This window comes from Castanea sativa, chromosome 11 (genome assembly GCF_040712315.1).
Source record: "Castanea sativa cultivar Marrone di Chiusa Pesio chromosome 11, ASM4071231v1".
NCBI classification, from domain to species: Eukaryota; Viridiplantae; Streptophyta; class Magnoliopsida; order Fagales; family Fagaceae; genus Castanea; species Castanea sativa.
Window position 1 is genome coordinate 41,292,650 of NC_134023.1, and position 144,179 is coordinate 41,436,828.

The window sequence follows — 144,179 nt, forward strand, 5'->3', positions numbered from 1 at the left end:
ATAGACAAACGGGGCAAAATGAACCTCCTCGGATGTAAGCCGAGGACAACTTATATATTATTTCTCTTTTTTCTTTCAAAGGTTACAGTTCTTAATATTTGTCTCCCTCCTCTTTCTTTACTCTCTTCCCTCCTTAAATACTTCTTCTTCTGCTCTCTTCATCCACGTGTAAAGCAAATCACCCTATTAAACACCTGTCCCATCCACCACTCTCTAGAAGTCTTCAAATGATAGCAAGAAGGCTGACTTCTACTATTCAGGGGTCATTTCCCCATTAATGCGGCCAGGGAGGTAGGTACAGGATCTTTAATGTGGAAGTAGCAGCCTTTTTCTAAGATATTTCTCTCACACCGTTGCGTCCAAATGGTGCTTAAATCCCCCTCTTAACCAACGGTTTTTCCAGAATTCTACCTTGATCTTTTTGGCGAATCCCAGGGTCATCGTGGGTCTGTCCGAGGAGAGATTCGTCCTCGGACGAATCCTCGGACTCTCGACTCATGGGCCGACCTGCAGTTCTAGGGGACTTTTTGTCTAAAACAAACTAGTGCCCATCAATAAAGCTCAAGGCCCAAATACTTACTTAGATCCTTTTGGTCCCCACACTTTTATCATTATCGTTATCGTTATCGTTATCGTCATCGTCATCGTCATCGTCATCCTCATCGTCATCCTCATCGTCATCGTTATCGTCATCGTTATCGTTATCCTTATCGTTATCCTTATCTTTATCCTTATCGTTATCGTTATCGTTATCGTTATCCTTATCCTTATCCTTATCATTATCATTATCAGCAAATGAATACTTGTATTGTTACTCACCTGTTACTCACCTGATGAACAAACAAATCTTTTAATGAGATAATATATGCATCACATTCTTCTTCAGAACATTGAAAACCTAACAATGACTGTCATTTGATCCTGGGTGCACAAAACTTTAGTGAATAGTCGCATTTTACTTTATAAAATTGATCATAATAAAATATAACCTTAACCACATTGCAACAATTGATGCATGGGAAATTTTGATAATAAAAAGATGCAATTACTTACAAGCAGCGAGACTGGCTGTCCTCCAAATAAATGCAAGTGTCCGTAAATTTCACTATGCAGAGTAACTTGAAAGAAATGATTAGATACTCCCACACCGCTTATGCCTTAGAACAAGTAGTTCCTAATGTAAGAACGGCTTGCTTGAAATTCTGTTGATCTCGCTTATAGATGAATGCACACTCACTACATTGACCAAGACTTGGATAAACAGGCCTTAATAAAAGAGGCATTTACTAGTTACTACATTGACGAATACCAGTAGGAAAAGTCACCTCAACTTTATATACTCTACTACCTACAAAAGTTAATGATTTTTGCAGGTACCTACGGTCCTCCAAGCAATTATGGACAGTCTCGGTTGCCAATACCGGCTCTGAGATACTTTATGATACGTGTACTCTTCTTTTGTTTTCAGTTTTTTAGTTTTTTTTTTGCGTGTACTCATTTTTTGTATTTATTTTATAAAAAAAAAATTGTGCGTAGTGGTTCAAATCTGCTTATTTTATTAAAATAATTTTTTTATTAAAAGTATTATAAATAAAAGTAAAAGTTAATTAAAATAGTACAGTAGGACTTATAAATAATACCAAAAAGTCTAATAAAACCCATAAATAATAGTAAAAATAAACTGAATAATAAAATAAACTGATTTTTTAATTTGGAATCAAACGCACGTACTTAATAATTATTAGTAAAAAAAATAGTTAAAAGAAGAGATAGAATTATTTTTTAATAAAATTTATAAAACTATACTATCTCACTCCAAGATAAATAAAGAAATCTAGTTAGGTCTGTCCACGGGTCAATTTGGGTTGGGTTGTGCCTAACCTGGAACTGACCTGACCAGATCGGATGGCCAGAAATTCAACCCGCCACCGACCGACATGGTTGATCGAATTGAGCGGATCGGACCTTCAACAGACGGCGATCGGTTTGGTCAGAGTTGGAGATCTGAAAAATCGGCCAAAATTCGACGATTTAATGGTGAATTCAGCGAAATTTCGGTGATAATTTTGCCGAATTTTCTTCAAATTTGTCAAAATCTCATCAGATTCGGCGAGATCTCGCCAGATCTAGTGATATCTCACAAAATCCGGTGAAGATTTCATAGTTCTAGCTGAGATCTCACGCGGAAATGGCTGAGATCTTGCCGGATCTAAGTAACTTCGCCGGGAAATGCTAAGATCTCGGTTCAGTCGGGTTTCTTCGAATTTTGGAGAGAAAATCTGCCAGCCGACCCGCCATTTTCAGGTTTTGGAGGCCGAGACCCGCTGCCGACCACTGGAATAGTCGGGTCGGCCAGTTTTGGATTGGTCGCCGATCAGGTCCTCCGGGTGGGTTGAGTCTCGGATGGGTCTGGACAGGCCTAAATCTAGCAATTATGGACAGTCTCGATGCCTGAACTGACTGATAGAAGGAGAAGCCAATCATAAAAGAGAGATACTTTATGATAATGCCCCACATTTATTATTACCTCTTTCTTTGTTTGGGGGACCATATGTGTACTCTTTTTCCGTATTATTGTGTATGTAGTATTTATTGATTTGTAACTCGGCACATATTATGTATGTATTTTATTTGGATTTTATTAATGTATGCTTTAAGGTCACACAGTAGTATACAATTTTTGGAAAAAGTTTTATCAAGAATTGAAAAAGTTTTGATAGCTTTTTTAATTCCCAATAAAAATTTTCTCAAAATAGATGACTTAACCGGACCCATTTTATTTTATGCATTTTAATATATTTGTTTCATTGTAAAATTTGGTCAAACTTACAAATATTTTCCTTCAATTGTAAAATATTTTACCACAAACAATATCTTAATAACAAATTTCAAAAATACGCACCATGCCTCTCCTCTTATTTAATGACTGGGTCACGTCTGCATTAAAAAAAAAGAGGAGAAATAATAATTTTATTAATTAATGTGTTGGTTGATAGGTACCCAAAAAAGAGGCATCTATAAACTTATTGTCCTTACCTACTCTCAGCTGTATCTTATTGTCCTTACCTACTCTCATCTGTATCTTTTATGAATCGGACAAAATGAAGTATCTTTCTATCACTAAGAGACCATTTAGATACAGCTGAAAATTGAAAATTGAAAATACAGCAATAAAATTATTTTTAAATATATGAATAGTATCGTAGAACCTATTTTTAATAAAAAAAAAAGTGGCTAAAAAGTACGTAAACAGTGCATAAACAATACATAAACAGTAACTGCACAATGTATATAATAACTTTTGTCCCTTGAGTTGAAACACGTGCCGAGTAAAAAAAAAAAAAAAATGCTGAATACGCGTGAAAACTTAAAAATGGACTCAATAAATTCTATCCAAACGTCACCTTAATCTTTCGTCACGTAATAAAGATGGGTTCAAGACTTCAATTTCGATAACTTCACTTCGTTATCTTTATTATTTTTATTATTATTATTTTTTAAAGATCGCTCATTTCTATTACATCAAATGGTGAGCAAAAGTTTATTTATTTATTTTATATATAATAATAGTGAGCAAAAGAAATAGCATTTTAATTCCCTACACTCTAATGATGTATTTGTTTAGAAGTGAAATAAAATGGCTAGAAAACTTCGAAAAGAAAATAAAAAGGAAAACTTTTTAAAGTGTGTTTAGTTTAGTAGAGAGGAAAGAAAATAAATGGTGAGACGTAGGTATTTTCTTTCTCTATTTGTTTTGATAAAAAAAAAATTATGTAAAGATAGTTTTTTGCTTTTTTTTTTTTTTTTTTTTTTTTTTTTTTTTTTTTTGTATTTGGTAGTATAAAAAACTAGTTAAAGGAAGACTATTTTTTAACTTTCTTTATTTAACTCAGCATAAGACAAAATTATTCTACTAAAGTTTTCTAAAAACTATTCTATTTCAAGTCCAAATCTTTTGTTTTATTCTTTTCCACTCTATACCATAGGAGTCAATACCGTACCAGAGGGCATTTCAATTTAACCAGAGAAACAAAATATTTTAGTACTGGTTAATACCGATGTACTGTTTCAGAGTTATCAATAATATTTTAAAAACCCCAAATAATATTTATATATGTGCTTCATTGTTTAGTTTAAGCACAAATCAAAAAATCTTGTTTTAATTTTTGCCCATACAATAACCCAAGCCTAACGCATGTCTTTTCAAAGTATCCTTAATCAACAGGACATTTTTTTTTTTCTCTCCTTAGTATTTTGATTCCTTCTTTTTTTTTTTAGTCTTTTCCTTGAATGATAATTTTTGGGAGGTTAAAGAGCCCAAGCGCCCAATTCACCTTGTGCTAATACTAATGAGTCCAAACTACCATGAAAAAAAGAAAAGAAAAAAAGAATAAACCCTGAACAAATTTTCAGCTGTACAATGCTCCTTAAATTTCATCCAACCTTCCAAAAAGTGCAGACATAATATAATACTCCACCCTACCTTCCTAGTGTCACGACTCAAATCTATGGAACATGAATTTAGATATATGACTAACTTCCTAACCTTGCACCTAGAAAAAAAAGAACTTTCTAATCTTGCATATCTCAATAAACGTAATTAATTTCAAAATTAAATAAAACTCCGAATAAAAAATGCTCTTAATAAAGCTCTTATAATATATAAAATCCACAATTTAGAAATAATCTCTAAATGCTATAAAATCTTAAGCGAAATAATAAAAATAACTAAAATTCCTATAAGGCTTCAAGCTTTACTGAAGTCGCATAAAAACTCTCACGCTCTACTTTACACCTTATGAAGTGATCCAAAGGTTTTGTTTCCTAACTAAACTTTAATCTGAAAATTGTAATTGATGGAGTGAGCCACACATCTTGGAAGCAATTATACACAATACACAACAAAATAGAGTCAAACAAAGAACAAGTATTTTGATTTCACAAATTTACTCAATGATATTAAATATAGTTTTCCAAAACATATAATGATCCACTTAATACATAAGTAATCAAATCTTAAAATCATTCGAAAACACATACAGAATATTGATTAGAGAATAATGTCACATATACACGTATCACATATTCTTACATACAATCATGTGAGCAAATACCAACATCCAACCCCTGCTAGTGAGGATTCAACACTTATTCTCACATACAACCCTATGAGCGGGTTCACATATATATATTTGATCAATTTTTAAAACATTTAATAAGTCATATATCACAAAAGCAAAGTTTATACAAAATAGAATAATTTACTTATAGTAACAATCATTCCAAATACAGAGGTATATTGAAGATCACAATATCGAATAAAACATAATTATATAAATCAAAGGATGCTTGACTCTCTTAGGGAATGAATAGAAACTGAGAAGTTTATATATGTATTTTTACAATTCTTAAGTAAGTCTGAAAATTCAATTTTGCTAAAAACGTTTTAAATACCATTTTGGAAAATAGGAACATGACTTTGAAATCACTTGATTTTAAACATATTAAAAAAGCAAGAACCTTTTTAGAAAACATATATTGAAACTCAATTCTTTTTTGAAAATATTTTAGTTTGGAAATCATTTTTTAAATGAGATTCAGATGTTCAAAACATTATTTAAAATTCAAAATTTCTCTTTAAAACATTATTTAAAAGTCAAAGTTTATCTTTCAATGGTGTAAAGATGCTTTTGATAAACTTTAGAAAACGTAAGCTTAAAAACATAACTTTTAAAAACTTTTGACTTCTAAGAACCTATTGAACAAAATTTGTGCATATTATGCATAATTACTTACCGTATTTGAATCACTTTGAAAGTCTAGCCGAAACACCCTCTAAATAGTCTAAAAACACTCTTAAATAGGACCTATAATTAACCATGAAAATTACTTAATATCCTTCACAAAATATAAAGCTTATTGGATTATACAAGTTGTTTCAGGAGACTTGTACTTTGATGAACCAAATAATAACACTAAAGAAAAGCATCTCTACCCAAAAAGAAGTTTCCATGAAGTTATCAAATCTCAAAGACAGTAGCCAATACTTTCCAGACTTAGGATTTTATATACGTCCCAAACGGAAAAAGTAAAGCCTTATATATGAATTAAGCTTTATAACCATGACTTTTGTTCTAGAAAATAAACTATAGGCAACTAACGTAATAGTGTAAACAATATTCTAGGAAAATGCCACTTTTAAACAATCTACACATCATGTTGTCTTTTATGTATTTATACACAAATTATTGTAATTTAAACAAGTGGTGGCTCCAGGAATTTTGTTTAGGGGTTATTAAAATTTTTTAATAAAAAGAGAACTTGAATATATCAAGTTATAGATAAAAAAATAATAATAATACATGAAGTTTTACAATTTTATTCTACAAGTTTTCAAATTTTGAATGTTACATGATAGTTCATTATGAATATCTATTGCCAATGTGTGTAACTATGAGCATATGACCATTTTATTTTGTTAAGTTTGTCTAGCATTTTTATCTTTATTTATCTTTATACAGTTGTTATTATCTATTTGACTTTGTTTTTATAAAAACATTTTAGACTAAATGACTAATTGCAACTCATTGGCTCCGTATTAATTATTGACGCACACAATCACACTTATTCATATATAAAATTATACACTATGTGCCTACTTAACTAATCAAATGTTTGAACAGTCACTAACTTTACTATTTTTTTTTCTTGAATTTTACTAACTTTATAACAAATAGTTATTATAATATAATAACAATACACACACATGTAAAAAAATCCTCTCTATTTCCTAAGTTTAAATTATATAAAGTTTTATTATATATATATATATATATATATATATATATATATATATATATTATACAGGCAAATATCCACACACATCATAATTTACACAAATAATATTATAACAAAAAGTAATGTATACAATCAATAGTAGACACACTCATACACATATAATACATATTTATAAAAAAGAATTACACTTACAATTCACAATTCATAAGCACTTACTCTTTACTCTTAAAATAAAAAATACTTGTAATAAGGGTGTGTACATTTTTTTTTTAAAGAATAAATTAAAGTATTAAACTAAAAAAAAAAAATTGTATATATATAACTTTTTTTTTTGGGAAGTCAAGTGTTCATTTGAACTGTAAGTGCACAATTGCACCTGGACCCAAAAATATATGTGAGCTCAGGCCCAATGAGCCTTAAACAATTCAACTTGTAGAGTGTGGGTTCGCAATCTAATTCGATGGTGCTCAAAACTTGATAAACGGGCCAAAATATTACAATATTTATGAACAATGGACAAATAGAGAAAAATGAACCTCCTCGGACGTAGCCCGAGGACCCTTTGTATATTATTTCTCTTTTTTGTTATCAAGGTTACAGCTTCTAGTCCTTCTTAAGTTCCTTTTCAAAAAACCACCACCCCCTCTCTGATACCCCCTCTTCCCCTTATATACTTCCTTTCCTTCTCCCTTTATCCACGTGTCACCCAAAATTTTCTTTTACCACCTTCTTGAAATCTTTAAATACTAGCCAGAAGGCTGAACTCCACTGTTCAGGGGTCACTTCCCCATTAATGCAGCCAGGGAGGTAGGTGCAGGGTCTTTAATGTGGAGGCAGCAGCCTTTTCCTGAGATATTTCTCTTACAACGAAATGTCTAGAGGGTATTTGGACTCCCTCCGTAACCTACAGTCTTTCCAAAACTCTGCCCTGATCTTTCTAGTGAACCTCCAAGTAGTCACTGATCTGTCCGAGGAGTGACTCTTCCTCGGATGAATCCTCGGACCCTTGGCTGAATCCTCGGACCCTCGGCTTGTGAACAAACTCATGGCCCTAAAGGCCTTTAGTCAAGAACGAACTAGCGCCCACTGATAAAGCCCAAGGCCCAAATACCCACTTAGGTTCTTTCACTCCCCACAATAACCCCTCAAAACTTTATTTTTCCCTATCCGAGGAGAAAAATGGAGTTTTGATCCGACCTGTACTTCCCCCACATGTTTCATACCTCACCACGTATGTGGAAATCGTTTCACTTCCCAGAAAATGCCGTCTAGCGCTTCGAATTTAAAAAACGCGTGCATTTATGACCGCAAGTTACACCTTGTTTTCCACGTTCAACGGTGAGATGAACATCCGACGGTCCATATTGCCCCCTGAAAATTTGGCGAGATGAACCCAATTTTGAGGCCGCTTTACGCACGTCATAACGCTTTGGAAATATGCGCCTTCATTTATTTCTTCAGAACTTAATCATATCAAAACATCAATCATTGCCTTTTCTCTCAAGAAATCCATGGAAACTCGCATAACTACGAACTCGTAAGTTCCTACTTTTTCTTTTACTCCTTTCTCCTCGGATTCTATCCTCGGCTCCCTTCCTAACCCTTTTCCTTCTTAAAACTTCCCTTTCCTTTCTTATAGATGGGTAGATTTAAGTGTTTAGTTGACACTGCCACTGGGATGGAAGGTTTTAGGGCCAAATACCAGATTCCCAGCGATGTAGGCTTGAGATACTGTCCGGCGGAGGCCGTAGGTAGTTCTAGGAATACATGAGAGGTCATTATCCCTATGATTGCCTTCATAGAAGGTGGGATAACCCTCCCTATGAGAAGAGTAACTAGGGAATACCTTCGTAATCACCGGTTGTGCCCTGACTAGTATGCCCGCAACGTATTTAGGGTCTTAGGAAGCGTCGACGCCCTAAATGAGCAGATGTGCTTGAATCTCACTTGGCATGACGTTGTCTTTATGTACGAATGCCACAAACTTAAGAATGTAGGCTATTATATTAAATCCCGGTCTAGTGTAGTTAGGTTAATTTCATGTTTGCCCAAGTCTAATAAAGGCATGAAGGACGACTACCTCATCACCTCAGGCAACTGGCACGACGGCCCACACTGCCCAGTCGTATGGGGAGATCCAGGTGTGACTCCTTAGGATCTAATTTCCCAACCCCGTAATTCCGGGAATCGAAGGGTGGAAGAACTCGAACACCATGGCAGGCTTAGGCTTGCACCATGCAGAATCTCAGGGATCGCAACCTGAGAATCTTTTCGAGCGTCTTGAGCGCCGGAGGGATCGAGAGGGTAGCGTTCATACCGAGTATCCTAGAGCAAGTCATACTCACAGTGGAGGGGCCAGTACCGCCCATGAAGATGGTACTAAAGTCATGCAGAAGGAGATTGATCACCTTAAGAAGAAGCTGCGTCACGTTAGGCGGAGGCGTGCCTCACCCTCATCCAGTACCTCTTCCAGGAAATACCGGGGAAGTAGTTACAGTTCGAGGTCATGGTCGCCCCCCAGCAGAACATCTTCTTGCGAAGAGGATAGCCTATCGGGTCATAGGAGCAGGAAGCTCCCCTCTAGGGGCTTAGGGAACGATGCCATGAGCCGGGCGTTGCACCGGCTCTCCAAATCGCCATTCTCGCGCAGGATTGAGAATGGGAGGCTCCCCAAGAGGTTCACCCAGCCCACCTTCACCATTTATAACGGCCGGACTGACCCGGTGGAACATGTGAGCCACTTTAACCAGAGAATGGCTGTGCATTCTCACAATGAGACCTTGATGTGCAAAGTCTTCCCTTCTAGCTTGGAACCTGTCGCTATGAGGTGGTTCAACGGTCTCAAATCAGGGTCTATAAGTTCGTTCGGGGAACTGACCAGAGCATTTGCGTCAAGATTTATTACATGCAGTAGAGTTCCTCGACCGTTGGACTCGCTGTTGTCTATGGCTATGAAGGAGGGCGAGACGTTGAAAGCATACTCCGATAGGTATTGGGAGATGTTTAATGAGATAGATGGTGATTTTGATGAGGTGGCGATCAATACTTTTAAGGTGGGCCTTCCAACTGATCATGACTTGAGGAAGTCCTTGACCAAAAAACCCGTACGGAGTGTACGTCGCCTCATGGACCGTATTGACAAATATAAAAGGGTCGAGGAAGACCAACAGCAGGGGAAGGGTAAGGCAAAGGTTATCCCGCAGGAGAGAAGGGATTTCAGGTTGGACAGGTATCACAACAACAAGCCGAGAAGAGATTACTCCGGGCAGTCTGGCTCGGCGGCACCTCAAACAGTTAATACTGTATTCCGAGAGCCGGTGCACTAGCTACTGGAGAAGGTCCGTAAGGAACCCTACTTCAGATGGCCCAGTAAGATGGCGGGGGATCCTGCCAAGAGGAATCAAAATCTCTTTTGTCAGTACCATCAAGACGTGGGTCATACTACCGAGAACTGTCGGATTCTCTAGAATCACTTGGAGCAGCTCGTTAACGAAGGAAAGTTAAAGCAGCACCTGTACCAACCTAGCAGGCAGGGCAGTCAGTCTAGCTCGAATAATTAGAGGAATAACTCATCTCAGCCTCCTTTGGGAACGGTCAACGTTATCTTTGCTGCGCCGGGCATGACTGGCTCATGTCCTACTAGGGTCATGGCTGTTTCGGACTCCCAAGCCGAGAAGGGGGCTCCAAACCGAAGAGACTGAAGTTAGGTGTGCCCGTCTTGGGATTTTCAGAGGAGGATAAGGTTGGGACCATCCAACCCCATGAAGATGCCCTAGTGGTTACTCTGAGGATAGGGAATTATGATGTGAGAAGGGTAATGATTGATCAAGGCAGCGGCGCGGATATCATGTATCCTGACTTATTTAAAGGGCTAAAGTTGAAATTGGAGGACCTCGCGCCTTACGACTCACCGTTAATAAGTTTTGAAGGGAAAACCGTTATACCAAAGGGACAGATTCGGTTGCCCGTGCAATCTGGCTCCGAGACGGTCGAGGTGGATTTTATCGTGGTTGATGCATATTCCCCATACACAGCCATCCTTGCCCGGCTCTGGCTGCACGCTCTGGGAGCCGTTTCCTCCTCCTTGCATGTTAAGGTTAAGGTCCCTTCGGGGGAGTGCATCGAAAAGATTCTCGGCAGCCAGTTGATGGCCAGGCAATGCATATCGGCCGTAGTGCTGCATCAGACCGAAACGTAGTCCTCGACCTCGGCTGTGAAAGACTTATAGCAATTAACGACTCTGGATGCGCCCGACGTGGTGACAGCAGAGGAGGCCATATGCGAAGACCTTGAGAAGTTTTTGATATCGGATGATCCCGAAAGGTTCTTCCAGGTTAGGGTATGTTTACCACACTAGGAGAAGATGGAATTGGTGGAGTTTCTGAAGAATAACGTTGATGTTTTTGCCTGGGACCCTTATGAGGCTCCGGGGGTTGACCCAAGCTTCATTTGTCATCATTTGAATATCAATCCTGCTGTTCCTCCTAGAAGGTAGCCCCCTCGGCGTTCCTCCAGGGAGCATTCTGAAGCCGTTAAGGAAGAGGTGCTCAAGCTCAAGAGGGCTGGGGCTATTAAGGAAGTTTTCTATTCGGAGTGGTTGGCGCACACGGTCGTGGTCAAAAAGAAAAGTGGGAAATGGCGAGTATGTGTAGGCTTCACAGATTTAAACAAAGCCTGCCCGAAGGACTCATTTCCAATGCCGCGCATCGACCAGCTAGTGGATGCCACCGTCGAACATCCTCGGATGAGCTTTTTGGATGTCTTCCAAGGTTATCACCAAATTCCACTGGCAGCAGAAGATCAGGAGAAAACTGCATTTATTACTCCAACAGGGAATTATCACTATAAAGTAATGCTGTTCGGATTGAAGAATGCTGGGGCTACTTACCAAAGGATGATGACTAGAATGTTTGAGTCGCAGCTTGGAAAGACCATTGAGATATACGTGGATGACATGGTAGTGAAAAGTAAGACGATATCTGCACACGTGAAGGATTTAGACGACACCTTCCAGGTACTTAGAAAGTACAAGTTGCGTCTTAACGCCTCGAAGTGTTCTTTTGGCGTGAGTTCGGGGAAGTTCTTGGGTTATATGGTTACTCATAGAGGTATAGAGGTGAATCCAGCGCAAGTCAGAGCTATTCAGACCTTACAGCCACCTCGAAATCCTAAAGAAGTTCAGAAATTAACCGGAATGATCGCTGCTCTCAGCAGGTTCATCTTTCGGTCAGCTGACCGATGCAAGCCTTTCTTCCAACTTCTGAATAAGTGGAGGGGGTTCCAATGGTCTGAGGAGTGCGTTGTAGCCTTCCAACAACTTAAGGAATATCTTTCCCGGCCACCTATTATGTCTCGGCTTGAAGTAAATGAGGTCATGTTTGCATATCTGGCAGTGGCCGTTCATGCGGTCAGCCTAGTCCTCATAAGGAACGACGGTGGGGTGTAAAGACCGATCTACTACGTCAGTAAAACTCTGAATGAGGCCGAGGTGCGTTACCTACTTTTGGAGAAAGCACTTTTAGCCATAGTTCATGCCACGCGGAGGCTTCCTCATTACTTCCAGTCCCACACCGTTATAGTTCTGACCCAACTGCCTCTTAAGTCAGTTTTGCGTAACGCTGACTACTCTGGAAGGGTGGCTAAATGGGGAACTATCTTAGGAGCTTTTGACATCAAAAACATGCCGCGCACCTCAGTAAAAGGCCAGGTTCTTGCGGATTTGACGGCGGAGTTCGCCGAACCATTGTTGGAAGAAGCTGTAAAAGAATTACACATGGATGAAAAATCAGTGGGCGTGATCACGGGTATAGGAACCCCGACTTGGGAGGTGTATGCTGATGGGGCTGTTAACCAGAAAGGGTTCGGTATCGGACTTGTCCTGGTATCCCCCGAGGGAATTATCTTTGAAAAATCTCTGAGGTTGGCGTTCTCGGCTACCAATAATGAGGCCGAGTATGAAGCAGTCCTAGTCGGCATGAACATGGTGTATAAAATGGGTGGAAAGGGAGTTCATATGCGCTCGGATTCTCAGTTAGTGGTCGGTCAGGTAACTGGGACCATGGAGGCTAGGGACCCAAGAATGCAAGAATACTTGGCCCAGGTCAAACGTTTACAATCTAACTTCGATTCCTTTATCCTATCACACGTTTCTAGAAATGGAAATACATATGCAGACTCCTTGGCTACCTTAGTGACATCCTTGGTTCAGAATTTACCTAGGACTATCCTTGTTGAGGATTTGCTAGAGCCAGCTCTTACTACTGTTTCTGCAGTTCGGATCCACTTAATAAGGCCTGCACCTAGTTGGATTGACCCTATGGTATCTTTTCTGAAAAATGACGTTCTGCCCAACAACAAGTCTGAAGCGGACAAAATCGGTCGAAAGGCAACGCGTTTCTGGTTGTCTGAGGATCAGAAGCTGTATAAACGATCATTCTCCAGACCATATCTGTTATGCGTGCACCCCGAGTCAATGGAGGCACTTTTGGGAGAACTGCACGAGGGGATTTGTGGAAGCCACACTGGAGGGAGGTCCCTAGCCCATAGGGCCCTGACTCAAGGGTATTGGTGGCCCAATATGCAGAAGGAAGCTCAGGATTATGCAAGAAAGTGTGATCAGTGCCAAAGGTTCGCTCCCAACATTCATCAGCCTGGAGGAACCCTTAACCCTCTCTCCAGTCCGTGGCCTTTCGCTGAATGGGGATTGGACATAGTAGGACCATTTCCGAGGGCTGTAGGAAACAAAAGGTGGTTGCTTGTGGGGACCGACTACTTCACCAAATGGGTAGAGGCTGAGCCCTTGACAAATATTAGGGACGTCGATTCTAAGAGGTTCATCTGGAAAAATATCGTCACTAGATTTGGCGTACCACATATACTCATTTCGGACAATGGGGTTCAATTTGACAGTAAAGCTTTTAGAAAATATTGTAGTGACATGGGCATCACAAATAGGTACTCCACTCCAGCTTATCCTCAGGGAAATGGGCAAGCCGAGGCCGTCAATAAGGTTATAGTTAATGGACTCAAGAAAAGACTGGACGATGCGAAGGGCAGATGCGAAGGGCATGTCTTATGGACGTATTGAACTACGCTGCGTAGATCCACAGGAGAAACACCATTCTCTATGACTTATGGGGTCGAGGCAGTGATCCCTTAAGAGTCTGGTTTCCCCACACTAAGGACGAGTACTTTTAGCCCAGAAAACAACAACAGCCTCCTGGAGAAGGGCTTAGATCTAGTGGAGGAACGGCGAGAGGCAGCTATGGTCCAAATGGCTTATTATCAGCAGAAGCTTAAACGAGGGTATGATGCCCGTGTGAAGCTCAGGCCCCTAGCGCCTGGGGATTTGGTTCTGAGAAAAGTCGTGGGTACTGCAAGAAACCCAGCTTGGGGAAAATTAGGACCGAACTGGGAAGGACCATATCGAATTATTTCTGTAGCAGGCATAGGGTCATATCGACTAGCTGATTTAGATGAAAAAGTTGTACAGCGTCCATGGAATGTAAACAACCTTCGAAGGTATTATTATTAGTAAAAGGCACTTTTGTCACCTGTGGTTTAAGTTATAAATGTATATGAACTTATCAATTACAACTCTCGAAGTATCAAACAGAAACTTGGTTATGCATGGTCCTCGGACTACATACCTTGTGAAAATTGATATCTTATTATTTGTTAAACAGAACCTTAGTTATGCCGGGTCCTCGGGCCTTCTACTTTGGGGAAATTAACATCTTAAGTTATTATTACTAAGTATCAAACAGAAACTTGGTTATGCATGGTCCTCGGACTACATACCTTGTGGAAATTGATATCTTATTATTTGTTAAACAGAACCTTAGTTATGCCAGGTCCTCGGGCCTTCTACTTTGGGGAAATTAACATCTTAAGTTATTATTACTAAGTATCAAACAGAAACTTGGTTATGCATGGTCCTCGGACTACATGCCTTGTGGAAATTGATATCTTATTATTTGTTAAACAGAACCTTAGTTATGCCGGGTCCTCGGGCCTTCTACTTTGGAGAAATTAACATCTTAAGTTATTATTACTAAGTATCAAACAGAAACTTGGTTATGCATGGTCCTCGGACTACATGCCTTGTAGAAATTGATATCTTATTATTTGTTAAACAGAACCTTAGTTATGCCGGGTCCTCGAGCCTTCTACTTTGGGGAAATTAACATCTTAAGTTATTATTACTAAGTATCAAACAGAAACTTGGTTATGCATGGTCCTCGGACTACATGCCTTGTGGAAATTGATATCTTATTATTTGTTAAACAGAACCTTAATTATGCCAGGTCCTCGGGCCTTCTACTTTGGGAAAATTAACATCTTAAGTTATTATTACTAAGTATCAAACAGAAACTTGGTTATGCATGGTCCTCGGACTACGTACTTTGTGGAAATTGATGTCTTATTATTTGTTAAATAGAACCTTAGTTATGCCGGGTCCTCGGGCCTTCTTCTTTGGGGAAATTAACATCTTAAGTTACTATTACTAATTATCAAATAGAAACTTGGTTTTGTAAGGTCCTCTGACCACATGCCTTGTTAAGATTGATTTTTGATTTTTTGTCGAACAGAACTCTGGTTAAATTGAGACTTAAGTTATATATCTTTAAGTGTTGGGCAGAAATTTGATAAGGTAGAGTCCTCGGACTGCTGAAAGTGAACTTATTTATTTCACAAGTTTTAATTGTTCCCAAACTGCTGAAAGTGAACTTATTTATTTTACAAGTTTTAATTGTTCCAAACTGCTGAAAGTGGACCTATTTATCTCGTTCTTTCTGTTCGCTGTGTGTTAATGAGAACTTTATGGTAAACATAAAGATGAAAAGATGAAACAAACATAACTTAAATGAAAATCAAATAAAATTGTTTTCCATTAATCATGTCAAAATATATATCATTACATGGAAAATTTCAAGTATAGAGAAAAAGAAGCCCTAAGCTCGGCCCTAAGCTCGTGGAGGGGGGTCTTGCTGAGAAGTACTGCTAGCCTCGGTGCTTTTCAGTTCCAATTCAAAGGCAGACAAGACTTTTTTCCCTTTGTCTGTTGCAGTGATTGGAGGGACGATAGGCTCCATACGTTGGCTTAGGCCTTTCTCGGCATCCCCACCCCCTTCCTTCTCTTTATTGGAACCTGAAGGTTCTGTAGGATCTGAAACGAGCTTTGGGACCATAGGAGGAAGAGCAGGAGGAGCTGCCTCAGGGGCAGGAGCAACAGCAGGAGCCTCTTCTATCTCCTGTATGTCAAGAGGAAGCCAAACGTTTTCGAATTTCCTCAGCTCGGAGGCTGAAGGAACCCCTGCTACGTTTAGAGCTTCCCCCCAGACCTGCTGACAGTATTCTCGGCACAAGGCCGTGAAAGTCTCTGTCAGCTAGTCTTTTGTTGCAGCTACCCTTCCTCATAACACGCTTGCTTGGCGGCCTCCAGGGAGCGCTTGAATGTGCCGGCTTCCTCCTTCATTCGCGCGAGCTCCTTCTCCAAGTCTGAGCGTTCCTTCTGGGCATGGGAGAGCTCATCATTCTTTTGGTGGAGAAGCTTGCGCTGCCCTTCTACTTGGGTCCTCATAGTTCTCAGGCTGGCCTCGGCACCGTCTCTTTCTCTTTTCAGATCAGCCAGCTGAGAGGTGAGTTTCTCATTTTATGCGAGGGCCTGGCCTAGGGACTTTTCAGTCTCCATCCGAATGTCAGCCTCCATTCTGGCCTTCTTCCGAGAGTCCTCTACAAACTTCTCGGCTACAAAGACTTCTTGAACAGCCTACGACAAAGTGTTAGAGAATTAGATATAGTAGAATACTCATTAATAATCCGATATTATGAAAAATGAAATATTCATAAAAAGTTAAACTTACAAGGGCTAATTCCCTTTTTAAAGACAGGAACAGCTGAGGTTGGCTCATTTTTTCCAAGGTTTCCATATCCTTGGGCAGCAGAAGAGGGCGTTCCAACGCGTCGGCCAGGTGGTGGGCATGGCCTTGTTGGACTGCCCTAATGCTGGACTGGCAAGAAATTGGTGCTCCGTCCAGTCTTAAGTCAGGAGACCAGGTAGCCGGTGCTCGGCGCACTTCGGCCATGTCTCTGATCTCCCCACTCTCAACTGAACGAGCCCGTCCTTTGCCCTTGTCTAGCTTCTGCTGTTGAGCTGGCTGTGGCTGTTGTCGTGGCTTCTTTTGTTTTTCGCCACCAGTCTCCTCGGCCTCCCCCTTTCTTTTCTTCTTAGGCTCCTCAGCTGGAAGTTTGGGTTCGGCTGGAGGAGGGGGAGGTGGCAAAGATGGAGGAACTTGGGACCCTCCCGCCTTCTTCTGGGCAACTTTCTCGCCTCTCTTAGTTAGAAGGCCTTGAAGCTTGTCCATGTCCTCCTACTCGGAATCGTCTTCTGGATGGGCAACAACTAACCCTGCAACTCCGGAGGCCTTGGTGGGCTCTTCTTCCTCGTCAGAAAGCATGACGAATTGGTTTCCTAGGGGTCTTTCGACGTCCTCGAGCTAAAACTTATCTATCTCGTCGTCTAATGTGTGCAAAGAGGACACTTGCTCCTCTGGGACAGCAGTTGCTTGAGAGTGTGTCGAGAGAGGGATCGCCGCAATAGGACGCGTGTACAGAATGGTGTTGGGGTCGTCGGGGATGTCGTAGTCAGCAAGAAAGTTTGGTCTTGCCACGTTTATTCTTTTGCGCCTCCTATCTCCCGCGATAATCGCGTTCTCTATCTCCTGGAAGTCCGAGGATATTGGGTCGAACCCTAGTATTAGGTGAGCCGCTCTCAGCTGTAAATCTTCACTTACGAAAACTTTTGAGCGCAGCACACGGTTCAGGTCAGCGACGTTGCAGTGGCTCAGGCGTGGGCGCACGAGTTGCTTATCTGAGGAAAAAGACACCCAAAAAGGCAAATGTGGTCAGATTAGTAATGCATATGACAAATTGGAGTTACACAGTTTGTGAAAGTAAATAAGCATTTAAGGATTTTTAGATGGAATTACGGGGTTGGGAAATTAGATCCTAAGGAGTCACACCTGGATCTCCCTATACAACTGGGCAGTGTGGGTCGTCGTGCCAGTTGCCTGAGGCGATGAGGTAGTCGTCCTTCATGCCTTTATTAGACTTGGGCAAACATGAAATTAATCTAACTACACTAGACCGGGATTTAATATAATAGCCTACGTTCTTAAGTTTGTGGCATTCGTACATAAAGACAACATCATGCCAAGTGAGATTCAAGCCCATCTGCTCATTTAGGGCGTCGACGCTTCCTAAGACCCTAAATATGTTGGGGGCACACTGGTCAGGGCACAACCGGTGATTACGAAGGTATTCCCTAGTTACGCTTCTCATAGGGAGGGTCATCCCACCTTCTATGAAGGCAATCATAGGGATAATGACCTTTCCCGTATTCCTAGAACTACCTACGGCCTCCGCCGGACAGTATCTCAAGCCTACATCGTTGGGAATCTGGTATTTGGCCTTAAAACCATCCATCCCAGCGGCGGTGTCAACTAAACACTTAAATCTACCCATCTATGAGAAAGGAAAGGGAAGTTTTAAGAAGGAAAAGGGTTAGGAAGGGAGCCGAGGATAGAATCCGAGGAGAAAGGAGTAAAAGAAAAAGTAGGAACTTACGAGTTCGTAGTTATGCGAGTTTCCACGGATTTCTTGAGAGAAAAGGCAATGACTGATGTTTTGATATGATTAAGTTCTGAAGAAATAAATGAAGGCGCATATTTCCAAAGCGTTATGACGTGCGTAAAGCGGCCTCGAAATTGGGTTCATCCCGCCAAATTTTCAGGGGCCAATATGGACCGTCGGATGTTCATCTCACCGTTGAACGTGGAAAACAAAGTGTAACTTGCAGTCATAAATGCGTGTGTTTTTGAAATTCAAAGCGCCAGACGACATTTTCTGGGAAGTGAAACGATTTCCACATACGTGGTGAGGTATGAAACATGTGGGGGAAGTACAGGACGGATCAAAACTCAATTTTTCTCATCGAATAGGGAAAAATAATGTTTTGAGGGGCTATTGTGGGGAGTGAAAGAACCTAAGTGGGTATTTGGGCCTTGGGCTTTATCAGTGGGCACTAGTTCGTTCTTGACTAAAGGCCTTTAGGGCCATGAGTTTGCTCACAAGCCGAGGGTCCGAGGATTCATCCGAGGAAGAGTCACTCCTCGGACAGATCAGTGACTACTTGGAGGTTCACTAGAAAGATCAGGGCAGAGTTCTGGAAAGACTGTAGGTTACGGAGGGAGTCCAAATACCCTCTAGACATTTCGTTGTAAGAGAAATATCTCAGGAAAAGGCTGCTGCCTCCACATTAAAGACCCTGCACCTACCTCCTTGGCCGCATTAATGGGAAAGTGACCCCTGAACAGTGGAGTTCAGCCTTCTGGCTAGTATTTAAAGATTTCAAGAAGGTGGTAGAAGAAAATTTTGGGTGACACGTGGATAAAGGGAGAATGAAAGGAAGTATATAAGGGGAAGAGGGGGCATCAGAGAGGGGGTGGTGGTTTTTTGAAAAGGAACTTAAGAAGGACTAGAAGCTGTAACCTTTATAACAAAAAAGAGAAATCATATACAAAGGGTCCTCGGCCTACGTCCGAGGAAGTTCATTTTTCTCTATTTGTCCATTGTTCATAAATATTGTAATATTTTGGCCCGTTCATCAAGTTTCGAGCACCATCGAATTAGATTGCGAACCCACACTCTACAAGTTGAATTGTTTAAGGCTCATTGGGCCTGAGCCCATGTATATTTTTGGGTCCAGGTGCAATTGTGCACTTACATGAACCTTGAATAGGCTGTGGCACCGCCCCTAATTTGAACCTTGATCAACTAACTACCTGGTCAATATGTGAACCAATTGTTTAAAATAGGTAGTTAAGGCATTTAGGGATACAAACCGTAACTTTCATAGTTGTTTGCTATGTATTAGTAAAAAAATTACTTGAAGAATTTTTTCTTTTTATAAAAAGAATGATAGAATTTGAATTTATAACATTTGCTTCATAATAACGGTCCTTTATCGCTAAAACAAGAAAATTTGACTTTGAATTTATAAAAAAATTACCTAAAGAAAGTCGACTCAACTTTTGGTATAACCTTTGCTATATAGGACTTCACTTTACCAAATGGACCTTCTATGGCAAAGACATACCTACTTGACATAATATCTTCATTACTGGTTGATCAGTCCTTGTGTTCGAACTCAAGCAATCAGCCTTCTTCCCCAAACTCCTCCGTGAATCTCTCATGCACCTCAAGATCGGCTTTACTTACAGTTGGCTTCTGTCTTGCAAGTACTTTATCAAAATCTTCTCTTGTGATTGGTGGTGGCTGGATCTGCAAGTCATACATTCCCAGAGCCAGTTACATTCAAGTCATTATATAAATTAAAAGAAGTGGATGAACGAGGCTAGAAAAGAAATACCACAAATTGACCTTCCTCCAGAGAATTGTGTAATTTTGATGGAAGAGAAAATCATCATTGAATGTGCATTAATGAAATTGAATGAGGCACGTAAGATAGAGGCATGCAATTTTTAAATCTCTCCCCCACCCCCACCCCCCCCCCCCCCCTTCTCTTTTCCACCTTTTTCTTCAATCCTGCTCTTCCGAAATTGACTAACTACGTAAGTTAAAGCATTGAATACGTCTTTAATAATTCTATTTGGTAAGTTATTTATACCTAGCACTAAATATGATTATAGTGCTGATTTTGGCAATGATTTCCGGTCTAGAGCTTTATGCAATGTCCATTAATAATAGTAATAAATAAAACAGTTTCCTACCCAATACTTACCTTTGAAGCTAGGCCTTGTGCATCAAGTTCCTGCAAGGTAACCTGAACAGCTCCTCGTTCAGTAGGTTCGCAAGGGACCCACATGTCACTAGAGTTCTTTTTGAAGAATTTTGAATCACGGGTTTGACGAACATGTTCAAATAGAACGTCTTTAACCTATCAAAAGAGAGGAGGTAGCTAACAGCTTTCAGCCATATAATCACTCAAAAGGGATGCCAGAAACTAATGTAAACTGGACACAGTTACACAAACAACTATGAACCTGAAAATCCTTCTGTTTTGTGAGCTAAATGCTCAAAATTACTTTCAGTTAAGTTATGAGGAGTGTCTCCAAGATGGACCTGATTAAATACAAAACCTGTTGAGGATATTAAACAAATCATAAGCTCCCTACTGGTTGTGCTTCTTCTCTGTACAGTGTTGTTTCCTCCCTGAGATTTTACCGATGCTTTTTATTTTCTTTTTCTTTTTTAAAAAAAGGATAAATTCTAGGAACTATGAAAAAGAAAGTCGCTTCAAAAAAGCTTTGCAAATGATTAAAAGCTCGTAATAAAAAGTTAGCAAGCACACGAACCTGAACGGCTGAGCTGAGTTCCTGCTCCAAGAAGATTGGATTGATTCTGGTCTAGAGCAGATACTAAGATACTAAGGAAAAACTTATTATAGTGGTCACCTGAAGAAATAATGCAGAAAATGGAATGGAAATGAGTTGCTGGGTCTTTGTCATTCTTTAAGATTCGATTAGATGATGTACTTTTACTCTTTTTACTGTTTAGACGATGTCCTTTAAGATTCGTTTTGCTTCCCAGCGGTTTTTTTTTCCTTTCACTGTTTACAGCCCTATAAATTACTTTTTTTTTTTTTTTTTTTTATGATTTTAAAATTTGGTAATACGACACTATTCACGCATTTAAAAATTATTTTGCTATTATATTTTTAATTTTTAGTAATAAGTGGTATCTAAACAGATCCTTAAAGTATATTTAAATTTTTAGTCATGGTTAGCGTTAATTAGAACATCTCCAGCAAGTTCTCCAAATTTTTATACTGTTTAGAAAGTGAACAGTTCATATTGCCTTTTGCCTATCTATGTTTTTTAAATACACTATCCAATAAACTCTTTATTCTTTTCTCTATCCCATTTAAATATTATTTCTTCATTCTTTCTTTAATATTTCTTTTTCAATCTTCTTTCATTCATCTAATTTTAATGAGAAGGGCTACGTTCTTAACATTTTATCATATTTTCACAACAAATCATATGTGGCAAATTATTACTGATTTTAATTTGAACATATCACAATAATTATTTTTCAAATTCCAAACAACATTAACAATTATATTTTTTTAATGAGAAATGTTGTGTCTAAAACATTTTTTCACAATATTTTCACAACAAAATCTTATATGGTAAATTGTTACTGGTTTTAATTTGACCTTACCGTTTAAATTATTTTTTTACTCACCAATATCAACTAATAACAATTTATTACTTAAAATTTATTTTAAAAATATTATGAAAATATCAGAGTAATATTACTCAATTTTGATATCTTATTCTTATATTACTTTTCCTTTCTTTCTTTAGTTTTTTTTTCATCCATACGTTTTTTTTTTCTTTTCTTTTTTCTTGTTTGTTCTCCTCCACACGTTCACCTAGCCCCATATCAATCTTAACTCTTTCTTTGACCTTTTGTTTTTCAAGTCACCTCCAGAACATATCTCCCCTTCTCCCTCTCTCTTTCGTTCTCTTTCTCTTGCACATACACAAATTTCCCTCCCTCAATCTCACACAAATAAATTCTCTCTCATACACACATAGATCACCGGCAGAGAACAAAGATTAGAGTCCTCCACACTTCTAAGAACATGCAGCTTAATCACCATATTGGTCAGATCGGTGATCTACGTGTTTTTTTTTTTTTTGGTTTGATTTATTTTATTTTATTTTATTTTTCAGATTTCATTAAGCTTATGAGAAATATTTTTTTTGTATTTCAAATCTTTTGACTGGTTTTTGTTTTGATTGTGGTATGTTTTAGATTCTAACAGTTGAGATAGAGAAGCACGAGAGGCTGAGAGAGTGAAGAACGAAAGAGAAAAGGGATGAGAGAGAAAGAATTATTTTTTTATTCAACCAGGTATTATTTTAAGTTTGAATATTGTTTAGATGTGCTACAGTATTTTTTACAATACTCTCTAACATAGAGCTACTGTAGCAAATCTAAAATTTTTTTTGGAGTTAGAGAGTTTGTTGGAGGTGATTTTTTGTGGGTTTGCTCTCCAAATTAGGCTTTAGAGAGCCTATTGGAGATACTCTTAGACCCTATAAGGCTATTTTTATAAATATTTTATTGAGAGCGGTAAAATAATAAATATTGTTAACACTTTACTATATTTCTCGTAAAAGTGATTTCTAAACTTTATTATTAGAACAAAACTTATTTACAGTATCTTAGGTGTTATTCTTTAAGTTTTATTTTTAATATTCAGTCATAGGCTACTTAATTAAAAAAATATACTTTCATCCCATAAAAAAATACTTAAGTCTTGCTCTTCTTATTATGGTTTAATAACAATTATCCTTCAAACATTGGTTAACATGACCCTTTAAATTGACAGAAGAGTTGTTCACTTGTCCTAAGAGTGCAATAAAAAAAATTACAATATTTTCATTATAACTGAAGTATTTGTCAACAAGATCAAACTAAAATCAAATAAAATAATTAAATTCCCATAAAAAATTAAATATTATACCAAAATTTACCGTTGTTACTTTTTTTTGTCATTACTAAAACTACAACTTTATTACAACTTGTTGACTGCCATTCATTTTTAAAGTGAAAAATTGATAGAAAAGAATAGAAAAGTAGAGAATATAAAAATTATAAATTAATATTCTTTCTTATTCAGTGGAATAAAAAAATTGAAAGATAAGAATAAAAAGAAGAAAGAAAAAGTAGCTTTGGCTCAAAAGCCAAACGGGGAATAAACATTGCAATACGGGTCAGAATTTTCTGACCCGACCTGACCCGAAAAATATCTGACCTAAACCTGATTTTTTTTTACCTAAAGCAAAAACAGGTTGACTCGTAACTTGACCCAATTTTTTGCGGGTCAACTCAACCCGACCTGGATAACCTGTGAGCCGACCCGTTAAAAAAATCCACTAAAAAAATATTTAAATTATGTACTGACTATGTGCATAAAGGAAAGTAGCTAAATACTTCATATAAATATAATCATATAAAATTATAAACTAATAAAATATTAAATCAACTGTCATGTCATGACAATTGACAAGTCACAAGCACAGCTGCACAGCACCTTTACCTTACACCAAGAGGTCCATCCGTCCAACACACCATATTACACAATGAGTCAATGACAACATTGAAAAGGCTTTGGCTATATGAATCACAACCATTCAAAAAAAAAAAATCACATTCAATGGTTAGGTCAATGCTTGCTGCCTAGCTGTAGTCCGGATTTTCCAAAGCCAAATAATTAAACAAATGACAAAATTCACAAATCACAATACAAGTTTACAAACCTGAAATTCCTCTTCCTCAGTCCAGTACTACTTCAGCATTACTCTCTGTCTATATGGATTTGAAGGTAATTTAATTTTTTTTTTTATAGTCATAATTATACAATTTTAATTTTTTATTGATTTGCTTTCATGGTACATTAAGTTATATTAAAATATTGTATTGTAGATGAAAATACTGACGAAATTGGCCAATTTGAGTTACAATTTGCAAGTATGAATATTTGCAGTGCTGAATCTGCTACCAATGTTGAGTAGATTGAGATTGAGATGTAATTTTAATAAAATATTTACTTATTCTTCTATACCTAATATGTTATGTTTATTTTTAAATCTTTTTTTCTTTAGTTTATTTTTCTAAGAAATCTAACTTTATTATTATTTTAAATGCAACGGGAACATGTGCACTTAAGAAGACCTATAACTTGCTACTTTGCTGGCTTACTTGTTTTGTTTGTTTTAAGATCTATCTCTTTTTGAAGATGTAAACTTGTAATTATATGCATTTTAACAGTGAACTATTAACATTGAAGATTTTTCCATCATGAATTTATGACTATAAATAATTTTTGTTATGCTCAAAACTGTCAGAATTGGAAGGATATTAACAAGTGGCATTAAGTGCAATTCATTTAATTAATTGATTTTATTCATTCTCTCTAAATAGATTGTCATTGATTTGTTTTTGTAATTGAAAAAAAAAAAAAAAAACTTGTTTGAAAAATATGGGTCAACTCGACCCAATTCGACCGACCCGCAACCCGATTGACCCATTTAAAAATGACCCGTTTTGACCCGTGACCCATTTGACCCGCAAACCCGAACTGAACTCGACCCGACCCGCCCATTTTGCCATGTCTATCTCTTGTCATATATGAACGATTGTTTTAACTTAATTTTTTTTTTTGAAAATGACCTCACCTGGTGGAAAAGGTCCTCCACCTCTAAACTTTGAGGTGTTTAAATTTTACGCCCAGATAATTAGAATTTAGATTTTACTTCATGAAATTTGGGGTATTTAAATTTTATATCATAATATTTTAAAATTTGAATATTACAACTTAAATTTTAGGAGTGTTTAGATTTTACATCCCTAAAGTTTAAGGATGTTCAGATTTTACACCCTAAATTTTTAAAATTTAGAAGTGTAAAATCCAAACACTGCCAAATTTTGAAGGGTAAAATCCAAATTCTGAAATGCAAAGGTATAAAATCCAAATACTCCAAAACTTTAGAGGGTAAAATCCAAATTCTGAGATGTCAAGATGTAAAATTCAAACATCTCCAAACTTTAGAGATAAAATTCAAATTCTAAAACTTTAGGGTGTAAAATCCAAACATCCCCAAGTTTTAGGGGTGTAATTTGCAATTTACATCATCGGTTTCTGAGGCAAAAAGACACTAGTAAAAATCATTTGGACGATGGAGTCAAAATCATATGAAATTTGACAGGTTGAAGGGAAACGATCTTCTAAGCAATAGTCATTGCTTTGCCATGAGGTAGCCATAATTTTGTCGAATTCCTCTATTTAGCCCCCTGAAAACTATGATTTTGCCATTTTTAGTAATTTTTGTTTCTTTAAAAACTTTTTTCTCAAAAGTTAGAATAAAGTCTTACTTGTTTTGGGACAACTCTTAAGGTCAGTAGTTTATGATTTTGCATTTAACTCGGTAGTTTGCCATTTAAAGTCTTACTTTTTTTTCTTTTTTTTTTGGTGAGAAAATTGAATGCTTCATAGTTAAATACTTAAAAATGAAGATTCGCCATCTTCATAAATTTAAGATTCATAAAATATGAACCATAAAAGTAGTGGTTTTTAATCATTTTCTTCTCTCTTTATAAATAATCGTGTTATTTTTTTATTTTTGTGAATACTTTTATTATTATTATTATTATTATTATTATTATTATTATTATTATGATTATTTGTATTTTTTTATTATCAGGATAGAATTTCTATTCTAATCTAATCTAAGTGTATATGCGTGTAAAGCTTTCTCCTGGAGACTTGAATCCCGGCCTTTGCCTCCCACACTCCACAAGCACTTATACATATAGAGTGAACAAACAAATCTTTTAATGAGATAATACATGCATCACATTCTTCTTTAGAGCATTGAAAACCTAACAAGGACTGTCATTTGATCCTGGGTGCACAAAACTTTAGTGAATAGTCGCATTTTACTTTATAAAATTGATCATAATAAAATATAACTTAACCACACTGCAGCCATTGATGCAAGGGAAATTTTGATAATAAAAAGATGCAATTACTTACAAGCAGCGAGACTGGCTGTCTTCCAAATAAACGCAGCTGCCCGTAAATTTCACTATGCAGAGTAACTTGAAAGAAATGATTAGATACTTCCACACCACTTATGCCTTAGAACAAGCAGTTCCTAATGTAAGAACGACTTGCTTGAAATTCTGTTGATCTCGCTTATAGATGAATGCACACTCACTAAATTGACCAAGACTTGGATAAACAGGCCATAATATAAGAGGCATTTACTACATTGATGAATACCAGTAGAGAAAAGTCACCTCGACTTTATATCCTCTCCTACTTACAGAATTTAATGATTTTTGCAGGTACCTACGATCCTACAAGCAATTATGGGCAGTCTCGGTTGCCAGAATTGGCTTTGAGATACTTTATGATACGTGTACTCCATTTTTGTTTATTAGTTTTTTTTGCGTGTACTCGTTTTTTGTTTTTGTTTTTTTTGTTTTTTTAAAATCCTCATTTCGGATTTGCTTATTTGATTGAAACTACAAATTTTATGATACGTTTATTTACATTGCCACCTGTCACATGGGCATGATTTTTTCTGAATCATTCCTTAATTTGATACCCTTTTACCAAATTACCTCTCTTTCCTCACTTTCCCAAATACCATTACATTTGTCATTCTTCTTCTAAGATTCTCTAGTTGTCACTTAAATTTAAATAAATTCCTTCGTTAATGTCTCAAAAATAGTGTTCATTCTATTTATAGTAATATTATTTTTTCTTAATAACTTTTGGTATAAATGTCAGAATAAGGCACCATTTGTTTTAGGACGCCTCTTAGAGACAATATTTTCAATTTTTGCAATTATTTTAATTTTGCTAGTTTTGACAAAAACCACTATTTTGCCACCTAATTACGTGATTAGCGCGAATTAGGGGTTTCTGGGTGTTGCCCTAACCGCCCTAGGGTTCTTTTACTATTTAGCCATATTGTCTATTTCTTTCTGGTGGATTCTAAGACCTTATCACCATGTGGATTTAAGAGACCTCTCATAAACAGTGACGGCTTTAGAAAGTTTTTTCAGAGTGGTCATTAAAAACACTTAATATTTAAAAAAATTTATTAATAATAAAACTTGAATATATTAACATCACAAAATAAAAACATATTCAGATACATAAAATTTTAAAATTTTCTTTCAGAAGTTTTCATATTTTAAAATTGTTGTATGATAGCGGTGCAGTTTTGTTCTGCCCTCCCACAAAAAATTGTTGTGTGATATGATAATTTCACTATTAATGTTATCAATTACATCTTTTTCAATATACACAACCAAACAATAATTAAGCTACTAATCTTCTATTCAATTACTAACATATTGCCTAAATAAGTACTAATATATAAAAAAATACATTATCTTTTTGAAAAATATATCACATAAATCTAACAAATTCGGCTAAAGACTAAGCAAATACTAACAAACTAGCTATTTGAAAAGTGTGCATTTTTTTATATAAAAAAATAGCAACTTTAAAATATGCAAGTTAAAACACAATTTAAAAAAGTACGATTAAACGTTTGATTTGAGATTGTTGTAAGTTTTTACTGTTCTAATTTGAACTTACTACTAAAATTATTTTCTATTCATCGGTAATAACCTGTTATTTAGGATTTGTTACGAAAATATTGCAATAATGTTGTGAACATAGCATTTCTTGCGATTTTTTTTTCAACATTCAACGGACAAAAATTTTGGAGGGGTTGGATTTTATCTTTAACGGGCTCAATTGTTATTAAGAGTGTTCAAGTATTTTATCTGCAACATTAGCTTTACAAATCCAAACACTCACAGCCAGTGTGGAGGAGCTTACCAGACAGGACTAGGAGATGAGGATGCGACTGCAGCAAGAGAAGAACCGGCCTGGAACCAACCAGGATGACGATGGAGGTAGTCAAAGAAGGAATGACTATAGAATACCCGCTACTCTAGAAGGACTAAGCTCGGACCTTCTCCGGAAATGAGAAAGGAGATGGACAAGATGAGGAGTACTATTAAGGAAAAAATAGACCAGAGTCTGGATAGAATGGTCAGGGGGATGGATTCACCCTTCACGATGGTAGTCCTAGAATGCCCAATGCCGTCGAAGTTTCGTCTACCTCAGCTTAAGCCGCTCGACGGACTGAAAGACCCTCTGGATCACCTCAACACTTTCAAGACAACTCTAGGTCTTCAACAGCCTCTTGACGAAATACTGTGCTCTTCTTTCTCCACCACCCTCAAAGGAGCTGCGAGGGAGTAGTTCACTAAGTTACCAACATCATCCATCGAAAATTTTGAGCAGTTGGGCAAATCCTTCTTACGCCACTTCGTCGGGCGACAATGTCCGAGAAGGACAGTAGACCACTTGCTTACCATTAGGCAAGGAGAAAAGGAGACCCTGAGGTCATACGTGAAGCATTTTACTAAAGAAACTTAAGAGGTCGACGAAGTTGATGACAAAGTACAGCTAACAACCTTTAATGTTGGTTTAAAGTCCAGGGAGTTCGTGGTCTCACTCGCGAAGAATCCCCTTAAGACAATGACAGAGATGCTCTTGAAAATGCAGAAGTACATGAATGCTAAAGACGCCCTAGCAGCAATAGATGATGTAAAGAAGTCCAATGAGAGGGAAAGAAAGGAAGACGATCAGAGAGGACAAAAAAAGGGAGTGGACAGATTGTCAGAATACTGACGGGAACAAAAGGAAAGATGATAAAACCCCTCGAACGGTAAAATTCACTCCTTTAGCTATGCCTATTGATAAAATTTTGGTGCAGATCAAAGATGAGTATCATCTCAAATGGCCAAGGCCACTGCACTCGTCACCCAATGTGCGTGACAAGAAGAAATATTGTCGTTTCCACAAAGATCATGACCACTATATAAAGGATTGCCGAGACCTGAAGGAGCAAATTGAAGAACTCATCTGGAAAGGGAAGTTGCAAAAATATGTCAAAAAAGGAGACTCTAGCAAATCTAGAGATAATAACAAGGACAAGCACGAAGCCTCACCAAGGGACGAGGACCACGCGTCCCATCGTCCATAGAGTGTGATCGGGGAGATAAAGACGATCACAAGAGGGCCATCCACAGGAGGATCATTCAGATCCTTCAAGAAATCACACCAGAGGCAAGTGAACAGCATCCACAGGGTACCACCCTTGAAGTAGAGACGGACGGACAATGACATGTTTTTCTCGGAAGAAGACGCCAAAGGAGTGAAACAGCCATATGACGACCCCCTGGTTATAATGCTTATGGTAGAGGGATTCAACACTAGGAGAATCCTTGTGGACAACGGTAGTTCTGTGAGCATCATCTACCTCTCTGCTTTTCAACAGACGAAGTTGGATCCAAGTAGATTGCGTCCCTTTGAGTCCCCTCTCGTCAGCTTCAATGGAGACAGAGTGTATCCCAAAGGTATAGTGACATTGATGGTTACAATGTGGTCTTAACTGCGACAACTGACTCGTCAATTAGACTTCCTGGTGGTAGACTGTTCTTCTTCATACAACGTAATCATAAGGAGGCCTACACTCAATCGTTGGAAGGCAGCCCCGTCCACCTATTGCCTGAAGGTAAAATTTCCAATAGAAAATGGTGTGGGCGAGGTAAAAGGAGATCAGGTGCTAGCTAGGGAATGTTACCAAGCAGTGTTAGCTACAAAGGAAAACCATACGTGGATGATAGGGGAGAAAGAGGAAGAGAAGGTGGAAGCCCTGGAAATTGTGCAGTTGGTAGACGGAAAGCCAACGAAGACTACAAGGGTAGGGACGACCATGAGTGCAGAGACGAAGAAGAAACTAGTCCAATTCCTAAAGGAGAACTTAGACGTCTTTGCATGGAGCCACGAGAATATGCCAGGCATATCCCCAAAGATCATCCAACACAAGCTAAACGTAGATCCCGAGAGAAAGCCTGTCTAGCAGAAATGACGAGTCCTTGCTCCAGAAAGAAACTAGACAGTCACTAACGAGGTCAACAAACTGTTAGCAGCGCACTTCATTGGCGAGATCTATTACCCGAACTAGCTAGCCAACATCGTCCTAGTAAAGAAGGCAAATGAAAAATGGAGGATGTGCATGGATTTCACGGACCTAAACAAGGCCTGCCTAAAGGACAACTTCCCCTTACCGAGGATAAATCAGCTGGTGGATTCCACAGCAAGACACAAGCTCCTTACATTCATGGACGTATTCTTGAGATAAAATCAAATAAAAATGGCAAAAGAGGACTAGGAGAAGATTGCCTTCATCACAAGCTAAGGGCTCTACTACTACAAGGTAATGCCCTTCGCACTGAAAAACGTAGGAGCAATCCACCAGAGGTTAGTAAAAAAGATGTTCAGCAAACAGATCAGAAGGAACATGGAAGTATACGTGGATGACATGCTTGTCAAGAGTAAGGAAGAGTTTGCCCACCTAGACAGCCTTCAAGAACGTTCGCCACTCTCAGGCGGTATCAAATGAAGTTGAACCCCAGCAAGTGTGCCTTTAGGGTAGCGTCAGGGAAGTTCTTAGGGTTCATGGTATCCCAGAGAAGGATATAAGCAAACCCAAAGAAGGTGCGAGTCATACTAGAGATGACACTGCCCAAGACTGTGAAGGAAGTACAAAAGTTCACAGGCAGAATATCAGCACTCAATCGGTTCATTTCTAAAGCAACGGACAAATGTCTGCCCTTCTTCAAGACGTTGAAGCAAGCCTTCACCTAGACGGAAGAGTGCGAAAAGGCCTTCCAAAAGCTCAAACACTATCTAAGCAACTACCCCTCCTAAGCCCGTCCAAAGAAGGAAAAGACCTGTATTTGTACTTGGCTATTTCAACTACAGTCATGAGTGCAACCTTGTTTCTGGAAGAGGATGAAACGCAACTCCCAGTTTACTACGTTAGTCAAGCCTTCCAAGGAGCTAAAGCAAAATACCCACGGATCAAGAAGATAGCATTCGCCTTGAATGTTGCCTCACGAAAGCTGCGACTGTACTTCCAAGTGAATCCTATCCTAGTGATGACGAACCAACCCATAAAGAAGTCAATGAACAAACCCGAGGTTGCAGGAAGTATGATTCAGTGGGCAATCGAGCTTAGCCAGTTCGACATTGAGTACCACCCTAGAGCAGCTATCAAGACGCTAGCACTAACAGATTTCATCGTCGAGTTTACAGTCCCAGACAAGGATGGAGAAGTGGACGAAGCAGAAAAATAGACGATCTAGACCGACGGGTCGTCAGCCCGAAAGAGGGGGGAAGTAAGGGTTATTATCATCACCCTAAAAAGAGAGACGCTCAAGTATGGAGTTTAGCTGATGTTCCCTACCACTAACAACAAAATTGAATACGAGGCAATACTAATGGGACTAAGGGTCGAAAAGGCGTTAGGCGACAAAAACCTATTTCTCCAGAGCAATTCCAAGCTAATTGTGGCGCAAGTAAATAAGGAATATGAAGCAAAGGAGGAAAGGATGCAAAAGTACCTGAGACCGACGAGGCATTTGGCCTAAGAATTTGATCGAGTAGAAGTCATGCAAGTCTCCAGAAGCTAGAATATGGGGGCAGATGAGATACCAAAACAAGCGTCGTCAAGAGCAGGGCCAACGAGCACGGATTTAAAGATGGAAATCTAGCAGCGTCCTAGCATTGAAGAAATCCTCATCTTCACCATCTAGAGTGAAAACAGCTGTATGACTCCAATTCTATCCTTCCCCTAAGATGGACAACTTCCACAAGACGTCGAGGAAGCTAGGAAAGTCAGGAAGAGGGTAACCAGATTCACTATCATGAACGACTCCCTGTACAAAAGAGGCTTCTCCATGCCCTACCTGAAGTGCATTGACGAAAGCAAGGCTAAATACATCCTGGAGGAGGTCCATAAAGGAATCTGTGGAAATCATGCAAGCTCGAGGTCCTTGGTAAGTAAGATAATCAGAGCAAGTTGCTTCTGGCCTACTATGCAGAAGGATACAAGGGAGTTCGTCGAGAGATGCGACAAATGTCAAAGATTTGGGAATGTTCAACGCATCCCAGTAGAGAGACTGACGCCAATATCCTCTTCGTGGCCATTTGCCCAATGGAAAATTGACATCGTGGACCCACTACCCCAAGGTAAGAGACAGGTAAAGTTTCTACTGGTCGCTATTGACTATTTTACAAAGTGGGTTGAAGTAGAAGCACTAGCAACCATCACGGAGGCAAAGATCTAGAACTTTGTGTGGAAGAATATAGTTTGTAGATTTGGGATACCATAAACGATCATTTCGAACAACGGGCGGCAATTTAACAGTCAAAGTTTGAGAGACTTTTACTTAGGATTGGGGATTAAGAATAAGTTTTTGTCTCCAGGCCACCCCCAAGCCAACGGACAGACGAAAGTGACGAATCAGACACTACTCAAGACCATCAGAGCTCAGGTGGAGGAAGCAAAGGGCACTTGGCCAGAAGAATTTTCTAATGTCCTGTGGGCATACAGAACTACAGCGAGAAACTCGACAGGAGAAACTCCCTTCAAGCTTACCTATGGCATTGAGGCAGTAATTCCAGTCATAGTGGGAATCACCAGCATGAGAAGAAAAGTCTTTAGTGAAGACCGCAACGACGATCAGCTGAGAGTCAACTTGGATTGCCTGGACGAAGTAAGAGATGGAGCATCCCAAAAGATGACAAAGTACCAATAGAAGATGGTCGAATACTACAACAAGAGAGTGAAACTTAGGCGACTAAACATAGGGGACCTCGTTTTATGTAAAGTCACACCTGCTACTAAGGATTCAACCCATAGGAAGCTTAGTCCAACCTGGGAAGGACCCTACAAGGTCATCCATTACTCAAGACAAGGCAGCTATCATTTGGAAACGATGGACGGGAAGAAACTATCACGACCGTGGAATATTGAGCATTTGAAGAAGTACCACCAAAAAATGTAATAGACGATTGTATTCATATTTGAAAGAAAGCAATAAAAGTACTATTCAGCCAATATCCCAATGTATTGTATGCAAACCGAGAAGTAATAAAAATTGTCTAAGTAATAAGATTCTGCCTAGACGGATGTAAATTACTGATGAAACCAAATGACAAGATCCCTTAAATGGGTGTAAGTCACATAAAAATTGGCTAAGTAATAAGATTCCGCCTAGACGGATATAAATTACTAACGAAGCCAAATGACAAAATCCCTTAAATGGGTGTAAGTCATCTAAAGAAATTGGCTAAGTAATAAGATTTTGCTTAGACGGATGTAAATTACTGATGAAGCCAAATGACAAGATCCCTTAAATAGGTGTAAGTCATCTAAAGAAATTAGTTAAGTAATAAGATTTTGCCTAGACAGATGTAAATTACTAACGAAGTCAAATGACAAGATCCCTTAAGTGGGTGTAAGTCATCTAAAGATTTTGGCTAGATGGATGTATATTACAAATGAAGCCAAATGACAAAATCCCTTAAATGGGTGTAAGTCATCTAAAGAAATTGGCTAAGTGACAAAAGTCCGCCTAGACGAATACAAAACACTGATGAAACAAAAGCCCAAAAACACTGGCAAGAAACATTGTTCTTAAATTAGAATAAAAATATTGTTATGGAGACAGAATCAAAAGCCCAAAAAAAAAAACAAAACATAAAACATGTACAGAAGCAGGTTCAAGCAGTAGCCTCGTCACCACCAATAGGGGGAGGCATTGGAGCATTCTCTGGAGCATCACCCTTAGGAGCAGCAGCAGTAGACTGAGAGGCCTCGTCTGCCGCCATCTCCTTGTCCACCTCCTCTAGATCCAAGTTTTCTGGGTCCACACCGGTAAAATGCTTGACGAGGTATCGCTGAAGGAGCTCGAAACCTTTGTAGTACCAACTAAAGAGCACAGTACTCCTCAATCTGCTGAAATGTTTCAACGGACTTGGCAGCAACAGTTGATCTTCTCCTTCGCAGCCTGGAGCTGCTCATCCTTATCTAGGGTCAGCTGCCTTTCAGCTTTGAGGCCGTCCCCCAAGACCTTAACCTTCTCCTTGGCGGTATTGGCCCCGTCCATGGCAACAATGAGATCCTTCCTCAGTTTTGAGTTTTCTGCCTCTAAAGCCTCCACCCAGGACCCCACTGACGTGGCATTCACCTCGTGGCTCAAGTACTCTGAGGTAATATGAATAGTTTCCAACAGTACCTGAAAAGAAGATCCAACTTTCAAAACAATACAAAAGAAGGGAAAGGTAAAATTGCACAAGTACACTACCTGAATGAGTTTGTGGATATGACGACCCATAATCTTGTTAGAAGGCATGCTAGAGAGGACCTTAAGCTTGTCGGCCATGAAAGGTGCCCTCGTCAGCGCAAGACCAACGTTGTCCCAGACGTTGGACGAGCGGGAGTCGGCCTTCTCTTTTCCTTGTTGGCCACGCACTGTTTTTCTTCGGGCGTGGGGTGATCTCTTCCATCGAGGTAGCTGGGGAAGCAGTCCTCGTCGCTTCAGGGACGGGGGTAGCTGGAGTGACGGAGACCCCTTTCTTCATAACACGCACCACCCTCTTCCCGAGGTTGGAAGGGGCTCATTCTTCTTGGCCCTCATTTTGGCATACATCCCTTAGTTAAACTTCGTCGTCATCTCTGCGAAAAGGAAACACTTGTTAAAAAAAAAAAAAAAAAGAGTGACAACGACGAGCTAAGTAAACACTTACTCTTCTTCTCCTCGATTTTGATAGCGCGCAGGACGCAGGCGGAAGGCTCTAGACCAAGGCAGTGAAGAGCTAAAGTTCATGGGTCAACCAGGTCGTCAAAGTCGTCAATCATTTTCACGTACTCTATAGCTGCCTCGATGCGTTGCCTGTACTTGCTCCTGAGCTTCGGACGCTTCTTAACTGCACAAGAGACAACAGACGGGAAAGTTAGCGATGATAAAAACATATGTAAAAGAATGAAGGATGAAGGGCAGAAAGACAACGCACCTAGACTCAGGGCTCACCAACAACAGAGCAACCTAGGGACGTCACCCCAAACTTCATCCGAAGGAGTCTCCCAATCATCCCTAGACACAAAAAAGAATTGGGATTTCCAAAATCTAAAGGACGAGGGCAGGCCCCTGATGATCCTAGCCTTCCTGACCCCGGGCACCAGCTCATAGTACCCATACTCCTTGGACTCCTTTAAACGATATAAGTAAGTGAACTCGTCCACCCTGATCATATCTTCTTCAGTGGCAGCCAGCCATATCTCCATACAGCTGATCACTATCCTCCATGAGTTTGGCATAAGTTGTTAGGAGCAATGTTGAAGTGACCCAAGAAACCTAAGCCTGCACTAGAAAGCAGCTTCGTAGAAGCACACATCCTAGGGTGAAAAGTGGCAGGCTCGTTCCTCTTTATGAGGACGACGAACCCTAACCTTCTCGGGAAACCGAAACCTATCCCTTAACCTAGAAAGGGTCTTAACGTCTAGTCCACACTCTTCCCTGAGGGCAGAAAAAGTCCTGACCTCCCTTAGGCTAGACAACAACCCCGTCTCAAGCTTACTAGATCTCACCTTCGACATCACTCTTCGCTCACCCAATAAATCTTCCATCCAATCAACCGATTGACGAAGCAAAGGAAACAGATCAGCCAACACTACGCTTAAGCTATTACCCTCAAACACAAAACCTTCAATTAAAGGGAAAAAGGTGCGGGAAACACCTAGAGAAGCCCCCAAACGTGCAAAGAGGAACGAAATAGAGGGGCAAAGTATCCTAACTTTAGAGCTACCAACCATGGAACCCCATAAACGAAAAAGAGGGACAAAATCCTAAAAACCCAAAAATATAAAGGAAAAATCAGAAACCACCTATGCTACGAAGAGTAAAGAAGGTGAGAAAGAGTCGTACCTTAAAAAAAGCAACCACGGGAAGGAAAAGCGCAAGAAATTGCAGGGGAGAACAACTCAAAGAAGAAGAAGCACAAAGCAGCAATGGCAAAAGAAAGGGAAAAGTGAAGGAGAAAGAAAAAAGAAAAGAAGTTTAAAAACTAGGTACAAAAAACTGAAAACCAGCGGGAAACCCAAGGGGCACACGAGTGGGGCATTAACTTTACTAATTAGAACATGCCACGTGTCCACGATGTGCACAGCGCCGCCACTACGCATTTAATGCATAATGAAACCCCAAGAGTCATGTCTGAGCAAGAAACCTTTCACCTTCTGGTGGTCGTCATGACACATAAGGAAGACCACGAAACCTCTGGGGGGGGGGGGGGGGAAACTGATAGGACCAACAAACCTTCTTGCCCAAACGATCTCATCAGACACCTTCATCCATCTGGCCACGTCATGGACGAAGGAAGGCAGACCATTAATAGAGGAGTCAATACCTCGAACAGTTACAAACTAGTTGTCAAACCGTTGGAAGCTCATCAAAACCCACATTAATAAGCCTAGAGGCGTTACAAAAGAAGCACTAAAGCCACAACTAAGGCCACAACGGCTAGAAGCCATAGAGCTATATATACATGCCCCTCAGGACCAGACAAGGTACACACACGCATCCTAAATATACTAATACGTCGTAATTCTGATATTCTAAACTCTCATACTTTCTTAAAAGCTTCTATGTGCTAACTCTATCATTGGATACTCTGTGCCAGGCACCACATTGGTGACCATCTAAGCAGGGCTTTTCACGACCATTGCAGGTGCAGAGACGAGGTTGTTGCTTCATCTGGAACCTACTCTACTGACGATTTCCACATCATCACATAGTATTGATTAAGATATTTTGGATCTCCCATTGTAGAACATTCAAGACCCACAATATAAATTGATTGTGAACGGGGCATATTGCAATTGGATTAGGTACCACATATTGCAATTAGGTTAGGTACCACATATTTTTACAACAAAAATGGTGTCTATTAAAGAAGCACAAGATTAGTTTATGGGTGGATCCCTCGACATTTAAGTCAATGTCTTGTTCGAAAGAAACAAAAGCAGTTCAGTCAAGATCCCAACAGTTAAAGACAAGATCTAGACGCGTGGCCTTCATCTAATCCTGTCACTATTATGAAGATGGGACTGTGAGAGGGACACCGCAAATTATTTGTCTTCGGTAATGTCCATTATCATTATGACTAATCAACAAAGTGCAAGATTTTTGTCTCATTAAATAATAGATCAAAGCAAATATATATATATAGAGGAGCGTAATCAAGATTTTTAGTTTGGAGGGCTGAATTATATATTCATACGTACATTAACATAGCTACATTTTTACCCCCTAACATTAAATTATCCTCTACTTTTTTTTTCATTCAACATGTTTAGTCTAGATCAAGCATTGAAAAACAATTGGAAACTTAACAACAACAATAACAATAAAAGACTTAGTCCCAAATTGAAAATTAAATATAAAAATTATATGTGTGTGTGTCCAACAAAAAATTGCTTTTTAAGTATTGTCACTCTCTAACGTTACATATCCTTAGTTTTTGCAGAGGCCAACTCTTATTTTTTGGAGGGGCCAAATATTGATTTTAAGGTCTAATATTTTAAACAATTGCAAAATATACATACATTATGAAGTTTTTGAAAAAAATTGCGGGGGGCCATTGCTAAGTGTTGCTTTGCCCTTGTGTGTGTGTGTGTGTGTGTGTATATATATATATTTGTGTGTGTGCGCGCACGCGTGCGTGTGTGTGAGAAGTTGAGAAAAACTCAAATTAGAATTCCAAATTAGAGTTCCAATTTTACGCCGTGTATCATAAATTATTTATTCTTAAAGAGTTTCATTTCTTAATTTTAGAATAATATGAAAGACCACGTTATAAACATTCATCCAAGTGAGTTATTAAGTATAAAATCCAAAGAGTTTAGAATAAATGAATTGTTAAAAAAAATGCTTCACAATAATTTTTTTTAAAAAAATATGAACAATTTACATTTTATACCTAATAATATCCTTACAAAATTTTTTAAAGAGTTAACAAAATATAAAAATAACTGTCAATAATATTTAAATGATATATATATATATATAGGAATTATATTATGTATCTTATTGTATATCTTTAAGTGTATCCATGCAAATGCATGGGGTTACAAGCTAGTTTAAGTATAAAAAGAGCCCCGACTTATTTTTTTTATTTCATATCTAATTCTCTAGTAAATTTAATAAACCCTAAAACAAGTCATTTTTCAAATATTGAATCGCATAAAGTTAAAAGTTATAATTCTTCAGTGAACAAAATAAAATATCATAACACCTTTAGTAAACGGGGCGGGTTCAGGTTGTGGAGGTGAGTCAGGTTCTTGTTTAAAGAATCCCGCGCCAAACCCAACCTGTGCCATTCCTAATTTAAATGACATAAAAGAAAAATGTTGAAATATTGTAAAGGTTGATAAAAAAGATTTTATGTCTGTCTTAAATAAATATTAATCTCTTTCAAGTCTTATGGGTGCTTCATCACAAAAAAAAATGGGAGTTCTAAGCCATCAACCATTCTTATGAGACACACCCATATTGTACTTTAACAGAGGTTTAAAAACCATTTAAGAGAGAGGAAATAGAAAATATTTTTTATTTTATTTAGGTGTCTATATACACATACATACATACATACAGATATACATATACATATACATATACATATACATATACATATACATACATATATAAGTGCAATAAAGTAAAGGAGAAGGGGGATTACTTAGAAAATAAAATGGATGACATAAATATAAAGTAAGGAAAATAAAAACCCTAGATGCCTAGGTGGGATGGGACTTCTTCCCGTAAAGGGCACTTCCCATACAAATCTTAGGAAATAGTCCAATAAAAGGCAAGGGGTGGCTAGCTTAGGTGTAACATGTTACACCTAGCTAGCCTCCCATTTTTGCCACCTCATCGGGCCTATATTGTCTTTTTCTTAGTTTCTGGTCCGATTTTTGCATAGAAGCTTGGAGGCCTTTCTTAGCTCCATTTTCTTCAAACTTTATATGCTTGGGAAGCGCTAGATGTCTAGTTTCCTATAGTTCTAACCTTGATAGATTTGGAGCTACAATTGTTGAGATATCGCACTCGGAAGGAAGGTGACACAGTGCCAAAAAATTATGTGACATTTTTCCTTAAAAAATTTGTATCTTCCAATCTGAGGCAGATTTCATTGAGCCCTTTTTATGAGAAGTGGCCACTTGCAAAGTGGCAAAACTATCACTAAATCTTGAATACTCTTGATCATGGGTGGGGGAGGGTCTTGTCCTTGAGGGCCTCCCATTGTAGGAAATTCCCTACCCTTTCAAAATAAGTAAATTGGGAGCCCAACCCATTACTGTTCCTTTTACATTGGGTTTGAGTATCATAGTAGTAGTTAAAGATTTGTGTTCATGACTCATGCACTTGAATTCTTGAACATCCGTTGAGCTTACATCATTCCTATCATTTTCTTTGGCACTAATGTAATTTATTTGTCATCTTTTTTGCATGAAAAAAAAAAAGAGAAAATGGTAGATGACAACAAGGTACTACTCTTCCAACTTCCTCTTTTTTATTTTGTGTTGTAGCTTGTTTATTTATAATAGCTAGTTCACATGCTATCACTGGTGGTTCCACGTAGAGTGCAAGGTGGTCATAGGACCACCCTAACTTGGAAAAAAAAATAATTATTATATGTAAATTTTAAAAGTTTTAAAATTTTTTATCTATAAAACATATGTGGGACCACCCTAAATTTTTTTAGGCTCAACATAATTATATTTTAGACAAAATGTAGCTATAAACTTGGTTGTAGATTAAGACTACAACTCCATTAATTTTTTTTTATTGAATGTGAATTTTGTCAAATCCACCATTGGGTTACATTTTTTTATTAAGTCCTCCATACTTGCAAAATTTCAAAAAGATCAAATATCAATAGCTATGTCATCACTAAAATCTTTAAATTTCAAATTTTTGTTGTCTAAAATTTTACATAAAAAATAAGTTTATAAACTAAATAGTAGATAACTTCTGATTGACATCAATTTGACATATATTTTAAGAACATAAAGAACATACAATTTAACATTTAAATTTTCAAAATATGTAACCATGTTAATTTGTTTAGTGGTAGTTGTAGCAAAAACCCAAGGAAATTTTTATGAAACTAAAATTTTGAAAAATATATAATTTGCAGCATTGATAATGAGACTATCATGCAAAAATTTCAAAATTAGAAAATTCAAAAAAGAAATTGTAAGACTTCTTTCTTTGTGTGTGCATGTGTTTTTTATTTTTTATTTTTTTATTTTTTATGGTCAATACATGAAATTCTATTTTTATTAAATTTTGTATAATTTAAGTTTCTTAATGACTACCTTGAAAAATATTCCTGGAGCTGCCACTACATGCTATCTATATATTAAATATCCGACTCACATGTACTTGTAATTATGTTTGTATGCCCTTCGACATGCTACCTATGTATATATCTCACATGTTTTTTTTTTTTGTAAATATTCATTGGAGTTAATATTCACATGTTAATTATATAGTGACTAATTACTCACATGTGTGTGTGTGTGTGTATATATATATGTATATGTATATGTATATGTGTACATATTTTTTGAAGACCTTTTCAAAAATAAAAAATGCCAAGTATTTCATTTCTTCATTAAAAAGATAACATTGGAAATAAATTAAAATGAAGTAGATAGGCGTTGTGGGGTGCTTAACACCTTCCCTACACATAACCAAACTTCCGAGTCCGAGATCTTTGGTTTGAGATTTTTCGGTTTGCCTTAATTAAGGAACCCCCCCTAAAATTTGGTTTAGTTAATTAGGCAACTTAAAATGAATTAGACCCATAGGTGACCAATTGCATTTAATACAAAATCAATGGTTGGTTGCAACTCCTAAAATAAAAATAAGAAAAAGGGACTCACACACGCATGCCCCACCCGAGAGACACATGCACATAAGAGTCACGTCGCCAAGGACCCAATGTGTGATTATCCAAAAAGAAAAGGGGAACCATCATCATTATTTTTTTCCCTTTTTGGGGGGCATCCACACTTTTTTCAATTTTTTGAATTTTTTGTCTTTGTTTTGACGTGTGAATTGGAGTCTAACAAAATATGATATCGACAATGGGGGATTTACATTAAAGTTTTATGTTTGTATCTCATATATACGTATTTCAAGATAGATAATCTAATGTCCTTTTTTTTTCTTTTTTTTACGAAAACTAATATTCTAATTTAACATTTTTTAAAAAAGCAATTATAGAAGGGATGGATCTCATTCTGACTGATCATAAATGTTTTATATTATAAGAGTCTTCTAAAATATAAGATAAGAATTTTGGAATTCAATATGAAGGAAACAAAATAACCATAAACCCTAAAAACCATATATTATATAATAAAGGTTGGATCTTATACAAAGGCAGAGTCAGGGATGGTTGAGCAGGGGCAATTGCCCCCCTAAAGTACTCATTTAACAAAAATGAGCAATTCTAGAATCACAATTTTTTCCACAACTTTGCCATGTGGCGAGTTGTAAGTAATGGAGTTGTGGACCAACATGAACCAACCACTTTTACTTCATCATGCACAACTTGCTACGTGGGCAAATTGTAAGGGTGTGTAGGACCTTACCATAGCCGACCCAATCGTTTGGCACCGTAAATACAATACCGCTCACTACAAAAAACGCGGGCTATAGCCACGTTTTTTAGCTGCGTTTATAAAAAACGCGGCTATATCTGACCTATAGCCGCATTTAAAAGAAACGCGGCTATAGACCAAACCTATAGTCGCGTTTTTTAAACGCAGCCATAGGCTAGGTCTAAAGCCGCGTTTGTAACAGACTTGAGCTGCATTTTATGTCAGGCCTATAGCCGCATTTTCAAAAACGCGGCTATAGGTCCAACCAAATAATATTTTTTAACTGACTAGCATGTACAGTCGAACAAATATTTTTTTATAAAGGCGGGGCTATAGCCGCGTTTTTTAAAACGCGGCCATAGGTTTGGTCTAAGTCGTATTTTTTAAAACGCGGCCCTAGGTTATATCTAAAGCCGCGTTTTTAGGTGCCTTGAGCTGCGTTTTTGAGTCTAGCCTGTACCCACGTTTTTGAAAACGAGGTTATAGGTCCAGCCAAATAATATATATATTTTTTAAAAATGGCCTGTGCATTTTGTTTAAAAAAAAATTTCCCCTACAGAGGGCCTATAGCCGCGTTTTTTGAAAACGCGGCTATAGGTCTAGCCAAATAATATATATATTTTAAAAAGATGGTCTGTGCATCCGAATAATTTATTTTTTTATATAAGGGAGGGGCTATAGCCGCGTTTTGAAAAACGCGGCTATAGGTGACACCAATAAAAAAAAAAAAAAAGAACCCCACTTTCCCACCTACCCCACTCTTATCTTTTCTTTCTTTGGTCCTTCTTCATGGGTTTCTCTCTTTCTTATCTGCAAATCATGCCAAGGTCTTCTTTTTTTTTTTTTTTTTTTTTTTTCGTTTTTCTTTCTTCCTTCTTCACTCCAGCACAACACTTTTTTTTTTCTTTGTTTCTTTGTTGCTACTTCTTCTTTTTCTTTTTTTTCTTTCTTTCCTTCTTTTTCTTTTTCTTTCAACACAACACACACACTTCTCTCCCTCAGTGTCCCACCGGTACACTCCACACCACCATGTACTTCATTTTTCAGGCAAGGGTCACCGGGAAACTTCATAAGAAAAACTAGAGGTTCACTCATCTCTACTATTCAAGCTAAAAATTTTCTAATCTTTTTATGGGTATTATACTTTTGCTAGAGGTTATTTTTGTTATTTTGTTGCTGATATTGTGTTTATGTTTAAATGGGTTTGTGTTTTTGAGCTTGTTCTTGTGTTTCTGAGCTTGTGCTTTTGTGTTCTTTGAATGAATTTAGTGTTAAATTTGGGTTGGTTTGATTTTGAATTTTTTGGGTGTGTTTGTATTGTGAATATGTTGTGTTTGATTTTAAAGTTTTTGGGTTTGTGTTTGATTTTGAATTTTTTGGGTTTGTGTTTAATTTTGAATTTTTTTTTTTCGTTTGAATTTTGAATTTTTTGGGGAAAAAAAAACCCACAATTTTTTTTTTTTTTTTTAATAAAACCTATAGCCGCGATTATAAACGCAGCTCAAAGTGGGTCTGTAGCCGCGTTTTTAAAAAACGCGGCTATAGACCCGATGCCTATAGCCGTGGTTAAAAACGCGGCTTTAGGCCTGACCTTTAGCCGCGGTTATAAAAATGCGGCTATAGACCCGCAAGGGCTGTTGCTGCGCTGCTTAGGCTTGGGTTGTAAACGCGACTCTAGAAAACGAGGCTATAGCCTATAGTCGTGTTTTCGGGGTCTATAGCCGCTTTTTTGAAACGCGGCTATAAACCCCGTTTTTTGTAGTACGCCGTAGGGGCCAATTGATTGAACCGAGGCCTGTGAGCAGAGGGCAAAGCCTATTCCAATGCCAATGCAATGCAACCACTAGAGTTGAAGTCTAAAATCGAAGAAAGGTTTTATTAGGTTTTATTTTTACTATGTATGGATTAATACGGCTTTGTTTTACTAAGTTTTATTTTTACTTGGATATTTTTTTTAAAAAGCATCAAAATGATGTTGTTTTGTGCTAGATTTTATTTATTTATTTCTACCCTTAGTATAAATTCATTCTTTTCTCACCCCAACCCTAACTCTCTCTCTCTCTCTCTCTCTCAAAGTCCAAGTCCACTCAAGTTTACAGCGTTACTTGTATAAGGGAGCTTTAAGTAGTGAATAGTGAGTTGGTCTACACTCTACAATCTTTATTTTTTCAGCATTTTGATTTTTGAGGGAGACTGAGACTAAGAGAGTTCTCACTCTTCAATCCTTTATTCAGAGGTAATCATCACTCACTATTTACGATTTTGATTTTAATATTTAGTAACCACTGCTTTAAGATATTTTTTTTAATATAATTAGCTTTTGTATTTATATTGAGAATAATATAATGAATTCCTTTTTATTTTATGTTATTATCTTTATATGTAAAAGAAAGTTGTACATGGAAATCAATATAATTTTTTTTTATCAATGTTTCTTTTACAGTTTAACTCTGCTTTTTTTTTTAATATTTATTTTATTTAATTATTGAATTTGGGATGTTACATTAGTTGGTTGGTTGTGAAAAAAAAAAAGAGTAATGAGTAATAATTGTTATTGTTGCCTGTTAGACCTGATTGACTAATGATTGCTATTGTTGGATCTAGTTGTGACATTGATTAAGTAATGACTAATGAGTAATTTGAACTTGTGATTGAGTTAAGAAATGATGACATTTACTATGTATGAACAGGTTTGAAATGTTTTGTATATGAATACTTGAACAAGTTTTTACCCGTTTATGTATGAACATATTTTTATCCATTTATGCATGAACAGGTTTACGTATAATGTATGGACAACTGGACATTGATAGAGTTTGAGGTTGTCCATATACTTTGACAGCTTGCTAAATAAATAAAAGTTTGTATTTGCTTTAAATCTTGAACAGGTTGATGTATGGATATTGGGCTTGAAAGTCTAATGTTTATTTTTTTTTAAACAATTTTTTTAATATTTTAAACCGATCACGAAAAACTACACCGATGTAGGTTAGAAAACTGACTATAGGTGGTGTGCATCGGTTTGAGTTATGGGAAAAGTGATTCCTATCGGTTCAGTGAAAAATTCAAGAAAAAAAACTGCACCAACTGATCTGCACACATCTCTAGCAAGTTGTGACAGAGGTTATATGATCCTAGCATTTTCATATTAGTTTTTACCATCTAGGAACCAAGTGCAACCGAAAAAGAGAGTAAAAGGCTTCCTTGGCAACCGAAAATCAAGGGGGAAAAGGCTTCCCTGGCTGACTGTACTCATGGTAAAAGACCGCATCGAATCAAAGACTTTTTGTGTCTTATTTTTTCCAAGTTTTTTTAGCCTTACACTATGCACATAATCACATCAGTTATTTATTGCAAGAATAGAAATCACGGCACTTTTTGTGTTTTAGTGTTTATTCCAATATGGGTCCTATATTTTACTCTAAATAATTATTTAAAAGAAAAAAAAGAACTACTATCTCCCCCCCCCCTTCCTGCCATTTCTTGACTTTTCAGTTCAAATTTTGGGGTTTTAAGAACAAAAAAGAAATATTGAGTCCTATATATTTTTCAAACCAATCAAGTAGTGAGATGTGGATACAACTTTATAGATACTGATGAATCACTAAATTTGTATCATCTAAAGGTGTTATTGGATGACCAAAGTAAGTTAGACAACCAAAGTAGGAGTCATTGGATGACCAAAGTGCCATAAATACGCATTTGATGCATGAGCCATTAAAAACAGACTAATGCGTATACATGACCGTGGGCAAGATAATCAATCACCTTATTAAGACATCATAGATGTTACAAGAGCCATTAAGGCCACCATTGAAGGCCTTTAATGACTAGAAAAGACAAAGATCTATATAAACCACCTTAGAACCAAGAGAAGGTACAGATTCACATCCATACACACTGAAATATACTCTCAGTTATTATTATCTCTCTGAACCATCATCTGACTTTGTCATTGGAGGCTCATCGGCTAACACCACGCCGGTGACCCAGATGAGAGAAACACCATTATTACTATTTTGCAGGTCTTTAACTCATTATCATCGGATTCTGTCTAAATGAACATATCAATTGATGAATTTGACCTTATCATGTACATTGTTATATTCTTGATACTTTTAGATTAATTTAGTTTTTCAATTTATTTTTTAAGAAATCAAATTAAATATCTAAAATTTATGTATTGAGATTATTTTATGAAATGATATCTTTGTTTCTTTATTAAAAACTACAGTAACAACTAACAAGTACAGTCTTTTGTATATGTACAAGTCTAGGACAAACGTCAACATTTGCAACAAACTTTTGCAACCGCACACAGTAGAGAAAGACTACTGATTTTCGCAATCCCATGAATAAAGATCTTAACTGCACCATGTGAGTCTGGTAGTCAAATGAAATTTTGAATGAACGACTATCCAACATTATTAAAAAAAACATTGTTAATTCCCTTAACTATTACCACTTGTGATATTTAGTCAAAACCTATCATCTAGCATGATGTGACGCTAGCCATGCACTTCTCGTGAGGTTTAAGTACCATTTGTTTTCGAAGATGTAGGTAGGTTAGTTTCGGTGCAGCTGGAGGTGTTTGCGAGAGATTTTCACATTAGTATTTTACTTAAAATTCAATACATCCTATTATATTTAATAAATTCTCAATTTGGTTGGATTTATATATGGGTATTAGAATTGATTGAGTATGGTTGTGCTTATTATTAAATATGTAATAAGATGATTTGACATTTTGAGATTGAACCGATAAAATATGAATTTTATACCGCCTCTTTACAGAATTTAATTTCATTTAAATTTGGGTTAAAACTTTTAATACAGAGCTAAAACTTTAACGTTGAGGGCCAACTAAGGAATAAATTGTACCTTTTTATTTTTATATATTATATTCATATTATGTACATAATTAGTGTGGGGGTAAAAACGCTTAAAGACATGTTTGGGCTTTGGGCCTGGTTAGTTGATATAAGTCTGTTCAATCAGAGTATTCAAGGCCCACAGGTCAGTCCGCGCTACAAGGGGCAGAGGAGTTGTCCAAGGAGAAGTATCTCCTCGGACAGGTCTAGTAAAGGCCATGGGACATGCTAAAGGATTTAGAGACAGACTTCTAGAAGACTTTTTTGGTAAAGGCGTGTTCCAAGCACTCGTTAGAAGGAGAAACGGGTGAGAAATATCTGAGGAAAAAGCTACTACCACCGCATTAAAGGTCCTGCATCTACCTCCTTGGCCGCATTAATGGAGAAATGACTTCTGAACAGTGGTATTCAGCCTTCCAGCTATTATTTGAAGACTTTGAAAAGGTAATAGATGAGACAAGTATCTAGGAGGAAGATTTGTGTTACACATGGATGAAACAGGAAAGAAGAAGAAGGTTATAAGAAGACGAGGGAGGAAAGAAGAGGGGGAGTCTCTTTTTGGAAACTAAAAAATTGTAATATTTTGCTTAGAGAAATAAAGGTCATACAAGTGGTCATCGGCTTACATCTGAAGAGAGTTTTTTGTCATATACATCTATTGTTTGTGTAAATTGCGGCCTTCTAGCCTGTTTATCAGTTCCCCAATATTCCTAACCTAGATTTTAAACCCATACTCAACAAATTTCATTGTATAAGGCTCTTTGGGCCTGAACCCATCACCTATTTGAGTCCAGGTACAAATTGTGTACTTCCAATTAGTGTAAAATATTACTATAAACACAATTTAATATACGATACAAGTTATTTGCTCATAGATTTATATTTTCAAATTAATAATAACTTATTAGGTATAATAATTAAGATACAAAAATTAATAATAGGTTAAAGATTATTTAAAAATTAGACAAACAAACAATCAAACATTGCATTATTTAATTTATGTGATAGATTATATGGTTTTACAAAATTAATAATAGTTGATTATATTTATATGTTATGTAAAATTTATATTAATTTAAAATTAAATTAAGGAATACGCGAAGAAGAGTTCTTGACAGTAGAGAAAAAAAAGAAAGAAATAGTAGTGGTTAATAACTTAATATTAATGAACGTTGCAAAGAGTAAGGCTTTTAGCCATACCCGTGTTCTTGGAATTGATGCAAGGAGTAAAATAATTTTGGACTTGCAATATGAATTCTGCAAAGCACTAACCTTCAGAGACAAAAGTAAAGAAGAAAAATAGAAAAGCAAATCCAATAGAGAAAATCTGAGAAGATATGGAAGAGAGAGAGATGTGCTAAGAAAAGAGTCAACGACTCACCCATGGGCACCGTGTGGATTACCTACAAGTTCAGTCTGAACTGTTCAAATGCAGTTTTATTGGTGTAACTCGCTGAGGATGAAGAATTATATGCAACATAAATCTTTGACTGTTACAGCAGCTAGACATTCCATATTTGACATCCAGAACGCGGCACCTGGGGTAGAGGGGATTATATTTGGTGTAACTTTAAATAATGTTATACCACCTAATATTTTTTAATTGAATCCAAATTTTGACAAATGCATTGTTAAATTATATTATTTTTATATATTTTTTATGTTTGCAAAATTTTAAGATAATCAAAGATCAATAGTCACGTTATCAATCAGTTGTTTAAATTCAAATTTTTCCATTTAAAATAATGAATAAAAGATGAGTTTTTGGTCAAATAATAAATAATATCCAATTAGCATTAAAATTTACATGCATATTAAAAAAATATATAAAATATGTAATCTATTAGTAGGATTTTCAAAATTTGAATTCAATAACAAGTTATTAGATGGTATAACATTACTTAGAGTTACACTAGATGTAAATTGAACTCTCTCTCTCTCTCTCTCTCTCTCTCTCTCTCTCTCTCTCTCTCTCTCTCTCTCTCTCTCTCTCTCTCTCTCTCTCTCTCTCTCTCTCAATATAGTCCTAGATTTTAAAAAGTTTCAATTAAAAACTCAAATTTTAAAATTATATAAATTTGCCCATTCAGAGACTTCATGTAAATATCAAGTTGAACGTTAGTACAAACTAATTCACAAAATAATAGAACTCTTATTAAATTGTATTTTTCTATTAAAATTTTTATGTTGTTTTAAAGTACTCTTAGTGTGAAATTACCATATGCAATTCACATGGACTTATAAAAGGACTTTTTTGATATAAGATATAATTTTTACTCTAGCATAATGTAAGTGTATATGTGTGTGAAGCTCCTTCTGAAAGACTTATAAAAGGATTTGACATGAAGTAAGTTTTAAATACAGTTTATGTGTGAATTTGTTACTTTTAATTAGCAGTGACTCACTTCACTTTAGATACGGATTTGGGTTTGAAAAATGGGCTCGAGTCTTTGTGGCTTGAGTTGTTGTATTTAATATACGGTGTTGATCAGTTCAGTAGTGATTAGGAAGACTTTCATCATCAAGACCGAGATCCTCGGGTATATGCCTAAACAAAATACGATGTCTACAATCGCTTTCTTTCAACTACACGTCGCTTCTAGGAATGAAAGTTAAAAACTGAAGAGGACAATCCATTTGTTTGGACATATATACCTAAGAGTCTAGCTACACACGCTTCTCCCACACAAAACATACAATGGGCCATTAGGATACGACACAACATGTCGTTTGCTAACCCAAAGGCCACTAGGTGTGAAACAGGGGCTGGCGTGCAAGCAAGTGGAGGGGTAGTCTCTACTCTCTACTCTAGGAGGATTAGCAAAATGGACAGAGAGCCAGAGCGCAAGTAATTTATTTATTTATTTTTTCTATTTTAGAGATAATTATAATATACTACTAACTTCACAATACGAATTTTTTCCTCTTTAGATCTCCAAGCACTTTGTGCATAAAAAAATGTCAATTCAATTAAGGTGCTTGGCAGGTAAAATTCAACTAATCAAATGAATTTGTTGTTTATAATACACTTGAATCTATCTAAAGTTCTAAACTGATGGTCTGAAATTTAATCCATTTTTTCTAAAATTGAAGATTATTTGAGGGTGGAATAGTCCAGTAAAACGTTAGTACTCTACTTCCTTTTATTAAAATATCATGAAGATTATCTTATCATTATTAAAAGAAAAAGTTCATAGACGCAAACAATTTGACACCCATTGATAAAAAATGATTTCAGTAGTGAATAGACAAGAACCAGTACAAGTTGTCGCGTCAGCAAAGTAGAGAGACTGCTTGGCTAGGCCAAATATCAGAATCACCAAACATCCACAAGCAAACAAGGCAATGCCACAATCAGAACCTACACCAGCATGTGCATTCTCCTGCAGAGCCTCGGATCACCACAAGATCTCCCGTTTTTTCATCTTATAAACGCTTCCCAACATTATTGCCACCACACCAACCAGTCAAATCTCAGCTTCACTCTCTCAATTCAAGTCCCACATCGAAATAACTTCTTCCATATAATAAATTTTCAACTAGACCATGTTGTTCAACAAATTACTAGCAAAACGACAAGACAGTAGTAGCAGTAGTAGTAGTAGTGGCATGGAGGTAGGGCTGTCCATCCAATCCGGAGATCCGACCCACCCGAAGAATCCGACCGGATCTGACCCGAAAACCGTCCGACCCGATCAAGTCACCGGTCGGCGACGGGTCTGTTGTTCCAAAAACCGACGGCGGCGGATCGGTCTCGGTTTTCCTCTCCAGAACCCGAAAAAACCCGATCCGACCGATGTACTAGGTATTTCTAGAAAAAAATTCCAGATTCCGGCGATTATTTCCAGATTCCGGTGGTATTTTCCAGATTCCGGCGGCATTTTCCAGATTCCGGTCGTATTTTCCAGATTCCGGCCTCAAATTTCCAGATCCCGACTTCAAATTTTCAGATTTTGGCACCAGATTTTCATATTTCGGTGACTTATCAAGTAGATCGAGTGATATTTTGTCCAAATCTAGTGAGATCTCACCAGATCCGGTGAGTCTCCGCCGGATTTGACGTTTTTTCGCCTGAAATCAACAAGTTTGGCAGGATTTTTCACCATGGACGGTTCCGACCGAACCGACCGTGCTTCCGGTGCAAAACCGACCGCACCGATCCGACTCCCTCGCCGGTCGGCGGCGGGTCAGTGTTTGTTCAACCCGATTCTATCGGGTCGGTCTCGGGTTGGGCACAAACCCGACCCGGACCGACCCGTGGACACCCCTACATGGAGGGAATGAAGCTGATGTTTCACTTGCTACTACCACTCTGTCCATTGGATCGCTGAAGAGATGACTATTTCTGTTCTTGTTGATGTTATTACCAACGCTCTATGTCCTGGAGAGTCAACCTGTACTCAAGCTATTTATCTTAATGGTTTTAAACAGACGGTAGGTAACAAATTCTGTCTTCTTCTTTGTTTTTTTTTTATGTTTTTGGGTGGACGACTGGACTTTGTTGAATTTAGCTCCTGAAAAATGTAGAGTAAACATGGGCCATTTTAGTTGGTAAAATCTCTTACCAACTATGAAACACTGGCACAAATACATGTTACATGTACATATACAAATGTGGGTACGATACGTAGATATAGACATGCAAAATGATTCCACATGTCGTACTCTATATAAAATATTCAATTATCCGTTTATAAATGGATTAGGTTGATCTAAAATAAAAATATCAATCTGTTAATTTCCACAACATATAGAAAGCAGAAGCTTCTCAAAGTAAATTAATTGATAATATAATAGTATTATATATCTTATAGCCAGTGGCAGAGTCAAAAAATTTCTTCAGGGGCAGAGTAAATTTACAAAATAGTAGAAAGAGAAACATATGTTAATGAGAGAGAGATTTTTTTTTTAATTTTTTTAAGTGGCATTCATTAATTATAGGTTACGCAATCGAGATCTCCCCTCTCATCACCAACACTCCCAAAATTATGAGGGGAGGTAGGATATGATAAGACTAGATGCTCTATTAGTTAAGTTAGTTGGCAAAATAATACTTTTATAATTTTGGATTTGGAAATATCTTTAATTTTGGGCAACGAAATTGTAATAAATTATGCGTAGGCTAAGTGGATTTCAGAGCAGTTAACTAATTGTTCCTTGTAAGCAATGTTCACATCTTTAAATTAAAGGTGTGGGTCCCCGGTCATAGAGATGTCATATTCATGATCTGAATTTTTTTTTTTTTTTGGGTTTTTTATTGACCTCTTGAATTTTAATGTATTTTAGAATATTTATCTTTTGTAAAAAAATATAGAATAATTATTATTATTATTGTTGTTTACTTTATCCTTAATTTAGTATAGTCATGACTCATGAAATACAAGACAGAAAGTTATAGTTGTGGTAGTACCTTAATAAATGTGACCAAGTTGTGTACCAAAATATAAAAAGACAAGTAACCAGGGTCCCCACCTTCAAGGTCTTTTATTTTTTATTTTTTATTTTTTATTTTTTTGGGTTTATGGATAATATATTAGCAAAAGGATTAAATTACAAAGTAATTAAATACATAGTTCCCATGCAATTAAAGGAAGGAGGGTGAAAAAATGAGAAAAAATGGCCATCTCTTTAAGGCCCAGAGTTCAACAATAATACTAGAGGCAAGTGATAAGCATTTTTGGGATCAAAGTCTGCCATTCCAGTCGCCGCCATAAATTCTACTCTGATCCTCTAGTCGCCGATACCATCGGAATCGTATTCTTCCGATCTACATCATCGGAGAAGAATCGACGTCATCGGACATATCACGCGCCCTCACACGCCGCCCAAGTAAATTGCATCAAAGACACACACCTACACACGCCACCAGAAGATTCTACTTCTTCGTCCATGCATCACACGCGCCCCACGCGCCTCACGTGCCCCTAACAACCTGCTGACGTCATCCTACTTACATCAGCCACCTCGTCAACCCTCTACTTACGTCACCATCCGTGTCATCTTGCTGACATCATCGCTCTGCTGGTTGACTTTGACCGTTAACTTTTAAGGTAGGTTTGACCGTTCACTTTTTCATAGTTGACGTTTTGCAATTCAGGTGCTCCTTATCCAGTTTTTCGAGTAGATTTCTTTTTTGCATATTTTTCTTCTAAATGAAGAATAAGGACAGGTCTTCATTTTATTGCAACAATCATCATCGACAATCTAACAAACGTTTTTGCAATTTTTGCAAACGTCTTGGCCATAATATTGAGACTTGCTATCAACGCAAAAATCAACTATTTCCATTTCTGCTGCTATTGTTGCTAACACTAAGAGTATCCAACCAATGACTCCCGTCTCCGTAAAGTCCAAGTTTTCTAGATCCACTATCATCATTTCCATAGTTGACTTTCAAAACATTATCGCTAATACCATTTGTATGGTTGGTAATGCATCTTATGCCTATTCTCTCTTAGTTTCATATGGTGTGTCTCCTTCCTCTTAGCTCATGGATTCTGCTTGTTGCAATCACATGACACCTCACTCGCCCTTATTTTCTCAACTTGAACCTGCACCACACCCTTTTAAGATTCTCATAGCAAATGGTTTTACAATGTTTGGTCATAATATAAGTTCTATCTCAACCTCCAACCTCTCGGTTCCTGGGGTCTTTAATGCTCTTAACCTTTTTTACAATTTATTTTCTATGGGACAATTAGTTGAGTTGGGTTATCGCATTACCTTTGATTATTCTGGGTGTACTATGCAGGATTCATGGACGAGACAAGAGTTAGGGACCAGTCCTAGAGTTGGGCATATGTTTCCTGAGGACAACCTTTGTCTTCCACTTGCTGCTCTTGTTTCTGTTGCTATTGTAGCTGCTGCAGTTTCTTCTATTCCTTCTCTTGCACTTTGGCATGCCCGACTTGGTCATGCATCTTCCGGTCAGGTATAACACTTGGCTTTTAGAGGTTTGTTAGGTTCAGTATCCACAAAAAATTTTAATTGTGTTTCATGTCAATTAGGAAAACAAAGAGCTTTAGCTTTCAATACTAGTGAGTTTATGTCCACTGATATTTTTGACCTAATTCATTATGATGTTTGGGGGCCTTCCTCTGTCTCTAGTATTGGTGGATCTTGATATTTTGTTATCTTTGTTGATACTTATTCCTGCTATACCTGGATTTTTCATATGAAACATCATTCTGAATTACTGCAAGTGTATTGTAATTTTGCAAAAATGGTTGCAAATGAATCAAAAATTTTCGATCTAATAATGCCCTTGAATACACTCAATATGCTTTCCAAGCTATTTTGCATTCCTATGGCACTATTCATCAACTAACTTGTCCAAGTACCTCTCAACAAAATGGTAGAGCCGAACGAAAATTTCGTCATATTCTTGACATTTTTCCTACTCTCCTTCTCTCTACCACAGTTTTTGCTCCTTTTTGGGTCGAAGCTGCTCTTCATGTTATTTATGGTATTAATTGCATTCCCAGTCCTGTCATCCAAAATCAAACTTCATATGAGTGCCTTTTTGGGTCCCTTCCATACTATCACCACCTTCACTCCTTCGATTTTGCCTATTTCGTTCTTTTTCAACTACATGAGCATAACAAACTTGAGCCTTGATTTAAACTTTATTCTTTTCTTAGCTATGGCAAAACTCAAAAGGAGTATCAGTGGTATGATCTTGTCACTCATCGTTTTCGTATCTCCCGCAATGTTATCTTTTGGGAACATCGTTCCTTTGTCGATCTCTCTCACTTTCGTGCCTCCCTATCTACCTCCTATGTCTTAGATCTTTTTCCAGATGAGCCACACATTCCTTCTATAGTTATTCTTGATCCTCCTATAGACTTCTTTGTCCAACCACCAAATACTTTTGATACCTCTGCTGAATCACCCTCTAATGAACAGGTGGAAGATGAACAGGCGGATGATGAACAGGTCAAAGACGAGCTACCCAACCCTAAGCTTGGGTCCCCCTGCTCCTGCTCTGCCTGAAGATCATGCACAAGACATTCCACCTCGTCACTCAACTTGGGTAAGATCTATTCTTGCACATTTATTTGACTATCATTGTTACATTACCCTTGCTACACTACACGAGCCTCACACCTATTGTGAGGCTTCCACTGACCCTTTATGGCAGATTGTAATGAAAGAAGAATTTGATGTATTATCTAAAAACCATACTTGGGATTTGGTGACTTTCTCCCCCAGAAAATCTGTGGTTGGTTATAAGTGGATCTACAAGATCAAGACTCGCTCTGATGGGTCCATTGAGTGCTATAAATCTCGTCTTGTTATAAAAGGTTTTACACAAGAGTATGGAATTGATTATGAAGAGGCCTTTGCTCTAGTTGCTCGAATCTCATTTGTTCGTGTCTTTTTAGCTATTGCTGTTACCATTAAATGGGATCTTTTTCAGTTGGATGTCAAATATGTCTTTCTTAATGGGAATTTAAGTGAAGAAGTTTATATGCAATCTCCTCCTAGTCTCTTTATTGAACCAAACAAAGTTTGTCACTTTCGATGTGCACTTTATGGCCTTAAACAAGCTTCACGAGCTGGGTTTGCCAAGTTCAGCTCTACCATCTCTCGCTTGGGTTACATTGCCAGTCATTATGATTCTGCCTTATTTCTTCGTCGCACCGACAAATGCACTATTTTACTTCTCCTATATGTGGATGATATGATCATAACTAATGATGACCTTAGTAGCATTCAACAACTCAAGGATTTTCTCAGTTAGCAGTTTGAGATGAAAGATCTCGAATATCTTAACTACTTCTTAGGTCTTGAAATCACTCATTCTACAAATGGACTTTATATTACTCAAGCCAAATATACTTTTAAATTTTTGTCTTGAGTTGGACTTACTGATAGCAAAACTATTGACACTTTAGTTGAACTTAATGCACATTTGACTCTCTTAGGGGGGAAACCATTGTCTAATCCCTCTCTTTATAGACGGTTGGTTGGCAGCCTAGTTTATCTCACTGTCATTCGTTTAGACATTTCCTATGCTGTTCACTAGGTGAGCCAATATCTGTCTGCTCCATGATCAACTCACTATGCTGCTGTTCTGCACATTCTTCGATATTTAAAGGGCACTCTCTTCTATGACATTTTCTACTTTGCTCAGTCTCCTCTTGTTCTCCGTACATTCTTTGATGTTGATTGGACAGGAGACCCCACTAATCGCAAGTCCACCACTAGTTATTGTTTTCTTCTTGGTTCTTCTCTGACTTCTTGGTGAAGCAAAAAAAAAAGCCCCTTGTGGCCCGCTCCAATACTAAAGCAAAATATCATGCCCTTGCTATTATCACATTTGAGCTCCTTTGGCTACGATGGCTTCTTAAAAACTTAGGTGTGTTCACATCCTCTACTACTCCTCTTTATTGTGACAACCAGAGTGCCACATTTATATTGCTCACAATGATGTCTTCTATGAACAGACTAAACACATCGAGATCCATTGTCATTTTGTCTGTTATCATCTAGTCCATGGTGCTCTCAAGCTGTTCTCGGTCTCCTCTAAAGATTAACTTGTAGATATTTTCACCAAGTCACATCCTAAGGGACGCCTTCGTGCTTTGGTTGACAACCTCAAGTTGGTTTTACACTCACCTTGAGTTTGAGGGGGGCTGTTAACGTGTAATAGGTTGTGGACTTTAAGCTTACCTTGTTTACTTGTATAGTATACATATTTATACTACACACTCTGCCTCCTATATAAAGACACTCATGTATATTCTATTAAGTGTAAAATACAATACATTTATTCAGTATTTCTAACAGAGACAAAACCCGATGGAAATGGCCTTGATGAGTTGATATGTCTGGGAAGAGACAACAAATAAAGGAGAGATGCAATGGAGGTTCCATTACAAACCCCATTAGAGATTACATCTTTAACTAAGAGTTTTTCCCCCATCAATGTCAGAGGACCTTCAATGAGGTTTTTCACATTACCAAGAGGACACCTCTTGTCATACCATAATTTTAGCTGAGAGAGTTACTCCCAACTTGCCATCTGGTGCATTTAGAAAAGATAGTATTGCCCTTTTTTATTTTATTGTGGACCATGTATCAGAGCAAGGTTCAATGGGACTCTTTTTCATGCAAAAGTCTCCATCTCAGCTTGGCAAAAAGAGCTAATATAAGAAGGAATGGCAGAAATATTGGTGGCTTGAGAAAGGACAACTCTGCCAGCAAAAGATAAAAAGTTTGCTTTCCAGCCAGCCAACTTAGCATGAACTCTCTCAATGATGGAGCTATAGTCCTGGGAATAGGAACCCACATGTTAGGGAAACCAAGATATTTACCTAAGTTGGGGGTAGAGTGGAAGCCAAGAACATCATAGAGAGAGGATCTGAGATTAACAGAGACGTTAGGGGAGAAATAAACTCTAGACTTGCTAGAGCTCACCTTCTAGCTTTCCTCTTTCCCTCTCAGTCTCACATTAGTATGTGTCTTTATAATTTGGCTTTTGATTTATAGACAAGCGGCAAACTTATCAAGACACTTGAGATGACCACCTCATGATCCTTTAAATTGTTTTCGGCTCAACTTAACTTTATAGGACGCATGTTGTTATACCATAACTTTAAGAGCAATTTTTCCAAGTATAGATAATAAAGTGGTATTAGTAGTGGTTTCAAATTAAAAAAAAAAAAAAAAACAATTTGATAACTCAACAATTCTAAAATTTATTGTGAAAAATATTGTGTATCTAACATTGTTCAAAAGATACTTGTTTTACTTTATGCTCCTCAATTTGATTTTAATCATATGATTGCATTGAGCAATTCAAAAAGCAATTTCTTGTTAACATGAGATGTAGAAGAAGATTAGGAAAGACAACCAGGGAAATTGTTTTTAAATTAAGTTTTGACATATATATTTTAAATGCATGCAGGTGGTTGGAATTTTCAAGATGGTGGTGCTTCCACTTTTAGGTCAGCTTGCAGATGAGCATAGGCGTAAACCACTGCTCCTTACTATATCCACTTCTATTTTCCCATTTGGTATATTTCATTTGAACAACTTTCATGATTCTGTGAAGTTACATGTACAATGCTGTTATATATTTCCTTCTAAACTATGAGAATTATATATGTATACGAAACCCCTAATATGCGTGGCATTAATATTATGTGTTTGTCTCGGCTGTTTCACTATTATGTTTTTTTTTTTCTTTCAATTATTATTCTTTTTAAAATTTAATGTGATTCAGTACTATTGAAGTTACAAATGCTTTTCCTCTAAAAAAGAAGAAGTCACAAATGCTTTTGAAGACAATATATGGGAAACCATAGATAATGTGCATGTCAAAAGATTGATGATTTAGCGTTCAAACCAAGAAACCATTTCTAGGGCATGAATTTGGCTTCAAGCTAAACAAATCTGACAGATAGTCTGGCCAAGAACTTTTTTATTATTGAAGGGTAAGATAAGCACCCTACATGATGTATGAAAGATGAGAGACAAAGAAGAGTTAAATGTAATTATAGTTCAAAAAAAAAGAAGGGAAATTTCAATTACAACTATACATGATTACCTTTCAAAATTGTGAATGACATTAATGCTTTCTCTGTATAATGCTATTAGCAGTAAATTCATGATATTGTCAAGATCAAGTGAATTTACAAATTTGATTTTTCTGTATTCTTTTTTCAGCTATACTTACCTGGAATCAGTCTACAGGATTTGTATATGCTTACTATGTGCTTTGTATAATATCTTTTATTCTAAGTCAAGGGAGTATTTTCTGCATTGCTATTGCTTATTCGGTAAGTGTTATTCCTCAGTGTTTGATAATCATGAATAGGGAATATTGGGGTTCTCATTTTCCCATCTTTTGCAGGCAGATGTTGTTGAAGAGAATAAGAGGGCAGCAGCTTTTAGTTGGATAACAGGCCTTTGTGCTGCTTCGCATGTCTTGGGAAATCTTCTAGCACTTTTTCTCCCAGAAAAGTACATTTTTCCTGTATGTTGCTGCTTTAAATTTAGCATTAGCCACACGGCCTTAATTCTGTCAAATTTTCCTCTTGTCAAATCATTTTTCCATTTCAGCCTTTTGTTTCAGGTTTCAATAGCTCTCTTGATCTTTTGTCCAGTTTATATGCAACTATTGCTGGTTGAGACGATTAAGCTGGCTCCAAAGAGGGACCACGATTCAGCTTGCTTGACTACGCCAATAAAATGATCCAGAAACGATACAATGCATTGAAAAATGCTGCTACAATAGTTATGAGCAGGTAATTTTGTCTATAATCGAGACAGCTTAAAATATTTGTCATCTTGCATTACGTAAATACCATATCTGAAATCTCTTAGGCAGTCTTTGCAACCAAACCTTTTTAGCTGCAAAACATTATATGTAAATTTTCTTTGTCTGGCTAAAAGCACTTCGTTTTTCTTTTACAGTTCGACATTAAGGGGCATATCTTTGGTTTCTTTCTTCTTTGAGTTGGGAAAGTCGGGCATCAACTGTGTCTTAATGGTATGTTTCCTATTAGTTTGTCGTTTTAACAAGCAAATAGATGGTTGCATGCTGCAATTTCCTCTTGGTACCATCATACAACATCAGATATTTCAAAACTATATATAATTTTTTTTTTAACTTTTTGACAAACGACATATTCATTCAGCCATTCCAGAGTAGTTAAAGCAATTATTTTGAAATTTTAGTTAGAATCTTTAAAGCAAGTATTTTGAAAAAAAAAAAAACTTGTATGCAACAGAAAGCTTTTGTGAGGCTTATTGTTGCCGCCAATCGAAATTTGGCCAAAATCCGATTGACATTACAAATCAATAACTGGCACATTGTGTGATTTGGGAAAAATCAAAGAAAAGGGAGAAAAGGAAAATGCCCTGTAAATGTACCTTGTAGGAGTAGGATTTGTTTGCAATGTGCTGACTCCAAAAATAGATAAAAATAATTTTGATTATAATATAAAGCTAAAGATTTCCAGTTTTAAAGGAAAAATTTCACAGACCTTATAAAAATAGAATGTGGAAGGACTAGGAGAAAGAGAAATTGGTAGAGACTTAGACTTGAAGCAGGAGACCCTATAGAGCTTTATTCAGGGGAGTTTGAATCAGAGAAGTCATGACCTGGTTGCTTAACAGTTGTCATAAGCATATGTCCTGAACCCACCAAAGTAATTTGAGAACTTTTGCGTTGACACCCGTGTAGAAAAAGAAAAGGTTTGATGCTTCGGACTTGCTAGGGACTACAAAGCCAATGGCTTTCTTATTAATCAATAGTTTAGGATAAGCTAGTGCTAGATTTATCTGCTCATTAGATAATTGCAATTTCACCAATCCATGACGTTGAGTAATGATAGTTCGTGAAACATTGTTTTCTTTTTGATTCAATGACTTGAGTTATGCTACTACTTGTGCAGTACTATCTGAAGGCAGCTTTTGGTTTTGACAAAAATGAGTTCTTAGAAATTCTGATGCTTGTGGGATTCGGTTCAATTATTTCACAGGTGAAGTGTATTATAGAGCAAAAGTTTCCTTTTATTTACTTAACAGATTGATATACCCTTATACTGAAGATGTAAATTATTCGTTAGCCATCAGTCAAGGTAGCATATCAATATTTGCTATTATGTTATTTTGTTATCTGCTTGGCATATGCTAGAGTTTTTCTCTAAATCCTCTGCTTGGTTGCTTTGAAGTTATCAAAATAAGAATTCTTCCAGTTGGTGTTGTAATAATTATTAATTTGTCTTCTGGATAGAAATCAATGCTAAGGCATCGTGGTTATAAAAATGAAACAATTCTTAGGGTTGTATTCTGTCTTATTGTTTTCCCTCTTAATGAGCACAATATTTTTCATATTTGAAAATTTTTATAACTAAGAAGTTTATTTAATGAGTTCTGGAATTGAGAGTACTGTGCCTCTTAATACTCGATTCCTAATAGCTTATAATCCTTTCAAAGTCTTTGAAGATAAGAGCACTGTCATACTACTGGCATACATGAATTCTCTTTTGGCCAAAATATTCCGTATGATGATCATGTTAAGGATGTTTTCCTTTAGGAAAAATTTAAAATCCTCAAGAAATGCTCTTCCTATAATATGTTCGATTTGTGGTTTGCTTCCAGATGTTGGTGCTTCCACTAATAAATCCATTGGTTGGAGAGAAGGTGATATTGTGCATAGGAATACTTGCATCAATAGCTTATGTAAGTCGCTTATAATTTTTACTTTTAATACCCCCAACACAAATTTCTAAAGAAAAGAAAAACTAATGGTTCTTTTTGCTGTGCATGCATTATTCAATGGCCTTGCATGGGCGCCATGGGTATGTACACACTTGATGAATGTTTTATTTAACTCTATTCTAAAGGAAAATTTTCTGACACACAAACACTTGAGTAGAATCTTTTCTTTATTTGATTTTTCTTTAGGCTATTTTGAATTTTATAGTTTCTATTCCTCCTTTTGGAGTTATAAAATCAATCATGTGTTAATCAAGAGTTTGTGAAAGTCAAAACTAATATTTTCCTAGTTCTTTTTATTATTTTCAACCGTGGATACATTTCTCAGTTAGTAACAATGTAACATTGCCACAATGCAGGTACCATTCATGGGTGCCACATTTAAAGTGGTAGTTGTCCTTATAAGACCTACTGTAAGTTTTGGAATCATCAATTCTTTTATAAAATAATATTCAATGTGGTTATTTAGTTCACCTTTTAATTCTAATGGTCTTTCAATTTTTCCTGTCAAATTACATGCAGACTTATGCCATTATTTCAAGAGCATCGAGCTCAAACGATTAGGTTTGGAAAATACCTACGATCCCATTACCTACAGTTCTGCATTCCATAGTCCTTGATATTCTTTCTAGAAATGATTTCCACCAAAAAAAAAAAAATCTTCTACTTTTTCTACCAATAAAAAGAGAGGCCTGTTTTTTGTATTCTCGGTATTGTCATACGTAGAGTGAGCCTGCTTAATTAGATAATGTTGTTTGAGGAAAGCTAATGCTATCATCTCATATGTCGCACTACTCATCTAGACCTGGATGTTTTATACTTCTTTAGATTGAACTTTGAACTTAGTTGGGAAAAATCAGGTAGATTCATCAACATGTGTTTAGTACGAATTAGATCAGCATGACATAGTAGTGAGTTTTGAGTTTAAAGCGGCAGCTTTCTTTGCAAATTGGTCCAATTATTTTTTTTTGGTTATTGAATGAAATTGTTGCATTCACTTGACTTATAGAGAATTTTAGGAGTACGCCAAATGAAAAAGAAATAAAAGTAGATATGGGGTTCTCCCGTATCAAAATAACTTGTTCTGTGTTAAGTTACTTCTTGAGCTAAATAAATTACAAAGCACTTGAACCGTGGTCACTCCATTGACATGCATGCTTAATTGTTTGTGTAGGGAAAAGCACAAGGATTTGTGGCTGGTGTGGAGTCATTATTAAGTTTGCTATCACCACTTATAATGAGTCCATTGACTTGTGAGTGGACTAACTCATCTTTTGTTTAGTTGAGTGTTAGAATCAATTCATATGTATTGCTAACAAGTTAAATTGTTGTTTTAGCATGGTTCTTATCTAGCAATGCTCCTTTTAACTGCAAAGGTTTCAGTATTATATGCACATCTGTATGCATGGTAAGCACATACCCCCCCCCCCCCTCTCTCTCTCTCTCTCTCTTAACTAACTCTGAATCCTAATCTCCTCGGATGATTTCCTTATGTTTTGCTTGCCTGCTTGAACCTGGGGCACCTTCAAGCAATAATTCAAAGGATGACATTGAATCACCATTGCTAAGTGAGAGTTGATTGTTTGTCTCGAGCTGATATAAATATTTAGGGTCCGTTGCATAGAGCAATGTTGTAATTGTATTAGAGCAAACAAGCTTCCAATGAGTTTATCCCTTAGAAAGTTCCTTTAAACTTTATGCACCCCTGAGCTGCAGAAGATGACATTGAAGTTTCACCTTGACTTTGAATCACCATTGCTAAGTGAGAGTTGATTGTTTGTCCAGAGCTGAGATAAATATTTGGGGTCCCTTGCATAGAGTAATGTTGTAATTGTATTAGAGCAAATAAGCTTCCAATGTGTTTATCCCTTAGAAAGTTCCTTTAAGCTTTATGCACCCCTGAGCTGCAGAAGATGACATTGAAGCTTCACCTCCAAGTGATATAGTTCATTGTTGTATTTCCCAAGTGTTTTGTAATAGCTTTTATAGGTGGTGATGTCATATTTGGCATCCCTAAGAACACATTCATAAATACAAATATATATAAATTAAATCATAGATTTTTAAAAGTTTCAATTACAAACTCAAAATTTAAAATATATACAAATTTGTCCATTCAGAGACTATCATGTAAATATCAAGTGGAATGTTAGTATAAACTAATTCTCAAAATAATAGCACTTCTATTAAATTGTATTTTGTCTATTAAAATTTTATGTTATTTTAAAGTATTTTTAGTGTGAAAATACAATATGCAATTCACATGAAATTATCAAAGGATTTTGATGTCAAGTAAGTTTTAATTACAGTTTATGCGAATTTGTTACTTTTTTTAATTAGCAGTAACTCATTAGAGACAGATTTAGAAAATTCATACCTTAAATTAAAACTTATTTGATTCAAAACTACCTCCAAATTATAAGCGAAAAATATATAGTTTAGAGTATATATCATTACAAGAAAAATGTTTGTATGATCTTAAATACTCCCAAGATCAAGACTTATCACTTATGTATAAAGAAATTTTGCAAGAATCTTGTAGTTGTATTTCCAATTGATACCTTTCAAGTGTTTTCAACTAAGACACACTGTTTTGAAATTCGGACTGGACTGAGAGGTCTGACGAGGTTAACTGGGAACCAGGTAGGGATGGCAATTTAAATTCGACCCGCGGATACCCGGTCTAACCCGACCCTAATGGGCCGGGTTTTACCCGGTCCGATAAAGAATAGGGTCGGATATGGGTTTTTTTTTTTAAAATCCGAAGCGGGTCCGGGTCGGGTCCGGGTTTTATCAAAAAAATCCAGACCCGACCCGAAACCCGAAACCCGACCCGGTTAAATACCTGGTATATTAAATTACTAAAATACCCCTTATATATATATATATATATATATATATATATATATATATATATTTTCTGATTTTGTAATAGAAACCCTAAGTCTCTACTCTCTACTCACTACACACACACAGCCAGCCGCCTCTCTTACACTCAGCCCTGCCCTCTCGCCAGCCGCCCTCTTGACTCAACACACAGCCCTCTCGCCTCGCGGCCTCGCCTCAGCCCGCAGCTCTCGCCTCGCCTCGCCTCGCGGTCTCGCCTCGCGGCCTCACCTCGCGGCCAAAAGGTACCATTTAAATCCTCAATGTTGAAAGCATATCAATTGAGTAAAAGAAGGTCTCGGCAAAAAAAAAAAAAGAGTTAAAAGGGATTTGAATTTGGACTGTTGGCAATATAGGATAGTAGGACTTGATAAATTGAATACAGCACAATGTTAGATTGGAAAACCAGATGTGGAATGTCTGGTTTTCGCAGTATTTGTGGGTGTTTTTTTTTATTAGTGTTTGTTTGATTAGCTGAGCTAAACGAGGTTTTGCTTCTCAAAACAATTTTGTGGAAACACATGACATTATTGGTTCATTTGTCAATGGATTTGCCTATTTCGATTTGTACCTTTTTTTTTTTTTTAATCCATGTAACTTGGGTTTTTTAATGTTAGTTACTTGTGAATGATTTTGATTAGTCTGTTGAGATTCCATTTGATGAAGTTTATTGCTTGTTACAAATTGATGAAGTTTATTCCATTTTTTAATTCATTGTTGTTGTAGGATCTTCAACTATGTCTGGTGATTGTGATCTTCAAACAATTCTTGATGATGGGGAGCCTAATGAAGAGGATGGGAGTTGTGTCACAGTTGTGGACGATTAAACATTTTGTAATAATTTAGTAGCCCTTTTAATTTCTTAGACTTGTTAGATTAATTTGTTGGTTTGTAATTATTCTAAACCATTTGTAATTTCTTAGTCTTTTTAATTTGTTGATTTGTGGAGGATAAGACATTTTGTAATTTCTTAAACTTGTGAGATTTATTTTGTAGCTTTTTAAGTAATTTATTGCCATATAAGATGATTTTGGGTGCCATATAATGATATAAATGGAGGTAAATGATTTGGCTACCATATAACAGGGCAAATTTTGGCATTTGGGCCATGTTAAATGACTTGAATGGGCTTGAATTTAGGAAAAAAAATTTAATGGGTTTCAAATTTTTTTTTTTTTTTGGTTGGCCCAAATTTGGGCCCAATAAGTTAAACGGGGCCCGCGGGGCCCAGCGGGGCGGGTTTGGGCCCCGAGAAAAAAACCCGATTATTATTCGGGCCGGGTCCGGGTCCGGGTTTCGGGTCTTGGCCCGCGGGTCGGGTCCGGGTATGCAAAAACCCGGCCCGAACCCGACCCGTTGCCATTCCTAGAACCAGGTCCTGGGCCGGTTTTATATGTCACGGTTTAATAATTTCAATATTTTGGTAAAATTTAATTTTATAAGTCACGATTCAATAATTTCAATATTTTGGTAAATTTTAATTTTATATGTCACGGTTCAATAAAATTAAACCACTAGGCCAAATGGAACTTGTTAGTTAGGAATGAAACATTATTAATTATAAAGATAAATTTAAGTACCAAATATATTAAAAAATTAAATGATACATCATAGTTTGGCCTCTGTTGAAATTTGGTCTGATTTCAAAAACCTTGAATCTCTCTCTTCCTCTTAATTATCAAAATTATCAACAACCAAAAAAGAAAAAAAGAAAAGAAAAGAAAAGATAATAGGTAAAAATATGAGTTATAATGTCATGAAATTGCTATGGTTTTAAAATTTAACATTCAAATATCATGCTTAGTATGCTCAAATCTCAATTAAGTTAAAATTAGTTTGATTCTGATTCACGTTTAATATATTTCCAAAATTAGAAAATCAAAAACCAAAAATAAAAAGTTGTATGAACCCGTAATTGAGTCGACCCAAACACCAACCCGTAACCCGCCTTTCAGTCTTTCACGGACACGGTTCTAATTTCTAAGCGCCCAAAAATATTAGAAACACAACACAAACAGATGAGATAAACTGATAGCAGATTTCAATAGTCGAGTCTTGAGACTTTGAGAGAGCTTCTAGCTTGCCATGAAACCTTAAAAAAAGCAGCCATGGAACAAGTTCTCTCTTCCTCAACCCAAATATTTCCACTCAAACCTCACAAAACCCACCTCCAAACTCCCACCATAAACCTCAAATTCTCCATTTCTTCAAAGAAAAACAACCACCTTAATCTTTCTTCTTTTTCTTCTTCTTGTCTATGTTTCTCTAGTAAAACAAGAGCCACTTCAACAACATCACCACCAGCATTAACTTCACTAACTTCCACTCCCAGTTGTGACAACCACCATTGGATGGTGCTCATGGAGGCACCTCCACATGGGTTCAATTCCAAACCACAAGTTATTGAATATTACGTTAAGACATTGGAAAGAGTTTTAGGCAGGTGGGTATGTTTCAAAATATTCTTTTCTTGTCATGTTGCAAATGTTTCTTAGCTTTTGGTCTGAAATCCTGCTTTGGTTGTGATTTTTTGAATAACGGTGAGAAGGATGCTCAGATGTGTATATATGATGCTTCTTGGGATACCCACTTCGGCTTTTGCTGTGACATTGATGAAGAAACCTCCCGTGAACTTGCCGGTAAGTTTCTATAGCACAAAAAGTCTGAGTCATCTGATGTACTTCAATTCTGTACCATACTGTTGCTGTCATGTTTGTGGAGAAACTAAAATTGTGAGAGGCACTTTCATAGTTTCATTGATATTGATGTGTAATGAATATGTTTTAGGACTACCCGGCGTTTTATCAGTTAGGCCTGACCCAGAATATAGTTCTGTGAAAAAGGAATATAGTTCTTCAAGTATTCAATCCAATTATCTGTCAAGCTCACAAATTGGAAGTAATCTGTTGTTTCCTGTGGGAAGTACCAAACACTGGCTTGTTTGAATGGACAAGCCGGGGATTGGAGTTGTTACAAAGGCTCAAATGGTTGATTCTTATGCTCAGATACTGACCAAGGTTTTGGGGAAGTAAGTAAATAACATTTGAGCTTGTTATAATGTTTCTGTTCCATTTTATTGTAACGTCTCTAACAGTGGAATAATACTTTTTGTAGTGAGAAAGACGCACAAATGTGTATTTATCATGTTATTTGGCAGTCCAACTTTGGGTTCTGTTGTGAACTTGACAATGAATGTGCACTGGAACTAGCTGGTTAGTATTTGCATTTGGTTTCTCTTTGCCTCTGTTGTGATATGTATTTTGCAGCTTGAAGACAAATGCTTCCATATGGTGTAGGTGTACCAGGTGTATTATCTGTTCAGCTAGATACGAATTTTGAGTCAGAGAATAAGGATTATGGAGGTTTGTACGTTTTTCAAATTATATCTTTGCGTGTTTTTTTAATGTTTGATCAGATATAAGATGCTCCACATCTTTTCTACCTTGCAACTTCACTTCTCTTCAAGCATTGTATTCAGTGATACCTTGATCTCAGAGATATATTGCAAATTATTAACTTTGACCGTTTCTTTCTTTTCTTTTCTTCTTTTAATAATATCTATTTATAAGGCCTGTGTGTCAAGAAAGTATATAGCAGCAGCACCATGTAACTTATGCTAGTATATTTGTGTTAGTGTCGTAACAAATACATGTTTTTAGAGATTCTAATCCTTAATTAACCAAAATGTTTATTCACTATATGAGATGATCTCTCAAGTAATTTAGTTATGTAAATAAAGCAATTTTTTTTAGATGTTTTATTAATTTGAGCTGGATTTTAGTGGAGGGGTAAATTCTGTGTCATTGTAGATGGCCAGTCTTTGAAGCAGCTAAAGGAAAGTTGTATAGTCTGGTAGCAGCCATGAGTCTTTTCCTCGAAAGTGGAAGACTTTGTATTGAGTAGCAAAATAGGCTTTATAGTGGCTGCAGTTCTTTGTGGCAGAGATGAGTCTTTTCCTTGGTTAGAATCATTCATTGGGCTTTGGGAACACTTTGTAGTGTATAGCAGTTGTGATTCTAGAGTTTGTGGCAGAGCATGGCTTTGCAACAGAAAGCACACAATGGGAAAGCTCAAGGAAGTAAGCTTTAGCACAAGGGAAAGCTCAAGGAAGTAATTCCTTGAGCTTATTTTATTGTCAAGCTCAATGAGAATGTTGCTGATGGAATTGGTCATTCAAAGGGAAGTATTATGTCAGGTATACTGAGACGCAGTAGTTAGTAGAATTGTACAATATATGAAGTATTAACTATAGCCATGAGAAGTATACCCATGAAACTTCAACCATATGGCTTGCAGAAGGTTTTACAAAATGAGCAGATTAGGAAGGTATCTGATGCTGGGGTAAGAAAGAGGTAAGTATAGCCAATCTCATCACAAAAACTGTCATGCAAACTTGCTAGAAGTCTTGAGCGAGGAGAAAAGAATCAGATGCATTGAGAAAGAGAGATTTCCACTGTATCTATGTGAGGGGTGAGACTGAAAAAGGTAGGGTCCAACTTATTATATTCTTAAATGGAATTCATCCAACTGGTTGGAGTTAAGGTGCAGGTGATAACTTTAAATGGGTTAGAAGATTCAAATGCTACTGAGGAAAGTAAATTGCTTACTCCCTGTTCTTGGAAAACTATTTTGGAAAGCCATGGGAAAAGAACTTATATTCCATAGACCCCAAAAAGTGAAGTTTAACGTTATAGTGACATGTATGGTGGTGCATTTCTCTAATACTCGCTATTAACTTTGATAACAACTAGTTTATGTCAGAAAATGGCTTCAGGTCTGGTTCTTGTGTGTTGATTAAGGCTTCTCTTTAAATTGAAGTTCATGTATAAAAGGTGGTTTTGGCATATATTTTACAACATGCATGAAGTTTTAAGAAAAAGGGGGTAAGGCTGCCTACCTACCATGACCTCTCCTAGACTCCGCAATAGTGGGAGCTTTGTGCACTGGGTACGACCATGAAGTTTTAAGAAACTCTGCTGTTGGTTACTCAAGCAAATAAGGAGGAGGTATGCAATGCTGGAATTGGTGAAGATATTACAATAACATAATAAAATTGCTGTACCTAGTGCACAAACTCCTACTTTTGTGGGGTTTGGGAGAGGCGGTTGGTAGGCAACCTTAGTGCCTTACTCCCAATTTTATTTTGGAGAGCCTGATTCCTAGACTCAAGTCTGCAACTTGTCACTTTGGGTGGAAGGCACTTGCTATCGCACTAAGGCCCAACCTCTATGTTAAATTATCGATTCTCCTAAAAGTTTAAGCTATTAGGAAATTGTGAATATAATCATTTAACCATAATTCTAACGCTCTCTTTAAATAACATAATAATTAACAATAGTTTTTAATTCTTAATCCAATTGCTCTGAAACATGCCTTAGCCAAGATGGGTTACTGGCTAGTCTAACTTGGTTAATGATGATCAGATGATGTAAATGAGACTGTCAAGATGATTTGGTTGTGTGAGACAGAAATCTTCAATGGTTAATCCGGTGCTAGTGAAGGTCTGTATGAGGGAGTGACTGACATCAGCCACCCCAACAAAAGAAAAAATATATAATTTATTGAAAGCCTGTATTTTGTGCTTTGTGATAATATACTGATCTTTATTGGTGGACAATGCTTGAGGGTAGGCATTTAGGTGATATTACACTCTAAGCAGTCCCATTTAATATAATATTTTTCATTACATGATTAAGAAATTTTATAGTATAACCCGTCGAACATCATTTTTTTTTTTTTTCATTTTTACAAATTTTGAACATTTTGGAATTTCTAAAAAAACCTCATACAGTGTGATGGACTCCAGTTCTATCAAGTGCTATAATAACAGTAGGCGAAACAATCTACTTTGAGGCTGGCCAGCCTCCTAAAATAATAGGGAGGTGGTGGGGAGACATTTGAGTCAGAATTATTCTGAGATTCCTTTATCGAATACAAAACCTACATAAATAGCCAACACCTCTCCTAACTCATTGAAAAGACTAATAGGAATGATAACCAATCTATTTTCTACTTTGTCTCCCAAGTCCAAGGAACTACTCTTCATTATTATTTGATAAAACCACGGCAAAACTTGGCGAAACAAATTTAATCTATCTAACCTATTTCGGTACCAAACATACAACAATTGCAGCCAACCTTGTGACATTGCTTGCTGCCTGGCTCATATCATAGTGTTTTCACCTGCTCTGATACATTCACCAGTGAGGGGAACATACCAAGCACATTAGGTTATATTTTTTGTAAAGGACCTACTCCTATAGAAACCATTAACTTTTTCAGTTTAGGATTTTAATGACACGATATCACCTAGTGTAAACAGCTGGTTAGAGGATTGGTCGAGTATTTGATAGAACTTGACTACTTGCAGACTAGACATTATTTTTTAACTATTAGAGTAAATTCTGAAACCTTCCTCAATAAAGTGACTGATTGATGCCATGTTTACCAGGCGCTAGAGTACTTGTTTATTTATGTTTTTATCATGCTTCTGTTAGTTAGCTTAAGCATGTTTTATTATTATGGAGAGGAAATCTTCTAATGTGAAGTGGAATATGTCATTACTCTTCAAGTTTTTTTATAAGTCTTACTCTTCAATTTTTGTTTTGATAAGGCTTACTCTTCAGTGTTTTCACAGTGGAAAATATGCAAATGATGATTTACTATTGTTGTTATATGGGGTTAGAACAAACTATTGAAATTATTAATCTTGATTTGTTTTTAATATGAGGCCAATTCCCAATGAATCATTTCAATGTCATTCAGATTATATCTTTAGTTTACCATTGCAACAATTCTTTCCATTGTAAAGTAAACAAGCTGTATTTTCAGGTATTAATCTACAGAGTTCCACAGATCTGCCAGATCCTTCAGAAGCAAGTGAAACAACCCCTATAAAAACAAAGAAACTATTTGTTACAGGTATGTTGCAAGACTGTGAGTTTGAATTCTTTGCTTGTAAATGTCATATTTTTGAAGACCAGTTTTTTGAAATAATTCAAGATTCTTATTTATGAAATGTGCATGCTTCTACTATAATGCTTGTCTAATTATGCTTTTTTGAGTTTTACCTGATTAACATTTGGTTCTATTTACTCTTTGGAGATTCCCTGGACCATGCCATGGTTTCCTCTTATGAGATCATAATGTATTCCTTGTAGTTTCCATTCTGAAATCCAAATGTTCTCAAGTCCAGCAACTTTATTTCTCCCTCGTTTATTTATTCACAAATGACAGTGATTTGCAATCTTGATTTAAAAACAGGGCTGTCATTTTACACATCTGAGAAAACCTTACGTTTTGCATTTGAAGGCTTTGGTGAGCTTGTTGAAGGTATGTTTGCATTTCCATGCTCATAAATGATGTGTTTCATTAGTAAGGGTATACCCGTGCTGATGCACTGCTTCCTCAACAGTTAAAAATATAATGGACAAAATTTCCAAAAGGTCCAAAGGTTATGCATTTATAGAGTACACTACAGAGGAGGCTGCTAGTGCAGCACTCAAAGAGATGAATGGTAAGGTAAGTTTTCTTCCATTATGAATCTTCCTTGTAATTTTCTTGTGATTAATGTTCAAGCGCAGGTTTGTTTTCCTTAAGCTTTGGTTCAAAATTGTAGATAAAACAAATATAACACTCAAGTAAGAGAAAGGGTAATCTCTCTATTTTGTTCCTGGTTCTTGCAGATTATTAATGGCTGGATGATAGTTGTTGATGTTGCCAAGACTAATCCACCAAGATACAGCAGGGGTCGCCCCAGATAGGAATTTTGACAAGAGAACGATTACTGATCCACTATCTTCAAGGTCAAGCAAGATATTCAGGCTACTGCTCTCAAGGTGTTGGACTATTCTCATACTGCCACCTAAATTCTGTTCGATGAGTACCTGCAAGAGGCAAGAGCCTTTATCAGCTCCAGATCTTCAAGTGAGGCACTAGTCGTTCACATTGAGTTTTTAGTCATTAATATATTATGTGCGCGCACGCGCGTATATATATATATAGTCTGTGAACGTCTATTATGTTGCATGCTCTTTGAAGGGGGAAATGAAATGCTCTTTACTCAAAAGTTTCATGTCAGCATTATATGATGCATTTGTTATCTTTTTCTTTAGTACATTAAATACTATAATTTTGAAGACATTAAGTACATGTAGCCTATTCAATTATTCAATATATAATTTAGTTTGATTTTTACTAAAGCATTGAAGTAAATATTTTTTTAATCCTTGCGACATTGAAGTTTGGAGAGATGACATTCCACCCCAAAATTGAAGGGAAAAATATTTAAAAACATCAATAATTAAAAATAGGGGTAATTTACTCCCTTTCTTTGAGTTTGGGGTAATTTCACATCCGTTTGATCAAATTTTGTTAAATTAATATTAAAAATGTTGTGTACTAACTCATCCTTTGCTTAAGGCCATGTCTCCAAAATTATCCTCCATTTAAAAACTAAAATTCATTGTTTTAAAGTTTATAAAATTTTAAGTATGACTCTTGCTCTTTTTTTTTCTTTTTTTTTTTAATGGATTATGGAGAGATTTGCCATTGCATGTGTTTTGGTACTTGATAAACATTGCATTTTTATTTTAAATTTACCAATTATATTTTTTACCAGCTGGTTAAACTTTTGTAAAAAAATTCTTATGAAAATTTAAAATATTTTGTTACTAATATAAATAAAATTGAGTGTTAATTTTCTTTAAACTTGAAGGGAAGAGAAAGGAAGAGAGTGTTGTGGGGGCAAGTAATCCAAGGACATTCTAAGGCCCATGGGCCTGCCTGAGGATGATGAAAGATCCATTCATGCGTCAACCCAAGTTTGACATATGGGTCAAGACCGAAAAGAGAAGACGTCAAGACCACTCAGGTCCGGATTAAACTTAGAATAAGAGGCCCGAGGAAAGGAGGCAAGCAAGACCATCGTTCAAGGAACCCAAGGAGCAAATGCACCTCAAGAGTACCTTACTCAGTTCCCTACACCAGAAAGTGGAGCACCAGAGTTGTGCAAGCAACGGAAAAGGGAAATATTTGAGAAGGTGGTCATCACTCCTATATTCAATGCTCCGCATCAACAAAGCTGGCTGCATTTATAAGGAAAAGACATCTTAACAGTGGCTCTACAGCTTACAGCTCTCTTTACCACCTCCAGAAGGGTTCTAATGGAACAAGCATCCCAGTGATTCTCTTGAGACGTACAAGTGGTGGGTTGAGATGCAACAGAAAAGACTATATAAGAAAAGGAACCCCTAGAAGAAGGGATGGACATTTTATGAACTAAGAGAGAGAGAGAGAGAGAATTAAAGATCTTATTATAAGAACTCTGCTTTGACTATTAACGAACAATCCATCCTCGAACCTGCCCAAGGAAGACTTTACACTAAATCACTGCTTCATTCGTTCATATTAATTGCTCTTGTCCTTTTATCCTCAAGTTTGTGATTTACTTAGCATTGCAATTGACTTGGAAATTCCATCTCTCTTACAAATTTATTGTATTTTGCTTGTAGTACTGGGTGCCACTATTCTAAGTGAGCTTGGGCTGTTCTTTGGGTCCTTACAAGTGTAATTACCCCAAAAATAATTCTATCAATATTTAAATTTATTGGACTTTATATACATACATACACACACATAAAATATTTGCCTAATCATGCATGTTTAAATATATAGGATTAATTGTTAGGGGATTTTGGGATATTTTAAATGCATTATTAAAATGGATTAAGAATCTGTTTTGTTTTTTTAGAAATCAGCTAAAAAGCATTTAATTGAAACTTAACGGCAAAAATCAGCTTGAACTACATCTGATATGTCTGGTGGTACAATCTTCCATCCAAACAGTTAAATCGGGCAAGTTGATAACCCATCTAGCCAATGCATGCACAACCCTATTTCCTTGTCTGCGTACATGGATAAAACTGATACAATTGAAGAAAGAAGTTAACAGTTTAACGTCTTCAATCAAGTGTCCATGGAGTGATAGTGATTGCTCTGGATTATTGAGATCTTTTGATATTGTTTCTGAATCTCCTTCAAAATCAGCTGAATAGTTGTGTTAATAATACTATGCACATCACCGGTTCCCTTTTTTTTTTTTTTTTCCTTTTAAGGCGTTATATTCTAAAGTTTGTTTAGTTTTAGTATTTTATATTTAGTTGTTGGCCCACCCTTCAGTTGGTTTAGTTCTAACATTTCACTTTGTAGCTGGCCAGCCTCTGCAGCCAGCTTTAGATCCATTAGATGCTGAGTAAAGTCCATTTGAGTTAATTAAATTATATTTTTCCTTGTTTTGGTTTTAAATTTAACAACTTATATTCTTTCCTTATATGATTCAAAAAATTATGTTTTCCCTTGTTTCCGTTTTAAATTCAACAACTACTGTTCTTTCCTTATATAATTCAAAAAAACTACAAGTATTATAGGTGTATAACATCTAGAACTTTTTCCTAAAGATAACATTAAATAAAACCAAAAATAACATAAACATAAACAAAAAAAAAAATATTGTTTCCTCATAAACATATTTTTCTTTCTACAAATACATACCTTAGAAAATAAATAAATAAAATATTATAATTCCATCTATATGTAAATTTATTAGGCTTTTTACAAATTAATTTATCGAATATATATATATACACATACATACATACAACATGCTTCCAAAGCCACTTTTGGACCCATTAGGAGCTCAGTAAAGTCCGTTTGAGTTGGTTCAATTTATGTTCTCCTTTGTTTTGGTTTCAACTTCAACAACTACTCTTTCCATAGATAATTAAAAACAATCTAAAAATGTTATTGGGACCATTGACTATAGGATTTAAAAGTGAAATTTTTATATTTAAAAGTGAAATTTTTATGTTTAAAAATTTAAGGTTTAACTTGGTATTTTTGACATTATAGGGTTTTTATTTGGACTGCCCCAAAACTATAGGGTTTAAAAGTGAAATTTACACACAAGAAAAAAAAAATGGTACTTGGTTCTGATAGGAAATGTACGAAGTTTCTAATGCCTATGAAATATAAGACATTAGTACTCCTGCACTGAAGATCTTCCTTAGTTGATGGATTGATATGAGAGTTTTCCAAAATGATTTGAATGGAATTAATCCTTAAAAAAAATAAAATGAGGGTAAGAATAATGCAAATTCCAAATACATAACAACACACAATATTCTTCAAAAGTCTAAACTATTAGAAGGAAAACTATTATTTTACTCTATTAAAAATAACCGAATCACAAGCATTAAATGTGTCCTTTCTTACGTTCCCCAACCGTTGATAACCCAACTTAGGTGGAAAAAAGCAAGATAATGAAATGGGTCACAACTAGCATTAGACCCTGGTAACATGAAATTTATGATAAAATGCAATCTAACAATAAAAAAATCGACACATTGTAAAAACTAAAAGAGATAAATAACATAGATGGCAGCATGACACAAGGTATTGAGTTATTTGGATTATAAATTATGTACTATTCCTCAAAGTAAAGGGTATATGTTCATATAGACCAGACTAAGTAGATGCTCAACATCATAGATTGAATTCCCAAAGCACAGGGGTAGTTTGATGAATTTAGGGTCCTAAGGCAAAAATTAATTATCTTATTTTAGATGTAAAATTACTATTAATTAATGTGAACTACATACATTTATTTTTTTAGAATGTTTATAGACAAAAAATTGGACAGAGCTTTTCAAACTTGTTGATGTGTCAGATTGATAGTGATATGTAAAATAATAATGTTAGTGGTGAACTTATATGAGAACTAGTAAAAATTTGCTAGTTGAACTATTGTGAAAAATGTTTTGAATTTTTTTGTGTATTGATCTTTTTTTTAGAAGTGTTACATTCACAATTTTTTTCACAACAAAAACTAGCTGTTAAGTTGTTAGTGGTTCTAATTTAAACTCACTACAACATTTTTTTTTTTTTTTTGCTGTCAATAACAACCTGTAACAACCTGCTACTTATAATTTGTTATAAAAGTGTTATGACAAATGTTGTAGGCGTGACATTTCTCTTTTTTATTGTTTGTTTTTCATTTTATAAAAATATTATTTTAGTTATTGACTAATATTTGGGTTTAATACTATTACAATGAAATAAATAATTCTATTAGTTAAAATTTTGGGGCTTTTTTTTACTTGGGGTCTTAGGCGACCACATCAATTGTTTATACCATAGAGCCGGCACTGTCAAAGTATAAACATAAATATAAACAAAAAAAAATATATATATATATATATATATTATACTCATAAACATATTTTTATTTTTACAAAAACAAACCTTAGAAAATATATAAAATTAAAAAAAAATTCTATTAGACTTTGTTAGGATTTTTACAAATTAGTTTATTAATTATATAATCATTTTAATATTTTCGACTAAAATCTATAATTTAATTTAGAAATGGAATTACAATCAAGCCTACGGGCATGAAAGACAATTATGGTTAATCTTGTAGTTATCCTTTTAGCCAATTAAGCTTGGCTAAATTAATTCCACTAAGGTTTGTTCAATCATAGTTGTCACTTATCACTTTCTTTTGGTTCTTATGGGTGATTTTGTAATACAGTAGAAGAATTTGAACCTCCTGGATTGGAAGTTTTGAGAAAATATATAAACCTGGCAGTTTGGGCTATTAGTCTTGTACTCCCTCAAGCCATGATTTCATCTTCCTCTAAATCTCTGATACACGTGTTATCGGCCAAAGAATTGGAAAACAAGCTGGGTCTTCGGTAGAGCAATGCATAGAATGGCTGAACTAGCACCAGGAGGTTTCGGTTTTGAAAATACAATTGGTGCTTTCCCAAATGATGGAACTTGCTATTACCTTGGAAGAGAGTGGAATGCCATTTATTTGGGTCATTAGGCCACCTACTGGTTTTGACATAAATGGTGAATTCAAAGCATACTAGTTATCAGAAGGATTTGAAAACTGATAAGAAAAAACAAACTGGGCTTGCTAGTAAATAACTAGGCACCCCAGTTGGAAATTTTGCCACACAAAGCGACTAGAGCATTTCTTAACCATTGTTGGTAGAATTTAGTGATTGATAGCCTAAGCCAGGGAGTACCAATCATAGGTTGGCCATTGGCAAGAGAAAAGGCATATGGCGAATAACATCTCTTGATTTTTATTGCCTTGAAATTAATTTGTCATCTTCATCTAGAATTTTGACAGTAAACAAAGTGACATATAATATAAGATTCATTTAGAGTAGCACATTTTCATGGCTTTGTTTTGCTTTAAAAAAAATGGTAAAAGTACAACTCTTCTTCCATCATACTTATTAATATATACTCTATACACACAATGTCCATAATTTCATGCACAATGTCCATATTTTTTTGATATCCACATTAGTGATTGAGTTAAGAATTTGTGTACGGAAGGGGTGAAAGGGGGGGGGGGGGTGGGAATAAAAAATATGTGATAGTAAAGTTTGATTTTTTTTTTTCCTTCTTTTTGTTTATACCATTTGCTTACCATATATTGTAGAATTGAAACCAAAATACTTTAAAAACAAAATAAGATGCAAATGAAATATTTTGTAACTCAATGTGTATAATAAAAACTAGAGGTAATTACACTCCACATTTTACCTTAAACTTGAAGGGAAAAAATAGTTTCCCCTATTGACATCCATTTAAGCAAACTCTATTAAATTAACAATGTTGCGTAATAACATTTCATTTGCTTAAGGGTAGGTTTCTAAAATTTTCCTCTATTTTAGAATTAAAATCCATTGATTTAAAATTTTCATTAAAGAGTATTTTAAAATTAGTATAACTTTTTTTATTTTTTTAGTTTGTCATTGGGTTGTGAAGAGATTTGCCGTTGCAAGTATTTTGGTGCTTGATAAATTTTGCATTATTATCAACAAATTTCATTATGTTTTTACTAATAATGGTTAAACTTTGGTAAAGAAAATTTCATAGAAATTTAAAATATTTACTAATATAAACAGAAGGGGGGAGTTACCTCAAGGGGGGGGGGGGGGGAGTATAATTAGTTAATTACCCCTTATTAAATTTCGTTAAAAAATATTTTAAAAAAACAATTATGTACTTTAGTTAGTTGAAATCATTAAATAATGGGAGTCATATCTACGGAATATGATTGTGTCACTTGTTATTATTGATCCCATGGATTCTTTGGAGATTGGTTCTGTCATCTAACTAGTTACTTCCATTTTCTACCATGGTTCTCATACCCGGACTGGACCGTATGGTCCGACCCTGTTAATCGTGAATCTCTCACCATTGCAGATCTTTTAACCTTAAGAGCCTCTATTTGAGAAAAAAGCATGGAACTGCTCAAACCGTGGTCAAATCGTGCGCGCGCGCACACACACACACACAAGAAGAAGGCGACGAAGAAAAGGAAGCACAAATTTAGGTCTTCATGGACAAAGCTAAAGTTTGGCTGCCATTTGAAACTCTTTTCTTCAAGGCTTGTGTTTCTAGAACTTCTAGAGTTGATTTGAAGATAGATGATTTCAGTACCTTGTCGTTGCTTTGGAGGCTAAAATTGATTGGAAGGTGGAGAGATAATGTGTGCTAATTCTTTAGATTTCCAATAAGCAGCACACGTCATCAAAATTGCCTTAGGAAACTCCACAAAGAGATAAGGACCATATAGAACCAGTCACCTCCGCATTAAGAGATGTTCTCTACCTAACCTCTTCCACGTTCAATGCTTATAGACAAACCTAAACAGTAAAGACACCCTCAAAATTCCTGTTACATGATGAAACAATGGCATAGCAGAGGGGTGATGGGACAAGCATCCCCTGAATCCAGCTAGAGGCAAGCCAGTTGGAGAGATAAGGAAGAGAAAGGTGCCGAAAAAAGGGGGGGATGTGTAGTAGGAAAAGGGGTTCAGAAAAATAGAGAGAGAAGACTCAGAGAAGAAATAGAGAGAAAAAGAAGCAAAATAAGATTTAGTTTTATAGCTTTCAATCCAACCTATTGTACCTTGGAAAAACAGTTTCCATATCAATAAACAACCATTTTGTTATTTGTTGCTTTGAAGTCAGTTATTTAGATCTCCTATTGTGGAATTTTTACTCTTTGGTTCTTATAAATTACTTGTGTAAGTTATCTACTTAGCACTAACCTTCATGAGTGTTTTTTTTATTAATGCACACAATTAGTATCCTTATGTTAAGTTTTACGTTTTTTTTTTTTTTTTTTTTTTTGTTTTTTTTTTTTTTTTTTTTTTTTTTTTACGTTTCTAGACTATGCTAGGGGTGCTATCTCTGATAATATCTTCCACATGTTAAGGTTACAATGTGTTATTTGACAAATTTTATGTTATTTTATTTTATTTTTTCAAGTAGATTCATTATTGACACTACTTTTATGATTCATTATTGACACTACTTTTATTATACACAAGGTGAACTCCATGACTCCAGAATCCCTTCTTCCTTCTCTCCCTCCATTCCAAACATAAGAGTTTTATCCTTAGGTTACCTTGCTTTTAATGGCGGCGCCCTGGGGCATACTCAATAAGAGAGTATCACAGTAGTTCTCTCATAACGCTAAATTTTTTAGTTGTCATCATTTGCTAATTTTCATTAACGATATCAATCATATAGCAACTTGTTTTCTATGTCTATTTTAGACGTTCACCATTGGTTAATTATAAATTTGGTTCCAGCAGCAGCTAGGATATTGTTTCCAATGAACATCTAGTGGAAACCGGTAGGAGATCATACCCAGATAGGAAAAAATTGGTAAGATTATCAATCATTATTGAATATGGAGACTATGACCAGTAACACTATACATCAATTAAGAGCTTTCCACCTCTTCCTCTTCTGGTGAGACAGACAGAGATTGAAACAATATGGCACGGTGTTCTCTTAAAAAGACTATATTGACGACTATATATACATATTTCATTTACCTATACTAGTGGTTTTCCCTGTTCTAATAGTTAATCAGCCCTTGTGTTCAAACTAAAGCAATCAGCCTTCTTCCCCAAACTCCTCCGTGAATCTCTCATGCACCTCAAGATCGGCTTTACTTACAGTTGGCTTCTGTCTTGAAAGTACTTTATCAAAATCTTCTCTTGTGATTGGTGGTGGCTGGATCTGCAAGTCATACATTCCCAGAGCCGGTTACATTCAAGTCATTATATAAATTAAAAGAAGTGGATGAACGAGGCTAGAAAAGAGATACCACAAATTGACCTTCCTCCAAAGAATTGTGTAATTTTGATGGAAGAGAAAATCATCATTGAATGTGCATTAATGAAATTGAACGAGGCACATAAGATAGAGGCATGCTCTTGTTAAATCTCTCCCCCACCCCCATCCCCCCTTCTCTTTTCCACTTTTTTCTTCATTCCTACTTTTCTGAAATTGACTAACTACATAAGTCACAGCATTGAATAAGTCTTTAATAATTCTATTTAAGTTATTGATACCTAGCACTAAATATGATTAGAGTGCTAATTTTGGCAACGATGTCTGGTCTAGAGCTTTATGTAGTATCCATTAATAATAATAATAATAAGAAAAACAGTTTCCTACCCAATACTTACCTTTGAAGCTAGGCCTTGTGCATCAAGTTCCTGCAAGGTAACCTGAACAGCTCCTCGTTCAGTAGGTTCGCAAGGGACCCACATGTCGCTAGAGTTCTTTTTGAAGAATTTCGAATCACGGGTTTGGTGAACAGGTTCAAATAGAACATCTTTAACCTATCAAAAGAGAGGAGGTAGCTAACAGCTTTCAGCCATATAATATCTCAAAAGGGACACTAGAAACTAACGTAAACTGGACACTTACACAAACAGCTATGTCTGAACCTGAAAATCCTTCTGTTTTGTGAGCTAAATGCTCAAAATCACTTTCAGTCAAGTTATGAGGAGTGTCTCCAAGATGGACCTGATTAAATTAAAAACCTACTGAGGATGTTAAGCAAATCATAAGCTCCAAAAGAATCAATTACTATGGCTCTACCAAAACCACAGTACCTTAAACATGTGCTGCCTTGCCTTCAAATCTGGGAGAGGGATGTAAATTCGCTTATCGAAACGCCTACGGATGGCCTGTATTTAGTTTTCCTTAATCTCAACCCAAAGCAATGAAGGTCATAAAACTCTATAACTAAGGTCCAATGGATCAGAGTTTTCTTACCTGATCCAAAGCATATGGAGTATTTGTGGCAGCAAGAACCAGAACTTTCTGATCATCGCTGCCTACACCCTGAAATGTGTTAAAGAAAATTTCCATTAGAAGATTAACAGTAGAAAAACCAAAGGCAACAACCACTGTTTAATGTAGTTAAGAACTAATGCAGGTTAAAGATAATTGTAGTAGGGAATAAGACGAAAGAGATGTGGGCTAAAGATGATGCACCAAGAATGCAAGAACAGAGTAGGAAGGGATCTATGTCTTCAATCCAGGTCAGACTATACACTCCAGACTCGGCTATTGAGAGTTCAAATTGGAGAATTATCTGGCGGTAGGAGTTTGATCACTAGCCATTGCGACAGTTTGCATATTTCACTACCATAAGATGGATTAGTGTGAAAACAGGGAAGAGATCCTATGGCCAGAATTTGAGTGAGCATGAGGAGAATGTGAAATGGAACCTGCTTTTCATATGGGCCATGGCCTAAGAGACTCGGCAATAACTAGGAGAATGCTTGATAGTCAACTGACATAGGTAGAGCCTGCCTTTGTAACAAAATTAACTACATCCCAATAAGGCCCATGCACCAATCTCTAAAGTAGAAGAACCAGTATTCTGTCCTTGTAACAAATTTAACACATATGACTGTAACTTTTTTTTCTCCTTTTTTTGGGAGGTAGATTGGAGACAAGGCTTGAACTCAAGAACACTTTTTGTCACAAAAGCTAAAACTATTAGAAAATTGTAAATTTAATCATTTAACCATTATTCTAATAAAAATTTTGTTCATGGACAAAAGGAAAGGCCTAAGAATTTTAAGCTCCAAAAATCAAGTCTAAAAGCTATACATAATGGTATTGGCAGGAAGCAGAATGCATATACATAAATAAATTATATGACTTCTATAACCTTTCCCTAAAGTAACAGACAGATAGCTTAGCAACTGAAACAATAACTGGACCACTTATGGAAAGTAAAAGAGAAAAAGAAAATGCAGGAAAAAAAAAAGTTGATGATAGGGAAGCTAATAATATTGCATATCACCTACTAAAGTATAAGGATGTCAGTTGTATCAGTATAAGATAAGCTTGGAACAAAGCTCTTATCCACTTCCAGTGAACACAAAATACCTGCATCTGTACAAGAAGTTCTGTTTTGATACGTCGAGATGCTTCACTCTCATTGCCTTCACCTCGCTGGCCACATAAGGAATCAATTTCGTCAATGAAAATAATGGAAGGAGCATCATCACGAGCCATTTGGAAAAGATTTGAGACTAGCTTTTCGCTTTCACCCATCCATTTTGAAACAAGGTCTGATGACGAAACACTGTGTATTGACAGCATCTAGCACTTGTCATGTGTTGGCAACATTCCATTAATATAAAGACAAAAAAAGATCTACATCCATGGGCATACAACTGGAAGTGTAAATCATACATGCATTTGGAAATTCAAATTCACTCGATTGATGTGACAATTACAATAAAAATCATGAGAAGCAGTCAACCCCAGCCATATATGAAGTAGACGGAAAAAACTATATAAAAAAATTTTTATTAAGAACTGCAAGCATACTGAAACTTAAATATCTTAAGTTAGGTATAAGCAAGAATTTTTGATCCATTAAATCCACATTTCATAATTTTTTTTCCTGTCATCTCACTTAGTGAACATCAGTATTCCAACTTGTTGCCTTTTAACAATGTTCTTATGAGACTATTTGACAAACAGGAGAAGTCACGGCTGACAGCACAATGAGGTAATTGGCATTGATTGCAAACTTCTTTGCTGCCTTTCTACCAAGTCATTAAAAGACTGAGAAAAAGGAACAAGATATGAAGAGAGCATCCTCATATGCTTACATTCACTCTCCAAGGTATACATTACACATTCTTGCGTGGTTCGAGTGCATCTTGCAAATTTCAGTGGAGATCGCATCATGGTCCCCTAACAAAGTTCTTCAAAATCTTCCATTTTAACATGCTCATTTGGAACAGAAGTTCAAATTTCCTGCTTTACAAATAAGCCTAACCAAGCCCCTGTTTAACTATGACTCACTAATGAAAAAATGGAAAGCAAAGATCATCACTAAGATACGGGCATTATTGCACAAACGAAACTTATCAACAGAAAATTGATGAGAATAAGAATGATATGTTGACCATGCACAAATGAAACCTAACCAAGGTTGAAGGCTTCTTGCGTTTTATTTATTTATTTATAAATAACATTTCTTGTCAAATTTCTTTGCAAGAGAAACAAAATCTCCAAGCTTAATACATTTCCTTCAATGTTTTTTTCCCCCCTCATAGAAGACCAAATGGAAAAATGAGAACTAGTGTAGAAATTCAACAATAAAATGGTTGATCAGCTGCTAGGGGAAAAGGTTGATATACCCCTAGGAAGCAACAGTATTACAATACTTGCATGGTCATATTTCTAAGTAAGTAATAGAGCAATCTCTCATATAATCTAAACATTTAGACCAAGTTACCTAGAAAATTGATCATACTAGACAGAAGATGTATGGGAACACATTACATGACCTACCCCAGAACATGGAATGATGAGGTTACAGTTATACTCAACACACATGTTGTTTCATTAGAAGTTACAATACAACAAAGCTGTCCTCAAGTTAAACCCTTATAATTTTTAGCCTAGTTCTCTCCAGAAACTCTATAAAGCATATAAGATTTTCGTTTTACTTAAAACTATCCTCTTTCAAAAAGAAAAGGGAGAAAAAAAAGGAGGAAACTTTTGGATTGTGAAAATTTGCATATTAGAACAAAGGTGTACCACATATAGATTATCCTAGATTGTGGTGTGCTAGTTCTTGATTGATGCTATATGTGTAAGAGTTGTGGGGAGTCAGTGGATCATCTTCTACTCTATTGTCACTTAGCTTGTGAGTTGTGGTCGTTGGTGTTCTGTTTGTTTGGAATCCACTGAGTTATGACTTACAAGGTTATTGAGTTGTTTGAGTCTTGGCAGGGTATGTTTGGACGACATCATAGCATACATTTTTGGAGACTTGTGCCTCATTGCTTGATATGGTGTATTTGGCGTGAAAGAAATGCTAGAAGCTTTGAGAGATGTGAACATTCTACACTAGAGGTTAAGTCTTATTTTTTTGCACACTCTCCTTGATTGGAGTGTGGTTTTTTGTCATCTTTCCTGTTCTTCCCTTACTGTTTTACTTGATTGTTGTAATTTTGGTTCTTGATTTGTGCCCCCAAAATACATTCCCAATGTACTCGGGTTGGCTGTTTTCTTATTTTAATAAAATTTTCATTACTTATAAAAAAAAAAAGTGTAGTAGACTAGTAGTGTATTATGGTAATCTGTCATCAATAAGAAACCTATATATCCAGCATCCTCTCAATACCATCAAAATTTATCCAGACCTATAGTTTGGTAAACAAAAAAAATATTGTGTCCTTCATAGCATTTGAATGAGCATATTGGAGTTTTCCTAAAATATTTCATAGTAATTATGGTGAACTCATTTATTATTGTAAAATAAACTAATGACTACACCATTTAAAGGAATTGATTCGTGTATCCAAATGTAATCTAACATAATGGAAGAATATCATTTTCTTGGAAATCTAAAGGCTTCCAATTAACTAGTGCGGATCTTGCAACTCTCTTGTAAAGTCATCATGAATATTTGCCTGTCAAGGGCCATAAAACCAGAATCCTTTTCAGTTATTCTACTTCCAAACATTCATTGCTTACATCTCAGTGCATTGCACAATTTAAACTATGAAACTGATATAGTAAAATATTAATGAAAAATAAGCATAAGACATCAAATGGTTCTTATATATATATATATATATATATATATATATATATATAAAGATTTGCGGCAAAACTCAAAGAAGGAGAAGAAGAACTAAGATAGTTCATCACAAAGATTTCAAATATACAACTCACAATTACGCGTCATTGGCAACAAATATAGCCTTAGTTCTAAAGTCTGCTATTGTAGTCCAATAACTTGCCATCTATAGTTGTTTTATCAGTTATTGAAGTCTAGTTACTTGCTATATATTGGTCAAATTTTTACCTAAAGAAAGTTGAATCTGCTTCTGTTGCCACTGCCTTTGCTAAATAGGACTTCCCCGTTCCAGGTGGACCATATAATAGAAAAGCCCTCCACGGTTTTCTCTTCCTGAAAAAGAGATCAAATGATTCTTTTATTATCAAGATGTACCATTTATGACAAGATATTTATATTAGTGACTCCAGAAGGAAATACTGCAGAAAATGGCCTGGAAGTATGTCGCCAGTTCATGAATCTTTTAGATTTAAGCATTAAATGATAATGTCTCTTTGACTCTTCTTAATGTAGACAGTTCAAATCCCACCGTTTATTAGGAATGGAAAATCAAGTTCTTGATGCAAATTATGTTTAGAAAGTCTTCAGCATCCATACATAGGCACATATGACAAATAGCAAATGTGACAAATAGCATTTTGCTTTTTATTAATACCAAATAGAATGTTTATCTTCCATTGCCATATATTCTACTGTCAAGCAGACAGATATAATCATTTTTTAATTCACAGCCAGGTGCAAGGGATGGTCTGAGTCTGAGCTCATGGCTAAGTAGTGTGCCTCACATATTGAAGCAATGCAAACCCCTCAAACTTTAGAATGAAACTTGATATGCAAAAGGTTTTCAAATGGGTCTTAAAACTTATTATAGTTGATATTATTACTTGATATGTATCTTTACAATTGGAAGATCAATTGGAAGATACACCATCAAAAATCTAAAAAATCAGTGAAGCAATGGCAACAATAACTCTTAAAATATCCTTCCTACCTTCTCTAAACTCAGCTGATTCTTTCATGTTCAGAATTAGGCTGATACTCTGGGCCATCAAAGGCCAATATTTGAGCCTTTTTAAATTCAACTGACAGAACATAAGCCCAATTAACTATAAGAATTTTGCTTTGTTGTTTGACATGAGCTATTTATTGTACAACTTTACTACAACATGTCTTCTCCATACATATTTTCAGTTGTTCCTGGTGGGATTTATTTGTACAGTTTCCATTGCAAAAGCAGAGTTTGAAAGTCAGAAATTCTGAGTTATACAATTGGAGCATACAATCTCGGCAACTGATTAACTTGAATTTATGGTACCAGTGGCATATTTTTGAATATTCATAAGCTATCAAGTGTCACCATAAACCAAATCAAGCTTATTCACATTGAAAGCATGCCAAGATTCAACAAGAAAACTAAAAGCAAATAACCCCCAAAACTTAAAAATAATGATTTGAGGAACTAACCAGTAAAAAACTGGGGAAACTTCACAGGCAGTATTACAGCCTCTTGCAATGCCTGTTTGGCACTCTCAAGCCCGGCCACGTCACTCCACTTCACGTTTGGTTTCTCCCTAATTATCACAGAATCAAGGCCAGCCCTAAGCTTTGCTTGCTCCGGATCCTCCGCATCTTTCCCCACTCCTCCCTTCGACTTTGTCTTTGGTTGGCTAGCAACTGTTGCATCACCTCTGGAGGCAGGCCCACTCCCCCCATTATCGAGAATGGCCCTTATCTCCTCTGCCCTCTTCAAATATTCCATACATTTCTGAGTAATTGCTTCCTTAATCTTTGGATTCTTCTCATACTTCAAATGGGTCCTAAAGTACTCTAATGCAATCATATAGAGCGGAAATGCTTTGCTATAATTTCCAGCATCATCCTCCTGAACTGCCTGCTTCACATACTCTATCGCGTGTTCCTTAAAATTGCTATACATCTTTTACTTGCAATAAATGCATAGAAATCAAAGCCACAAAAAAGAATACTCAAACTAATTTCATACCACCACACCTCCTTCCCCCTAGAACCCAAAATCCAATACAGAGTTCGACACTTCAATGATTTCTTTTTGGTAATGACATTATACACGGTCAAACTACTCTCTTATCACAATTACAAAACTTGAATTCTCAGATAAGCAACTTATCCACACCCTTAGAACTTGCAACCAAAAACCCAATACTCAGCAACACCTCAGATTTTCTATTAATATTTCTGATACTTCAAAATATAACCAAACTGAAAGTAAAATAAAATAAAGAATTCAACTTCAAATCAATCAAAAATAAAATAAAATAATATAAAATAGCCCAGTACTCAAATATCATTGCTTCATATATTTATGATAAGCCATTTATAATTCCAGATTTTTTTTTTCCAAAGCAAATTTGCAATCAAACCCTGAAATCAGGTTCAATACGTACAAAAATGAAAAACCCAATTCTCAGAATTTGTTTCTATGATGGTGGTGATGTTGTTCAAAAAGCCATAACAGGTAAGCTTTACAGGTCGGAACAGAAGACTCCGATAAACAGAAAATTACGGTTACAGACCTGAGATTCAAGCTTTACTTTCTCTCTGGTGCTTTGCGTTTTGATAATGAAAATGAAAATTTTGAAACAGAGAGAACCAACCAATAGGTGCAATGCAAGTCAGGACTTCTTTCACGTTGAGACAAGGAGCGTTTAATCGTGGAAATTACACAACTTAGATCATAATTATGCTGTAGAAATGGAATAGCCGCCTCGGCTCTCAAGTCTTTTCACATTTTAATTACAAATGATTGGAAAAGTTTTAAGTATTTTGAACTTTAAAAAAAAGTTTTAACTAATTTTAGTTACTAGATTCTTATAAATAAAATAAAAAACCATTTTAGTTACTTATGCCAAAGAAGAAAAAACAAGTTCCTCCAAAAACAAAAACAAACAAAAAAAAAAAGAAGAAAAAACCAATTTTAGTTAAGTAGTAGTTTAATTTTTTTTAAATCTTTATTTTTTAATTTAAAGTAGTATTTTTTATATATAAAATACTTCTATATCTTAAAGTAAAATATATTAATCATTTTAATATTTACTCAACCAAAAAAATTGTAATATTATATTTCTTATAAATATTTAGGTGAGAATAAATAAATTACTGATTATTATATAATTTCACACTTATCATATAGTGTATTATGGTTCTTTTAATTGCACATCAAATATATATGTGTGGATTTTAAGCTTTTAGCCACAATTCATGCAATTTTTGGTTACTTTTAGTTAATTGTGGCACTTAAGGGTCGTGAATAAAAATGATTAGAAAAGTTCATGGCATTAATTAAACTTTTTAAAAATTGAAGATTTATTTTTTTAAATTTAAAACAATAAAATGTATTTATAAAGAATCAAAGTCTACAATGGAGAGGATAAAAGAAGGAATTTACCTCAAGCCAAATCGAGGGCTCCTTGTCTCCTTAGCAAATGTAACTAAACTGTGTCAATGTTCAACCCAACCCGCGAACACGATACAAACCTGACACTAGTTTTTGCGGGTTAGGAATAGGCTTTAGCAGGTTTAGATCATACACGAGTCAACCCGAAAGCAACACGATAAAAATTAAGAAACGTGTCATAAGCGGGTCAATCTGCGTAACCCGCAATAGACACGTTTAACATGCCAATTTATTTGTGTTAATTAGAAATGACCTGTAAGCGCACAGTTGCACCTGTACCCAAAGACAACTACGGGCTCAGGCCCAATGAGCCTTAGACAATAAAATTTGTAGAGCGTGGGCTTGTAACCTAGATTAGAAGTGCTGAGAACTTAATAATGGGCTAAGAGTTACAAACACATGTAAATAACAAAAGATAACTGAAAATAGGCCTCCTCGGACGTAAGCCGAGGACCACTTCTGTATTATTGATATTTCTTCCTTAGAAGTTACAACTCTTTGTCCTCTCTTTTGTTGCTCCTCCCCCCCCTTTAAATACTTCCTTCCCTGATACCCCTTGGACAGTGACTAGAAGTTTCAGTCTTATTGTTCAGGGGTCACTTCCCCATTAATGCGGCCAGGGGGTAGGTGCAGAGCCTTTAATGCGGAGGTGGCAGCCTTTGCACTTGATATTTTCTTTAACACTGGTGCATCTAGAAGGTTCAGGGTGTCCCCCTTTAACCATTAGTCCTTCCAGAGTTATGCCTTGACCTTCATAATGAAGTTTTGAGTTGTCTTGGATTTGTCCGAGGAGAAGCTCATTCTCGGCTGTACCCTCGGATCCTCGGCGTATGGGCCAATTTGTAGAGTTTAATTCTGGAGCAGGTCGGCCCTCCATGCTACAGTCCAAAGGCCCATATGCCCACTTAGGTCCTTTTACTCCCCACATGACCTATTTAACACAACCCATTTAATTAGTGTAACAAATAAATATTCATTTTATTTTAGATTTGTCAAATACTTTTTATATCCAACCTATATTTTAAATTTAAAAAGAAAAGTAAGTAATTACAAAAACTTACAAGGGATATAATTGAAAATTGAAATTTTACAAACCCTGAGGATATTTTATTTTTGTTGAACTATATTATTTTGAATTTGGATTGAAGGGTATGCATTTCTTTTAGGGCATAAAGAACTTATTTCTAGATAGATATTATATTTTTGTTGAACTATATTATTTTGAATGTGAGTTAGAGACTTGAAATGTATGCACTACTTTTGGAATGTAAAAAAAAAAAAAATTCTAGATGGATATTATATTTAAAGACTTAAAGTGTATGCCATGACCATGTTTTATTTGGTGACTTTGTATTTACCACCCACAAAAGTACTTGCCTTTCTTATTAAGCTATCCAACAGAAATCAAGTTTCTCTTCAAATCTGGGTCTGACCTAACATACTGCATCTTCTATAGAGCTCCACTCAATAGTATGATTCAAATATCACCCTTGCCCATTATATCCAAAGCTTCATCATCAACTAGAATAAATTTTCTGAAATCACCATTGATGTAGTTCTCTATGAATTTTTTTTTTTTTTTTTTTTTGACTGAGTTCTCTATGAATGAATTCTCGATGTGCAGCAAAAGGTGACCAATTTCACTTGGAATTCTATAGTTGACGAATACTCCTAAAATGCAAAAATAAAATAAAGCGCCTCGCTCTTGCACATGCATCATCCCAAGTCTCACATACTGTTGAAATCTCACACAAGCTTGAGGTCCTACAATGGCGGATTGAAAATCAGAGAGAGAGAGAGAGAGAGAGAGAGAGAGAGAGAGTGATTGTGAATGAATGATTTTCATATATCATAAATATCTAGCCCTGTTCTTATATTGTGAGAACAGAGGAGGGAAAGGAATAACAGACTAACAAACTGCCTGACCAATGTAAAAACGACAAGCGGCAAAACTGTACAACTAACTACTCTATGCTATTTAGCATAAACGACATGCCGTTCTATGCATTACTAAACTATGTACTACCAAACTACAAGTAGCTTAAGCAAAGAATAAAGCTTGAACTTCTTCCTTCTTTCTCTTCTTCTAAAACATACATCAAAACACATGTTGCTAAGGCCGCAAAACGATGGTGCGGTTTGTCCCAGAAAATCTATAGCCGACAAATGTTATACATTTGGTCCCGTTGTCCAGTCCTGTTAAGTTTCAGGTACATATACAAAAGTTTAATAATATTTTGAGATAGAAACAAAACCTAACTATGTCCTTTTTCTCCCTAAATAATAGTTTAAAACTTTAGGTTCTTTCTTCAGTTTTCACCCCTAAAATATATATTTTATTTAGAGACATTGACGAAAGTGGAATTTCAAGTATGAGAATAGAAATATATATGTACATATAAATTTGAAAATAAAATTATTTTATTCCTAAAATATTTTATTTTTATGCTTGTTTATGTGATTTTTATTCCTGAAATATTTTAGTACTCAAGTTAGTCCTTTTTTTTTTTTTTTTTTTGTCCTTTTCCCTTATATTACTTGCTTAGATCCTGCAAAATCATCTCTTTCTCTTAACCTAAGACTAAGAGAGAGAAAGAGTGATTGTTTTTGGAGATCAAAATTTCCTCTAATTATTTGTTTTCTCAACCAATCATTAATTGCCTTTTTAATTTTAATTTTTTACGTTTATGTTTTATTGCAAATATATAGAAGATTATTGTGGCTTATGGTTTTCATCATGTTCATGTTTATTTTTTCCCTGTTTTATTGTCTTTTTTAAAGAGTCTTTTTTGTGGGATCCAAGTGTAACACATGAAAATTGTTTGGCCGCATTTGGCCCAACCATTTATGGTCAAAACCAAGTAAAAAAGAGGTATATCACCACTCTGTTAGCCATATGATAATGGGAAGGGAACCAAAAGATAAATTAGGTGTGTCATTTTCTTTTTGTTAAAAAAAAAAAAAAGGCATGTCTCTTATATATATATATATATATATATATATATATATATATATATATATATATATATTTTAAGAGGATTATAAGAAAAATAAAAATAAGTTTCTTGGATTAAAATAGAATCTGAACCAAAATTTAAGCAACACATGCATATTTTTGCACATAAAAAAAGAAAAAGAAAAAGGCATATAGGCCCTCCATTTGTCATATAAGCAATCCATATAAAGGAATAGGGGAGTAAAATGGTATATATTTTAAATTATTTTTGAGGTCTAAAATAGACTATGAATCTATCATGAGATTCTGGATTTGAAATCTCTTTACAGTATATTGGGACTAAGAGAATAGTTAGATACTCAAAAAAATCTGGACACCCTCGTTTGGAATCAAAATTGTAAGAACTCAAAAGTTGATGGCTCAAGCCCACTGAGAATAGTGAGGCCCATACCTTCAAATTAAGCCCAAAAAGATAAAGTTTTTATAAAAAAAGGGGAAAATAATTCTAGTGTTGGTTTAATTAAGTTTAGGTCTAAGGCCGAAGATTCAAGTAAGAAGGGTAGAGATTGATTTGAAAAGTAATTGATATTAATGCATTCCTCGGGTCAGTCTGAGGATGAGTTCTTATACAAAGATCTACTCAAGTCTTAAGTTATATCCCCCACACTTTAGCCCTTTTAGACATTTGACCCCTATCCCCCAAGTTAGGATTTGAAGCCACAGATATGACCCTCGAGTAGGAGCTAGTGTCGCCCTTGGGCGTGGCAAAAATGACGTTAATTGTGCCCATGGCTGGACGAGGAGCTCCATCTCTTTGATACCCAACCCCGGATTGTCTGGGCTATCTTGTAGGCTAGTGCAAGAACTACTTCAACTTCCCTGCCTTCACCAATTGACCCAGATGATCACGCAAAGTTCTACAATCCTCTATTGTATGTCCTCTCTCCTGATGGTAGTGGAAATAAAGGCTTTGGTTTCTTTTGGACGGATTTCCACATATCTTATTGGGCCATTTGAAGTGGGCTCACTCTTTATCTTTTCTAAGATTTGATAAACTGGCTCCTTAAACATCGACCATCTGAGCGTCTGTTCCTGATGTCTGATTAAAAAAATCCCTCCTAGGTTGATTATTATAATATCCTCCTACCCGAGGATCCCTCTTTTTAGGGAAGGCTTTGGCTTTGACTTTTCCTTGGGTTTGATCATCTTTTACCGTTTATGCTCACCAATGCGATCCATAAGTTGATGCATATTACGGGCAGGCTTCATCGTCAATGACTTTCTCAAATCATGCTCCATTGGAAGCCCGACCTTAAAAGTCCTTATAACTACATCTTCGAAATCCCCTTCTATCTCATTGAATGTTTCCTAATACCTGTCTGAGTAGGTCTTAAGAGTTTCTCCCTCCCTCATCGCCATAGACAGCAAGAATCTAGGGGTTTAAGAACTCTACACGTTACAAATCTAGCCCCAAACACTCGTGTTAACTCCTCAAAGGACCTTATAGACCCTTCCTCCAACTCGTCGAACCATCGTATAGCCATGCGCTCGAGCCTGGAAGGGAACACTTTGCACATAAGAGCCTCATTCCTAGAATGAACAGCCATCCTCTGGTTGAAATGGCTCACAGGCTCTACAAGACCAGTCCTTCCATTGTAAATGGTGAATGTAGGCTGCGTAAAGTGGTGGGGAAGCTTAGCTCTATTAATTCTCCTTACAAAAGGAGACTTTGAAATTTGGCGAAGTGCCTTGCTCATTGCATCATTCCCAATGCTATGATGAGATGAACCTTCTCCACGCTTGTTCCTATGCCTCTCTAGTTTATCCAAGTGAGAGGAGGCGGAAAAAGATTCACTAGGAGGAGTCCTAGATTTATGGCTATAAGATTGATCCCCACTCTACCCGGATCCTTCACTTGATGGAGGTGGGGAGTTTCTTTTGTCACGTTCCCTCCGACGCAACTTTTTACACGGATGTGGGTGTTTCCTTGTTTCCTGCTCGTGCAAAACATGACTCTCAGTCCTTGAATGACTCCTTTCAGTGCGCTCTGTATGTTGTGTCTCTACCATAACACTGGGTGTGTTATTATACTCTCTATCTCTCCTTTGCTCCAAATTAACAAAGTGATTCTCCCTCTAAGAACCAATAGATTCCTCCCTGTTCTGCTTTAGGCTAGACATAACTTAATAAAACCACAAGCAAAACCTTCCCACAGATGGCGCCAACTGTAAGAACTCAAAAGTTGATGGCCCAAGCCCACTAAGACTAGTGAGTCCCGTACCTTCAAATTAAGCCCAAAAAGATAGAGTTTGTATAGAGAAAAGGGAAAATGATTCTAGTGTTGGTTTAATTAAGTTTAGGTCTACGGCTGAAGATTCAAGTAAGAAGGGAAGAGATTGATTTGAAAAGTAATTGATATTAATGCATTCCTCGGGTCATTTTGAGGATGAGTTCTTATACAAAGATCTACACAAGTCTTAAGTTATATCCCCCACCACTATTCTTGTTCTTATCTTTTTATCTTGATCTCTTAGAAAAATTACCATATATCCCTTTAGCTAGGGAGTTCTCTTCCCTTATATTCTCATTTTCCTTTGCATCCTAACCCTCTACTTGTATACTTAAAATTTTTCTAAGAGGACTTGTCCCCTCAAAGTTCTGCTGAAGGTGGTAGAAGGGGCTGCTTAGCTGTGAATCTACTATTCATGTGTCATTTTCTCATTAATGCAGCTGATAAGATTGTTGCTATTCATTCAATGCGGAGGTAGTAGGTAAGCCTTTACAGGAAACTTCTTCTAGCTGCCTTGGCCTTCACCCAGAGGGCTACTTCGCCCAATTGTAAGAACTCAAAAGTTGATGGCCCAAGCCCACTGAAAATAGTGAGGCTCGTACCTTCAAATTAAGCCAAAAAAGATAAAGTTTGTATAGAGAAAGGGGAAAATGATTCTAGTGTTGGTTTAATTAAGTTTAGGTCTAAGGCCGAAGATTCAAGTAAGAAGGGAAGAGATTGATTTGAAAAGTAATTAATATTAATGAATTCCTTAGGTCAGTCTGAGGATGATTTCTTATACAAAGATCTACACAAGTCTTAATTTATATCCCCCACCACTATTCTTGTTCTTATCTTTTTATATTGATGTCTCGGAAAATTACCATCCCTTTAGCTGGGGAGTTCCCCTCCCTTATATACTCCTTATCCTTTGCATCCTAACCCTCCACTTGCATGCTTCAAGGTTTTTCTAAGGACACTTTCCCCTCAAAGTCTTGCTGAAAGTGGTAGAAGTAGCTGCTTAGCTGTGAATCTACTATTCGGGTGTCATTTCCTCATTAATGCAGCTGATAAGGTTGTTGCTATTTATTCAATGCGGAGGTAGTAGGTAAGCTTTTACAGGAAACTTCTTCCAGCTGCCTTGGCCTTCACCCAAAGGGCTACTTTGCCCATTCGAGCACTTACGTGGCATTGTGCACCTTCCTTATCCTCTCCTCAGGTAAACCAACTTATCGGGTCAAAATTACTCTTCCAATGAATTGATGAAAGACACATCGCTCCTTATCTTCCTTAGTCCTCGGACCCTCACAAAAATCTTCTATTTCACTTTTCTTGTACCGCTCTATGTCCCACAAACTTGCCACTTGTTTTTTTTTTATTTAATTGAATTCTCTCATTATGCCTTTTCTTAATTAATTACTGAAAATAAATTAAGAAACCAAACACACCACCACCACCACCACCAACCTTGGCCAGCGTCAACCATCTCTGCCCTGAAAGTCACCTGCCACAGTAGCCATAATCGCCCGATCTACACCACCACTGGAGATCCAAGCCAATCCCACCAACCACCATCACTCCACCACCAAAAAAACCAACAAATCTGACTTTATTTCTCATCTTTCATCATTATTTATTAAGAAACAAAATCAACAATAAAAGATGGAGAGTAAAATATAAACAAATCAAATGTAAATGCTATTCAATCTAAATCAAAAGAATCCATGTATTACATCGTGAACCCAACAATCAAAACCAAAAGGATCTCTAGAAGAAAAATCTAGTGGTTTGAGTTGAGGTATTCATGTGATGGGCATCAAATCCTTGGCAGAGCTGACGGTTGGATGGCTGTAAATGGCTACTTTGATGGTGTTGACTCTGAAGAAGGTTGGTGGAGGTGGAGGTGGTGGTGGGAATATGTTAGGATTTTCTTTGTACCATTCGTCCAAATATTGTGTTAGATCCATTGCTCTCCCTTTCTTGATCTGCTCAAAACCTTGGTGGTGGTAGATGGTCGTGCAAGGTGGCGTTGTTGTTGTCGCTAACCTCTGCTACTACTGCTGGTGGTGGGGTAGTGAGATGTGCTGGCTATATATTTATTTTAGGTAATTAAAATAAGAATAAGCATAGATTTTCAATTTGCTTAAATAAGTGGACACAGGTCAGGTTTTTATTTGTGGAACACAAAGTTCTATAGGATGTGTGAGATAGAAGATGTTGATTCCCTCGTTTGTCAAAAAAAAAAAAATTTACTTTCTTCAATTTTTATACACAAAATAAATTGTTGAATGTCACCATAACTTTGAATTCAGACATGAATTAATATAGTATAGAATAGTTTGTCCTTTATATTCTCAATCAGTTTTTTTATTATTATCTAGTGATAGATACTGATACTTTTGTATCTTAATTATACTACCTTTGCTTCAAAAGGTAAAGATCTACATTTGAATTATCATGGATGAGACTTAACGGATTTGGAATTACACTATCCTTGCTCAAAATAAATAACTAAATTAGAAATTGAATTGATAATATAAAGAATGAAAATATATAATGGAGTTATGATTTATTTGATTTAAGATAAAAAAGGTCTAAAATGAAAAAAATAAAAATAAAAACACACAATATCCATCACAAGAGGAAAGTTCATTAGTTCTCTTTCGAAACAAAGTAAAAATAATAATTTCTAACGTCACCCTACACCACAAAAAACTTACGACCCATACGTCGCTTTCTTGTCTAAGATCCTTGATGCATATGTTGAAATGACCATGTCAATAAGAAGGTGAAATTGCATCCATGCGAATAGGGTAACTGGAACAATAGCAAGACAAATGATAGGAATGACCACCCGTGATTTTCCTGGTAGAATAATGAAAAGAGAAGCACAAAAAGTTATCATCATGGTTGCTATGGAGAGGATAAGGGTGGAAAGGCCTACTATCATCTTTTTGGGTAAGGATTTAAGGAAATCTTCCTCTGCATAACGTGATGTGAGGATGCCAAGAAACATCAACAATGAAGTTGAGGCAGAAAGCAGAGACAAAGCATCACATATCATAAAGACCATAAAAACCTTCTCATTTAAGAAGGTTGGCAAGCCTGAATCTTGTTTGTTGCCACCTGGAACAGTAATTGCTGCTGCAAACATAATGGTAACAATCAGAGCAGCTACCACTGTACAAGAAGATGCTGTCTCCTTCATCCATTTTTCTCCTTCTTTCACCAACTCTTTATGGCTTTCTGTAAGCAATTCTCGAGGTCTTTTACCATGTGTGTTTGTATATTCTAACATGAAAGGATGGACAATGCTCTCCACCTCCTGCGTTTATTAAACAAAATCTCATAAGACTATAATTAAGATATAAAAAAATATTATATACCTTGTAACTTTGCGTCTTTTTCCTTTTTTTTAAGAATGATTCTATCCATTATAAATGAAAAGTTTATAGGATTAAAAAGTGAGAAAGATTGAATGCTTGAAAGTTAGCATGTTGAGTTTTGTGTATAGTATAAGGGTTACGTTTATATGGCTTTTGATTTTCACACATGCGCTATTTTACATCAATTATGGATATACCTATAAAATAGTGGACGTGAATGAATGTGAAAGAATACTTTTCTCTTTTATGCAAAAATACAAAAAATACTAGATATGCAAGTATATACAGGTAGAACATTGTAATGTAAGGATAATAAAGTGTAATGATACTTCGAATCATGACAGTTACGACTTGGCCTTGGGCTCCTAGGCCTATTTGGGAGTCTTTTGGCTAAATATTGCAAAAAATGAAGTTTTTTGTTGTTATAGCCACTGTTCAATGTTATTTAGCAAAATGAGGAAAGAGAATGAATTTCAGCAACAGCGTTGCCGAAATTGCATAAAAAAGTATGAGAGAGAAATAAATTTGCAGGTGATGGCAGGATTTGAATTTCGGTAATCCCATTACCGAAATTCCTGCTTCCCAAACCATTACCCGAGTGAGTGCCCAAATAAAAACAATTGTGGCAATGCCATTGACGAAAATGGGAAAGAAAAAAAAAAAAAAAAACCAATTGAGGTGCCATTGCCGAAAATGAGAGAAAAAAAAAAAAAAAAGTCAATTGTGGCAATGGCATTGCCGAAAATGGGGGAAAATATTTAAAAAAAAAAAATTCAATTGTGGCAATGGCATAGCCGAAAATGGGGAAAAAAAGTATAAAAAAAAAAAAAAAAAAAAATCTATTGTGGCAATGGCATTGCCGAAAATGGGTGAGAAAAAAAAATTGTGGCAACCAAGTCGCCGAAAATGGAGGGAAAAAAAATGCTTCGTCCACAACATTTTTCACAACAAATTACAAGTGGTTAGTTGTTATTGGTTTAAATTTAAACTTAATACTAAGATAACTTTTGTGCCCTAATAATAACAATCAGTAACAACCTGCCAGTTAGGATTTGTTGTAAAAATGTTGTGGATGTATCATTTCTAAAAAAAATCGTAGTGTCAAAATAGAAAAAAAAAAAAAAAGTGGCAAATTGTTTTGTGGCAATTGCATTGCCGAAATAGAGGGAAAAAAAAAACAATTTGCCACTTTTTTTTCCTTCTATTTCGGCACCACAATTTTTTTGAGAAATGATACGTCTACAATATTTTCACAATATTTTTACAACAAATCCTAACTGGCAGGTTGTTACTGATTGTTATTATTGGGGCACAAAAGTTATCTTAGTATTAAGTTTAAATTTAAACCAATAACAACTAACCACTTGTAATTTGTTGTGAAAAATGTTGTGGACGAAGCATTTTTTTTCCCTCCATTTTCGGCAACTTGGTTGCCACAATTTTTTTTTCTCACCCATTTTCGGCAATGCCATTGCCACAATAGATTTTTTTTTTTTTTTAACTTTTTTTTCCCATTTTCGGCAATGCCATTGCCACAATTGATTTTTTTTTTTTAATATTTTCCCCCATTTTCGGCAATGCCATTGTCACAATTGACTTTTTTTTTCTTTTTTCTTTTTTACTTTTCTCCCATTTTCGGCAATGGCACTTCAATTGGTTTTTTTTTTTTTCTTTTCTCTCATTTTCGGCAATGGCACCTCAATTGGTTTTTTTTTTTTTTTTTTTTTTTTTCCCATTTTCGTCAATGGCATTGCCACAATTGTTTTTATTTGGGCACTCACTCGGGTAATGGTTTGGGCAGCAGGAATTTCGGTAATGGGATTACCGAAATTCAAATCCTGCCATCACCTGCAAATTTATTTCTCTCTCATACTTTTTTATGCAATTTCGGCAACGCTGTTGCCGAAATTCATTCTCTTTCCTCATTTTGCTAAATAACTTTGAACAGTGGCTATAACAACAAAAAACTTCATTTTTTGCAATATTTAGCCAAAAGACTCCCTATTTGGCCTAGTGTCTAGGAATTTTTATTTTTTATTTTAACTTTTTGGAGAGGCCTAGTAAATAGGATAAACTATAATATTATGGTACTCTATAGGTTTTATCTACTGTAATTCATAGGTGAAATTACATAAAAAGGACTAGAGTTTACACACTTTTTTAGATCAGGTCCCAAGTTTTTAATTTTGTTAATTAAAGTCATAAACTTGTGAAATTATTTAAATTTGAAGCCTGTATTCATATACTTTATTCATATATGTTATTTTGGACACTAATAGAGTATAGAAAAAATGGAAGCCATTTATAAAATTTGTATTTTACTAAGGAATCAATTTTGATGTTTTGACTCATTTTCTCTCTCTCTCTCTCTCTCTCTCTCTCTCTCTCTCTCTCTCTCTCTCCATGGTTTTCTCTCCAAGCTTTCTATTGATCAATAATTGCAAAATTGACTTATGAACAAATCTTAAGTGAAATGTAAAGTTTAATCACTTGTTTTATGTGTTAATTTGTTATGTTGCTATCCAAGATAATAGAGACGGACAAAAACCTTAAATTGAAACAATTTTATAAATTTAAGACCTAATAATATGAAATATGGTATAAATTGTACACCTTTTCATATAACTTCATTTAATTTATATTAGTTGATTCTATTAAATAGATTGTATCTTTTAAACTTAATGGAGTGGAACTCTTGTTAATTACTTGTTATGCACTTTAATAAATTTTTTAAAATAATTTTTATGATAAATTCACAATTGAATTAATGAAAACACATAATATCTCCTTGCTTGCAAAATATCAAATTGATAAAAAATTAATAACTATCTTATATATAAAATGTTCAAAAATCTTAAAATTATATAGAAAACAAGAGTTAATATATCAAATCAATGAAAACATTGTTATAGATAGTTTAAATATTATAAAAGATAACCACTTATTATATTCTGTACATTAAATTATACTGTTATTTTAATTTAACAATTTAATGACTCTTTTTTTTATTTTTTATAGGAATTAGAATATGAAACCACCCAACCTTTTACTCTATTTCATTTCACTTCCGTTTCGTATTTGTCAATTTATGATTTTCCCCCTTTTTTAATTATCTTATTTCCGTTCATTTTCTTTATCTTATTGGTGGGATATTGAAGTCGTATTTATCCTCGCACATTCTGACTTTTACGTGGATCCTTAGTCTCCTATTCACTCACGCATTCTCACATTGTAGTTTAGAATAGAGTTTCCAAAGAGTGTCAGATAATTAATCACAAGAGAACTGAAAACAACTCATCATTGAAATTATATTAAAAATATATAAATAAATAAAGTGAGGGATATATGTATTATACCTTATACCATTGTACTTCTCTTTGCATAAGAAAAGCTGCTCCTGGAACCGTATTACGTCTAGCGGAAGGTTCTAACATCGCTGCGAAGTGTAATATGGTATTCCTATCGCTATCAACCAAAGCAAATAATGCTTTCTTTGCAGGAGATCTGCATAGGAAGCGAAATACTTCATGCTGACGATGAAGAACGGCCAAGTCAAATAAGCTTCGACCCGTGGATTTTTCACGACACCATACAAGGTCAGGACATGTTTTCAGTATTTCGGTAACAAACTCAACTCTCCCTTGCTTGACAGCTTTCATAACCTTACCATTTTCTAGTTGGTGAATATTCAAACCTGGTAATACTTCGCACATGCGAAGTAAAAGTTTTTTGGATTGGTGGTGAAGAAGCTTCAAATCATATATTTGATCGATTTCTAAGTCAATAATCAAAACAATGTTTAGTCAACTAAATGAGAGAAAAAAAAAATTGAAGAAAAAGATATGAAATTAATTGACTAAATGTATCATACCCAGGAATTTAAGGAGATTCCAAACAGATCCTTGAGCTGCAAAGTCGAAATAGAAAAAACAAAATCAAATACGCATACTTAAAAAGAATAGAGAACAGTTAGTTAGGGTTGCAGTTAGTAGGTTACGCATTGCTACCAAGATTAGTTTTGCTGAAGCAGATTTGTAATGTATTTATTCGAGTAGTTAGAAGTTTGTTAGATCCTAGAGGAAGCTATCGACGTGCTTTACAGTATACATAGAACTGTATAATCCATGCAGAGTAGAGAATCAAATCTCCATTGCCTTGAAAGAACCAGAAATTGTTTCCATTTCTTCAACTGATCACCAGCCGACCCTAGACCTCGGCAACTTAGGCGAATAAGTTGCCCCCAAATGCCGGGGCGAATAAGTACTTTTTTATTTTTTTTAAAAAATGTGAGTTTTTCAATTTTGTTGGGTTAAAAATATATTAACCCCAGTTAATTAATTCAATTATCTAAATTAATTAATAATCCAAATTACATGCAATATCGTGAAGGCGCGAACAAATCACCAATCTAAACTAGAGTGTAGTGGAAAATAAATTGACACAATGATTTGTTGATGAATGGGAAACTTTTGCAGGCAAAAACTCCACTGGGTGAATTTCAGGTCATCATTCTTGAAAAATCCACTAATTAAGAATAACTAGTTACAAGTATAAGGAATCTTACCATTACCCAATGGTTCCAACCTATCCCAAAATACCAATTTACAGTTGAACTTTTACGCTAATCTCCAATTATACTTAATCTTGTAGAAACTTCTCCTTTACACGAATCTCAATCAATAACTAACTACACAACAACTTGATTGTTGTTGTTTGATGCAAAGTTCTTCAATTCATGCTTGTAGATCTAAAAGAAGCTTGGTACATAACCCAAAGACGTATAAGAGCAGCTTCACAAATGCGTGTATCTCAATAGTGGTCTTTGTGTCTATGATGATAGCTATAAAAAAAAATTGCTTTTATATCCTCTAGAGACCTAGAACATGAAACCCTAGAAAAGCCTTGTCATCATGGGCCAAAAAATAGATTTGCAAATTCAGAATTTGCATACATCGATAGATTGAGAGGTATCGAGGTATGTATTGCAATTCATTAAAGCTTGATAGAGTGGAGGTGTCGAGCTAGGTATTAAGACAACCTATTTCAGCTTTTCTTGTATTGTTCTTGAGTAATCTTCATATTTTCAATAATACCACTTGTTATACTTCTTTAAAATACTTCATATTGTTCTTAAAACCACTTAGAACTACATAATTACAAGTAAAGTGCATTTTGTCATATAATATGCCAATTCATAAAATATGACTCGAACAATTTTTGTATTTTTTTTTTTCTCTTAAGAACGCCAAAAAAAAAATGATTAATGTTGAAAATACAAATGGGTCTTAAAAATTATTGAACTACCAATTATAAGAACTAATTTATATGTTCATTGGGACTTAGTCGCAACTTTCTTTGGGGTTCGTCAGAAAGCAAGAAGAGGCTTCATTTGGTGAGTTGGAAGAAAATTGCAAAGCCTAAGAAAGATGGAGGTTTGGGTATCCAAGCTGCCAAAGCTAAGAATATTGCCAATCTAGCCAAGTTAAATTGGTGACTTCATACTGAGCCTTCCTCTCTTTGGGCTAGAGTGCTTTCCCACAAGTATTGCACCCCGAGGAGGTCATCCAATTCTCGTTCATTCAAGTCTTGTTCAGCTACTTGGTCTGCTATTCGAAAGGGTGAATCGGTCTTTAAAAAGGAGCGAAATGGGTTGTTGGCAAGGACAGCAAGTTATCTCTCTGGTTCGATAAATGGTTGGACAGAGGACTACTTCGGAGTTTAATTTCAGGACCCCTTAACAAGGGGGGAAGAACATATTGCCTTAAAAGATGTGACTGGGCTCTCGAGCTGGACTTGGCGTGGATGCTCTTTCTCCTTTCCTGACAGATTGATCTCAGAAATTAAGGCTACCCCCATTTCCTTCTATGCACGAAATATGGATCGCATCACTTGGTCTTCTTCCCCGAGTGGGAATTTCGAATTGAAAGCAGCTTATAAACTTGCAATTATGGAAGAGGAAGGGCACTACACAGGCTGCTTGGATGGTTCTGGATTTGGAAGGCCTTCACTATCCCAAAAATCAAGTGTTTTGTGTGGCAGTGCTTACACAAGGGTATTCTGGTCAGTACTGTTCTTGCAGCAAGGGGAATGGATGTTTCACCTATGTGTAAGCTGTATAGGGTAGGTTCGGAGTCCATTTTGCATGTTCTTAGAGATTGCCATATTGCTCGTAACCTTTGAAACTCGTTATCTCCTCCAATGCCTGCTTCTATTTTCTTTGGTTTAAACACTTATGAATGGCTTAGTCAGAATTGCTGCAACTCTAAAACCGCTCCTAATTTGGAAATCAGATGGGGTATTATCTTTTCTTTTGGCATATGGACTTTATGGCTGAATAGGAATGGTGTGGTGTTTCGACATGAGAATGGGCAGCGAAATCTAATGTCAAAAGTCCTCGAAAAAGCAACGAAATTTGCTTACATTGGTATCAATGCAAAACAAACCTCCAACCAAAGATTGCAGTTAGTTAGCTCTTTCCTCCTCTTGCCTGGTTCAAACTTAACTCGGATGGCTCTTCACTTGGCAATCTGGGGAAGGCAGGTGGTGGAGGACTAATCCGAAATGATAAGGGAGAATGGCTTAAAGGTTATGCTAGAATGTGGGTTTTTTCGACTAGCGTGGCTGCAAAACTATGGGCATTATGTGATAGACTCAGATCATGCATAGCTCTTAAGCTTCCTGTTGTGATCATTGAATTGGACTCCAAGCTTATTGTTGATCTTCTGCAAAAACCAGATGACCATCAAAATTATATTGATGCTTTAATGAGTGATTGTGAGACCGAATTAGGCAATATTCCTAGAGTCCAAATTAAACATTGTTATCGTGAGGCAAACAAGTGCGCTGATGCACTTGCTTGAAGGGGAGCTTTGCTCTCCCAAGACTTTGTAATTTTCTTAGACCCCCTGACAGAAGTTTCCTTGCTTTTAAGTCTTGATTCTGCTTGGGTGGCCTATGACCGTGTTGTTCCTGTGTTTTATGAAATTACCCCCTTTCTATCAGGAAAAAAAATTATATTTTCATTTATTATTTTGTTGAAGTGCTACCAATTACATTCTTTTCCACGTCATTTTGTAATATTTTTGTAATAAAGGTTGTAGTAGTTTTAGCATTTTCTCACAAAAAAAAAAGAAAAGAAAAGAAAAAAGATTAATAGAAATCCAACGAATCACCATTAAGTAAATGAAAAATGCTAAAACTGCTACAAATATTACTAAAAAATACTTACAAAATGATGTGGCTAAAATAGACTGGTAGTTTGGAACCACTTAAACAACTTAATAAATGAATGGTTGAAACAATTTTTTTATTTATTGGTGACGCTTTAGTCTGTAATGCCTATGTGACAAAATTTGTTATATCCCTAACAGTGTTTAAGTGAATTAGTTATATGAAATAGTAAGAATAATGCATTTAAATGAAAAAAAAAGTTTATAATGCATAACATTAATTAAATTAAGGGTTAATAAATTTTATTGAACTGATATTTAAATACACAATCGCCTCAAATTGTATATTTAAATATCACTTCAATAAAATTTATTAACCATTGATTTAGTTAATGTTATGCATTATAACATTAACTCAATTAACTAAAGCTTTCGTCTAAGGTCTCAAATTGTATTCAATCGGCCTTGCTAATCAGCTACAAATAACTTCAATACCACAAGCTCTCAACCACAATTACAAACACCAAATTTATTTCTATCCCATATTTCAAATCTTATTTATATCAAGCTTGATAGCTCTAACTCTGTGCTTTGGAAGTATCAAATAATACTTTCCATTCTTTTGATCATACTCCTTGCTCAATTTTATTGATGGTACATAGCTAAATCCTGAAAAGTATTTCTTAGATAAGAGTGGTACAACTCTAAAAGGTGAGAATCCACTCTATCAACAAAGGAAGACAAGAGATCAAGCACTTCAAACTCTAATCAATGTTACTCTTTCACCCTTAGCATTGTCTATGGTAGTGGAACCCTAGTTTTGAAACTCGGACTGTTTAATGAACCGGAAAATAGAGAAGTTCAAGGTTTTTAAGGTCGGGCCGAGGTTCAACTGAGGTCAAATCAAAATGTATCATTTAATTTTTTTAATATATTTGATACTTAAATTGGTTTATATTTATTAATTTTTCATTCCTAACCAACAAGATGTGCGTGACCCAATAGTTTGCATGCCGGACATGTTATTTCACTTGCTAAGAGTAGGTTCAAGTCCTGCCACCAGCATATTTTCATCAATTTTTATCAAAATAATGACATGGATGAACCGAGTTCTTATAAAACCAGTCCAAGGACCAGTTCCTAGTTAACTCGATTGGATCGGCCAGTCAAGTCCGGGTTTAAAAACAAAGAGTGGAACAGGACATTACGCAAAGAGTTGGAAGGTTCTTGAATGATGATAGTGTTTATACCATAAAAATAATTTTAAGACGAAGATATGGTTTTTAATTTAATCTATAATTATTTGTTGGCATAAAGCCACATATATTAGTAGAGAGAATGACATATGTGACTTGGTAGGCATAACATGTGGAAGTTTTGTAACCATGGCATATGTCTTGGGAACAAATGTAATGTGTAAGACACTTGTCAAGAAAATAATAAACAAGAAGACATTTGTCACATTGTATGGAAGATGGAGAAGTTAAATCCTACACATAACCACCTCCTCCCTTACTTTGTGGGATAGTTACAAGCTGAAAATAATTTTGATATACATATTGTTTAAGTAGAACTAAAACAAAGTACATGAAATATAACTTTAGTAAAAGTAGAAACAAAACGAAGGGACGGTAAGAAGTAACAAAAAAAAAACATGTCAATTAATAAAGTAATGGAGAGCATGATTTTAGATAGAATAGACTGGAAGAATAGAATTAATGTGGCTGACCCAATTTAATCTGTTGATGATCTATAGTTGACACCAAATTTTAAGATTAATGCTTCGTTGTTGTTGTATCTATATTTTTAATATAAAATAAGGCTATTACTATTTATTAGGTGAGAAAAATTAATTATTTCCAAAAAATAATTTTTATTGTGAGAGACCAAAATTCCTATTGAACAAAAGAAGAAGAAGAAGAAGAATATTGACAACAATTTACCTAATCCAATATTTCTTGCTTGACCGCATTTTTCCATCTCTGATTTTTGGATGCTTATAGGAATTTGGTTGGTGTCATGAGCCAGTGGAATGCATATACCTTGCAGCAGAAGTGACCAATTAATCTTATGTAAAAAGAAAAAGAAAAAACAATGATGAAGAAAAATAAAATTGGAATACTTCATTTTTTTAATTTTCTAATATCTATACTACTATTTAAGAGACTTCCTCTATTTAGGATCTTCATTTTTTTTGTTCAAAAATGCCCATATACCTCTATGTTTAAGTAAAGACAAAATTAAAGAACAATCCAGTAAAAATACAACTCTAACTCCCACTAAAACATTGCCTAAAAAATAGGCCCCTCTCCTATTGATTTTCAAATTGCTTTATCCACTTATAAATTAGATTCTCAAAAAAAAAAAAAATATACATATATATATATATATATATATATCTATACTACTATTTAAGGGGCTTCCCCTGTTTGGATTCCATATTTTGAATGCCTAAAGTACCCTCATCATATCCACTTACAAGTTTTCAACTAACGAGGATAAATATGTAAATTAAAACTCCTACACTTTAAAATCCACAAACCCACGTACGTTTTGCAGTTTCTATCTCACTTTCTATCTCTCATTCTTCTTCAAATTAAAGACATTTATTGTCAGAGGCTCCAACAAATTTCCAGGTTCTATCTTTTGCAAGTTCCTATTTGTTTTCTTTTCTTTGGTTTATGATTGACTTTCTTTGAGCTCTACTTTTTTTTTTTTTTATATATGTATCACGTTAACTCTCTTTTTTTTTTCTTTTTTTTTTAAATGCAATTTTGAAATGAATGGTTCCTTCATATAATCTACCACTATACTTCTTAATGAATTGTCATTTCATGTTGTAGGTATTGTGATCCAAAGACAGGGTTGCCTTATGCTACAAAAGAAGCATTCAACCAACAAATTTTCAGGTTCTATCTTTTGCAAGTTCCTCTTTGTTTTCTTTTCTTTGGTTTATGAATGACTTTCTTTGAGTTCTACTTTTTTATTTTTTTTAATGTATCACGTTAAATCTTTTTTTTTTTAAATGTAATTTTGAAAATTTGATTAATGATCAAAATATAAATGATCAATTACTATTTCCTCTTTTTTTTTTTTTTTTTTTCCTTCTTCGTATTTTTTTTTCTTTTTAAGAATTTTTTTTACCATCATTGTATATGTTTTTGGCGATAAATTTTTTTTTTAATTTAGTTATTTATTTAAATAGTTGATGATGTGGTGATTAGATTTTAAAGAGTCCATGATAGAGTTAAATTCTAAAAAAATCTTTATCTTCTATTTCCTCTTTTTTTTTTTTTCCTTCTTCGTACTTTTTTTTCTTTTTAAGAATTTTTTTTCTACTATCATTGTATATGTTTTTGGCGTTAAAGTTTTTTAGTTTTTTTTTTACCATCATTGTATATGTTTTTGGCGTTAAATTTTATTTTTTTATTTAGTTATTTATTTAAATAGATGATGATGTGGTGATTAGATTTTAAAGAGTCCATGATAGAATTGAGTTCTAAAAAATCTTTATCTTCTATTTCCTCACTTTTTTTTTTTCCTTCTACGTTTTTTTTTTCTTTTTAAGAAATTTTTTTTACCATCATTGTATATGTTTTTGGCGTTAAAGTTTTTTAGTTTTTTTTTTTACCATCATTGTATATGTTTTAGGCGTTAAATTTTATTTTTTTTATTTAGTTATTTATTTAAATAGTTAATGATGTGGTGATTAGATTTTAAAGAGTCCATGATAGAGTTAAATTCTAACTCTGGTTTGTTGATTAAATTTTTTTTTAAATACTTGGTTTAACGCTAATTCTTTTATCTCTCCCAGGTTCACGTACGCACAAATTTTTTGGATTGCATTGAGGAGTCATTGGAATGAAATATTAGGTAAGTTCAGGCAAGAGACTTTACAAGAATTATTATCAACTAACAGGATAAATATGTAAAAAAAAAAAAAAAAAAAACAGCCAGTTGAATTCCACTTTCCATGTTTTACTCCTAAAAAAGTGCTTTTAGTTTTAATATGCCAATAACATTTCCCACTTTTTCAATTACCAAATTCTTTTTTTTTTTTTTCCTTCACAACCGATTATATTTAAATTTCACTTCCCATGTTTTACTCCTAAAAAAATGCTTTTAATTCGTTCAGTTTTTTCATGTGAGTCTTTTACCTGAACAAAAATAAATAAAACTATTAAACTTTTAGAAAAAAAAAACTATTTATAATTATCCTCATCCACGATTTCACCCATGTACAAACCCAGTACAAATTTAAAGATTAAACTCCCCATTATCATCAACCAGTTAGCACTTAGCAATGTTGCAGTTACAATTTTATCTTAAGGTAGGCCATCCTTATCCTCACGTCCAATCTTTAATGCTAATTCAAAAAAAAAAAAAAAAAAAAACCAACCTTGCTATGTTAAGAGCTAGAGAGGACTATGATCAAAGCAAAAAATTAGAAAAAAGGCAGAGACAAAGTGCAAAAAAAAAAAATATGCCACCGCTCAAAATAGAATTTAAAAGGTAGGTACTCTAATCTCTCTCTATATTTTGTTATTGACATTGGAGTTTTTGTAGGTGGGAATTTGGTGCTGTGTAGGTGGGAATTTATTGACAAAGATCTGATACAGTATTTTAACTATATGTTAAGCATCCCTATCTCTTTTTCATGTTCTTTTTAAGTTTTTTGTTTTTTGTTTACTGGCTTCTGTTTGCCAAAATATTCGAAGACCATGATAGCATTTCTTCTGCATGCCTAGAACTTTATTACGCCCAAATCTTTTAATTTTATTTTTCCTTTTTCTTTTTAGATTTTAGAATTTCTTATATAATTCTATCAGCAAATTATAGCATATTAATTTTGTCGGTTGGTTTTCTTTATACTCAATTAAGTGAGGAGAATTGATGTTCATGACCATGTCTAACTTATTCTTTGAAATTCGTTTTTTTTTCCTTTACTTTTTAGATTTTAGAATTTCTTATACAATTTCTTTAGCAAATTATGGCTCCAAAAAACCGTGAATGGGAATATGTCTAAGATCTTACAAATCAAAGTGGATTTCAAATTCATGTATAGTGCGAGTGGTATTTTAAAAGTTATGCTCTGATCTCCCACTCACAAAAAAAAAAAAAAAACTTATTGATGTTGAAATCATTAATGAAAAATTTTACAAAAATAAAAAAGTCTCTACATGCATGCATTCAAAACTTTTAAAAATATCATAGCTTTGCAAGATATACAAATCATTTACCTTTCAAGGCCTTTTCCTCCATTTTTTTCTCATTTGAATTTGGATTCTATAAAAATTGCAAAGTTCTACGTAATGATTTTTATTCTCTCCTCCAAGAATGTAAAAAAATTAAAATTAAAATAAAATTTAAGAATATTTTAGTTTAAGTTTTTTTTTGTTGGATAAATATTTTAGTTGAAGTTGAGTCTTAATTTTGTATCACATTAATCATGACACTAATACGAAGTATTGTTACTTGAATAGCAAATGATTTGTTGACTTTAAAGTGGTCAAAAAATTATGAATATTTTAATAGTCAATTCTAGATGTTTACATAATTCTTTTAAGATGTTGGAATTAATTATACACTAATTTTTGGTAATTTTTTCTTTATAAATCAAGTAAAGGTAGGAAGAGATGAATCCATTGACAAAAGTTTGTTCTTTTTGTATCTTATCATTATAATTACAATTTGTATATTAATGGAAAAAAAATTAAGATAAAGAAAGTATTGACGTTTAAAATATAGAAAAGTTTCTAAACATGCATAAAAGGCTATTATGTACATTGTAGCACATTTATGTTATTGGCCAATAAGCATTAGTTTGAGGAGCATTCAAATTGGGTAATGTTTCTAAAACTAATTTTCTAATGATATAAACAATTTGACAATCACATTAGAAGAAACTAGCATTTTTGCGCGTTCTTGAAGACTCTTCTTTTTATTTTTACTTTTCTCTAAGGGACTACTTTTCATCTATACTAGTCTCTGAGCACGCACGCGCGTGCGTGCTCAGAGGCTCTTCTATTTTTTCGGTAAGGGTTAATTTAGAGTATTTATTATAATTTGGGATTACTACATTTTCCAATTACAAAAAAAAAAAAAAAAAACCTTAAGGGTGTGATGAATATTATGCATTAGCAGGTGAAATAATTTTTCATTACACCCCTAGGTTTTTTTTGTGATTGGAAAATGTAGTAATCCCAAATTATAATAAATACTCTAAATTAACCCTTACCCAAAAAATAGAAGAGCCTCTGAGCACGCGCGTGCTCAGAGGCTAGTATATATATAAAATACAAACACAAGTTTTTTTTTTTTTGCTACAAAATAAACATGTAATATTTGTTCATTTTTTGAAGTTAGCCTTGTGACACTCCTGGTTGTATTCGTAGTTCTAAATGCGTAAGTAAACCTCAAATTGAAATTAATGAAAAATTTAAAAAAAAAAAAGGCCTCATCGAACACGCGAAGTGCGTGTGATGAGGCTAGTTATGAAATAAGTTTTTAGAAGCTCACGTTCATTTATGTTAAAAATATAATATTTGTTTTTATTAGGTTTTAAATTTTAAACAAGTGTTAAATTGTTATATGTTAGTTGAAAACAACCAAAACTCATTGTTTCACTAGATTTAGACAAATGAATATTAAATAAATTTTGAATAAATTACGCTAATCAAACTTTAAACAAACTAATTAACTTTCATATGATTTTTTTTATACACATATTCTTTGAAATTTCATTAGTTAATACTTATTATTTACACACATTTTCTTTGAAATCACTTATTATGTTTCTTATTTTTTTCATGCAATGCACAAGTTAACAACTAGTTTTTATTATTTATAATAGGGAAATACTGACGAATGCCCTTAGGGAAATGATTAATAATCCATTTAAGGAAAGCTTTTATGGGAAATGGAAAAAAAAAAAAAACAATTAATGTTTTGATAGCTTTTTCCATTTCTCATAAAAGTTGTGTCAAAACTTTCCTAAAATGAATTGTTAACCATTGTCCTAAGGGCACCTATTAGCATGACCCTTTATAAAAATATGATAAAACTTTTTTCTTTTTGAGGAAAAAAAGAAGAAGTTCAATAGATGATTAAGTTTTCCACTCTAAATATTCATAAATAAAAATTTAATTAACTTAATCTCCCTTAGTGCCGGGGTTGGGTGATCTCTCTAGAGGAAGGGTCCGAGCGTTGGGTCTCTTTTAAATACAAACGCTTGCCTAATTTCTGCTATTGGTATGAGTGCTTAAACCACAATGATAAAGACTGTGATCTTTGGATAGAGAGTAATGGAACTCTTTCCTTGGGGAACTAGGAGTATGGGCCATGGATCTGAGCACCTTCAAACCCCCTGTCCAGGAAAAATGTGGTAATAGTACTTGGTTACTATGAAGCTAGGAAGAAGGAGAAAAAAGAGAAGTCGAGTGCAAGGTCTCAAGGTGGCACAAGTTGCCCACCTCCTCCCAATGGCGGCACTTCCAGTGCTCACGCTGGTGCGTTAAGCTTTGACTTTTTCCAGGTTACAAATATGGTAATAGCGGTGGAAAAGGGCGATATCCTGCATATTCCCATACAGAGAATATTTTCCAACCTAAAGATATTTCAAATATCCCTAAGTCTATGACTCCCCCCCCCCCCCCCCTTGGTGAAGTACACTTTCGAAATTCAAATAGAGGAGATTGATTCGGGCTTATAGAAATTTGAATCCCCACTACTTTCCTTACTTGGTGAGTTATTTTCGGGATCTATTCCCCATTTGGCTGATTCTTTTGATGGAGAAAATTCTAGTAGCATTAATGAGGTTAACCTAGAGAATCCTAATCGTAGTATTCCTTCTGAGTCCTGCACACATACTCTCTTGGATGGGAATTTAGTTCCACGCAAATGGAAAAAAATGGCTCAAAAAAATAACTCAGATGATTTTACTATGCATGCTACTGTGTTAGGGAAACGTGTGAGAGACAAAATGGATGAAGATCATCCTAAGTTGCCTAGTAAAAAAATACAGGTTTCTAAGGAGGATGGCAGGACCTTTTTTGAATTGGCGGAAGCCAACAATCAAAAGAATTGCCTAGTTTGGAACTGTCGTAGGCTTGGGAACCTACGAATAGAGAAAAAAGCTTGGTGAATTAGACAAGACAAAAGATCCTTCCATTGTGTTCATTGCCGAGACATGGATGGATGAAGCAAGGGTAAAATAATAAAGAAAATTTTGGATTTTGAAAATATGTTTTTTTTTTTTCCAAGAAATAACAGGGGTGGTGGGCTGTAGTGAATAAAGGGAGCAATGATGCATGGAGATTTATTGGTTTTTATGGGGAACGATGATAGGTGAATCTTGGAATTTATTACATGATTTAAATAATCGTATGTCTCACCTTTGGTTGTGCTCTGGTGATTTCATTGAGTTGGTCGGTCATTCAGAGAAATTTGGTGGGGCAAACAAAAACTAAAACCAAATGCAGCTCTCATGGGATACAATTGATGAATGTGGTTTCTTACATCTTGGTTGTTGCGACGAAATTCACTTGGAAAAAATCTTTGCTGATGGACACTCAATTTGGGAACGACTAGACCAAGGGCTTGCTAATAATGATTGGCTTATGAATTTCGGTGGGACTAGGGTACATCACTTGCACTCTAACTCTTCGAATCATAGCCCTCTCAGGATAGTGCTGTCTAGTATGGAACCTCCCAGATTCCAAAAATTATTTCGTTTCAAGGAGATGTGGCTTTCTAACATGGGGTGTATAGACACTATGGAAGCAGTTTGGTCTTCACAGGTATCTTCAGGCCCATTTATTCTAATCCATTTATTCTAACAATGCATAAGGTAGACAAGTGGGGGAAAAAATTGAAGTGATGGAGTTAAAAAGAATTTTTGCAATGTCGAGGATGAATTGAGAGTGAAGAGAGATTTACTCAAAGAAGCCTAGAGGGAGGCTATGATTACTGGTTTGAACTTTTGAGTTTTATCAATAAAAGATGAAATTAAAGACCTTATGGATAAAGAGACGCGTGTGGTTTCAAAGATCAAAAGCTCAATGGGCAACGCATGGGGATAAAAGTTCTAAATATTTCCACAGTAGAGCCACTCAATAAAGTTGAAAGAATTTCATTACCTTGATATGAAACTGTGATGGCGTTTGGTTCTTGTCTCAGGAAGAGGTGGCGGCTTCAATAGTTGATTATTGCCATGCTCTCTTTTCATCATCAAACCCGGTTCAAACAGGGTGCACTATTGATTCCATTCCAAGCATAATAAGTGATGACATGAACGCTCAAATATTTGCTGATTACATGACTTGGGAGGTAGGGGCGGTGATCAAACAAATGGCTCCCCTAAAGGCTCCAGGTCTCGATGGTATGCCTCCTCTTTTCTACCAAAATTATTGGCAGCTAGTTGGTAATGATATAATTCAATACATTCTCAATTTTTTTAAATACTGCAACACTTCCATCTCATCTGAATCATACATATGTGACCCTTACCCCAAAAGTAAAAGAAGCCCCGAACTTATCTCTAAATATAGACTTTTAGTCTTTGCAATATTTTGTATAAAATCTTTTCTAAGGTTTTAGCTAATAGGCTAAAAAATATTCTACCAAATATTATAATGGAACATCAGAGTGTTTTTACTAGAAGCAAACTTATTTATGATAATATTTTGGTTGCTTTTGGGACTTACATAGCATGCAGAAACATAAAGAGAATGATGATTATTTGGCTATTAAACTGCATATTAATAAGGCATATGATAAGGTGGAGTGGAGTGGTCTTATCTTGAAGCTGTGATGAAAAAATGGGTTTTGGGGAGCAGTGGATTAAGTTAATGATGGTTTTTTGTTAAGACTGTAACCTATTCCATTCTGGTTAATGGGGAGCCAAAAGGCTTGATCAATTCAACTCGAGGCATCCGTTAGGGAGATCCCTTCTCTCCCTTTCTTTTTTTAATATGCACAGAAGGGCTTCATGGTTTGATATCCCAGGAGGCTACGTTAGGTAACCTGAAGGGTTTTTCTCTTTTTAGAATAGACCCAGATGAACTCATCTTTTATTTGTAGACGACAGTCTTCTTTTTTGCAAAGCTAATTAACAGGAGTGTCAAAAAGCTCTTGAAGTTCTGGATACCTATGGTAATTGTTCTAGGCAACAGATAAACAAAAGTAAGACGACTATCTTCTTTAGTAAATCTACTTTAGATAGTATTAGACAACTTATCAAGACAGCATTGGGAGTTCCAGAGATTAGACAATTTGAGAAGTATCAGGCTTGCCATCCTTGATAGGGAGAAAGAAAAAAGCTAGTTTTGAATTCATAAAAGAGCGAGTCTAGCGCAAACTTCAAGGCTAGGAAGAAAAGCTCTTATATCAAGTAAGAAGAAAAGCTCTTGTGTCAAAGGAAGATAGTTTTAATTAAAGTTGCGGTCCAAGCTATTCGAACTTACACTATACGTTGCTTTAAATTACCACTAGGTCTCTGTAATGAAATTGAATGTTTGATCAGAAAGTTTTGGTGGGGACAGTGAGGAGATCATTGCAAGATTCATTGGGTGAAATGGGATACTCTTTGAAAACTGAAATTAGATGGAGGTATAGGATTTAAAGACCTCAGCCTATTTAATAATGCCCTCCTAGCTAAACAAGTTTGGCGACTTCTCCACAATAAACGGTCTCTTTGTTATCGCATCTTCAAAACTCGATTTTTTTCCCAAATTGTTCTATTATGGAAGTGGCTAAGTCAAATTTCGGATCCTATGCATGGAATAGCATTTTAAAGGACAGGGATGTTCTATTGAGGGGTGCACGGTGGAGGATAGGGAATGGGGCCAAGGTTAGTATATGGAAGGATGCATGGCTCCCATCTTTGGAGAATCCTAAAATCCAATCTCATGTAGTGGATTTATTTTCTGAAGCTTTAGTAAACTCTCTATTTTCACCTACTCATAATACTTGGAATGTGGACCTATTGCATCAATTGTTTTCAAATCAAGAGGTTGAATTGATAAAGAAAATCCCACTCGGGCAAGGACTTTCAGAGGACAAGCTTGTCTGACCCTACGTTTCTTCGGGTGTTTATACAGTAAAGTCAGGATACAACTTTCTTTCAAAACATAGAGCATTTGAGTCACAAACTTCTTCCAATCCGAGCCAGTATCAAGAGGTTTGGAAACATGTCTGGAGTTGCAAAGTTCTGAATAAAATTAAGAGTTCTCTCTAGAGGGCCTTTAAAAATCCTCTTCCTGTCAAAATCAACCTGGTTCGTCAGAATGTTCTAGCTGAAGACACATGTGAGCAGCGTAAACAATTACCTGAGGACATGATTCATGCAATTTGGCTTTGTTTTGAAATTTTTGGTGCGTAGGAGCCTGACCTGACTTGGAATTTTCACCGACCAAAACACTTTCCTAAGTTTTTGGATCTAGTCCAGTAAATTATTAATGAGAATAAAGACTTAGATCAATTTGCTATGTTTATCAGGACACTGTGGTTTCGCAGATATGGACTTCGGGTTGAAGATAAACCCTTCCCTCTCACAGATATTATCCTAATGGCCAGACAGGTCCAGACAGATTTCCTGCCAGTCAACCTAGGGACATCTCTTACTTCCTCAGTTGTTCAAAAAGATTGTGTTTGTTGGTCCCCCCCAATTTCTCCTATGGTTAAAGTCAATTTCGATGGTGCTGTTTTTAAAGATTTAGGGGAGGTAGGTATTGGGTTTGTGGTTCATGACTCTCAAGGGCTGGTTTTAGCGTCAATGTCAGAAAAGGTTCTACTTCCACAGTCCGTTACTGATGTAGAAGCCAAGGTTGCTGTGAGAGCTATCAATTTTGCTTAGGACCTCAGCCTTCCTTTGGTTAATATAGAAGGTGATTCAGAGATTATCATCAAAGCTCTTTGTAGCGAAGATGAATCATTCTCTTCCTATGGTCACCTTATCGTTGAGGCAAACCTTTCTATGGTTTCCTTTTATTCCTTTTGTGTTTCTCATATTCACGGAGAAGGTAATTCAGTTGCTCATAGCCTCGCTAAACATGATAGACATGTTAGTTGTCTAATGGTGTGGATGGAAAATGTTCCACCACACATCAATTCTGTTCTCCTAGCCAACTTTGGCTAGTCTTGCTTCTGTTTTTCAATAATGTGTGCTAACTTCTTTTAAAAAAACTTTAGTATTAATAAATTAAAAATTTTAATTAATCCAATTATTGCAATTTTTTCCAAATTAGATTTCAAGTTCACCTGAATTTTGTAGTATTAAGTGTCCATACAATTTAACACTAGTGTTAGGGTTTTAGACCCCAGTTATCACCAAATTAATCCACTTTGATTAAAATAATTAAAACATCAAACAAACATAGACCACATAACCTAGGAAGCTTATGAAATTGGGGTTTCATAGATGGGGAAGATTTAACCTAAATAATCCTCAAGGCAATATTTTACTAATAGAATTGAAGTTTGTACAATAAACTTAACCCTAAATCTACTGCTACGTACTTACCGGTTATGACCACAAGTAACTCTGAATCCACAGACTCTTCTACTGTGAAATTGTTGCACACAAATTGGAGAGTTTGTGACTTTGAGATCTCCATTCAAAGATTTAGATCAAAAACTGTGGCTGATTGGATGCAACAACTTTGCTTTATGACTAGATTTGTTGTTTGCATAAGGTCTCTAGCTGTAGCTCTAAAAGGGTATGGAAAATCTCCAAATTTGTGTAGAGAAAATACCCCCTTGAATGTGCAAAAATTTGCTCTAGGGTATGTATTTATATATAATTAAGATCCATCATAAATAGCTAAGTAGAAAACCAGATCCGCAATCTGCACGAATCTCAATCAATCGAGATAAGTGGGTCTTGATTAGTCAAGCCTGCAATTGAAAAGCAGTCTTCAATAGTCCACTTTTCTGATTACTTGAGTCTTCATTTGTTCTAAACTACATTTGTCTCGTTCCAAAGATAATTTCAACATTAATCAACTAGACAAACTAAGTTCTAAAATATTACATTTTTTCCTGGTTGCCAACCTAAAAATATAAACTTTACAACTAGTTCAAGTCCATTTTGAACTATCTCAAGCACACAATTTATTTCAAACCTTCAAGAACCTTATAACTCAACTGGTTGGCACTTCTTTGTATTTTCAATAAAGACATTTAGGATTTAAATCCTTCCACTCCGAACTATTGATTCTAATATATATATATATATATATATATATATATATATATATATATATATATATATAATGTTTAGAAAAAAAAAACTAATGTTTTTTTTTAATAAATATTTTTGTGATTGAGCAAAATTGTATAACAAACTAATATGAATTAAATTAAGAAGTAAAAGCAAACTACCTTATTATTTCTTACTATAATAGGGTAATCAAGAATTACCAACTAACATATTCCATAGTATAATATCCTTACATGATTTTTTAAGGACCAACAAAAATTTAAAAACAAATGTTGGTAGTATTAGATTTAGAGAGAGAGTTTCATATATATCTGATTGTGATTATTCTTAAATGCATTTATGTGTATGTAATTTTTACAAGCTTGATATTCAATTAAAGTAGAAGCTCAAAAAAAAAAAAAATGCTAATCCACTCTTTTATGTTAGATACCCCAAATATTCAATTATATTTACAATCTACTCTAACTTTTTGCAATTTCTATTATATTTAAAAATATTTTCATCCCATTCAAAACTACTTCCAACTAATTTGAATCCAGTTCAAGTCTATACAAAACTACTTCAAATTAATTTGAAACTAATATAATTACTTCAAATTAATTTGAAACTAATACAGATTCTCTTACCAAAACTTACTACTAACTCAAGTATAAACATCAATGAGAAGTTTACCATATTCTAAAGTACCATAACTATGATTTTCAACATATGTTCATACTAACTAAATTTTTATGTTTATTTATAAATATTGAATATTAAAAAAAATTGATTATATCACCATTAAAAAAAAATTCAAGAATTAAAAAGTAAGTATGTAAATAGGTAAACAAATCACCTTTGTATTTCTTTAAAAATGGAGCAATTTATGCATGAGATTACAAATCACATTTTTAGATTACAAATTAGTTACTAATAGCATATATATATCTCAATTATATTTTGTAAGGCTGCAAACAACATATTTGTGATGTACTTTGTTTATGTTTATGTATAAAATAATGAGCTCCTTAATAGTTTGTTTGAATGGAGGGAGAGGAGAGAAGAGTAGAGTGAATGAGAGGGATACAGTTTAACAAACCTTACTTGGATGTTTTTAAAAGGGGGACCGGGGAGAGGTTTATAGGGATTTGGAGAGGTATCTTACCCTCCTAACCCCACATTTTATTTCCCCCAAATTAGAGAGATTTGGCAAAAGAAGGGAGTACATAAGGGATTAAAAAAAATTGAAATGCCAGTTTGCTTTTAAGTTCTCCTCCACTCTCCTCTTCCTATTTCATTTTTAAAACATTCACATAAAGGGGAGGGATTTAAAACAACCAAACAATGTGAAAGGGTAATCATTCCCTTCTACTTTCATTTACTCTCCTCTCCTTCCCCTTCTTACCCTCTACTCTCCTCTCCTCTCCCTCCAAACTTCCAAACATAGTATAAAGGTCAAATTGATTCATTAAAGTACTTTTGATAACTCTAATATGGCTTTTCGTTCTACGAATCATATAGACTCTTACACTTTGTTTGGAAGTTTGGAGGGAAAGGGGAGTAGAGAGTAAGGAGTGGGAGGAGTAAATGAGAGAAGAGGGGAATGATTACCTCTTCACCTTGTTTGGATGTTTTAAAAATTAAGTAGGGAGAGATAAGGGAGGAGAATTTCATATAAATTGACAATAATGACCTTATTTTATTAATTTTTAAAGAAATAAATATAAATTGACATCTTAAAGGAAATATTTTTTTAATCCCCTCCACTCTACTCTCCCTCCAAATCTCTCCATTTTGGGAGAATTAAAAAAGAGGGGTTAGGAGGGATAAATTACCCTTCCAAATCCCTTAAAACCCCTCCCCTTCCCCTCTTAAAAAACATTTAAGCAAGGTTCATTAAATCATACCCCTCCCATTTACTCTTCTCTCCTCCCCCTCCATCCAAGCAATCCATTAAGGATGCAAATCTATAAAATATGTAAATACTTGCAAGTCTGAATGTTAACAAGTGTGTTAGGGTCATATTTTTATGTAATTAACATATCCTATGACAAAATGTACTTTACTTGTAATTGGGTAGATCTAAGTGGTTTCAAGATCATCATGAAGTACTTTGAAGAAGTATAACAATCGGTGGTATTGAAGACAAGAAGAATACTCAAGAAACTACTCAAGAAAATTTGAATCTATGAGTCCTAATGCCTAGCTTGACACCGTCGATCTATCAAGACTTAATGAAGTTCGATACCTATCTCGATACCTCTCAATCTATAGAGATACTAGATTTCAGAATATAGTTTGTAACATTTTATTCTAATTGGCTATTTGTTTATGGGTTTATGTAAATCTAATTGGAATAAGAGATCCCATTTAAAAGGCACATGAAGCTCCTATTTAAATAAGGTGGTAGAGAAAGAAAACCCTAACCCTAATGCTTCATAAGGGTTTTTTAATTTATTTAAACCCTAGCCTTTATCTCTGGAACATGTGAGTTTTAGAAAATGGAAGAAAGAGATCTTGTTGCGACTCTTGTGCGCCTTTGGGTTCTGTATCAAGCAAAGTCTTTGGCACCACTAATTGAAGATTTTATTGGTGTTTTTATGTGAAGCTTTTGCATATCAACTACAACAATAAAAAAAAGGTTGTTGTAGAGTTAGTCACGTAAAGGGATTCATGAAAAGAAGTCAGTCACATGCTGGGATTCGTGTAGAGGAAAAGACTTCTACAAGATCAAGTCCAATTGGGGATTGGAGTAACAGTTCAACTATAGGTTGGTATTTTGGGATAGGCTGGGTAGTGGTAAAATTCCTTATACTGGTAACCACTTGATCTTGATTAGTAGATTATTCAAGAGTGGTGACTTGAAATTCACCTAGTGGGGTTTTTGTCTTGTGAAGGTTTTCCTCATTCATAAACAAATCACAATGTTAAATTTAATTTTAGCTTAACTCTAGTTTAGATTGATGATTTGTTTGTGCTTCCACAATATTGTATGTAATTTAATCTAATTAATCAATTTGGGTAATTGAATTGATTAACCTTGGAGATGATGATGAAGCTTTTGCTACTTCTTTTAATTTATGTTCTCTTATTGTACCACATATGCTTTTCTTTTCTTATCTCTTGCACTTGGATTGCATTTATATAAGTTGTCTTACATTTCACACATGATGCCTTAATGTATCTTGTTTAGTATTTCAGTTAATGACAGGTTACAAAGTCATATTCATACATTGATCTCTCTTCTTGCAAAGTTTTTCAAGAGTTCAGGTATTATAGTAGACTTATTTTCTGTGTGCTTATTAGTATAATGTATTCTAGAACATTCATTGTACTCTTGGGGGTTTTGTCACGGATTGCTAAAAAGGGAGATCGTTAGGGATATTTTTATTTAATTGGCATATCCTCTGAAAAATGCACTTTACTTGTAATTGTGTGGTTCAAAGTGGTTTCAAGATTATCACGAAGTACTTTGAAGAAGTATAACAAGTGCAAATATTGAAGATATGAAAAATACTCGAGAAACTGCTCAAGAAAAGCTTAATCTACAAGTCCCGATACCAAGCTCAACACCTTTGATCTATCAAGACTTAAGGAAGTTCGATACCTCTCAATCTATTGAGATACGGGATTTCAGAATTCAGCCTACAACATTTTATTCTAATTGGCTATTTTTTTATGGGTATGTGTAAACCTAATAGGAATAAGAGAGCCCATTTAAAAGACCTATTAAGCTCCTATTTAAATAAGGTGATAGAGAAAGAAAACCCTAACCCTACTGATTCATAAAGTTTTCTTCTTGAAACTCTAGCCTCTACCTTTTGAACCTATGAGTTTAGAAAACAGAAGAAAGGGATCTTGTTGCGACACTTGTTCGCCTTTGGGTTCTGTGCCAAGCAAAGTCTCTGGCACTAACAATTGAAGATCTTATTGGTGTTTTTATGTGAAGTTGCTGCAAATCGACTACAACAATCAAAAGGGTTGCTGTGGAGTCAGTCACATATTGGGATTCGTGCAAAGAAGTCAGTCATGTAGTGGAATTCGTGCAAAGAAGTAAATCATGTAGTGGGATTTGTGCAAAGAAGTCAATCACGTATTGGGATTCATGCAAAAGAGAAGGCTTTTTCATATCAAATCCAATTGGAGATTAAAGTAAAGGTTCAATTGTATGTCAGTATATAGTTGCAAGATTCTGCTAGTATATAGTTTAAAGTATATACTTGTAACCACTTGTCCTTGATTAGTGAATTCTTCAGGAGTGATAACCTAAAATTCCCTCAGTGGGATTTTTTCCTTGTGAAGGTTTTCCCCATTCGTAATCAAATCATAGTGTCAAATTTAATTTCCGCTGCACTCTATTTTAGATTGTTGATTTGTTTGTGCCTCTATAATATTGCATGTAATTTTATCTAATTAATCAACTTGAATAATTGAATTAATTATTATCAGGGGTCAATTGATTCGACTTTGGATGTGTATTTGAAGATCTTTCCAAACTCCAAACACTAAAGAAGTTGAAATTCCAACAGTCGGATCAAAAGTTATGACCTTGAGAAGTGTACTAACGCGCTCCGCCCGGTTTTCGAGATATCTCAACCATTTTAACTTCGATTTTGACCCATGAATAGTAGTTGGAAAGAGAATTCAATAATATTTGCAATGATGCTGACCCCAATTCATTCTAATGGATGGATCAAAATTAGGGTTTTTGGTGCCTTTCGGAGTCAACCTCAAGTCAAACTTTGTCAAAGTTGACAAAAATCTCCAAGTAGCTCGTGTTTGATGTAGAAACATGAAAAATGTTGTTTTTGGGATAATTTTGACCAACTTGGACTTTTGGTTAACCCAAGGTTGACTAGGGGCATTTTGGTCAATTGGACCTAAAACAGCATTTTGAGTGCTCCGATGCCTAAACGGGTTGCGTCAAGTCAATCTAGGTGTTTCTGTGACCCCATGGAGAAAAGTTAATATTTGTAGAATTTTTGGAGTCCTGCACGCAAATTGAGGGTAGGCAAAATACGATATCTACACACGGTATGATCTATGCTGCCAGTAACTTGAATTGTAGGCCACCTACTGTGGGAATGTCCATTTGCAAGGAACATTTGGCTTTGTGTAAGGAAAAGATTCAAAAATGTTTCAATGCTATCCAAGATTTCTTCGCTTTATTTAGGTTGATGGTGGACAGACTTCCTCAATTTGATGTGGAATGTTGTTGGTGATGTCTTGGCAATTTAGAGTGCTCGGAATAAGTTTTATTTCAAGAAATTTCAAGCCCTCTTCAGATCCATTTTAGATGGAGCCCTTGGTTTCTTGGATGAGTATCAGTCATCTGAGGCTCATGGCTGCACACCGAAGCTCTTGATTTTGTTTGTGACTTTCGTCTTCTCAGGTTTTACTTGTACTATGTTTCCTCCATGTTTTTTTTTTTTTTTTGGTAGTTTCTACCTACTGCTATAGCCATTGTCTTTCCCCTATTTGGCTTTATGCAGAGTTTTTACTTTGTATACTTTCAGTTATCAATATAATTTATTTCTTTCACCTAAAACAAGATTTGGGTGAAAGTATAATTGTATATTTTTTTATTAACAAAAAAAAAAAAAAGAGGTTTTGAAATAACTATATAAAACCAACATTCTTTAATTAACTCTCCAAGGTGTGAGCAAAATAACATATAATTTAATAGACTAATCAAGAAAAGAGAGTGATACTCACTGTTGTATATCCATTGTTTCCAATATACGAGCCGATTTCCACTCTGATATGCAAAAGACATGCCAGCCAATACTTCCACAGGAGACCGCCCGTAGTAATCTGGAGCGATAGCCAACTCAGGGTAATGTTCGAGTAAATCCAAAGCCATATCTATTGAGTTGCAAACATAAGGAATTAATTGAAAGAGAATCATGCCTAGTGTTTCAAAGCATAGAAATGAATACGAAAATATGGTTGAATCTGAAGTTCTTACCAATAGCTTTGGAATTAATAGCCCGGGTAATAAACGAAGCACCGTTGATGCCATTTCTTGGTATTAGATCTTCTAGAGGAGTTTCAGGATAGAGATAGCGTGCCATTTCTATTCGGTTATTTGTAACAGCTAGCACGACTGGAATGAGGTCATCGCTTTCATTTCCAATGCTAAGTAAGGTCCGGCTCTTCCCAATTATACATTTTGCCATCTGGATGTTTCCAACAATAGCACAATAACCTAGAACAGTATAATCATTTTTATCTTTTATTTTTAATTCTTCTTCCGACATTTTGTTTACCAACGTCTCCACAATATTCATATGTCCTTCAAAGATAGCAATGTGTAGAGCCGTACTTCCAGTAATTGAAATTTTGGCAGTCGCTACCTCCGGATTGGAGCTAATGACCTGATTAGCAGCATCCCAATCACCTTTGTGGATATGTTTTTCGAGGGATACATACTGACTGAAGCGACCGTTCTCCATCCCTGCCGAGTTTATAGTACTTTTACTATAGTATTCAAAATATTTGGCGTATCTAATAGCAATTCCAAGATGATTATTCTATTAATTTAGATTTCAACATTGACTAAACGAATAATATTATTTCCATAGGGGTTGTGCCTGAATTCGGCCAGAATATATATATATATATATATATATATATATATATATATATACACACACACACACACACACATACACGCACACAGTGCGATTAAAGAAGATATAGTACCAATTAGAACATAAAAAGTGAGACAAGAACTTATCACTTTCTATATTTATTATTTTTATTTTTATTATGATTGGTTGAGTATAAAGTAAAACACAAAGAATAGGATAAAGAATTTGTAGCACATATCCATGAATTTGCATTAATGTTTATAATACTTTCTTTCTCCGATTTAATTTATGGGTACAAATAATGGGTGCCCTTGGAACTTTTGTTAATGGACAATGTTAGGAAAATTTTAGTACCACTTTTATAAAAATATAAAAAAGTTTATAAAAAATCCAATAATTTTTTCTTTTTCCATAAAAAGTTATTAAAAGTATTTTCTTTTTTGACTTTAAAAGTATTTTCTAAACCGATGCCTTTAGAGCATCCATTATTTTTCCCTTAATTTATTTAAAAGTACAAGCACACCATTCTCCTCTATGATTGTGTGTATTCACTTACCTTCTCGTGATGCAATTGCATCTTCTTTTTTTTCTTTTCTTTTCTACTTTTTTTTCCTTTTTTTTGGTGATTAAAGGAGTGAGAAACTAAGAGTGCAAGGACCTCATATTTCACTTCTCTTTGTTCTCCACACCATTAAAATTTTCTTTTAAAAAATCATTTTTATATTAAAATCAATAAATTTTATTTTAATCAGTAAAAAATTACTAAAAAACCAAAAATATAAACAAACATGATCACTAGATTTCCCCAAAGAACCTAAAACAATTATATCTAATACAAAACCAACTAGTTCATTCCAACTAGATTAGCTCGAAGCATTGGTATATATGAGGTCCATCAAGTTTCATTACTAAAATTTACAAATTCATGAGACCAACTTTAAAATCACATTTTTACTTTCCAATAACTACCTACCACATCAGTAGTTTGTAAAAAAGGTAAAATAATTTGTGACTTTAGCATTTTACTTTATTTTAACACTCATACTTGACAATAAACCCTACCTTTCATTTTTTACTTTACCTCTCATCCATTATACCACAAGTGGCCAAACGGCCCAAACCCAGCCAACAATACACCCAGTGACAACCACCACTGACTATGGCCAAACCAAGCCACGAAAACCTAAAGCCAAACCTACCAATAACAGCAGCAACCACCCTGTACAGCCACGATGTCCACCACAACCAAATCCAAAACTCTCAGATCAACCACCACGCATGCCATAGATGACCGCCGTCTCATCTACGGAGACAACCCACTGAGTTGGTGATTGGAGAGAGAGTGTGAAGGAAGTCTAAGTTTTTTAAAGGAGAGAGAGAGAGAGAGAGAGAGAGAGAGAGAGAGGTGAATAAAATAAGTGAAGAAAATAATTGAATGCCACTACAGTGGGAATTTGTTTTTAGATCTTAGAGCATCTCCAATAGGCTCTCTAAAGCTATCTTTGGAGAGCAAATACAAAATAAATAAATAAATAAAAAAAACCCTCCAATAGCCTCTCTAAACTCTAAATTTTTTTAGAGTTGCTATAGTAGATCTATTGAAGAAGAAAGCACTATAGCAATTACTATAGTAACTCCAAAAAATTTTCTTCCTTAAAATAATCCCCCGGTTGAATAAATTTTCTCTCTCTCTCTCTCTCTCTCTCTCTCTCTCTCTCTCTCTCTCTCTCTCTCTCTCTCTCTCTCTCTCTCTCTCAGAAAGCAAAGGGGAATTAGCCCTTTGTCAGAAGATTGGCGTAGCTCTCTCTCACAAAACGATTCACTCACATCTGAAGAGGCAAATAGCCAAAATTTGAATAGGGATAGAGCTTCAGATGTGAGGTCGTGTTTTATTGTTTTAGTGAACAGTAGGTGCCAAAATAGATAAAAATGATAACAAAAATACTATTTTAGTTCCTACATTTTGGGGTCACCGTCAATTTGGTCCCCACATTTTTGTAGCAGTTAATTCAATCCCCGCTATTTTCAAGTTTCAGTCAATTTAATCCTTACCAATAACTCCTTAACGGAAAATACTTACGTGGTAAATGAATGACAAGTTGGCACACTTGAAGCTTACATGGTGAGTAAAATAATACTAAATTTTTTTAATTAATATTAAAATAATTGCCACAAATTATCAGTAAGAACAAAGATTATTTCACCAGTAACACCCAATCTCCATTGGAGCAAGATAATATGCAAACCAGAAAATTTCACCCACTCTTCAAATTATGAGTATGACCTAGAGAAAATTCAAACACAAACTCATGTACCCACATATTTTGACCAACAAAGAGATAAAAAGCCATAAAAAGCCAAATGAAACTCAAAATTTTATAAGAAAATTTCGTCTTGGACAAAGCACAAAAAAGCAAAAACCACCCCTTTGTTCTAGTTTTAGTTAACCCAAGGACAAGAACAAAGAAAAAGGTTTCGAGACTCAAGTTTCATGTAGTGATTCATGGCTAAGAGAAGAAAGATAAAATTTTAAGTATCTAGAGCCTGTTTAGTTGGAAAGGTGAAAAAGTGGAAGGATGGAAATGGAGAAGAGATAGAAAAGTGGAAAACTCATTTATTTGGTTGAGAAGAAAAATGAGAGGATGAAAAATGATGTAGGTATAAATTGAATGATATGTCCTTATTTAAAATATAAAAAAAAAATGTGCTCAATTAAAAAAAAAACATCAACCAAAAAAAATGATTCCACCAAGTTTGTTAAAACAAAAATAATGCCCAATTAAAAAAATAAAAACCAAAGAAAAAAAAACCCTACCATACCCAGTTATAAAATTAAAAAAAGAAAAGAAAAAAAAGAATAAAAATAGCATACACATGCAATTGATCAAAAAAGGCATGCACACGGCCATTTAGCAAAAGTAAAATGAGAGGCAGCTAAAGACAAACAAATGAAGAAAACCGCAAAAATAGATAAAAGTAAGAGAAAGTTTGAAATGTTGCAAAGGAGAAAATTTTTGGGTCCTACCAAAATGTTACCTCCCCAATTTGGGAAGAAAATAGAGAGGGGAAGAGTAGTTATAGTCAAATGACTAAACTTCCCTTCATCTCATGTTTTGGTTGTTTCCTTTTTTTCTTTTTATGGACGTGATATACTGCTTCACTTCTTTCTTTTTCATTTTTTTGTCATTTTTTTTGGTGTTTGGTTCCTTTTAGGGTGTTTCACTCTTCTTCAACTATAAGGTATATAAAAAAAAAAAAAAAATTTTAAAAAACTTTTTTTTATTGAACGTTATTTTTCTTTTTTAATAAACTTAGGTGATTGTATTTTTTTTAATTGGGCATCATTTTTTAATAAGGGCATATGAGTAAATTTATACAGATTTTATTTTTTGTCTTCTCATTTTTCTTCTCAATAAAAAAAAAAAAAAATTCTTTATCCCTCCACATTTCCACCCGCTAACGAAACACAAATAAAGAAAATTAAAATCTCTTCTATCATTTCACTTTTCTATCCTCTTATTTTTTCACACCCCAACCATTTTTTTTTTTTTTTGTGGTTAAAATCAGTTTGGTCCACTCTCATTTTTTTCATCTACCAACCAAATGGACCAAGTGTTTGTTTAGAAAGAAATTGATTTTTGTTTTCCATTCAGATGCTGTGACAATTTTTTTAATGTTAATTGAATTTTTTTTTTTTATTGCCACATAAATTTCAAATGTGCCAATTTGTCATTTGTTTGTCACGTCAAAAATAAGCTTTCAGTAGAGACTAAATTAATTACAAGTTGAAAATAGCAAAGGCCAAATTAATTATTAATAAAATGTAGTGACAAAACTGACTATAACCCCAGAATGTATGAACTAAAATGATAATTTTACAAAAAAAATAAATACGGAACCCAGGATAGAAATGCTCTGATTTGAACCAGCAACACTTGGATAATCATCTCTTTACGAAACTCTCCTTATCGATCAAGAAAGTAGGGAGCTGGTTATATATTAAAGAAATCAAACTCATAATTTACAATTATATAGAATTTAGACATACACAGACCTTCCTTATCATCCATATCTCACAGGTATCTCATTCATCTAGCACCCCCCTAAATTCTTAATAACCCAATAATCAGAACTGTCATCACTGCTCGTACCATACCCATTTCTCTCCCTCCCTCTCTCTCTCTCTCTCTGAGCGCGCCCTTGTTAAAGTTGAAAAGAGAAAATAAGAAAAGAAGCTGAAGAAAACTGCAGCGTTTTGTGAAGAAATAATAGAAGAACCCAAAGATGGAAACGGTGTCATTAGGATTAAAGAAAAGAAACAAAGAAACAAAGAAACGATGTCGTATCATTGAACAAGAACAAACGAAAATTCACAAAGCGATGTCGTATAGTTAGCACACGCGTCATAATCTTATTAGTTTCTTTTGTAACCGTTGCGTTAGTTAGATTTGTTATTTCTGTTTTCTTTTTCCCGCTCTTTTTCTGGGCTCGTGTACATGCTCTGTTATGTAGTATAAATAGCAGAGGAGCTTTGTATTTTATTTTTATGTTCTCCATTTCTTTTCTTCAATAATAAGAATCTTATTAAGAGAGAGTTTCTTTCTTGGTTTCATTCAGAAAGTTTATTTCTTTACAACCCTATCAACGACCAAAATGGGCAAAGACTCACCGAAACCACCACCACAACCACACCGAATATAGCGAAGAAACAACGGCAACCACTCCAGTGTTATTATTTTAGCTATTATTTTATCATAGATTTGTAAACTTTAAGCTATTATTTTAGAATGTTAGAGCATGTGTATTTTCAGGAGAGAGATAGCTACCTGAGTCTGGGTGAGCACTAGACTTGCTCTTCTCTGCAAAGGTATCCCAAGCGTCTTTAGCCTTACTAATTTTCTCTACCAAATAAAATCCATCCGACCCAAAGGATTCCCTGATAAAATATAAAGCCAAAGCATTCTTCTTGCTCCAAGCAGGTGTAGTTGGTTCGGGGGTTGTTTCAACAATGTTCCAAAGATCATGTTTCATTAAAAATGTTTTCGTCCGATTGCTCCAATCCACATAACTTTCTTCCTCCTCCTCTGGAATTGAAACACCAGCAACAATTTAATATATAATTCTCACATATAAAATTGTGACTCAGTGAAGATTCTATTAAACTCTTTTAGATATCCCAAATACTGTAGTGGGGTATTAGGTATATTACATTTCAACCATTCTTGCTTTACGTGTTTTCCTGATCTTAGCTTCTCCTCATACTTCCAATGTACACACTCTGCATTCCAGACAATTGTTTACAAAGAGTGGACATCATGCATGCACATTTTTTGAAAGGGGAAGCAGTGACTTTTTCTAAGACTTTTTGTTATGACACTCACCTCCCCTAAATTTGGAATAAGATAGTCACTTCCTTTAAAATAATAAACTATTTACACATGTCCTCCTCTGAATGATTAAAAATACATTAAAATTCTTTGGGGAATTTTCTTTTTCAAATTTCCTATTAGAGGAGTGTGAATTGCAATTTAAGTGAAGGGTAAAATACAAAATTTAAGTTTTTTAGAGCCTATTTTTGGTTATTTAGAAGAGGTTAGTGTAAATAGTTTGTATTTTAATTCCAAATTAGTGGGGAAAACATTGGAATTTACTCATTTTCAAAGTGATGTCCTGTGTGTATAGAGTGTGAATATTGGGAGTATGAGACAATAATTTTCCATTTGATAATGAAAATATATTATGATTTAATTTAATAGCAAGAGATTAAAATCCTAAAACAAAAATAGCAGCGAGCAACTTTATGGCATTTTCCTCACCTAATTATATTTAACCTGTAACTTGGAAGATCTAAATGAAAGAAAAATTACAAGATGGATAGAAGGAAAGCTCACTAACACTTTACCAGTACCAGCCACCCAAACAAGAAAATAACTAGTAGCAGCCAATAAAAAAAGTAAAATTCCAATAATTGATAGCAGATCTGGGAGAACAAAATAAAGTTGGACACATGAGGGGAAATTTTAACTAATGGAGAAAACAGAACATAATTACATTTTTTTTGGATAAAGTAAAAAAAATGAAATTTACTGGAACTTTGATCAAATCTGATGAAGAAGTTTGTAGCAAATGATTCTATTATATACGACCTGCAGTTTAGACATCTAAATAGAGAAACCTACAGGTAGCTTAGTTATGTATTTATCCCACCACAGTGACAGTACACGTGTTATGTTGTCATTGGTACCTAGAGTTGGTGGACCTTTCTATTATGTTAGTTATAAGCTATTAATTAGTCAAAGTTTCAGTTTTTCTGATTTTTCCAGTTTTGTCTCTGCTTCTTGTATATATAAGTAGATATTGAGTTATTCATTCAATGAGAAATCAGAGAAGATTATGACATTCTTGATCTCCAATCACAAATTCAGACCCTAACATTTCAGTGTCGTGTCAATTTAGTCTATGCTGTTATTTATTGGATGAAAATTGCTGACATAACTAACGGCTAAAATAAAAAATTAGTTTATTGCCACAGACATCAGCAATTTCCATGTAAGAGATAACAACATACACTAAATTGACACAATACTGAAAGGTTAAGAACCAAATTAAAATATAATGTAAAGGATAGAGACCAAATGCATAATTTACCCTAAATTTAAATACTAGCCTTCCTAGATTCTTATTAAAAATATGAAATGCATTTAAATAGTTGACTAATGTATTGTTTATTGCCTCTGATTACTCTTATGTCATATATAACTCATTAAATTAAAGTATATTTAATGCATACTATATATAATTTAATTATTTTTTATTTTTATCAAATTGACTTGTATATTTTTAGACATATCAAGACCTATTTATTTATTTTTTGGAAAAAATGTAAAGACTTAATGTAAATATTTTTGTTTAAGTATGAAAATATCATATGTTAAAATAAAAATTATAAACATCCTTCATGTGTGTGTGTGTCTATATATATATATCTAGGTTGGTCACCCTTGAAAATTTTTTTGGTACCGCCACTACTTCAGTGGTAGCTTCTTCAATGTTTGCTAAAACACGTTCTCCAACCAGGCTTCAACTAGAGAATATGCTTGAAACCCTTAATATTTGCTCAGTGGAGGATAATCCCGGCACTATTCTTGTGACTTAACTTTTTATGGACGATACAATTACAACACCTGAAAGTAGATCTTTTCTAATGGTAGTGACTGCCAAAAATAAGATTTATTATGTTGATGGAACAATATTGCAACCCTTGGATTCCTTAAGCCCAATGTTTAATGCATGGAGAGACTATAACACCATGCTGCTATCATGGATCTTCAATTCCTTCTAGAAGGAAATTACGTTTCACAAGACATGAATTGAATAAACTTGAAAGTAAAGAATTGAATTAAACGAAAGTGGAGTTTAAAAGCTAAACTGAATTGAATTTGAGACAAAATTACAAGCCGTAATTTGTAATTTAACCCAAAACTTATTAGATAATTAAGTAGTATGAGATTTGACCACAAAAGAGCCTAACTTTATTTTTTGAAAGAAAAAATAGAGCCTAACTTTATGATTATAGCATAAAAGCATATTATAAGACCACGAATTATAATTTATTTTAACTTTATGATAATAGTTTTTTGAATGCTTCAATCATGGATTTGGCACCCATCACATGTCCTCCGGCATAAGGCCATTCCCGCTGTTCAAATGTTGCCTTTGCTTCTGTTAATACTGCTGGTGTATTATTAAGGTTGTAATGGCGGTGGCAAACAGAAGAGACAGAGGGGAGGAGGAAAAGCATGACGATTCTGTATTTCATTTCATTTATTTCTTTAAAGTTTTTTTATTTTTATTTTTTGGGTAAGTTTATTATCATATCTTCTAGACCTTAGGCCTATTTGAGATATAAAACGTTTGAGCACGTGCAGTAGAGAGAGAGACATACCAAAATAATCACTTTTGGGGATGCTACATATTGATTCCAAAGTTTCCCAAGCAATTTTGGCGGAAGTAATTAGACTAATCACATGACATATCCGTTGCGGGCATGAAATTTGGATCACGTGTAAAGCCATGGCATTCTTCTTGCTCCAAGCCTTGGAAACGGCTTCATCATCTTCTTGTTTAGGATATTCGTCGGTTGCTTCAACAATGTCCCAAAGATCTTGAGCAATCAAATAGGTCCTCACTTGGACACTCCAAACCAAATAATTGTTTACATTAAGAACTTCACTTACAGCTGCACTTGAGGCTGTCCTCGTTTCCATCTTTATATAATCTGTCAATACACCTACATGGTGTTAGGATCGGAGTAAACGTTGGCAATTAAATCCAGTTAGAATATAATCCAATCAGGTATAGGTCTAGAATTAGGGTGACAAAATTTGTTGTCTGTTTCTTTTAAACATTTATGTCTTTTATGGGTCTGATCCATTCAAGATGTTATCACTTATGTCATAACTTTAGTCTAAAAGGTTCCAAAATTAATGTGTACACATTAAAATTCAATATATATGTGTGTGAAAATTCTACCATTTTATAAGAAAAATGAAAATTAAATCGCTCATAAACGTAACTAAATATATATACTTTGAGGATAGAATATAACATATTGGATAAATAGAAAATAAATAAATAATTGGAAAAAAAATTAAATAAAAAAACTACTCAATATTAGTAATAAATCTAAAATTAAAAATATTTATATTTCAGAATTGCATATCAAATAATTTTTAATTTGGCACACTGTCTAACGAACTCATCCTCTCTCATCCCCCCCCCCCCCCCAAAAAAAAAAAAAAAAAAAAACTACTTGCATGCTACTAAGTAAATAATAAAAAAAACTAAAATTAATCATTTGGTAGACCTTTTTTTATGAAAAAAAAAAATTCTATAAGAAAGAAATGACCCGATTAATGGCTAACCTTATGACATATGTTAATATACCATTATATTGGTGTAATTAATTTGATTATATGAATCAAATATTCTAAGTATCTAACATTATACTACAATCTAATATCACACGAGCCAAACACCCTCTTAGATCAATGACTTTTTATTACTTCTAACAAAGTTGAAGTATATTATTGATTTTGATGGAGTATGCGTTTCAAAGAGACAACATTATTTTCGTATTCACTATCAAAAGATCCAAGATTAGTAATAGTTCTCAAAAAATTGTTTTGGCATGGGATTGGGATTCACACCTAAAATTCACAGGATAGCTCTATCATAAAATTCTTTGATAACTCTACTGTAAAGTACGGAAAATCTTAACCATTTATTAATAATAAGTGGTTTAAATTTCACTACATTATCAAAAAAATTAAATAAATTACAAAAGAATAATTTAAAATTTACTCTATACTTTTAATAATTTTAACCATGCACTGCATAAACAACCTACGAGGCTTATAACAAAAAAAACTACATGTGTCATATCCATTTTTCGAAAGAGCTCAGCACTCCAGTAGCTTGATTGGGGTTTTTTTCAAAAATATTGGTGAAAATGAGATTAACAATTTTTTAGTAGTCCTAACTACTTTAGTCGGAACCATAAAAATAGTGGATTTCAGCTCCTTTCTTCTTTCTCTCGGCCTATATATTCATAGATTCTTCAGAAAGCCTCATCACGACTAGCGTCTGATCCGTGTGTACAAAACAGAGGGCGAAAAATAACTTTCTATTGAAAACAAATGATGACATTAAAAATAAAAAATAAAAAAGAAATTCACCACACTGCCATGCAAACGAAGAATATGATCCAAAGATAATGTAATCACTTACAAAAGTTAAGGGTTCTGTCTTCCAAAACTTCTGCCCGTAAGTGCCACTGTGCGGTAGCTCACACTTGATGAAATGATTAGACACCCATTTGCTTATGTATAAGAACCACTCGCTTTTGAAATTACAGCAACTTGCTCTCTATTATTTATTTTTTTATTTTGAATTCCAGCAACTTGCTTATTTAATAGAACCTTGAGAGATTTCATGTATTGACGATAATGATCAATTACCAAGGTTTTAAGTTGACGAAGACTTGAGCGAATAAAGGAATACTGTCGCTAGACATCCAATTAACTAACTTCATTTCCCATTCAACCTCACGCGATATAGATTTAATTATTTGTTTATGTGCGTAACAGAAGCATCTAAACGACAAACTTAAAAGTTGACCAACTAAAGAAAGGGCTTCACAACATCTAACGGTCTTAGGTATCTGTCCAAAGTTGCGTACTTGACTGAATGGTGAGAAAGCATGTTAAAGATCTCGGCAAAAGTAAACAAATCATGGAAATGAAATTGATATTTGATCTTAGGTATTGGTTATATAGACATAGAAAAAGACAAACATATGTAGATCATGTTTAACAGGAAAAATAAAATAACCCATGTAAATTAATGTTTGTGTACATCTGGAAAATTCACTAATTTGTAGCCTTTGTTTGCAATAAGCAGCAATATCTTTTCTTTTCTTGTACCGTTTCCTATATTTTTATTCGCTATGGATGTCTGAAAATAAAAGCAAGACTAAGACACTGATATACCTTATAGATTTAATATTTTAGGAGTTTAAATTGAAATTTGATAATATTTATCTCAAGAGTGTAACTATAGATTTCTTATTTTAGAAGTGACATCAATTCATTTCTCCTCATGACATTAATTCACATCTTGTTAAAATTTCAGATAACATTCTGACTTTTCTTCAGGAGAAGCAAAAAATGCAAATAATTTATTAAACATTTCTCCTCATTACAGTAACTTGCTTCTTTTTCTTTTTCTGTTTTTTCTCAGCAACTTGCTTATTTAATAGAACCTTGAGAAATGTTCTGTATTGATGATAATAATCAAATACCAAATTTTTAAGTTGACGAAGACTTGAGCTAATAAAGCAATATTACTGTGGCAACGAAATTAAGAATCAAAACGCCAGCTTATATATTTTGTTGGGTAGCTAGACAAGTAGACATCCAATAAACTAACTTCATTTCAGCCTCGCGTGATATAGATTTAATTATTTGTTTAAGGATCTAAACGACAAACTTCAAGTTGACCAGTGTAACGTCCCTATCGGTCAGAAAAAAAAAAAAAAAAAAAAAAAAAAAAGAAAGAAGTCAAACTTTTTTGGGTTCCCACGTGCCCCACCTAACCCTACACCCCACCACTCAATTTTTCTCTTATCTCTTACTCTCTTGGCCGGCTCACTCTATTCTTTCCTTTCATTTTTTTTTTGTTTTCTCTCGTACACTCCTCTCTACTCTTGTACTCTCTCACCGGTACTACTACACCACCATCACCACCATTTTCACCATCACTTTTCGGCAAGATCACCGGAAAAATTCTTAGGAACCCATAAGCATCTTCATTATTTTATTTAAGGTAAAAATTTTTAATCTTTTGGTGGATTTTACACTTTTGCTTGAGGATATTTTTATCTAAGTTTTGATAATGATAACCATGTGATTTATGTGCATTGAAAGTGATATTTATGTGTTTTTATGTATGAGTTTTGTATTGGTGGAATTTTTGATGAGTGGGTATATATATATTTTGTGCTAAAATGGTCATTCAAGGTTTATGTATGATGGAAAAATTTAGGAATTTTAAGATATAATGTATGATGGTGGGTAAATTTAATTTTTCCATTGTCATTGGGTTTATTTGTAGTTAGTGAAATTCTAAATTTCTTGACTTGGAGGATATGTTGCTTTTTGCTTTCATGGGTCTTTTAATGATGTAATATAAATCTTATGAAAACTAGTCATAATATTGGAGATATTATGAAATGGGTTAACTTTATAAATTGGAGTTGATACCTTGTGAATAAATTTGTTGAGAAACTTTGGGAATGGTATATTATTATTGATGAGGTTAAATAGTAGGCTTGCCTAATTAAGTGTTTATTTGGCAAATCCTAAATTTTGGTTAGATACAATTTCAAGTTTTAGACTTATTGTAATAGGTTTACTTGATATTGTTTAGGTTCTAGCTAATCTCCTTGGAGCTTGGAGAGTTAGGCTTTTGTGATTGCGAGGTAAGTAGCTTCTTAATGGGATATTTTTGGAAAATTTTCATATTTCACAAACGATGTTTTTGAGTCAAACGCATTTTGGAAAATTATATATGAATATATGTTTTCTTAAAATTGTCGTGTTGTGACCCTATCACATATTATTATATATAAAAATGCATCATATTTGGTATTGCATTTGGGGAAATGTATGAATTGTTGATATGAAAAAATGAGCATCTTTTATTTAATCTTTGATAAGGAAATTATGAATTCTATGGTATAATAGAAAATTTAAAGATTTTTAAGTTTTTTTTTTTTTTTTTTTTTTTTTTTTTTTTTTTCTGAAACTACTTGGATATAAACTATGTGTTTTAAAGTAATGTAACTTGTGAGCATCATGTAGTTTTAACACCATGCCATGTGTGATTTCCCGGTAATCACCCGATTTGGTTTTCGTAGTCTTTGTGACAACGGAATCAAATCTAGGTCAGTACCATTTTATTTTGGATGACGTGTTCTTCCCTGCTATCCATGGGGGGAAGAGGTTCCTTAATTGTGTGTGTGTGAGGCTGCTGTCCATGGGGCCAAAAGACCACATGCAAAAGAAGTCCTATTTGACGCGCTCTCTCTGCTGCCCATGGGGGAAGAGAAAAACCTTGAGAGTATGGGTGAGGCTGCTGTCCGTGGGGCCAAAAGTCTGCATACTAGAGAGGACAATATCATGCCAATTGTGAATGGGTGGATCCCCTGACCGGTCTATGTGGTAGTGTGGTATATTATTGTGATAATTTATCTTATGTTAGATATTATGGTTTTGGAAATTATATTGTTGATGCTCACAGATTAAAGTATATTGTTTCAAGGCAGTTACTTAGAGAAATTTTGTATTTCATTATTTAATCATTCTTGTTATATTATCATTATTGAAGATGAAACTTGCATTTCTCCCACCCCCATTAATTATGCTACTTATTGAGCCCTGTCTCATCCCATTATTTTTATAAACTTTTCAGAGTAGGCAACAATATTTTGAGACAACTTTTGGTGGCTAATAGTAGTTAGACTAACTACGGATGGAGGCTGAACTTTTGTAATGGAGTTATTTGATGATGTACATTTTAGAATAGGCTTGACTCATTCTTTTGTATATTATAGTGGTTGTGACTATATTTCCCACTGATGGGACAAGCTGTTGATAAGTAATTATTATTCAGACCTCTATTCTTTTGTGGCCAGTGGTCTTTGTAATTAATGCTTAGAGCTCTGACCTACTTTGAGAGTATATTCAATGGAATTATTAAGATAATTCTTGATGTTGATACTTGATAGGATTTATGTGGATTGAATTATCAAAAAGTAAAAATTTACAGGCACTTGAGATGTCTTTCTCACGCTTTGAACCCTTTGGGGTTTGGGGCGTGACAACCAGAGTAATTTAGAAAGGCATTCACAATGTAGTAGGTTAGAGATCTGTCCAAAGTTGTGTCCTTGGCTGCATGGCAAGTGAGAAAGCATGTTAGAGATCTCAGCAAAAGTAAATAAACCATGAAAATGAAAGTCGGTCCTCATGGGGAATAAAAATATAGGATGATGTTTTGATGGTTACGTTGCTGGTCACATCCGGAATAACAACCGGTAATAATTTCTTTTGATAATTCAGCAAATAGTTGGAGTATAGAGATTTAAATTCAGAATGTCTCTATTGTAAAAACTTGATTTCTCCTACCCATTTTCTTAAAAAATTAGAGAAGAATGAAATAAATTTAGTAAGTAGAAGAATATATATATATATATATATATATATATATATATATATATATATTTATATTATTTATCATTTGATCCATAAACTCATCTTTTATGCATTATTTTAAACTACAAAAACTTGAATTTTAACAATTGATTGATGACATAGCTATTAATCTTTAATCACCTTAACATTTTGCAAGCATAGAGGAAGAGAGCAATTTTCTTAACATTTCTGACATGCCTCTTTGCAATGAGCTAAAGCTTCTTACCATACAATTTCCTTCCCAAGTACAATCTGTTACAACAAGTATTAACTAACTAATTTATCCTAACTGTCAAGCTCAATTCAATGCCAGTTCAGCAGCCAACGCTAACCACTGAAACAAACTACCAGCACTTGTCAATTCAGGAGAACAGCTACTATCAGCGCACTAGTCCTGTTTAGAAATCAAGAGAACCTATTTCACGGTTAAAATTTATTTTATAAATTTGACAGTGTACTGAATATCATATTATTTAAAATTTTAAATGAACTAACATTGGATAAATTTTAAATTTGTAACACTTAATCTAAAACATTAAATTAATCAATTTCAAAATAAAGATTACATTTGGCGTTTATTTGATTTTTTGTGTGATTTACATAGAATTTTTTAAGATCATTGACTTTATAAAAAACCGTGTCCATTCATTGTGGTTCTTACAGCATGCCAGAATGGTGTATCTTCAATCATGCGGTGGAGGATGCTCTTTGTAAGTGACCTTCTCAAGGGTAAGGTAAGTGTATGCATGGCAAGTATGGCACCAGATCAAGTATGGCAATAGAAATTACAACACTCAAATTATACCTAAAACTTGACTTCACAATAAATTAGTAAAATACAATAATATCTTTAGGAATAAATACAACCTCACCACAAAATCAGGTAGCAAGATCTTTCACTCTGAATACTTCAACTCTCTGCGATTGTAGCACCTAAATAATCATCCTAGAGAAAACCCTCAATTTATTTTCTTTGTGTGTCTTGAGCAAAAGAAAAATCACCTTTTCTTTTTTTCCCTCAATGCCGCACAAAACACTATTCTTTTTCCTTCAGTTGGCTTCAAAACTGTATTTCACTCTTCAGTCTCTCTAAATCTCTCTCTATCTTGAAACTACACGCACCAAGCTTTTTATGAGAGGTTTTTATAGGATTCCACGTGGGCTGGACTTCTAGCTGCCGTGCACCTCAACATCTTCAAACCTCCTCTTCTAAAAATCTATATGTAGTCTTCTCTTGGGGGTTATTTGAGTAAAAAAACAACTAATAAGTCTGAGGGTGGGTAGGATTTTTAACGTAAAGTATATATAAAACTAGCCCCAATGTAAAAATTATTAAGTTTTCCCCTTATTATTATTTGCTTTGGAACATAGTATCACAGTATATGATATATCTTGTTCAATTTTGAAGTTTTTTTTTTAAAAAAAAAATACCAAAAGTTTTCCTGAATTGAAAAGAATTAAAATCTGGTTATATTGTTTCAAGTTTGTCAAGTTATATGACATGCCAAATAGCATAGAAAATATATCCAAGCAATAAAATGTTTGTATAGCCAGAATCCACCTACCTAGTGAACATCGGCTGTGGACTTAATTAGCATAAGGCTGCACAATACACACATACAATCCATTAATCCACCCCAATCAAACCCCACACAATCTAAAATATCACAATCTCCCGCACTAAAATCTCAAACATTCTTGTTAGGACTTATGTTGTGCTGTAGTGCACTTGAGCTATACGACTTCACCAAGTTAACTTTAATACCATTTTTCACAATCCAAAGAAAAATGCTAATCACATATACGCCACATACCGAAAATGCTAACTCTAATACCATTGGTCACATCATGCATTTTATGATGTTGAGGGAAGTAGTGTTGAAAGTATGGCACCAGATCATGATGGCGGAATCTCCAAGTTCATGTAGGAGAATGATAAATTAGGTAAGGAATTATCAACAACAGATCTGAGAAAACCTTACGTGCTGCATTTGAAGGCTTTGGTGAGCTTGTTGAAGGTACGTTTCCTTTTTCATGCTCATAAATGACATGTTTCATTAGTAAGGGTATACCCGTGCTGATGCACTGCTTCCTCAACAGTTAAAATTATAACGGACAAAATTTCCAAAAGGTCCAAAGGTTATGCATTTATAGAGTGCACTACAGAGGAGGCTGCCAGTGCAGCACTCAAAGAGATGAATGGCAAGGTAAGTTTTCTTCCATTACGAATCTTCCTTGTATTTTTCTTGTGCTTAATGTTCAAGCGCGGGTTTGTTTTCTTTAAGCTTTGGTTCATAATTGTAGATAAAACAAATATAACACTCTTGAGTAAGAGAAAGGGTAATCTCTCTATTTTGTTCCTGGTTCTTGCAGATTGTTAATGGCTGGATGATAGTTGTTGATGTTGCCAAGACTAATCCACCAAGATACAGCAGGGGTCGCCACAGATAGGAATTTTGACAAGAGAACGATTACTGATCCACTGTCTTCAAGGTCAAGCAAGATATTCAGGCTACTGCTCTCAAGGTGTTGGACTATTCTCATACTGCCACCTATTATATTAAAAAAACCACTGTCTTGTCGTCTGAAATTCTTTTATGTCGCATGCTCTTAGAAGGGGAAAATGAAATGCTCTTTACTCGGAGACGAGGAATACACCAGTCTTGAATTTTACTAAAGCATTGAAGTAAATGTTTTTTTAATCCTACGACATTGGAGTTTGGAGGGATGACATTTCACCCCAAAATTGAAGGGAAAAAATATTTCAAAACATACATAATTAAAAATAGGGGTAATTTTACTCCCTTTCCTTAAGTTTGGGGAGATGACACTCTACCCAAATTTGAAAAGAAAAAACACTTCCTTTTTTTACATCCATTTGATAAATTTTTGTTAAATTAATATTAAAAATGTTATATACTAACTCACCCATTGCTTAAGGCCATGTTTCCAAAGTTATCCTTTATTTAAAAATTAAATTCTTTGTTTTAGAATTTAAATTAAAGTACATTTTAAAATTTTAAGTATGATTTTTTTTCAACGGGTTATGGAGAGATTTGTCGTTGTAGGTGTTTTGGTGCTTAATAAATATTGCATTATTATTTTAAATTTACCATTTATGTTTTTACTAACCATGATTAAAATTTTGTAAAGAGTTTCTTAAGAAAATTTAAAATATTTTATTACTAATAAAAATAAAAGGGGTGTTAATTTCTTCAAATCTGAAGGAGAGTGTAATTACAAAAAATAATTCTATCAATATTTGAATTTATTGGACTTTATATATATATATATATATATATATATATATATATATATATATATATATAATATTTTCCTAATCATGCATATTTAAATATTCTATGGGGAACAAAGTTTCTCTCTAAATTAATTTGGAGAGAAACTCTTCAAACTTCTCATATCTTTTCTTTTTTTGTGAATTTTGAAAATTTAACCATTTAATTTCATGTCTCTTATGTTATTAACATGCATATCAAATTTTGTTTAAATTAGATGTTAATTATTATTCGATCAATAAACTTATTTGTTACACATAATTTGCGATCACAAAAATTTAAAATTTTAACATTTGTTATAACATAGCAACTGATCTATAATCTTCAAAATTTAAAGTTTGTTACAGAAATTTTGCAAGCGTGAAAAATATAATAAAAAAATTCAATCCAACAATTAAATTTTCAAAATTTACACTCAATATAAAGATGAATGATAAATTTGAAGAGTTTCTCTCCATGCTAGTTTGGAGAGAAATTTTGTTCTTTTGTGGAGGGTTGAGGTCAGCTCCATGGTCCTTTAATACATAAATATATGATTAATTTAAGAGAAGTGCTACGTTCGCAACATTTTCACCATATTTTAATAACAAATTATAGATGGTTAGTTATTATTGGTTTAAATTTGAACCTAATATTGAGATTACTTTTTTTCTCCAACAATAACAACCAATAACAACCTGTTACCTAGAATTTGTTAAAATATTTTAAAAGCATTATTAAAATGGATTAAGAATCTATTGGGCAGCTGAATAGTTGTATTAATAATACTATGCACAGGTTATCAAAAAAATAATAATAATATCATTCACATCACAGGTTCCCTCTTTTTTCCTTTTTAGGCGGTATGTTTTAAAGTTTGTTTAATTTTAGTATTTTATACTTAGTTCTTGGCGCACCTTTCAATTGGTTTAGGTCTAATATTTCACTTTGTTGCTGGCCAACCTCTGCCGCCAGCTTTAGATCCATTAGAGGATGAGTAAAGTCCATTTGAGTTAACTTAAATGTTATTTTCCTTGTTTTGGTTTTTAATTTAACAACTAATGTTCTTTTGCGATTCAAAAAAAAATTATGAATGGTAGAAGATGAATGGTCTGGTTTTGTCTTTTGATCAAATGAAATGTGTGGCCTTTATTGCTTTTTATGGGAGAAACGTGTGAGTGTGACAATCAAAATGTGGTCCTTGAAATTAGATAGGTTTTTTTTTTTTTTTTAATTTTTAAGAGAGGAGTAGGTATAAGTTAGTAAATAATAATAATAATAATCTTAAAAAATAAGAACTAAGCAACAATTAATGATTTTTTTATTAAAAATTTAATGAATAAATTCATTTCAAATTACATAGATTTGATAAATAAAAACTATGATCATTAAAAAAAAACCATTGAAAAATATGATTGTTGAAAATTTTAAAAACATTGAGTAAAGGAAGAATAAAGAAATATTAAAAAAAAGAATAAAAGAAGATTAAAGGATGAATGAAGAAATAATATTTTAATGTAATACAGAAAAAATAAAGAGTCTGTTGGAAAGTGAATTTGAAAAAGTAAGTAGTTAAAAGGTAAAAGTTACTGTTCACTCTTCAAACAGTATAAATATTTGGAAAAACTATTGGAGATTTTCTTAGAATTGATTGGGTGTGGTTGTGTTTATTCTTAAATATGTGATAAGATGATATGGCATATTGAGGTTGGATAGAAAAAACATGAATTTTACATCACATCCTCACAGAATTTAATCTCTTATGTTTTCCCTTGTTTTGGTTTTAAATTCAACAAGTACTATTCTTTCCATATATAATTAAAAAAAGAGTACAAATTTGGTAAAGATGGGATCTAAAACATATGTTTTACATCATCCAATAAGATATTGTCACTTTAACACTTAAAATTCAATACATCTTATCACACCTAATAACATCTCAATAAACTCCAAATTTGGTTGGATTCATATGTGGGTATTAGAATTGATTGGGTGTAGTTGTGATTATTCTTAAATATGTAATAAGATAATGTGACATGTTGGGATTAGAGGGGTAAAAAATGGGGTTCACACCTCATCCTTATAAAATTTAATCTCTTCAAAAAATCTCAGGTAAATGACAAAATTGGTTCCTATCCTTTACACCATAAAATTGGTTCCTATCCTTTACACCATATTTCAATTTAGTCTTTAACGGTTTAAATGTGTCATTTTAGTCTCTAACCTTTCAGGATTGTGTCATTATAGTCCCAGCTATTAAGTGATGGATGGAAAAAGCTTACATGACTAACATACATATTTAAAACATTAATTTTTTTTTCCAACTACACTGCCACTTATTCTTTAATTAAAAATAAAAAAATTCAACCAACTAAATCACAAAAATGCACCTAAGACTAAGAATTGGGATTTGAATTCCTAGTCCCAACTGTGAGAAAAAACAAAGAGGGGGAGTGTAGGAAAATGATTTAAGATCTTGAGATGCCCAGCCAATGGCAATAGCTACCCACCCATCCAACAGTGAGGCGACCCACCCATCCAACGACAAACGACCAAGCTCAAACATCCATTAATCATTGAGTTTCTGGGTTTTGATGATTTTTTTTGTTTCTTTGGTTTAGTTTGGGATTTTTATTTTTTATTTGATTTAGTATTCCATTGCCTGCTAAGCCAAGGAAACATTGGAGATGAAAGGTATTTTCTTTTGTTTTGGTAGTGTGGTTTTGAAGGCAATTTTGGGCTGGTGTTTAATTTTATGTTCTTTATTTTTGTTGTTTATTCCGACCCCTCTCAAACAAAGGATGTAAACTGGGATCCAAAGAATTGAACATCCTAGCATTATTAGCAATGTCTAAATCTCTGTTGCCATATTCATCGTCGACCATCTTTGCCAAAGCACATAACTTGTATGAAATGGAATGGTATTTGGGTTGAAGTTATGATTCTAAATGTCTCATCTAAAGAGACTGTGAAAATGAATAGAAATACATAATAAATTTTAAAAAGAGAGAAAGAAGAGTTTTTGATACATGTTTATACATACCCACCTAGAGGAGTACTTTGAGTGAAAAATT

General features: G+C 34.9%; 3 protein-coding genes, 1 long non-coding RNA gene and 2 pseudogenes across 7 annotated transcripts; 4 read left to right on the top strand and 2 right to left on the bottom strand.

Annotated features, from left to right (window-relative positions):
- Window positions 1–19,799: 19,799 nt before the first annotated feature.
- Window positions 19,800–87,784, bottom strand: LOC142615705 (protein SUPPRESSOR OF K(+) TRANSPORT GROWTH DEFECT 1-like). Its single transcript, XM_075788473.1, has 9 exons — window positions 87,564–87,784; window positions 86,479–87,253; window positions 85,244–85,348; window positions 82,297–82,495; window positions 81,169–81,237; window positions 81,006–81,080; window positions 80,818–80,916; window positions 20,603–20,758; window positions 19,800–20,142 (listed from the first exon to the last, which is right to left on the bottom strand). Exons 2-9 carry the CDS (start codon window positions 86,949–86,951, stop codon window positions 20,017–20,019), a joined length of 1,302 nt encoding a protein of 433 aa, XP_075644588.1. The 5' UTR covers window positions 86,952–87,253; window positions 87,564–87,784; the 3' UTR covers window positions 19,800–20,016.
- On the top strand, window positions 22,341–26,951 carry LOC142615708 (uncharacterized). Its single transcript, XR_012840835.1, has 3 exons — window positions 22,341–22,493; window positions 22,645–22,743; window positions 26,746–26,951. It is a non-coding gene; the product is annotated as an uncharacterized LOC142615708 (long non-coding RNA).
- LOC142617539 (uncharacterized) lies at window positions 50,227–59,132 on the top strand (annotated as a pseudogene).
- Window positions 59,084–63,177, top strand: LOC142615309 (uncharacterized). Its single transcript, XM_075788045.1, has 7 exons — window positions 59,084–59,139; window positions 59,309–59,384; window positions 60,292–60,378; window positions 61,477–61,530; window positions 62,292–62,370; window positions 62,455–62,525; window positions 62,648–63,177. The coding sequence occupies exons 1-7, from the start codon at window positions 59,084–59,086 to the stop codon at window positions 62,651–62,653; spliced, it is 429 nt and encodes a 142-aa protein (XP_075644160.1). The 3' UTR covers window positions 62,654–63,177.
- On the top strand, window positions 66,010–71,828 carry LOC142617510 (organelle RRM domain-containing protein 1, chloroplastic-like; annotated as a pseudogene).
- Window positions 87,785–96,234: 8,450 nt separating the features above from the next.
- On the bottom strand, window positions 96,235–132,293 carry LOC142615704 (uncharacterized). Of its 4 annotated transcripts, none has more exons than XM_075788469.1 (8): window positions 131,965–132,293; window positions 128,846–129,103; window positions 123,395–123,883; window positions 123,142–123,291; window positions 106,172–106,270; window positions 100,931–100,966; window positions 100,416–100,834; window positions 96,235–96,998 (listed from the first exon to the last, which is right to left on the bottom strand). In XM_075788469.1, exons 1-8 carry the CDS (start codon window positions 132,284–132,286, stop codon window positions 96,390–96,392), a joined length of 2,382 nt encoding a protein of 793 aa, XP_075644584.1. In that variant the 5' UTR covers window positions 132,287–132,293; the 3' UTR covers window positions 96,235–96,389. The 4 variants fall into 4 exon arrangements, with proteins under 4 accessions (XP_075644584.1, XP_075644586.1, XP_075644587.1 ...); XM_075788471.1 differs by lacking the exon at window positions 131,965–132,293 and adding an exon at window positions 129,229–129,295; XM_075788472.1 differs by lacking the exon at window positions 123,395–123,883.
- Window positions 132,294–144,179: the final 11,886 nt, after the last annotated feature.

What these genes read in the sequence shown, in the direction of transcription:
- LOC142615705 (XM_075788473.1), bottom strand. Translation starts at nt 86,951, where the DNA reads ATGTATAGCAATTTTAAGGAACACGCGATAGAGTATGTGAAGCAGGCA. An exon ending in GCAGATTCAACTTTCTTTAG is followed by an intron (nt 82,496 to 85,243) that starts GTAAAAATTTGA and finishes GTCAATACACAG; the next exon opens with TGTTTCGTCATCAGACCTTG. An exon ending in CACAAGGCCTAGCTTCAAAG is followed by an intron (nt 20,143 to 20,602) that starts GTAAGTATTGGG and finishes TATGACTTGCAG; the next exon opens with ATCCAGCCACCACCAATCAC.
- LOC142615704 (XM_075788469.1), bottom strand. Translation starts at nt 132,286, where the DNA reads ATGGAAACGAGGACAGCCTCAAGTGCAGCTGTAAGTGAAGTTCTTAAT. An exon ending in TATTAATTCCAAAGCTATTG is followed by an intron (nt 123,292 to 123,394) that starts GTAAGAACTTCA and finishes GCAACTCAATAG; the next exon opens with ATATGGCTTTGGATTTACTC. An exon ending in GAATCTCCTTAAATTCCTGG is followed by an intron (nt 100,835 to 100,930) that starts GTATGATACATT and finishes TTATTGACTTAG; the next exon opens with AAATCGATCAAATATATGAT.
- LOC142615309 (XM_075788045.1), top strand. Translation starts at nt 59,084, where the DNA reads ATGATCCAGAAACGATACAATGCATTGAAAAATGCTGCTACAATAGTT. An exon ending in GCATCAACTGTGTCTTAATG is followed by an intron (nt 59,385 to 60,291) that starts GTATGTTTCCTA and finishes CTACTTGTGCAG; the next exon opens with TACTATCTGAAGGCAGCTTT. An exon ending in TCGGTTCAATTATTTCACAG is followed by an intron (nt 60,379 to 61,476) that starts GTGAAGTGTATT and finishes GCCACAATGCAG; the next exon opens with GTACCATTCATGGGTGCCAC.